Source organism: Anoplopoma fimbria, chromosome 2 (assembly GCF_027596085.1).
Source record: "Anoplopoma fimbria isolate UVic2021 breed Golden Eagle Sablefish chromosome 2, Afim_UVic_2022, whole genome shotgun sequence".
Classification (NCBI taxonomy): domain Eukaryota; kingdom Metazoa; phylum Chordata; class Actinopteri; order Perciformes; family Anoplopomatidae; genus Anoplopoma; species Anoplopoma fimbria.
In genome coordinates, this window is record NC_072450.1 from 11,225,631 (window position 1) to 11,369,809 (window position 144,179).

A 144,179-nucleotide genomic window follows, 5' to 3' on the forward strand; every position below is an offset into this window, starting at 1 on the left:
ACTAATAATTTCAAAATTGCTCTAGAACTTTAACTATTAATCTGAATAAAATGACTTATCTTGGGTATGTTTTGAAAGACCATGTATATAAAAGAAGAATAAGAAAATCGATAAGTCAGCCTGTAAAGACTGTGTGACGTGAAGGCCTCATTACTAACCCTGAGCACAAGTTTTCTCATATAAAGAAGAAAGTACTAAAAGTCTTCACTTATGCAATCATTTGCCCAACATAGGAGAACTGTCCTAATTAGCAAAGGTTTTATTATCTGTTTGTTGTTCCATAGCACAACACAGTACATGCCTCCAGAGTAATATGTCCGTATCCTGAAACTTAAGAATATAATTATCATACTGTGTTATGGCAATTAAAATAAAAATAACCAATTAACTAATTAGTAAACCATGAGTATTTTTTTTATTAAGCAGGGAAAGTAAAATGATTACTTTATCATCTTTTAAAGTGAACGAGCAGAATGAAGGTACCATGAAGCTGAATGAAACAATGAATGGGCTGCTCTAAAGCTGATGAACACTGTTATAAATGCTAAACACACTGAGAGAAAGAAAAAAACAAAAAAAACATGTGGACCTGTGAAAGGCACAATGCCCACGTCACGCTTAATTCTAAAGCCCCTTGTTGTTTGGAGAGCGTGAGCTATAATGTGTATCTACATTTACCTGAAATCACTGTACGGGTGTATTATCCAAAATCCGGCGGATTTAACCCGCTCCTGCTCTCGTTCCACCGCCTTCTCACTTCCAAACATCCTCAGGGAGAACTTGTTGACCCCTGGCTGAAGCATCGCTCCTAACTGTCTGTGTATGAACCCGGCTTGATATAACCTCTCGTCGTCCGGCAGAATTTGATCAATGCCGTCCAACTTTATAAACCCCGGCTGCTGGTCTGGGGAGTCTTTTAGGGTACCACCACCACCACCACCACCACCACCACCACCGCTGGCCCCTTGCGCGCCTTGATCCGGCGGCCCATCGCCCACGGCTCCGGGGGGGCTCTCCTCGCTCGGGCTGACATCCCCCTCGGTGATGAGGCGCCTCTCCTCCGCAGAGTCGGAGTCGTGCACATGGCGACTTGTGATGGACGAGAGGCTGCCTCGAAACCTCCGACAATCCCCGTTGGAGCTGGTCTTCATCGGTCTCCCTATGTCCGTCTCCATCATCCCACACTCCCCACTTTTGGTCTCCCCGATGCCTTTGCAGCTTCCCGCAGAGGTCGGCGACGGTGACGGTAGAGGCTTCATCCTGAGACTCTTCCTCCGGGTGTCCTTGTCTGCGTCTTCTCCTTCTCCCATGATAGATGCTTTCTGTCCAATGTGCTGTGGCAAGCTGTAGAGCCTTTTACGCATGGAGGAGTGTAACCTGTCCATTATGACATTGAGACTTAACGGGGGGATGTTAAAATAAATCCAGATTGTATAGGCTGTATAGGAAACGAGTATTTGGCCACCAGCTCCGCGCTCCCTATCTGGTTGTGAGAGCGATCAGTCTGGAGCAAATCTGAATCCCTACACAAGCCATGGACCGCCGCAGCTCTACTGAACCAGATGGGAGACACTCTTTCTCATCATTAGACTACCTGACAGTGTGCATATGTCCTCACGCACAGCCTGGGCGGTCCGCTTGGCCACTGCGTCCCCGACGAGCATCTTTGTGCCGTTCCGACATTGTGCGCAAAAAAAAAAAGTGGGGGAAAAAACTGCTTGAAAGTCACCTTAACGTGACATGTGAGGGACGTGCCGACGGACGGTGATACGGAGACGAGGGAAAAAGGTCATGCACGACGGAGGATGCGCTTTTCACCAGATGTCTTGCCACCAGCTGCCATCAAAAAACAAGGCGACACAATCATGCACAATACAGTAGAGCATCCCAGGGAGCGCTGACATCACTGATCCATAGTCACGGTGCGCTTTTTTGGGGGGAATTGTGAATATTCATGATGCTGATCTATTGGGTTGCCATAGGAGCAAAGACTGCAAATAAGCTCAGCCCACCTTGTTTAAAGGGGAAATGCTCTTCCCATTCTTAAAACGCTGTCCTGTTATCTCAAGTTAAGTCTACAGGTAGTTCAATGCAAACTCGTTGTTTACTTGGGGGAAAAAACCAAATCTCCATATTATCAGTCTGATCCGCTGCGTAATTTGCGCACATAAATCCAGTTAAAGCTTGGAAAGGCTGGTTTATTATTTGGGGGAAATGAATGTTTTATTAAATAGACTGAGTGGCCTCTCAAATGGCAAAACATGTAGATATTGGGCTACTGTATACACAATTTGTATACATAATTAAATGTATCCAATTAAGGATTTGTATTTCACAACATATCGAGCTTGCATATCGTGCCACAACACGGTTAAATAGAATAAATCATAATTAAATAATAGATACATTTAAAATATTTTGTTTCCATCTTGGCAGATGAACAACAAAAAGCAATGAACAGTTCTTGAGAATAGAATAATGCAATTACACATATGACCTAAATATTAAAATATATTCCCACAATTTTTATTTATTTTTTTTATTAAATCACCCCATGTACAGTGGGTACGGAAAGTATTCAGACCTTTATTTTTTTCACTCTTTGTTTCATTGCAGCCATTTGCTAAAATCGAAAAAGTTCATTTTTTTTCGCATGAATGTACACTCAGCAACCCATCTTGACAGAAAAAATCAGAAATGTAGAAATTTTTGCAAATTTATTAAAAAAGAAAAACTGAAATATCACATGGTCATAAGTATTCAGACCCTTTGCTGTGACACTCATATTTAACTCACATGCTGTCCATTTCTTCTGATCCTCCTTGAGATGGTTCTACTCCTTCATTGGAGTCCAGCTGTGTTTAATTAAACTGATTGGACTTGATTAGGAAAGGCACACACCTGTCTATATAAGACCTTACAGCTCACAGTGCATGTCAGAACAAATGAGAATCATGAGGTCGAAGGAACTGCCCAAGGAGCTCAGAGACAGAATTGTGGCAAGGCACAGATCTGGCCAAGGTTACAAAAGAATTTCTGCAGCACTCAAGGTTCCTAAGAGCACAGTGGCCTCCATAATCCTTAAATGGAAGAAGTATGGGATGACCAGAACTCTTCCTAGACCTGGCCGTCCAGCCAAACTGAGCAATCGTGGGAGAAGAGCCTTGGTGAGAGAGGTAAAGAAGAACCCAAAGATCACTGTGGCTGAGCTCCAGAGATGCAGTAGGGAGATGGGAGAAAGTTCCACAAAGTCAACTATCACTGCAGCCCTCCACCAGTCGGGGCTTTATGGCAGAGTGGCCCGACGGAAGCCTCTCCTCAGTGCAAGACATATGAAAGCCCGCATAGAGTTTGCCAAAAAACACATGGAGGACTCCCAAACTATGAGAAATAAGATTCTCTGGTCTGATGAGACCAAGATTGAACTTTTTGGCGTTAATTCTAAGCGGTATGTGTGGAGAAAACCAGGCACTGCTCATCACCTGCCCAATACAATCCCAACAGTGAAACATGGTGGTGGCAGCATCATGCTATGGGGGTGTTTTTCAGCTGCAGGGACAGGACGACTGGTTGCAATTGAAGGAAAGATGAATGCGGCCAAGTACAGAGATATCCTGGAAGAAAACCTCCTCCAGAGTGCTCAGGACCTCAGACTGGGCCGAAGGTTCACCTTCCAACAAGACAATGACCTGAAGCACACAGCTAAAATAACAAAGGAGTGGCTTCGGAACAAGTCTGTGACCATTCTTGACTGGCCCAGCCAGAGCCCTGACCTAAACCCAATTGAACATCTCTGGAGAGACCTGAAAATGGCTGTCCACCAACGTTCACCATCCAACCTGACAGAACTGGAGAGGATCTGCAAGGAAGAATGGCAGAGGATCCCCAAATCCAGGTGTGAGAAACTTGTTGCATCATTCCCAAGAAGACTCATGGCTGTACTAGCTCAAAAGGGTGCTTCTACTCAATACTGAGCAAAGGGTCTGAATACTTATGACCATGTGATATTTCAGTTTTTCTTTTTTAATAAATTTGCAAAAATTTCTACATTTCTGTTTTTTTCTGTCAAGATGGGTTGCTGAGTGTACATTAATGCGAAAAAAAAGGAACTTTTTTGATTTTAGCAAATGGCTGCAATGAAACAAAGAGTGAAAAAATTAAAGGGGTCTGAATACTTTCCGTACCCACTGTACATGGGGTGATTTAATAAAAAAAAAAATTGTGGGAATATATTTTAATATTTAGGTCATATGTGTAATTGCATTATTCTATTCTCAAGAACTGTTCATTGCTTTTTGTTGTTCATCTGCCAAGATGGAAACAAAATATTTTAAATGTATGTATTATTTAATTATGATTTATTCTATTTAACCGTGTGGTGGCACGATATGCAAGCTCGATATGTTGTGAAATACAAATCCTTAATTGGATACATTTAATTATGTATACAAATTTAGCAAATGGCTGCAATGAAACAAAGGGTGAAAAATTTAAAGGGGTCTGAATACTTTCCGTACCCACTGTATATGAAAAGTGAGGCACCATCATTGTCAGTGACAGATAGTATGTTTTTATGTCATTCCTTCACAATGCCCTAAGGAAGGGCGTATTTTTGCATGATGTCATTTTGTCATCCCTCCATTCAAAATTGAATAAATTGCATGAAAGCCTTAAACACATTCCTCCCAGTGAGAGTTCTCCCAATTTTTTGATTTCAGTGAATACAATTATACTAAGTAGCCCCTTTCAAGAGTTTTATTAATGAAACCACTTCTTGGTTAAATAGTTAGCATGTTTAATTTATTCAGTTGGTTAGGAACTTCATTGAGAGACATTAATATTTGTCTTATTTCTTACCTGTGCTGTGCCTCAACTGTTAGTCAAGTAGCATCTGGACCTGGGAAGAATAAAATGGAGAGGGGAGATCAGAATGGATGCTGGCTAACAAACTGCATTGAGTTGACATGGCAGACACATAGAGCTGGACCAACAAATCAGCCAGGTCGATATATCTGCTAAATATAAAGTGTCTCACAGGGGCAGTATATAGCAACAATACACTATTTATACAGCTTTTTTCAAAACAAAGTTACAAGGAACAAAAACTTTCAGAATGGTTATATAATAAAATAAGACCATCATACATACTAAAATAACCAAAAGTAACATAAAAAATAAATAATATTGAAATGATAAGAAATAGATATCATATGTTGGACGATAAGTAAAAAGACAATGCAGGACTGAAATGCCAAACTTGGTCTGAGGTAATTTTGGAAACATTGTCACCTTAGTTTGGCCACCAGAGACCACAGACAAGTCAAAACATGTTTAACTATAAACTGTCCCACTCAGTATCTTGGTCACAATAAAAAAAATAAAAGTCTAAGGGATCTGTATCAAGATTGTTTATTCATGTTCTGTTTACAGTTATGTGCTTCTTAAATATTCTCACATAAGACTTTTGATTGATTACTACAGAGTCACAGAAAAACCCAGCTGTGGTTCTCAAACATAAATTCAAAGTAATTTCACAAAACTTAATCACAGGTTGAGGATACTCAAAACTTCTCCATCCATCTGGAAACAAAACTGTTGAATTGTTTCCAAGCTCTTGAAACCAAACAAAGATGGCAGCTGATTTTGTACAAAGCAGGAAGAATGTCAACTTTAAATATGCAAAATATCAAACCATCACTCCTTAATATACAACCGCCTGTTTCCAAACTTATTAGGTCACATTCTGGGACATGAGCCAGCTGTATTTGCAAAAGAGGGAAGGCTGAAGCTGTCAAAAGCTAAGAAAAAGCCAGTAAGTGGTCCTTAGCTTTTGTTACACAGCCAGTAACGTTTCCAAACTGTTCCTCCAATAACACATTAGAGACTATTCGATATTATACTGTTTTACAATATATAATATAGACAGTGTACACAATACAATAGGCTTGCACATTCACATTTTCAAGCGGCTGTATATGCTTTCTATCATACATTAAACTAGCCTACTGTAAATAGTCACTTGGCAACAAGCTGTTTTATCCCTACAAGATCTATTCCAGCATTCCTTGCACTCTTGCAAAAAACCAACCAGGCTCCAACTTCATATATAACTTTTTTCAACAGTATTTTCATACTCCCATAGATTTGCTTATCCAATTCAAAGGGGCTTTGTTTTTAAATGTTGCCAAAGCATCAAACTTCACACAATAACAGCAATAAGATAAGATAAAATAAGATAATCCTTGATTAGTCCCGCATCGGGGAAATTTACAGGATTACAGCAGCATAGGTTATAGTGCAAACAAGATACATAGTAAAAGAAAAACAAGATAAAAAAACAAGTATTATAAATAAGCAATAAAAACAGTAAAGAATCCACAATAACTGAAATATTATATATATAGACAGAAACTATTATAACTATAATTGCACAGTGTATTGTATTGCACAGGTTTTTAGTGTCATGTGGTCTACTGTATAACTATATAATATCAACTTGAACATAACATTAAGTTGTTTTTATTTACCAAGGTGACAATTAAAATAGAGAGCACATACATGCAGTCTGTCTATTCATCTAGCCATTGATTTATGGCTGCAGAGCAAGAATGCTTTTATTTTTACGTATTTTTTGGGGTAAAACAGGCAACCACAGTCGCCCACTTAGTTACACTATTTGTAGCACAAGTGTCGGTTAGCTAGAAGACAGTAAACTCCTGCAACGTTAGTGGAAATGGCCGCCAGTCAGGTGTGGAGGTTAACGCGCTATGGGCGCTTCACTCCAGGCTCTACAGGGGGAAGCCCTGGAAGGTAACTGAAACGTGACGTCACTGCGCTGCCTCATGCTAGCTAGCTAGCTAAGATTAGCTTAAGCTAGTTTTTCCTATTCAGTTGACGTTGGCGTCTGGTTGCCTAGTCTAAAACTAGATACCCTTAGTCCCAAATAGAAATAACTTTGGCAGCCAACCTAAACATTTGGTTTATTGTGTTATAATTTAAACTCACTTCATACAGAGTTTTACTTTGGGCCCACCTGCTCGCTAGGCCCCAGTATGTGTCCCCCATTTACGGCGCGTCATGGCAACAGAGCGGGTTGCCATGACGAGCCGTAAATTTATTGGTTTGTGACGTTACATTCATAAAATATGACCTCTGCATTTAACACGTCATAAGCATTTTTTATAAGAGCAGTGAGCTGCTGTGAATTGTCCGGGGAAAGCTATAATTAAAGCTATTAATTTTGTTTTTTTATTAATTTTTCAAAAAATAATTTGGTTTAAATATGAAAATGAGGCCTTTAAATGTGTTGACATGTTTGAGTCAAAGGTTTTTGCAGAGGGGATTTTTTTGGATCCCTTTTTATCACCCATAACTCAGTAAATATACTGTAATCAGTCTACAATCGCCATGTTTTTATGAATATTACAGAAATCAGGCTACCAATTATATATGAATAAATCCCTCTGTAAATACCATCAGAATATATTAGATAGTTAACCAGATTTTTTTTTTTTTGTCTTAAAGGTTTTCTTAAATTTTAAGTTTACAAAATATAATGAGGCGTTATCAAATGATCACTTTTGGTGGAAGGTGTATTTTGGATGTTTTCTGTCCACTAGTCTGAGAGAAGACATGTTCTGGAAGCAAATAACTTATTCCCACCATGTTTTAGAGTTCAAATCAATCAACTGAAAATGCCTATTTTGCCAGAAGAACAGTCAGAAAACTTAGGTCATTCAGCTATGTATATATTAAAATGAGAAAACCATCTACATGAGCTAATACAAAATAATTTAGAGCCTTTTCACTCTATGTTGGACAGGAAATAAAAATGTTAACAGATAAGACCTTTGTTTGAAGCAGTTCTGCAGTAATTCCCAGCCCTGTTTAAAATTCAGTTTTTGTACTTGACAAAACCAGACAACTCACATACAATTCAAGACACAAAACAGAACTCCAGAAATAGATTGAAAATACAACAGTAACTTAATCAAAACAATGTCTGTAGCAGCATTGCCCTTTTTGTTAATACACCTGACACTTTGACTTGTAAAAGTAGAAAAAGCACAGGAGTTAAACAACAATAATGATGGCTCTGTTATATTCGAGGCGTCCCAGTAAGCATGACAGTCTGAAAGTGAGACAACATGCACTAAACGTTGGAAATCCCAAACATCTAAATTCAACTCAAGCATCAGTTGAATTATTTATACCTGCGCTTGACCTGCTGTGACTTGTCAAATGTCTGATAAAAATGCCTGTTGTAAAACGTAGTTAGATACCTTGGGTCAGGAAATGTGAGCAATTTTAAGACCATCATCTGGTCATTATTTATTGTATTTTATAGACCACACTTTTTATAAAAAAATAGACTAGTCGTCAATTTCTTGATACTAATTAACAGCTCATTTTAGTTGCATTCCTTATTGAAGGGCAGCGTTCCCCCTTGGTCAAAGCACATGGAGATTCACATGCATAATTCACCTATTGTAAGTAGCTTTGGATAAAAGCATTAGCTAAATGAATGTAATGTAAAACCATTTTTACATGGGCACAAACAAAATGTCAGAATAAACAAATACATTATAAATCTATGAACACTGCCGAAGAGATGAAAAATGTTCACTGTTAAAAAGATAAAACAATTTGAGGGCTACTGTGTGGAGTACTTGTGGAAGTCTGTATTGCCTGCTAATGTCAAACACAATCAGGTGACCTCATTTTACAATAGTAATTTTTTTTGCAACCTTTCTACATCTTTTACTTGTCATCTATCTGAGTTGAGTTTCCAGCTCTGAGCTGGGAATGCACAGATTTGGGGGATGCTCTTGTGTCCTGTAACAAATTTCGAAGCTCAAGCTTTAAGGATTGTGGTTTTGTCTTTCATTAACAATATCTAACTCTAGATGGCAAGCTGTAGCTTTATCTTTGGTGTAAATACAGGGTAACTGTGTGACTTTGTTTTAACCAAACACCCTCCAACAAGAATAGACAGACCCATCATGAGTTGATCAGGAAAAGTAAATACTCACTATAACTTTGCAACATCTAATGATCCTTTCCTTTTCACCAGGTATTTGAGGCAAATGGCAATAAACCAGACATTTTCCTTACAATTGTGGAATATGGATACTTGCTAGTAATGCAAGGACAGGAGAGCTTGGTAAGAAGACTGTGTGGCTAGATTTACTGTTTTTTGTTTTCCCTTGCACTTTCTTTTATGTGCACATAACACCCAACATTTTGAATGAAACGTTAAGCATTCATAGTGAGTCCTACCGTTCAGGATGAAAAGGAAACATGGCAAAAGACCTCTGTTTAGGGTTTCAATATGATATATATTCTGAAAGATTAGTAAAAATAGATACAATTTTAATTAGATCTGATTAACATGATTGTGTTTCAAAATGTTCTAAGCATAGGTAATTCAAATGTTGCCAAGAATGAAAAAAAGAGTCTCCTTCAAGATAGACTTCAGTCTTGTGAATACAGGAAAATCATACTTTTTAAATTGGTGTAATGTCACAATTTGGAAATAGCAGGTTTGGACCCATATACTGATGAGAAGGCAGCAGGTGGTGTTAAATGATTTAATGACACATAATAAACTTACTGATGCAGTCCAAAAACAGACACAACAGAGGCTCCGCTACAATACAAACCAGGAGCACTAAAATATTGGAAAGCTAACGCTAGTATTTCCTCACAAGGAGAGACGACAAACTGACACACAGACTAAGTACACATCAAGAGCAGGGATATTAGACACAGGTGGAACCAAAGTCTGAGGGCTGTGGACACTGAGCCAGACACTTATATGTAGCAGTCCTGTGGTATATCAATTCAGTTTAATGTTCACTTACAGAGTTCTAGTTAATACGACCATAACACTTCCACTCTGGACTGTAGCAGGTGTCATTGAACCAAACACTTTGTTGAATAGGTGTTGCACTGTACCTGTACTTGAAGCTCTGCAATTCAAAAAATGAATTGTTGCCATTGGGAAATTGCTTGAAATCATTTAAGGCTGCAGATGTGATTGTCATGCTCTGAAACTATCAATCTGAAGTATGTCACAGTTGTATTACTGGTTTCCCTCCCCCATATGGAGGTAACATTGAATACAGATTATATTAATTATTAGCAATGCTGCTACAAAGTTACATTCCTGGATGGGACATGACAGCTCCGACACTCTCTTCAAAGATTGTACATGTATTATGTACCACTATATTTATGCTTTGTTTTTACTATAAGGCTTCTACGTAAACATTAAGAAATGAACAATCTGTAGGTAATGTAAAGACAATATAAGTAGCATTTTTCAATTACACCTTTCACAGAATGGTTAAAGAAAAGATGCACCGTTCTCTCAGCAGAATTTTCTGGAATGTAAAACTGTAACAGAAATCTGCTTTCCAGATAAAAGGCTTCTATAAAGGCCTTATGAAATATTCTGCTGGAGAGCATGACATTTCTGCTCAAATCTGATGGCATTTGATCAGATTGTTTTGGTTGGGTCACGCCAAATGTCCCTCAGAACTCTTTGGGTTACAGGCGCAAAATCAGTAATATGATTTGGAAATGTTTCAGGTTCAGGCTCACATAAAGCTAAAACGCACTTCAGGTTTGGTTCAGATTTGGAAATATTTAATGTGGTAGTCAGGTTGGGCCAGAATTTACATGCCTTGATTCAATTTCTGTTTTATATTACCAACTTCTTCAACATGTAACCCTTATCTATAGGTGTGCTACACTGCAAAAGTAAGCAGGTAAAATTGTAAAAGTAGAACATGAATCTGGGTCTTTTACCACTTATTGTGGCCTTTAGACATAAAAACGTTAACTTCCTGTCCTACAGACAACAGAAATGTGACAGACTACTCAATGTCTCATTATTAGAGTTCTGGCAGGTGACAGAGCTATCTTGCTGCACCAGGGTGTCCAGCCAGACAGATATTCAGGTCAGACTGCAGAGAGTTTTCACCAACGATGATGGACTAGTGTATTAGATTGGTGCAGTGAATGCTCGGGATCTTTCAATACAGAGAGCTTAGGCTTAGAGGCTACAGGATAAAGTCTGAAAGAGACATTTGGAATTGTCTTTGAACACAACTGAATTTGGCTGTATTATCAATTGGTTACTGAGAATCGTCAGTGCCCTCAATAAAATATGGGTAAATGTGATTTCACAGGCATCACCCAACATAGTAAAATCAGTCATATTATAAATGTAAATATGAATCTGGCATTTATTCTCACTGAGCATGCTACATATGTTCACAAATCAAGGAAAAAGTGAAAGCCACCAGAGCAGATTCAGCCTTCAATGGCATTGATTCGGAACACTACCTGAGGTATGAAAGCCCATTCCTCCAATAGATATTCCCTCATTTGGTGTTTTGATGATGATGGTCGAGAGCACTGGTCCAAAATCTCCCAAATGTCTTCAACTGAGTTTGGAGCTGAAGGCCATAAAATATGATCCACATCACTTCCATTCTCCTCAAACCATTTACTGACCCCTCATGCCTTGTATGGAAACATCTACATTGAAAGATTTCTACACACATGTATTCCGATTTTACCTTTAATTAATTGCAAACTGTAGAGTTGGTCACCTACATTTGCATTTGAATGAAAATTCAAATCCAATAACGTGTTTTCATAATCAGTATTGAATTTGAACATCCCACAGACAACAAGCTCATCCCAAAAAATGACAAGTCTGTCCGGACTATTACATTACATTACATTACATTACAGTCATTTAGCAGATGCTTTTATCCAAAGCCACTTACAGGAAGTGTATTCAACATAGGTATTCAAGAGAACTACTAGTCACCAGAAGTCATAAGTGCATCTCCTTTCTTAAACAAGCATCTAAAAGCATAAACCAGAGCAAAAGTACAGTGCAGAAGCAAATTACTACAAAGACAATAAGTGCAACAAACTAATACGAATACAATAAGTGCTACGAACTGATACGAATACAATAAGCGCAACTATATACTTACTTGTTTATTAACATAATTGCATTTCTAGAAATATATTTTTTTGCATTGAAACCAGAGACACTTGAGTGAGCTTACTATTACTAAATTACTAAGCAGGATAATGCTATCAGATTTTAAAAATGTGTATTTTTAACACTGGATGTGGAATGATGGTGCTATAGTACAGTAGAGAGCCTACTTCCTGCATGGTGCAGTGCCATTGTTCAGTGGAAAATACTGTTGATATGCCTGCATTGTTATTTTGGAACTCTAAAAAAATTATTTTCAAAGCACATTTCACAAAATAGGCTGATCACACTATTAGGCTATTGTAGTTTACATGTGCCTGTTTGATTCCCTGTGTGAAAAAGGATTTCCGTAAGCCTCAAAGCTGAGGCTCAGAGGTTATTGAGTAAATAGAGACCCCTGCAGACAGTTTTAGGCAACTATTTTAGAACGAGTGGGAATAAAGCTGCTTTAACTTTGAGCAGCACAAAAGAAAACAATTATACATTCCTAAAAATATCCCCAACTGTTTTTTTTTATGTATTTTATCCATGATTTAATGTAGCCAATGGATAAAAACTGTTTTCCTGCCCTGGCTGCTGAAATTGTATGTCCCCTTTTCTTTTCTCAGGATACAATCCCTTTACTCTGTGGATCGGATTTTCTCAAAGTACACCAGAAATCTGATAACCTGATGCTTCGATATAATGTGGAGGTGAGTCTTGAGATGCATTGCAATCCAACAATTGGTTGTATTTCTCCAGTTCTGTCCAAGTACCTCAATTCACGCTCAAGGTCATTACATTTATTACACTATAACAATTTAAAAGCAACGACTAGTAATCTAGGTCTGTTTTTTTTTTTTTAAACTGTTTATTCAGGTGCTGTGGTGAACGGCATTGCCTGAACAATTTGGAAGTCTCCTTGTGTACAAAATATTGTTTTTTTTTTACTTAATGAGATGTTGATTTAACAAAAGCAACAGACAAACCCCGTTGATTTCATTTGCACAACTAAGATTGACAAATACAGATTGTGTATTTTTACAGGGAGAGAGCCGCATGATGAGGATGCAGTTTGATGGAAGTAGCAGGGCAGAGGCAATAAAGGAGTGTTCAAGTGCTGTGGAAAAACTGACGAAGTACATGTCTGTCACCACTCAGGATGACACCCCACTGCCCCCTAATCAGTTCCCCGCTGAGGTCTCCGCACCAGTGATACAGGTTTCCCACCTTACAATTTAGTAAATAAAATGTCTATATTGATTATTTGTATGTTTAAAATTAAACCTGGCCTGAAAAAGTTCTATGACATAGGTGGTGACTTGAGTCTGGTTCATGGCTGTACAGTATCAAATAACTACTGCTTTTTTTCCTGGCATAGTCTTAGTTTGTTAGAAAGTGAGACACTGATCTATGTCACCATTTATTGTACAGTACTTTGTGAAATTTTTAAGTATGTCAGCGTAATTTTAAGCGCCATAATTGAAGTTTTATGGTCCGTACTGTTTGCTTCATCAACAGTATTGTGCCTCAGTGCTGTGGTCAGCTTCAGCAGCAGTGGCCATATGATCCTCACTAGATGGCGCTGTTTACAATACTGTTTTATTCTTAGAGGTGACATTACAGCTACAGTAGGTCGACTGAGATAGAGAATACCTTTTACATGGATCACAATACAACATATGGTGTAGAAAACAGCATGTCCCACAACACACACACACACACACACACACACACACACACACACACACACACACACACACACACACAGACAGGAATGTAGAATAATAATATAATAAATTCATCAATACAAGCATCAAAGTGGCATACCCCTTTTACCCACTGAAGAAATTAGATCTTATGGCCTTTAACAGTCAAATTGTTGAATATTAAGACAAACATTTTTGTGCCAAATTTAATAAAAAACAACAATATAACATGCCAGCATTTAACAAGATGGAGTTTACGCTATGGTGATGAGAGTTTTGATGCCGTTTCATACAATTCTCCTTCTTTTCAGTAGCAGCCTTTTATTTACCTACAAAGCTTGAAAAACACTCGAAGCATACATTTGATTAGTGTCTGAATACTAAGTTAAACTTAGACCCAGCCGTCTGGCTTACAGCATTTGACATGAAGGACAGAGAAAGACTCGGCCATGGGTTCGAATGTGACCTTTAGTGAACGGACACACTGAAGGAGTTCACAGTACAGATGAAACGGCTTTGAGGGCTGGATATGTTTCAATTAGTAATGAAGCCATTGATTGACCTCTTAACCCTGTGGAGTCATGCTGGGTTGGTCAAATTTTTCTTTTTTCTTTTGTGTGTCCGCTGACTTGGCAGGGAAAGGCTGTGGAAGTTGATCCTGAGGTTGTCCAAGGATCATTGTCCATCAAGCGTCTTACCCAGGTAGTGATTGTTCAAATTTAACATGCTCTGTGCAACATATTCATTGTAATTTTGTGTTAACTTTAACTAAGGAGCACTGTTTTGTTTTTTTTACTTCATGAGATGCGGGGTGTTCAGATAGTTTACTTCCTAAAATTATGAACATTAACACAGGCTTCTCAATTATTTATTCTTTTTTTTTTTTAATTTAACTAACGCATTTGTTGGACCCTCCACAGCACATCTTGGGAGAGACTGTTGTGACTCTACCTCAAGTATATCGCCACGGTTCTTTGGCTCAAGGTGACTTGGAGCCCATCCTGCGCGTGTGTCTGCTGGATCCCAGCTTTCATGCATTTGTGGAGAAAGTGGAGGGGGAGCTGAGGAAACTGCTCAACAACAGCTGAAGGCAGAAAGGTCAACACAGTGCAAAGTGATTTTTTTCGTATGGTTTGTGTAGGCAGTGCCTCGTGGTGTTGGAGTGTTTCTTGCTGTGCTGCCGATGTTGTTTAAAATGTTACACATTGGTTGTTATTGTATGTCGCCTCAAGACGATGCTTTGATGTTTTGGAATGTAGGTGGTTAAAGGAAGAACTTGCAAAACAAAAAAAATCTGGATTCAATTTTACATTTTTTATTCAGAAAAAAAAATATTGGTCTCACTCATATGTTTAATCGTGGCTATATACTCTGGTCCCTCTGTTCCCACCTTAATGCAGGTCCATTTCCACCGCAACACACATGGATACATTGTATTGAAAGAGGAGTCATGCAGCTACAGCAGTGAATTGTGCTATGCCAGCTTCCAAGTGATCCCACAATATTAAAGCTTCACTGAGTAAAACAAACTGCCCTCCATATATCTATTTAAGAATACATATTGCATAGGATTATAGCCATGCTATACAGTTAGAGAGGAAACAAATAAAAAACAATTAATGAACTTGGGAAATATAAAAAAAATATTTTTTAAAGATTTCCTATCATTTGAACACTCATACTTCAACATATACAAGACACCTAAGTTACTCTGGAAAGAAAAAAATAATAATACGCTTATCATTTCAGTTAAGATATTTAAACACACTTAAGTCATTTTCTGTAATCACTCTCAATTAAATTTAAATACTGCCATTGAAGCCCTTGCTTCACAATAAAGTGGACTCATTGTCACAAAATCAAACAATTAAATGACCATGATATGCTGTACAAATTCTCAAGAATAAAACCAACATATATATATATATAAATATATTTATATATATATATTTATATATATAAGGATGACTCCATAAAAAACATAGGTCATTTCAGATGCAAAAAAAAGCCACACGAGGGATAACAACAGAAAATGTCTATTCTGAGTATCCTATTGCGTAATTATCTTGCATGCATTGTACATGATATGTAATACAAAAGGGATCACCTCGTTTGAGGATATGATAAAATGAATAAAGGAGACATCAACAGCACATTAAAAATGTGTACACCTTTGTGGTGGTTTTAGTCATTATTCGTCATCCTGAAATCTCCACGCAAGACTGAATAAGGCATGCTTAAGACAGCCATTATGTGCTTTTTGTTGCCAGTGTTATGCTGATATTGTTTCTCATAAAATGAGACAAAATGTGCTTTTTTCGAAACTGCCCGGAGCTCTTTCCACCTCTGATACCTTCATGTTGTCAAAAATGCAGTTTAGCCATCTCGTCTGTGAAGAGAAAATCAAGAGAAGGCGTGACCATGGATAATCCTCACAGTGAGTTCTATATTTAGCCCACATCCCCTACAACAGTGTCTTACTTGAGTAAATTGCTTATTTTGTGTTCCTCTGACGAATGTTTTTGTCCTTGTGGTTGTTTGTTGAATTTGTTTTCCTAGGAAAAAAAGTCATGATTTAGTGATGACCATAGTGACCTATGGGTAATTCAGCAATTCAAATCACAGTACCCAGTATTTCTGTATGAACTATATGTGTAGAAATAGGAATATTTATTTACTTACGTTGGTACGACTGGATCATCATCTTTGACACGTGAAGAGGGTAAGACAAAAAGCAGAACACATAAGTCAAATATGAGAAAAGCAAAATATCCGTGTTGCATGTTTAAGCAAATCTACTGCAAAATATATATACTTTATTTTCACAATTTTCCTTTGTTTGGTGTATATCAACTTTTAGAATCCTCAAATTTACTTTAGAGATTACCAAAATAATTAAGGGAACAAATACTGTGCGATCCGGCAGCTGAAAGCACAGATTGCTTTGAATACTTGAATACTAGTGTGGCAGAGTCGTGCACTGGTGGGAAGCTCTGACATCACAGACTTGGGTATCAGCTGCTGAACAGCTTTGTATGCACACGCCTTGTGTCTGATGAGCAGACTCTAAAGCACTATGCAGCAAACACAGAATTTAGTAGCCTCTTGCATTTAAAAAAGGGTTTTCGGACACTAAAAGCTGCTAAAGGCAGTGACATATTTGTATGCATCTTTAATGCCAAGCATTCAAAACATAACCTCACATGCTATCTGAATCCATGGGGTTCCTGTTCATTTCAGACTAAGCATATGTGTAGGAGGGTTACAGATGGCTCACTTAAAGCCATCTTTTAATTACACTCAGCAATTTCGGAGTGATTTTGAAAAAGCCTTGTACATGGGTGTGACATTGCGACTGACTTGGCATAAAAACATGAATCCTTTCTCAGCATAAATTCTCTGCAGTACATAGAGGTTAATATATATCTATGCAGTTATTTTCTCAGTTGGACCACAAAATAAAATTATCTCATTATCTATCATCATGCAACAGTGCAATAAATAACTTACGTCACATTGTAACAGTAAGAAACACTGTAGGAACAGGAACTTGTGTATATTGATGCATCGAGTGATCAGTTAGTTAAAAAACACAGCCTTGGGGTCGACAAGGTGGTTGGTGTGTGACATACAGATGAAAATGCGTCAACAGGTAAGTACCAGTCACAGTGAGATATATTACATGCAGTTAAAAGTCAGAGGTAAACAGCATTAGCAGCATTCCATGGCACTAAAATGGAGCTGATTATGACAGTTATAATGTTAGACAAAGAAATATGGTTCTGTGATCACTGAGAGGAGGAACATCTGTCGGCATATCCCACCGTTTTCACACCTCACACCACAAAAAGCTATGTTTACCATAATGCCTTTGCAAGCACACAACAAAATTGTTTTACTGTGTGAGATTGACTGTTGAACATTGCTAATAATGATTGTAGCGCATGAAGTCTAATTACATTAATTATAATTCAATTATTTTAATTATAGCTTTTTTTATAACGTAAAGTGACGTGTTTTTTTTTTTTTTTTTTTTTTTTTTAGCAAATCATCACACAGCAAAATTTATGTTCATAAACTGGTTTTGAAACACAGAGTAGAAATGTCAGCCTCTGCCTCAGAGCCTTTGGCTCTGGAGTATAAAAGTGTTCAAACAGAGCAAAGCCATCAAGAGACCAGAATTCATAATGCAGGGCCAAAACCTCTGGGAATCAGGGATGCTAAAAGGAGATTTTAGAGAGGCTGTGCATCGTGAGCTTGGGGAGGGGGGGGTCCTCATTCCTGATTTGAACGGCATTAACATGACAAATATAATCCACCTTAATCGCTTCATTTTTCCGGTAGATGAAACCAAACTAGAGGCCTGGCACAGAGCTTACTTCAGCTATGTGGTTCATGTTTGTGCATGTAATCAAGTATTGTAGTATAGATATTTTTATTTTAATAATCTAGTAAATATCTAAATGAACAGGTCAAAAACAAATAATGTTATATGATAAACTAATGTAATTTGATTGAAGATGAGAAATCATTATAGATGCAGTAAACCACCATATTGTCTTCTCGGTTCAGTAAAGAAATACATTCTACATAAAATAATAGTTAGTAAGTAATGTCATATTTTCAACTTTTATTATGAACTGATCTAATAGTAATTAGTACAAAGAGTAAAGAGGAAGAAAATGGAGCATCAAATCAGATGAACACTCCAAGACATTGACGTGATTGTTTAGTCTGCAGTAATGTCTGGAGTACAACTGTACCATAGTTTGAGTGATTCACATTAGTGGCTGTAGGTTTGTATTTTGCTTGTATTCATGTTCTGTTCAGAAATGAAAAGAAGACAAAGTCACATGAGTAGAGGTCAAACAGAACCTGCGGTGACCTGAAACGCCCTTGGGCTTTCAAGACATTTTCATCTTGTCACATTCTTATCGTGCAAATTTGTCTGCTGCCTGAAGCACGGGCCATTGCTTTTGTTCAATGGAAAAGCTGATCTTATGCAGGAAAAAAACTAGACAAAAATGTTGGAATAAATGCACAAATTGGTATGTATGTTGAAAAAATCAACAAAGGATGAGTAAATAGATTCAAAATGTATTATTTATTCATGTGTTTTTTCAAAGCCTATGTTTACTTTTGCATTCTTTGGCCACATTAATGTTTTTGATATTTTACATAATGTTCAGACCCAGACTGCAGATGCTTGAATCTAACCCCACTTGGCCGCTACAGTAGGGTCCTTTTGTTCTCCAACAGTCAAGAATCTCTGTAATGCTACAACTGTATTGGCATTAATAAAGTGTTTACAAGGGCCATCCTGTTTAAGAGGACTTCAAATTTAAGTATTCATAACAGTAGATGTTATTATTGAATTAATGCTTTACAGCCTTAATATTTCTAGGCTACATGGGTCTCCCAGCCCATCTACAGTGCGTCTTCTTGATTTACTCAGCACCAAAAAGATGAGATAAATTGTGGGTTTTTAGTTTAAAATGAAAAAAGGGGGTATTCAGCATGCAGGGGCCACAGCTACCCTTAATCATTGTGAAACTGAAATAAGGCATGCAGGCAGTTTGGATTTGAATATGTAAAAGTACAATTGAATACTGAGGAATGTTCTGTAGTTAACGTTTTTGCTAGCATAGTCAAAGTGGATACCTTTATCTTCTACTCCCAAGGCTTTTAATTGTTTTTTACTTTCACTCACATGATTCGGTTGGGCTGTAATATTGTGACAGCTAACATACTAGTACAAGCGAGCATTTCTAATCAATGAGAAAAACAAAATGTTTGTTTATTAAAAATCTTGATTGGGCTTTGAAATATAAAGATGATGGCTTTTTGGAGATTTAATCCATGTAAAACATTTAACTGTGACCTGTGGAGACATGTCGGACCTTATGGGTTCAACCTAATGAAAAAGGAAATGAAGACACATGTTTATTACACCATGATATTAAAATAAACTAATATACTTTGTTAATATCTCAGAAAAGATCTTAATGTTTTGGATGGACTGTAGGCTCGTAGGAACATACAAATTGACAGATAGAAATAGAATATCCAAAACCATGCAGGATATCTCACTTACCACCCATTTAGATTATGTTGCCATTTGGAAAGAATGTGAAGGGGAAAAGAATAGTAACCGATTAAGATGTATAGGCGGACTGATATGTTTTATAGCTACAGGCTGATAACCTCACGTCTATGAACACTGTTATTCTCAACATGGAAACAAATGTGCTGTTACCTTTATTACCATTACCATTTAGCACAGCACACAGATAGCCAAACCCTTGGAAAGGTGTGCTGTGAACCCTCTGTTGTACACCTAATTTTGATTAATAAGGGTCATATTCGTATGCATTCAATATGTGGCTTATATGTTCTCCTTTTCTCCTTTTGCCACATCGGTCAAGAAGCAAGGAAGCAAGCCCTTTGATAGACAGTTCGCCACTACAGATCTCCTCTGAGAGCAGATGCAACCTTTTGGTTCTTGCATCTGTTAACAGCTCAGAAGCTTAAGATCTAATGGAGTCTCTTTTGATGACATTAAACCTTACAGACATTGTCCTTTAGGAAAAGGGAGTTACTGGATGAACATTCAAAGCAAACCTTTAATGATCAATCATAATTAAACTCAGTCTTTATCTAAGTTTCAGGGCTGTATGTACAGTAATGTAATTCTATAATAATGCATTACCTTAAAAGCAAAGATCAGACACCAGAAAAATATAATCTTGAACATCTCAAAGGTTACAAATTGCCATGAAACATCATATCTACTTTCATAGGTTATTATTTATTAGTGCCTACTGCTTGTACCAGAGTAAAAAGTTTTACTTTACCATCAATGAAGTCGTCCGGCCTCTTGCGTCTCTCGTACACAACGATGATGACTACTAGGATGATAATTTCTGCGAGCACACCCAGGAAAGGCCAAAGCGGTGCGAGGTGGCTGCGCACCCGAAGTATAGTGGTCTCAGCAGTGTTTCCAATCACGTTAGTAGCATTGCATTGGTATACTCCAGGGTCGCTCTTTATATCCAGGTTCAGTATGTTGAGCTCCGTGTAGTTGTCTCTGATAGTGATGATGAAACGTCCGGTGGAGTTGTCAATGTCCTGGAACAAAAAGACCATTTCTCAAAGTTGATTAAATAGAAAATGTTAAAAAAAAAGCTTAATTTTGGAGAAGATATGTAGCATGCTCTCTATTGTGTCTACCTATTGTACATAAATATCTGTCTGTCTGTGTCTCTCTCTGTCTCCCATTTTTTATATATACATAAATATATATATATCTATATGCAGTATATGCAGTATATATATATATATACTGCATATAGACAGTAGGCCTACATGTATCATTTATATAAATGTACACATACCTTGTAGGTTGTTCCGTCCATTTTACACCATGTCCAGGTGGGGTGCGGGTAACCAGCAGACTTGCAGTAAAGCGTTGCATTTTCCCCCTCGTTCTTATTTTCACTTCGCTTGTGACCAGTGATATCAGGTTTTGCTGGAAAGGTAAAATAAATAAATAAAATGGATCATTAGCTGAGTTGGCAGAAGCAAGACGTTCAAAGGCATGTTTTAACTCCGACCAGATGGCATGAATAAGGAAAGCATGAATGGCTGTTCTGGCTATGGTAATAATTTGTGTTATTCAGATGTCTTTTCAAGAGAAGTGTAATTAAGAGTCTCTACAACAATATTGTAGCGGCTAATTTTCCTTTGCTTCAAGCTATTGCAGTCATGAAGAAGCGTAGGTAGTGGGCTCTTTTCAGTTATTTGCAAAAATCATATATATCCCATTGCTTTATTTAGTTTAAATCGTGTAATTACTTCTTATGTACTTCTCAGTATCTCAGAGGTTCCTGAATTTGTGTTGTACCATGTTCATATTTTCAAGGTTATCCTCTTTCCCACTTGACTCAACAATTAACTCATAAATATATATTTTTCATCATTATTCTTTCCCTAAAATAACAAGCTAATACATGATATATGGGTATTGGGCATGTATTTTAAAGTAAATGGTTCTACAATGTACTTGCTAATATTGTTTTTAACACCAAATCATTTTAGCACATACTGTAGCATTTTTTATATTCTTGTTATTAGTGTATAAAGCTCTCATGAGCCTTTGACATAGGCGTCCAGTCACAACCTCAAACCTTTGTTTAGTGGCAGAGACTAGTTTTATTAATAGTTGAGACCTCATAAGCTTAAGAGCGGACATCCCAGAAAAAAACATTGTTGTTCATGCACTGGTAAAATTTGAGTCTTTGGGCAACTTTGCTTCTTCTTTTCAGTCGAGTGGAAATAAATATTTTAAATACGCATTTAGGTGTTTATTTTACTACTTTGTCTATTTGCATCTGTAGATTTATCCTAAATTCACCAGTTGTGAGCATTGGAATTGTATCATTTGCATGTTTAAACATAAAATTACAGAAAACTTGTAATGCTAAAATGAATTGTCTAAATGTAATTAATCAACTGGGGAAGTTTCCTGGTGAAAATCACCTGGGGTGTCTCCCCTTAAAATATAGACAAAATAAACCCAACAAAACCCATTATGACTTTTAAGTGCATCAGAAAGACAGATGAAAGAAACCCTATTTGTGAACCCCATTGAGTCCAGTAGCACAGAGGCTAGCACAGGAATAGGGTTGGACTAAAATTCTTAATAAAAAAAAGGATAATCTTGAGTGTGCAGTTATTGTGTGAGCACATATACCCTATCCACAAAACCGAGGCAATGGAGACTATCACTCTGGTCGAGATAAAAGCATTTCAATACAATTCATAATGAGGTCAGGGAAGAGGGGGAGCAGTATGATATGAGTGTTTCCAGATGTTCCCTTTCAGACTAATTCCACTATGAATTCGACAAAAGAGATTTTGAGCTAAAGAAAAACAGTGAAAATTGGCTCTGATTATTGAATAAACTGATAATAAAAATACAAAGGTTGTAAATTTAATAAATGCTGGCATATGTCATAAAAGACTGCAACAGATGCCAAGTCAAAGTGATCCATCAATAGAACACAGTGTTTCCCAAAGGTGAGACACAGACTCTACGGTTAACTGTTCCTGCTTTTCCCACTAATCCTCAAAATTACAATAATTCCTTCCATGCAATTAAGCAAGATAAGACAGAGGCCTGGAGTGAGCATTTTTCAGCTGTGCATGGATAATGGAGCAGGAGGGGTCTGAGCTCTTTGGTGACATCATCCATGCACAGCTGAAAAATGGTGCACACGTGCACCCTGAGCAGGGGAGTGGCCAAGCTCATTTGTGCCGTATCCTGACTATTATTACCTCCATCTCACACTGCTGACTACAATTCGTTGATTATTAATCTGCGTGCGTTAGACAGAAGTAAAGTGACGTATGAATGTGAGAAGGATGTGTGAGGAGGAGCAAGGTCAAAGCTGTCAACAATAATAGAAAACAATGGATTAAGATGACAGCAGATGCTCCAATCAAATCCTTCTTTTTGTATTTAATGTTTAAGTGGCGAAATGTTTTGATTTCAAGGATTTAAGTAAAATTGTATAAACTTGGACAATCAATATTTGTTTTCTGGAGGAAAATGTGAATTAGTCGGCAAAAAAAAATGCTTAACATTTACCAAACTTTAAGAAATACTAAGGTACCAAATATGTATCCGTGGTAAGCTTAGTATCACAGACAATAAACTCCACTGCTGCCACAGAGATGGCTGGGACAGGATTCAGAGCCTTAATCCTACAACATCACAGAACCCTCCATCTGTTGCCTCTGAGCTGAGTCCTGCAAGGATGATCGTGCCAAGGACACTGTAGGCGAGGGATCTCAGTGAACTGCTGCCAGAAGCGCAGTGCAAAGCTGGCTAGCATAGCAGTGGGCTTGCTACCTGGGTCACAAAAGATCTCAAACACCTCTAGAAAATCACAAGAGTATTTAAGAACTGAAGAAAACATTTAGTTTGGATCCAGCAGCATCCTGCTCCAAACTCCTATTAGGTTATTTGAATATGTTTTTACACATCGATGGCCTATTTTAAAGGGCATGCATCATCAGTTTAGTTAAGAAACTGACTTTTTCTCCATGCGACGGACATCAAGTCAGAGGCCTACTGCTCAGTGATGGCTAGGACACTTCAGTTTGAATGCTGATGAGTCCCATCATCTCACAATCCAGTGAAAGCAGAACACACACGGTCATCACCCATGTTATGCAATCAGGCAGCGCTTGAAGACAGCCGCCGAATAAGAGGCAGGGCATGCTCAGTATGCACCGTAGCCATGCCACGGCAAATTGGCTTAAGCGCTACACACAGGCAAGCTTGTCTTGAACAGGGTTTCACTTGCCCTTTCTCAGAGAAGATTCCTTATTCAAGATGTTGGCTTTGCTGTCAGCTTGAATGAAACCAACACAGTAGTTCCTCGGTTAGGTTTTTGTTTTATACATAGACTGTCCTAGTTACCTTTCTCTACTTTTACTCCCATAATGAGTTCTGTTAAATACAAAAGTAATTCGCAAACCTCAAACCAGTTTAATTCAGTGTTCATAAGTGTGTGCATATGCAGTGCCTGTCCACTTTGCTATGCTGTTGTCTCAGTGAAAGCCAAGAGTTACAACAGCCTCGGGATTGCTCCGTGTCATCACCAATGCACAGGATGAATTCAAACATCTTTGTCATCATGAACAGTCTTCACACGGATTTGGATGGTTAACATTTGTAGGGCACCGTTATCTCTCCATCTCTCAGTAGAAAACCACAGATAAATCTAAAGTCAGGGCTTTTTCAGAATTTGAATACATCCTGCAGTAAATCGATTGTCAGACACTGGCATTTTTCGTGATATTTGTGTCAAAGGTTGTGTCTTAAAATGTCACAGAGAAATCTTACCTTTTACTTCAATTGTAGCATTTGCGTTCGGTGCCATGGCAAATGTGTAAACGCACATGTATTCCCCAGAGACGTCTGCCCGTGCTTTAACGATTCTACAACAAAATAACACATAACTTTAATTTACCACTCACTCACACAGTAAGTAGTCAGGTTAATTAAAGCAACTAATTTCAGTTTAACTATAGTAATTAGTTTGCAATAAAGCAGTGAACACTTGAGGGGCCTACAAAGATATGTGAGACAAAATGCTGGCATATGAAACAGCAGCTCTGGATTCCACAGAAAGGGCACCACAGGCATTTTAGCTGTAATCCTCAGAGAATCACTGATGTAATGTGACAAGGAAGTGACCAATTGGTCTAATCTTGTAGCTAGGGAGAGTCTGGTATGTCTATGGGGGCGACAGTAGCTTTTTGCTCCAGTGATTATATTGTGTGACAGCAGGAATTACCAACTAGTTGCTATTAAGTGCATAGGTATGGATCAATATTTGGCTTAAGGCAGTGATATGCTGCATTTTATTTTTAAATCAAATAGGTGACAAAGCCTGGAGATACCTAAACATTGAAATCAAGCCATAGAGGCCTGGAGATATTTAAACTTTTCATGATAAAGAACCCAACCCTCTAGCAAAGCACTTTCAATAAAACATTAGAATATGTGTTTATTTATTGCCTCAGTAACCGCGTGAAGATGAAATGCGTATATACTAACACTGATGAGTAATTGTCTCTCCCATGTGTATGGAAACCGTTTAAGACATGCACATTGGCTACTTATTGTATGTGGTCAGACCCATTAACGAGCAAATACTGACAGCTATCCTAGCAGAAAAACAAAACCAAGTCACTATTTCTGAATTGTGATTCCATGATCCATTTCTGCCTTTTTCTCAGTGGGCTTTCCAACATTTCTCCAGACCCCACTGTTTGAGATCTAGATGTGACAATGCCATATTACTTTCGCATTGTATTTTTCTTTGCTTGTATTGACACTTCTTTTCACATGAAACATTTAGATACATATTTGTACATTATCTTATCATTCCATTGCTGGTAGCACCTACTGTCCACAATTGCCTCTGTCCCAAAACAAGTCCTACTTACTTACTACTAGAGGCACAAAGCGGTTAGTCACCTGTATACTGTGTTGTTCAGCTCTGTCCGCGTGTTTGAGATTTCCTGTCCGTTCTTCATCCAGAAGCTCTCCTTGTGGGGCGTGTGGGCAGTCGTGAGGTTGCACTGCAGGGTGACTCTAGGGGTGTCCGCTGTCAGGATGGTCTGATCAGAGGCATTGATCTTTGGTTCTGGAAGACAGACACAGTCAAACCTTATCACAGAAGTGGGGCTCAACATAGTTTCAATGCTTCCTCCCGTGATGTAGTAGCTGTAGGCCGTATGCTGTTTTTATATGATCTGCGTAGGAGGGTGTCTATGTAGTGAAGACAAAAGTGCACACAACAAATAAACAAAAGACATAATGCGTACATGAAACAGCTGTAAAGCTTTGTATCAACCATTTATCTTTAGAGTAAATTAATATAACAGTTTCAAGGGAAATTAAAGAGAAGAAATGAATAAATAGGTCCCGCTATACACTTTTTTTGCACGTTTACATGCGTGCACACAAAAACAGAGTTATCAGATCAGGACAATAGTTTGATTTAACTGAATTTGATCAGATTTACTGGGAAATTTGAGTTGGTATGTGCTCATTATTATCAGTTTAGACAACTTAATAGTGTATCACAATATCTCGATTTAATGATTCCATTGAAAGATGATAAATTATCTACATGAAATACCCACCAGCCCTTAATCAAATATTAATTTGAGTGATCTCAGACCTATATCTTTTTGAAAGCACTGCACTGATAGATGATTTTCTGAATCCTCTTAATGTACAATCACAAAGTCAGATGGCAGATATACTGCAGCTCATAACTGTGGTCATTTTAATGTTTCATTTTAACAGAGGAAACTGGATGGGCTCTCCTAGATGGCTCACCGTTAGCTTGCATGTAAATGTCATCAGAATATAGGGGAAATAAAAAAGCCATGCACTTGGAGATCTGAGCTGAAGATTTATACACTGAATAGTTATTTTAAGGACATTTTGCATTACGGCTGAATGACTACATACAGTACATTACTTCACCCTCTGAATTGCTAAGCACACTGGTTGCTACACAATACCAGGGTCCATTTCTCAAAGACGTTCAGGGAAGCAGGAGGTGTCATCTGAGAGTGAGGCGCCCTTTGCTCTGCCCTGAGTAGTGAGCAGGAAGCCTCCTCCGCTCTGCCCCTCCTCCTCCTCCTCCTCCTCCTCCAGGGCGGGCCAACCATGGCAACGATGGAGCCCCCGAGGGGAGGAGCAGAGAGGAGAAGCATCATAATCCTACTACTGGCTGCTGCTGCTGCAAGGCCACGCTAGCAAGGCAAAGGGCAGGAGAGGGTAAAAGAAGGGCTACCGAGACCTGCAAGTGTCTTCTATTAGCATTCAGGGCACCTTCTTTTTGCAATTCTGTATAGTCAATAGCTATAGGGATATCTCCTCCCTCCCCCCTTACATCTCTCTCTCTCCCCGCACCGAGCAAAACCACATATACTATTTATAGTATCTTTGAGACATGCATACACACACAACATGAGGTACATAAATTAACATTTAGCAAACACGGCACAGTGGTCCACAGGCAATTTCCCCAGAAGGTCGTTTGTAGGACACCTTGTCAGATCTTAAAATGTGGTAAGTGTTGGATAATGTATCGCCATATCAGAATGTAACAAAACACAATATGTTGCACCAAATGAGTCAAGATGTAGTGAACCCTGATCACCTTTCTTCTTGTTGGTACTTTGATACAGTGCTGCATTAAGATCAATATTGTATCCAATTAACTGAGAGATTGATAAATAGATTTGATTGAATATAAAGTAGGGCCTCATTCTCTGTTACATTTTGCAAAGATGTATTAAATCTATTAAACTGAATAGCTGAGACATAGAAACCAACTTGGCAAGGTCTATATTTAGGGGAGTATTACATCATTGTAAATGACAAAGCTACAATGCAATGGCCAAATCACTACAATGCAAAAGATGTACCGCCACAGAGATGTCCCAGTAACTGTTATAGTGGGCCTCCTGAGCACGTGTTTGAGCTAAATGGTTTGAACCACTCATTTGTCATAAGGATATGCAATTTTCAATAAATTATTTTATTTAATTTACAACATTTGTGTTACTTTTCAATACAATCAGTAGAACTTCACATATCATTATGGCTGTTTTAAAAAGCAAAGTCTAACAAAAACTGTCAAATAGCTAGTTAATAGTTAAGATGATGAACGATACAAAATCTGCGTGTATGTACTTGAGTATCAAACACTCACTCTTTGCAGGCTTTAAAGGTGTTTGAAAATGTTTGAGATTTACAGAGAAACCAGCTGTGTTCAGCCTGAATTCATGTGGGCCACAGTGAATTCCAAATGTGAAAAGCTTTTCATGCTGGAAAAAAAAAGGAAAATAATCCACAGAAACCTCAAAAAATACTCCTGCATCATAATCTACTCCTCTGATGTCTCTTTGTATGATCAGTTACATTCCAAACAGGAATTTCACCAAAATGCAGCTTAATGAACTACTTTAATGGAAACTTCAGAGTTTCAAGAAGGGTGATGAAAAGGCAGTGCGATACTGAAGCACTGTATTTAGCCATATTATGGTGTAACGTTACCAACAATGATGCAAGAGTGGTCAGAGAAGTTTCCACAGACGTTTTGAAAACTGGCCACCATTGGAATCCGTTGTGTTTGACATGAATAAAAGCTGACTACAGCTGATGATTTTTGGGGGCGATATGCTTATTTGCTTTCTTGCTAGCTAGATGAGAACAACAATCCTCATTACAACATTAAAATTCCATTAAAAATCCTAATGCAAAAAAAAAAAGTGATTAAAGAAATTTGTAATGGGAATGAATTACTACATAATTATACTAATTCTGGGTGTATTGATTAAGAGTGATTCACATTCACAAACTAAATAAAACAAAAGGCAAAAACAAAGACAATCAGACTTTACCATGTTTCCCAAGCTACAAACAATAAATTCATATCATAGAGCTATTGTGTATAGCCTGTTATTAACATGTAATAATGATGATAATACATGCACATGTGACATTTACTCCTCAGTAATGACAGAATATATTTAGTGAGGACTTGACTTGCCAGTTTGATAAGTTACGTTGTGGCAGGAAAGTAGTAAACAAGTAAATGTGAAAAGTTAACAGCTGGTGTCCTTTTCATTTTGCATTTTCTTAATCCATTGTTATCAGTATTGCTGTGCTACTACTGGTTTTATACATTTATTGGTTTTATAATGGTTTTATACATTTTATGTATAAGAATGTTACTCTGTTGCTGTTCTTTCTATCTTACCATGTTTCTATATTATTATTTCTCTCTACCGTTTATTTTCACAGTATTGTTGTATTTTCATTGTATTGTTAAGCACCTTGTATTGCAATTTTGCACGAAAGGCGCTATATAAATAAAATTTGATTTGATTTGTACATTTTATAATAGTTTAAACTGCATCGGGTCCTACACCTTATCAAAAAGTGCTCACACAGAAATCAAAATTTTGTCAGTGCAATCAGAAGATCCAGCAAGGATCAAACTCCTCTGAGCTTCTCAGAGAGCTTAACTATGACTAACAACATTCCACATATTCCTGTGCTCCAGTGGGCAGAGTACTGAAGCATGTACAGATTAGGAAGATCCAGTAGAAATTCAGTTTGTTTGAATGTTTGTGTGCATATAGAGCACAGGGTTAAAGTATATAATGTCATTACTGATTCACAGTCACACACTTAATGGCTGAGAAGGCACAAGGTTACACAGCGCTCTCGGCCTCATCTGAACGATAAATGAGACACTCAAGGCCCTCACGTGGTCCGATCCTTTATTGGATTACCACACACAAATTATTTGAAAGCCGAAAATGTTTGCTTTTATCAGGAATGAGTTGACAGCGGGAATCACTGTTTTATACCTTAACGGATCCCTCCTTGTGTCTTCTTACAGTCCCATTTACACTGTGCCCAGAGTAAGAAAAAGCCAAATCAAAAGCACCATTACTTCAAAGCACCACTAGGTTGTCACTGCATTTAGCAGGCAGGGCTTTGAAGTAAATAAAAAACAATCCATGTAACGCTAAGAGACACAACATAATGTTAAGAGAATAAGTATCACAAATAAATCCAGGAACAGGAAATGGGTGAAATTAATATTACAAAATACTCAATTAAGGGAAAAAAGGGAGTTTACTGAATTCAGTAGAGAACATAAATATTTCCCCCCCCCAAAAAAACAACTTAACAAGACAAAACACAAAAGGCAGCCACTCGCATAAGGGATTTGGACTATTTGATTTTTTTCTACTAACACTATTTTTGTCTAGCCAGTGACCGCTGTGTTGATAGTGGGCTCTTGAGAGTTTTTTTTTACTGTCTGGAGTGGTTGGCACAGGGAATTAGAAGTTTGTTCATCATCTAGGTACTACAAGGCATAGAACACTCACTCTGTAGCACCAAAATGGTGGCCTGGGCGCGGATCCAGGTGATGGCAGGGTTTTGTCGGAGGTCATTGCGCTTGGGGTCGTTGCTGGCCCGACACTCATAGGTCCCAGAGTCCTCCAGCGTGAGACGCGTGATGCCGAGCACACTGACTCCATTGGCGCCGTAGGCTGTGTTGATGGACACCCGGCGCTTACGGGCTCCATCCCACAGCTGCTTGAAGGAGTCAGCTCGGTTGATCTCAGCATACCACCACTGGATCTCCGGAGTGGGGTTGCCGACCACGTCGCAGTACAGCTCGAAGGTGTCCCCCGTAAGCTTAGTCTCAGACATTGGCGACTTCACAAAGCCAGCTGGAGAGGGAAAAGTGTATCGGGATGGCAGGGAAGGAAAGGGTAGAAGTAGGAAGGTGCAGAAAGGGATGGAGAAGGAAATCAAATAGTATCAGAGTACATACGAACAAAAGCGTTGATGTTTAGAGCCAAATTAAAAAGAAGCAAGCATCAAATCAGCGATAGAACGAAAAAGTGAAGGCTAATGATCAGCAGCACGTTCAACGTCTGGGTTCCTTGGCCCACTAAAGTCATAGTCACTCAGTCCAAAAGTCCATGCCAGCAAGTCGTGCTGGTTTCTTTTTCTTTTCTCTTTTCTTCTTTCTCTCTCACATTTAACCTTATCAGGATGAGCGCAACAAGATTTTTGAATTTGAATTTGAATTGTACCTTTCATTTGCTTATGCTTGAGCAAACAGTGTAAACATATGAAACAGTACATTGAATGCAGTACATCTAAAGCACACCTTACCTTTAAATTCCACAAAACATTCTATTTGCGCATTCTCACTGAGTTTAATCGGTCGCCTTAAAGGTTTGTTTATCAGACAGCCTTGTCAAGTAGGTGACCAATCACTCAAGACCTTTCTACACTCCCTGTGTGGCAACAATCAGTGGCACCACTCCTACTTGACCCCATTGACATGAAAACTTCTGAAAAGTGTTCCACACATTTGTCAGTGCAGAATAAAAAACGCTGCATAGAAAATCACATGATTAGTCAACATCATTGGCTTGGAAAATGTTCCCCCTTGAGCTAAAGTTTCACTGACACCACTGTGTCACAGGAAAAATGGTCACTTATGAGTTATTACACCTGCTGAAATTAAAACATCTACAATTATGTGTATTCCTGGGTAAAGTGAGCATTGTCAGTCGTAAAACTATCAGGTTATTGGCTCCACCAAAGATGTTAGTACGTTTGTCAGTTAGAAGGATACCCCGTCAATTAAATCTTGAGAGTTTGGCCACAGGCAAATGGGACTATTTTATTTATTTTTGGTTGGGGAAATACCATAACACAACCATTAACAAAGCAATTTTTATGTAAAAATTATATTTCACCAGTCCTGCAAATTTGTCTCAATCTTCACTACATTTGGTAAATAATGTGTTATATATACGCTTGTATGAGTTTGTTTGAATTTTTTTATAAATCTTTTAATATGCCACAACAGTGTCCCATAATCCATCAATCCATTTTCTACACCCGCTTGTCCTGTTCAGGGTCACTGGAGTGCTGGAGTCTATCCCAGCAGCACACATGGGTAGGTAGGGTATACCCTGGACATGTCGCCAGTCTGTCACGGGGCTAATGCATTCGGACGGACAAACACATTCACACTCGTATTCACTCCCACAGGCAATTTAGAGTCACCGGTTCACATAACATGCATGTCATTGGATTGTGGGAGGAAGACAGATTTCCAGGAGGAAACCCATGAAATTATTTTCTATGGTATTCTAGCATGTTAAATGACCCTGTTTTTTCTTTTGTTTTTTTTAACATTCTGAAGGAAAATGCTCATATCAGATTTAAAGGTCTCCATTCTGTGTCATACACATGTTTTAATTGCCTATTGCAATCACATATACAAATGTCATTCTCATGGTTTATCTTTGTTTCTCAGAGCTTGAAATGCCTATTAAAAGTAAATCACAAAAATTGTCACAAATAGATGTAACTGTATGAATAAACCTAATCTCTTCATCCATATCAGCTCTTGCTGGTTACGCCAGAAATTAGGTCAGCCAGCTCTGATTTTGGATAAGCTGGACTTTAAGAGCATGTTTTAAAAATTCACAAATGGTCACAGTGGAAAAGAAGAGTAAGGATAGAATCAAACAGAGCTGACTTTACCTTTTAAAGCTAAATTGACACCATACAAGTAAAACATTGGAACCTGAATATTCACTCATTTCCCCATTACATCACGCCTCTGGGTGTTGTACAAGCAGCCCCCATTTTTTCTTACCACCTAACTGCCTTGCAGAGCAGGAAAGACATTTCAAATATGAAATGCAGTGGAATTAAAGAGAAAACAGGATCCATAAGCATTATTACCACAACTGTGAGTGTACAATGCTGTGCCTGTGCCTGATTCATGACCCCGTTTCACATCACTAGTTAGCCCAACAATACACTGTCAGCCTTAATGAACCTCATCTAATGACAGATCACCTGGACCAGAGACACTGTTCTCTGCCGCCCCTGCAGCCTGGCAGCTGTAAACCACACGTGCTTAAATAAAAAAATAAAAAAAAGACATTGCCTTAACTCTGCGCTGCATTGTTGTAGAGGAAATGGGAACAAAGAGCCTGTGGTCTCTCGAGTGTTAGACTGTGTGTTGCGTCTAAATACAACAGCTTAGAGGCCCTCCCAGATCTGTCTGCCCTGCTTAAAGTAATGCATCATAAGCACATGAACAGATAAGCCTGTGCAAGCCTGATGAAGGAGTGTAATCAACTACATCCAGCTCTCCCACACAACGAAGCCAGTTACATTTCATTTCAATAAAATAAGATAAATACCAATCAGAGAGTTTACAGCTAATCGTTTTCTGTGCACTGGACTCAAAAAGGCTGTCAAAGTACAGCCAAATTATTTCACATACTTAACAATACAAGGATTTTATTAAGTGCCATGGAGACAAGTCTGTTGATTAACACCAGTTTGTCACTTACATGATAATGAATTACATGATAAGAAAGAAAGAGAGGATCATTTAACAAATTAATCAAATAATAAATGCAGTATTCCTGCTAGGAGATATGTCTGAGGATATTTGGTGCTTATAACGTGGGTTTTTGAGCGTGATGCCTAGAGATATGCAGAGTAATTAGCATTTGTTTCTTTTCTCTGGAAACATCTGGGCCCATCAAGCTCACCCCATAATCCCAGAGGGTGAATCCAAGCCTATCCGCCTACACTGTTAAAGCAATATTTCAGTTTGACAGAACATTTACTATGGCATTCTTTACAATGATTATGGGTATGACAGTAAACTGGCTCGGCACGTGGCACAGATAACTAATGTCAGCCACGAATAAGTGCTCATAACCACAGTATAGTAGCTGCTTTTGAAAAAGTAATGAATGTCCTCCAAATTAAATCAGAAAAAGGAACAGATGACTTCATTTAAATTCAGGCTGAGGGAGGCTGTGTGGAGAAATACCCACAGAACAAACTACAGACGACACTCGGCCAATGAGCAGACAAATTTTGGTGTTGTTTAAACAAGGAGCTTACACTGGCAGTGAAAACAAAACACTAAGCAGCCAGCCGGTACTCATTCATTTCAAAGGCGTGCTAGAAGATAAAATAGTGTCAAAGAGAGAAGCAATGGATGGTGGTCAGATCTCAGCAACTTGGTGACAGAAGACAGGCAGGCGGAGTTCATCTTTATGTATTGCATCATCTTGTGTTATGATGAGAACACTTTCTCTGTTGTATGGTGTATTTATATGTATAGTATGCACATCTTTCTGTTTATTTACTGTACATGGAAATCAGAAAATGTTTTTTGGGCTGCAACAGACAGCAAATCTTTATTATCAATTCATCTGTGGATTCTATTTTCAATAAATCAAAGTATTTTTTTGTTTTCCAAAATGTCAGTAAACTGTAAAAAAAAAAAAAAAAAAAAGCCCTTTAATATTTCACAGGTCCTAAGATAATGTCTTCAAATTTATATTTCTGTCCGACCGACAGTCTAAACTCAAAGATGTTTAACCAAAAATAAAACTGGGATGCAGTAATTTACCTACTTTACTTATTATAAGTGTGTTTCCATGCATTTTACAACAATTTAACAGTACTCGGTGTGGTTTGTGTTGTTCCTTAAAATGCACAGTTAAGGACAGCATTGCCTGCAAGCAACAGCTGCACGGCTGGATGCTAGACACTTTGTGAACATGCGCAACATGACAAAGCCACTGCACAATTAATGTACATTTGTATGTGCAAATTAAAACAGCAGACAACAAGCTCTAACACATAGTTTGAAAGAGGGAAATAATTAAACAACAAAGTAAGGTAATGCCGGTAAATGAGTTCCCATCATCTACTAAAGACATATCAACTAAAAGCTTATGCCATTTGCTCAGTTGCTCAAGGTGGCTTATTGCTATTTTTTGCGGAGCTAACATGGGGATGTTCTGTTTTAGCTGATCCTTCCCAGTGGCTGCTGTGGTTGTTGTGTATTGTAATGTTACATGTTAAACTATACGTGTGCAAGACCAAAATAATGCTTGGACCAGTACACAAATGAATACACATCAAACTATTAGCAGACCTTGCTGTGGTGGGGGTTTCTCTCCGGCCAGTCTCACAGAGTAAAATCAAGGGGAGTTACATCACTAAATGTAGCATTCTCAAAAGAATATTAGAGACATGGTGTTTTTCTCTTTTTGAAATTCACAATAAGGCTAACGTCTAGAATTAAATGTGTGCAGAGGTGTGGTTGCTATGGTGGCTGGTATGCAATCCAGGGAGGTCAAACATTTCATGATTCAACACAAAATAATGAAATCCCTCGCAGTGCCATGTCTGACTTTACTCCCTCATAACATGGGCATGATTTAATCCCAAAATAACCTGCAGTTTTCTGTGACAAGCTCTGTCTTAGGCTGTGTAGAAGTCACAGTCATTACAGCCTACATACTCCACCGATGTAGGTAGAGAGGAAAGCTCCCCTGAGGACTGACAGCCAGCCACACACCACCGCCATGCAGCCTGTGAGTGAGTCAGCTACCATCCTACAACCAGAGAAAGCAGCAAGTAGGAAACCCCCTAGGGTCACTGAGCTGGTTTTGTGCTAGCAGGCAGTTGGTGTATGTTTGGGTGGGGGTGCATCTTTGTTGTACCTGCATGGTACTGTGACAGATATGTGCATGACACAGTAGGTCATGTCTGACAATCGTTTATACTTTAATATCTTTAACTCACTGTTGTGAGATGAAATAATTGGTAGCATTTGTGGTATTTGTTACAATATTATACACATTATTACAAGTTGCACAAACTCATGTGTGCCCCTGTTAGTCAAGTTTTTACTCAAACATATTCAAACAACAAATGACAGATTTTCGTGGAATTTAAAGGCCGCCCATATCCACACAGGTGTTTTGGTTGTGTCAAGGTCACCAGTGAACAAATACCTAAAACAATCAGAAAAGTACAACTAACCCAGATTGACTTAACACAAGTACCGTTGTATACATAAAACCACCAACGGGTAAGATTTATCTGCTGTTAGAATGCATCGATTTTCCCAATCAACTACGAGACACAAGTACTACACATTATTGCCAGCCATTTATGTCAATTATACAATACTTAAACTGAGTTTTAGAGGCATTTCCTACTTAAGCTAAATTACACTTCTGTCCACTGAGACTGGTACATACTTATATTAACCCTTTCATGCATAGAGGTCACTACAGTGGAAAGCTATTTTCTTGTATATGCATGGGTTTTGATGGCATAGTTGCACATCAGCCACTACAGTGAGTGCTATTGTAGTGGCTGATGTGCAACTATGCCATCAAAACCCATGCATATACAAGAAAACAACATTTGAATAGCTGTCCACTGTAGTGACCTCTATGCATGAAAGGGTTAAATGGTTGCTGTTTGGAAACTGAAACATATACTTTCAGTTCCAAATTGCATACTTTTTCTTTTTACCTTTAGTACATACTGCAGCTGACCTTACAAATTACAAACCATTGCATGCAGTATGCATTCAATTGGGACATACTACTTCATCATAACATTGCACCTTGAACTTTGACACTCTTGCTCATATATCTAATGTGCAGAGGACTGTGACTGAAGAGTGGTGGCTTGCACACTGCAAAATGCAAATGGATGCAGGAGGATATCCAGTTATTTATGGCAACTGTATTTGATATAGTATTTATTGGTACATTCTAAATCTTTATTGGCAAACTAAACAGTACAAAACTAAATGACCAAAATCACTTGATGAATAAATTGTTCTAATGTTTACTATGATGAAGTATGTGTCTGTATTCGCTAAAATGAATGTAAACCAATGTATGCATGGACAGTAGGTAATTGCTACAGCAGCAGCAGTAATGTGCAGTACATGTCATAGTTTTTGTTTAAGAAACCGTTAGTCCTATAAGGCCATTTTCTGTCCCTACATTCAAATGCAGTGATTTCAACATTGGCATGCTATACAGGAAAAATGCTATTGAATGTGTAGAAGTCATGTGTAGAGGAAAAAATGATCATTTAATGTATAACCTTTGTATTAAGTGTGAACTATACTTGAACCTCTGGTGAATGGCTCCCTTTAAGAACTGTCTTTCTTAATACAATGCCTGTATACCACACTGACGTGCTAAATGATGGAAAGTTGAAATATAGCCTAGCCTGCACAGTAACCTTTTCTTGTGTGTCTGAGACAAGAGTGTGCCTTCATTTGGGAAATTCCCTGTTCTTTACTGTGATGTCTCTTTGTTCTATATTAAGTATGTCTATCCATTCATTGAATGTAACTATTGACTCTTTGTTCTAGTGCATATAAAGACCCTGGTGAAGATGCACTCAGGGCCGATTCCTCGGCAGTCGCTGACTGTCACTTTGTTGGTTTCGGTCCTTTTGCGCAAAAGCTTATAAATATACAAAGATAAATTTCTCTTTGTTCGTCTCCCTTATTCGGTCAACTTCCACCACATCACGTAATAGAAAGTTTACTTCAAAATTGTCAAAGCTTCAAATACACTTGGAATATACACTTTGAAGGTTTGATATGGGGTGCACAGCTAAACTTGTGTCAGAGAGGCTGTGATGATGTAAAGCCTTGAACACACTGATGTCAGTGTAGTTATAGCTTTCCTCCCTGACTTTACCACACCACTGAAATACAGCGTATACCTTGTTTGATGTCACTGCATTGGAGCAACGTGACAAAATATTGCCATTACTTGCAAAGCTGAATTTCAAGAAAAAGTAGGCGTTTGGCCGACCTTCTCCATTTTGCTGGTAATACTTCAGTCTGTCATTCAGATCACAAAAAGAGAGGCAACAGTTTAATGAGATTTAAATCCCTATAACCCCTGTGCTGAGTAGAAATGCTCTAATCCCATCCTCTAATCACAACCAGCGAGCACTACCTATTTCTCTTTCAGAGGTCAAAACAAGGGAATTCAAATGATTTGATGTTAAACCCAAGAAGTGCGGAGACAGGTGCGTCACTAATTCTCATCAAAGAAATAACAAAATAATTCTAAAATTAGAACAACCACACCTTCAGGAGAGTGTCTCCCACTACTAGTCATTCTGTTCCAGGGTGATGAATGATGCTATTCCTCAATCTCCTACATGCTTCCAAGTAGTATCATTTGTCAACTTAAATGAGCCTGGTATTCTTAACTACAGGTGAAATGAGCCTCTCAAAAAATAGCATCCTTGTGTGTGCTGGGTCTCTAGTTAAAATACTCAAGCAGATGGGAAAAATCAGCGAGGTTTAAATGGAATTAACCTCTTTGAGTAGTCTGTCTCTGAGCCGCCCTTGTGCAGCACACTTAACTACTGGCTGTTCCGGCAAAATTATGCTGTGGCTAAATTGGGGAACTTCCAGCTGTGAATGTGTGTAACTGTATGAAAGTGAAGCAAGGGGGTGTTTAAAGAAACACCATGCATGATCAGCAAAAAAACCATCCCTTTACAAATCCCTATTGAGAAAATAAGGAACACTTTGCCCACTTTAAAGTTGTGCATCTAAATACCTGCAGTGTGTTTTATAGTGTTTGATGCTGCTCCTAATCAGTGCGGTCCATATCAGATTTCACAGTGGGCAGGCGTGACTCAGTATAAGAGCTGGCTTGAGTCCTACAGCACATTTTCCAGACTTACAAATGTGCCTTTGTCCAGAGCTTAGACAGAAACATGATAATGGACAAGCTGCTGCATCATGTAGGTCTATCGATTGAATGGTATGTAGCTTTAAAATGCTTCTCTGAAAGTACAATGTTGGCCCTCAGAAGAAATAAGAGAGCCACTTATTGACAAGAAAAACTGGATATAATAATTGCAATGCATTTTCTCTACACCATGTGTTTATACTTGGTAACCCTATGAAGAAACAATCTTGCGTAATCCTGCTGTTGCGTAAGATCAATCTTAAGCAACTGCTAACAGGGAAATGAAAGAAAACAAATATAAGTAGTTCATTTTTAACATGGAATTAATATATCAGCTTGCAATGCTAAAGGTTATCTTGCCATCATCTGCGTGTTTTGATTCACACAGGCAGTGATAATGAACAACAAAGTTGGCAGCAGGAGCAGGCTACATGCTTCGTGAGGGGAACTTACATAAGACACAAAAAGCACTTCCTCAGGTCAGGCCCAGCCACCTTCTCCACAGCCTTTATTTTCTTTGCATAAAGATCACATCATCTCTCAGCTTAAATCGTTCACAGCCACCTAGCAAGCCTTTAGAAGGCTGTGCAGCTGTGCACAAGGAGGCCGTCCATTAAGAGTTAATGAATTCACTTTCACAAAAGGACCTTAAAGCCACAGTTCTCCGCGCCGTGTCTCAGTGGTAAAAATAGAAACGAGGCAGAATGGACCGTTGCTATTTACAGTCCTCCAAATATCTGTCGCAGGAAGCTGGCCACCTATAGTAGGCCTACTTTTCCCTGAACATGAGGAAATAATGACATGAAATCCCTCAGCTTCCCAGATACAGTGATTACATCTCACCGACTTATAATTATGATTATTCCCCACGCCTGAACTCTGTAAAAATCACAGGAAAATCTAGGATTGCATAAGAAGCCATGCACCTATTGACTTTAATCTGAACTGTGAGATGGAAATGAAATAGCTTTTGGATGGATGCGATGTTAGCAAATGTCAGAATATTACCAACAGTGTTAAAACACCAACTGCAGCCTGTTACTGTGATCAAACCCTGTCATGAATGCTGGGTCTTTTTACTGAAAATGAAATGCCTTTAGAATTGCTATGACTTCAGGATTTTTTACAATTCCCACGCATTCCTATATTATCCACGCATTTAGTGACAGGGTGGCACCAGTCTGTCTCCCACTGACCCTTGGCTGCATGTATGTTTTCTGTAGGGGGACCTGGGCCTCAGTGAGTGGGCACCAACACTGGGCAAAGACCACAGGAAGTGTTTGGAATGCCTTTGCTTGAGCTTTATCAAACAATGGAGGGCTTATTGGGTGTTTGATTTTCCAGATAGCAATATCAGAGAACACCTCACTGAGCGTGCACACACTTCAAGCACCTCAGAAAAAAAATTAACAAAGAAGAAAGAAAATAATTCAGGGGGATAATATTTTGTTACGTAACTGCTGTGGTATATCAGTTGGTTTGTCTCCTCACAAGATGAAGATGTAGGTTGTTTCTGAGCTTTCTTGTAGAGTGATCTGGATTTTACTTACTGCGCTTCTTTTCATTTCTGCATATTGTGTGTACAAAAACAGTACACACGGTTCCAATGTTTTACACTTAGTTTAATTGTTTAGACATAAATATTGTGGAATATTTCTCATTTCAAATATCAGAGGAATAAATCTATAAAAAGGTAGAACAGCGCTGGAGTGAGGTTTTACACAACCTTCTCATCACAATGCATGTCTTACTAAGTGTTGCATAGTGGGTTTCCGCTAACCCACAGAAAAGACAAAGTGGACATTAAGCATTACATTTTGAATTCCTTGCCTTATGTTTGTTGGAAAAGGGATTAAATCATGTCAGTGATATCAATTTGTCAACACAGGTGTCTTGACCCGTGGGGTATGGAAGCTTTTTAAATGATCTGAATACAAAAAGTGATTACTCCATTTGTATATCAAAGCGCCAACATCTTCACAGTCAGGGTTGCTCAAGGGACCCATTCAGGTTCCATTCAGGTTCTTTCAAAAATGGAGAAAAAAAAAAATTCAGATTACACTTTCATGTCATGAGTGTCTGCTGATTTGTGTGCCCCCTCTGGGTGATGTGATTCAACAGAATCCAAAGTCAGGACATGCTGTGTCAGAGGAGGGCAGGCTGGAACAACCCAACAGCATGCTACTGACATTCACCTAAACCAAACCATGCCAGTCGTATTATCATTAAAGCACAGTGAACTTTTAAAATGAAAGTCGCAAATGAACATCCTCTTTTTAACTGTCGTATCTTTCATGCGACAGTGCTGTTGAAGTGATGAGAAAGGATGCTCCGCGGACACTGTTCTTGCTGGTATAATAAAGTTTATTACAAACAAGCAACACATGTCATGACGGACGTCTAGAGCGCCCGGAGGTCTCGAGTCGAATGTGAGAGTCCTGCCTTTCGGGCTCTCACACCTACTTATATAGGGTACATGTTATTCACGTTTGGGCTGAAGTCCAGACCATGTATGGGGCTCCGTCATTCTACACATTTGCCCTTTGGACCCTGGTATCCTGCACATCTGCTTCTTATCTAAGACAAAGACACGTGGGGCCTTCGCTGTATTGTGCAAGACCTGAAAATATACCACATAACTCATTTTGTTTTTCCCTGTCTTTGAATATTTTGGAAAGGACAAACAACTGGTGCTCCAACATGATAGTCCTTTAACTAATAATGCTGTTATCTGTGTATGTGTGTAGTTTCGCAATAAGCACCGATTGAAAGGAAATGTGGTATAACAGAGAAGTAGTATTGTCAATCAAAAAGATGCACGGGCCCAAAAACTGTGATCAAGAAGGGCCTGGTATTAACAGTCAGCCTACACACACCGGGCGAGTGTTAAGCCTGTGTTGGGTGTTGATAATATGTTACTAGATCAGCAGCCATAGCAGTTAAGTCTTGCTTGACACACTCTGCTACCCAACCCCCCTTTGACTACACACACTGCACACAGGCTGCCTAAGGCTACTACAAGCATATATGTAAATATTATAAACTGATTCCAAGATTTTACAAACCTCATCTTTCTTCCAAGTAACACAACTCATTTGTATTTGTGTTCTGTTTTAAAAACACATTTGAAAATACACTCAATGTGTTTTTTTCCCCCCCTCTCCCAGACACACACCTACAGTAAAGCCTCCTTAGTCAGTTGATAGTAAAAAAAAAAAAAAAAAAAAAAAAAAAAAAAAAAAAAAAATGCCAGAACAACATCAGTTTTCTCTCTGGTTCATTAGTAAAGAGTTCTGTCAGTAATTGAATCTCATTTGTAGGCGTCTAACTCTGGCCTTATGCGTGGAACTCCAGTAGTGGCTCTAACGCAGGCATCCTCACAGTCCTCTTTAGAAACATTTAGAAGTCAAGTCGCTTTTCCCCCCTCAACGCGTTGTTTACAACGATGCCACGGTCATCACATCTGCCTCCTTACCGTTTTGAGCCGAGATGAAGGGCAGCATCAAGTTCCCCAGGAGGACCACCGCCAGCATTACTGCGCTCGGATGCATCGCCGGGGCTCGATGAGAGTACCAGGGTCCTCGGTCGGACGAATGTGGGAGGAGAGATCGTTTTCTTAATCACACGATCTAGAGAGATGGGCCCAGCATCAAAAAGAAAAAAATAATAGTCTGACGAGGATGATTTAAAGAAAAGAAGAAAAAAAAAATGTTTGCAGAAATGCTTCCCCGATTCAAAGACCTTTCGAGGACGCGCGATGGGTAAAAGGTCCGGGGACGAGGCCAGCGGCTCAGGGATGCCGATGTGCGGCCATAAGCGGTGAAGAAGCCCCCGTCGGATTGCAGAGAGGAGAGGTCTTTGGATGTCAGTGGGGGGGGGTGGGGGGGGTTGGGGGGGAGAGAGAGAGAGAGAGAGAGAGAGAGAGAGAGAGAGAGAGAGAGAGAGAGATGATCCACAGCGTAGTTCTGAAGATTCAGAGATGCGCAGAGCGATGCGCATTTACGCGCACACGGTTCGGTGATTAAAATGAAAGTAGCGCAGAAACGATTCCCCCGACGGGAGGACGTGGTGATGAATGGAGCCCAAACATTCGTCCGTGCCCAAAAAAGAAAAAAAAAAAAAAAAAAAAAAAATAGAGAGGAACAGATGCTGGTAGGACGGCTACGACAAGCTGCGCGTACCCTATGCGCTCACGACAGTGGATAGACACACACACACGCACACGCAGACACGCACACAACACGTATGTGCATGTATTGATGTTGTTTGTGAAGTCAGGCAGACAGTTATTATATCTGCCTCCTCAGCCTTCATTTCCTTTCTCACGCACATTTTTTTTATCATCCACCATTTAAACGTTTTAGTTCTTGCTCATACAGTATTTACTGGACTGTGTTATATCCTCACTCTTTTTTCAACATCTTGCAATATTAATGTCTCTATACATTTTTATCACCGGAAGACAGGTCAGATTTCCAGCATACAATGCAGGGCAAATTCTTATGTATGTATCTACAGTCTATATTTGAAAGCTCTGCATTGGAAAAAAAAAAAAAAAAAAAAAAAAAAAAAAACTTGAAATGGTTATGAAACGATCTGAAAGCAACACAGCCACAGTTTTAACATGCAGTCATATCTCTCCAAGCCGTTTTTTTCTTCACAGAGGCTAAATACTTTCTCCTGTCATGTTTTAATGTGAGGAGATTATGGCGATGCTCTTGAGCTCTCTGAGGTCATTTATAAATTATGTCATCACATCAGTGGCCTGGGTGTTCTCAAGCTGTGTGTAGCACATCCCCCTTGAAAGTTCAATATGGCCTCCTGTAATCCTCCCTATCCGTAATCTGTACTGCTACATGGGCGACCTCATGTGGCCAGTTCAGGTAATCCAAACACATTTGAATAAATCCATTTTAATAATAGCAGACATTCAATTTGGGGGGAAAAAAAGAATAATAAAAAAAGCACTTGGGCACTTGATGCATTTATTACTCGGATTTTGGTTTTATGAGACGGATTCAGTGACCTTTCTTTTGAAAAATACCGTTTTGCTTGTAACATTTCCTTCTTCTTTTTAGTTTTAGGGCCTGTAATCTTTATTCCTTTAATACCCCTTTCATCAGAGCTGTATAAGTCACTGATATATGCCTCCACCTCCATGCATGTTTGTTTTCTTGACTTTTGCAAAGGGCCAGTCCGTGCAGAACAAACTTCCCTCCACTTTACAGCCCTCCCTCCAGTTTGTCTATCGGAGACACATTTAAAATGTAACCCCACCTGAAACATCGCACAGACCAATCGGCTAGAGAAATGTCAGAGCGGTCGGCACACCCTCCTTTGTTCAAAACCAATGAGAGTGGAAGTGTGGCATTTTGCCCGAGGGGAAAACTTACCCCTGGATGCGTTAATTACGCATCACTTAGCTGTTGCCAATGTGTTCACAACGGTGGACCCTCTTCTGGGCTTTTTGCAGCGGTTGCCTTCATTTTTCGGTCAATCTAGTATGGAAAGTAGACAACAATGGCTTACCAGGCTGAAAAATGAACTTAGCAACAGTCCTCTGGTATCAAATGTGGCTTTTGGCTTTATCCTCATGGGACTAGAGAAGCTGGTGGAGCTGGAGTTTGAGTGTCCTTGCAACCCTACATGGAACGGAGTGTTTTCCTCAGCATTCTTCATCATTCCTGCCGTCATGGCCTTCACCTTGATGCTGATCATTCAAGGATGCAGATGTGATACGTGGTGCAGGAAATCTGTTTCCCTCTCCAGTTTCGTTCCTGCTATCGTGTGGCTCATTCTGTTGTTCCTCGATGGCCAATACTTTGCTTGTGCTATGACAGACTGGGAGGGTAGGTTTGTAATAGTTGACAAGGCGGCTCCGCAGAAGTGGTGCGAGCCAATTAGTGAGGGAGATGTCACCCCACAAGAACTAATGCTCCGCTCACAGCAGCTGTTTGTTTTTTCTCAGGTGAGTTGATTATTTTCTAGTTTACAGAATATTATGTATAGGTGCGTGGAGTGAAAACACCTCCCCCTCAGAGTATGCGTTGTAAATAATATTTAAATATAATGTATTGCTTATAAGCCTATGGAAACTAATAATATAGCTCTGTTAATACACTTTTTTTAAACACAAATACACCTCTTCTGTGGATGTTTACTAAATAAAGTGTTGCTCTACTCTTTTGTACTCCAGGTTATAGGCATAGTCCTCCTCATTTTCATCTGTGTGGGTCTCATAGTGTATGTAATCAGAGAAAGCTGCGAACAAGAGGTGAACATGCAGGATGCAGATGTCGAGCTCACTGTGCTTAGGATGAGCTCCCTACGGACCAGGACATCATGAGGGGGACTTACACCGCCCACCACACCTGCCCTGCTGGCATGGACATGCTGTAAATACCCTCAACAGACTTTGCTATGACTTTTCAGAACTATTGTCAAGAAGTGTTGCTTGGAAGTATTTCCCCCCTATACAGATTCGACATAGGTCTCGAATGGTCAATGATGCTGCCGCATGAAGTTGCCTTAAATATGGATATTATTGACAACAGTGTTTCTATATTTTCTGTATTGCCAGTGAATATGAAACCAGTCTTGTGCATGTGTTCATCCCATACTTCAGTGCAGCGACTTATTAGCTTTTAAAGGAATTTTTCTAAGAATAGTTTGATATTTTTGGGAAATTTTCTTAGAAGATGGATAATATCATGTCTGACAATTAAATATGAAGCTAGAGCCAGCAGTTGGTTAGCTTAGTTGAGCATATAGTCTGTAAATAGGGAAAAGGTAACAAAATGCTTGCCAGCATTTCTTAAAGTTACCAATTATTATTAAATGCTGTTTTATGAGTTGTCATGATGGACTATTACTAGTTTGGTAGCAGTTGCCATGCAACCAGGAGAGACTTCAGGAAATTACTGCAATAAATAGTCCGGAATTATCTCTTTCCCCTTTTTTCAAGTCTTCATGTTAAGTTCAGCCCACTGGCTGCTGACTCCAGCTTCATATTCTACGTACAGATATTGTGGCATCGATCTTCTCTTCCATATCACAGTGAGAAGGCAGATAAGGATATTTCCAAAAATGTCACATTTTTTCTTTGAAGTGATGCTTCACTTTGACTCAATGTTTCTGTGTTTAGCGGACAAATAGTAAGCCACAAACACAGTCAGTTCGGCTCTCTTACTTCCAACTTTTTCACCTTGAAAATAGCTTTCCATTTTTATTTCATGGAAGCTTTCCTCGTGCCTTCTGTATTAGCTATATTGGAGTGGAAGTGAAGTGGAATCCGCCAGGCAGCTAATATTGATCCGACTAATATTAATCGATTGGCTTGTACTATTGTTTGAGGTGTATGTGCCCAAAATGAAAACGTTCCATCATGGTGAAATTTTGCTTTTGTTTTCCCTCCTGGGTAGCAAATGTCTCCAGACGTCTCCAGACGTCTCCAGGTTCGAACCCCCGTCAGATTGAACTGATATTCTAAATGATTTACCTGTTTGACAGCTAGATATTTAAAACATGTACATGATGATTTGTATCATGGCTGCAACCAGCCAATAGTAGGATGTACACAAATTCTGTAACAGAATTTTCAGTATGTTTTTTTATTGTTTTGTAATAAAAGAATTTATTTATTTAAGAAAAAACCCTCAGGTATTTTTTACAGTGATGTCATAATAGCATTTAGTAATTAGATAGTTTCCACAATCCTCTCAAACCTGCACTTTTGGGAACTTGAGTTTGTCTTGAAGTGTGATCACCTCAGTTGTGAAACTAGGTTTTATTGAAACATCTCTCTAGCAAGTGAATTTTACAAAAACCACGGTGGGACAGACCAGTATTGTAACATTAGGAATATCCTTTTAACTTTGGGCTTATTTTAAATTACAGACATTCAATATACTAACACATCTGAAAGAGCGGCCCAACAGCAGAATAATCAACGAAACTACAAATATCATGCTATCTACAGAGGAACACAAAGACTGTCAGCAACCCCTTTGTGTCTTAGCACATCCTTTATCCAGAAGAGACTGTGGTTTGATGGCTTTATTTGGCTGATCCCTGCAGCCTGGAGATTCTGTGCAGGTCTTCGGAAATACACATACAGCAGTTGTGCAGCTCTGACTTGTATTTCTTGTTATTTACAACATTTCCCTAGCGCCAGTTAAGCCCATTAAGTGTGTAAATTTGGGGCAGACCCTGCATGTTCATCCTGTGGGAGGGCTTATTCAGAACTTCCTGTATAACCCTGAGGAAGTTCTTGTCTTTATCCACTCAGCTTTCCTCTCTTTTAGACACAGCAGGGAGTCATATTCATCGGCAAACAAATGACGACCCAATACTGTGACTCACGAGTCTTGAACTAATTTTCTTTTATGGGCAATAAACTGCTTGGACAACCTTGACGCCCAGAGTAGCCGGCCTATCACTCTCTTAAGCAAATGCTGCAGCTATCAGTGTTTTTTTTATAACAGGACTTTCACCCACAAAAGTCCCCAGAGACATATCCTCATTCAAGAATTAAAAGGACAGCTTTAAGGGGCGATTGGACAGGGAGATTTAAACACATTGGCAACTCTCCAGAGCCACAGATACTATATTACAAGGTCCAAAGTATTCAGCACAGATAACACACAATTGCTTTTGTCATATATTGAAAATATATCATGAGCTAAGATTTAATATTTTATATTACACCTCATACTGGTTAAGCTACGATCAAAATATTGAATGTCCACTATTAACGAAGTTGCCTTGTTTTATTTTTGGTGTCAACAATGTTCACCCTTCCTTCATGAGGGGACAGCCAAAGAGGCAAGAGAAATATCAAAAGGGATGTGTTTCATATAATGCGAGCCCCTCCGGACCATAGCTAGAAGGAATCTGAAATACTATAAAATGTCTTAAACATCTTTATTCTTAAGATGGTTACATGGATGTGGAAAAAGCCATTTTAAGAGTCATTGTCTCAATATATTGACCTCTAAAATGAAATCTGAGGTCAGATGATCAGATTAAAAATAAGAGAGGCTCTCCATCAACATTGGTATTAAGATACTGTTATGTGTTTTACCATATTATAAAACCCCACAGGTAAAAAACACATTATGGCTTATATAAAGAAAGGATTTAAGTATTTAAGTGCTCGGTATGTCGCCCTAATCTTTGTGTGTGAAATTGGATGTTTAAATCCATACAAGCCTACATTTGGCTTGGAAGAGATAAGAACATGAATCTCCAATACTGTGCAACACCGAGGAAAGAATGTAGTCATTTAAAAATGTAAAATCTAAGTATATCATGTTCCAGTTTAAGAATTAATTTGAAACCTTTTTAGATATCAGTGGAGAAAAACATGAAAAGGTTATTTCCACTGTGTGCTAATTAAAGAGGACAAACTCATGAGCGCTACCCACATATTTTAAAAATGCTTTTAATTTTTTCCCTCTAAAGCAGCAATGTTGCAGCACATTTTGTTTAACCTTTCTCCTAAAGAGTAAAGTTGTATCTGTGTGGACTATGATCTAAGGTTACAGACAAGAAGGCGCCATGATGATGATGATGCAAAACCATGACTAGACAATTTGTAAAATAAAGAAAAATGCAAAGAAAAATTGCATGCTAACGGTACAATATGTTTGTGAAATAACAATAGTGTAAGAATAAGGTGAATCAAATATAATCAGCCTTAAACATCCATGTTCTTCTTTGTTGATAAAATAAAGCATTATAAAGCACTGAATGATTTAGGTTCATTGTCTTTTTTTACTAGAATAATATGTTTTTTTCCGTTTTGCCCATTTAATAAACAACATTTTCATGTCTACATATTGAAATCATAATTCATGGGGATTGCTACTTTCATTTTTATCACATTAACTCTTTCTTCTCAGACACATGGAGCATAACCACCTTATCAATGCAGCGAAGATGGCTAGAATTATCAGCACAGCTCCACCTAAGAAGAGCATCACATCAACAGAGTGGAAGGAGTACCAGGGCATTCTGTAGGACTCTGTTCTCAGGTGAGCTGCACCTTTGTGTCTCATGACAAACTCTATCCAGAAGAGGGCGGTATCCAGAGGCTTCATCGGCTGATCCCTGTGCAGCCTGGAGAGTCTCTGCATGTTCATCCTGTAGGAGGGCTCATTCAGCACTTCCTGAATACCCTGAAAAAAGATCTCCTCATTCATACTAAAGATATCAATAATCTTCCCTGCTCCTCTTACTTCAATTCTAAACAGATTATCTCGCTGATCAAAAATCAATGGAAGTCCTACGATAGGAACGCCGTGGTAGATCGCCTCTTGAACACCGTTTGTTCCTCCATGAGCCACAAATATTTTAATCTTTGGATGTCCTAAAAGATCATTCTGTGGCATCCAGTCGACTAGCAAAGTGTTGTTGCCCAGAGTGGCTGGTCTGTCACCTTTATACCTCCAGATGACTTTCTGCGGTAATGTAGCAAAAGCTGCCGCGATCTCATCAGCCAGGTCATGTGGGAGCTCTCCAATCAAAGTCCCCAGAGACATGATGATGACTCCGTGCTCTCCAGAGCTCTGCACAAACTCTTCCAAGTCTGCAGGAAGAGGTTTTGCTGGTTTACACTGGAACCCTCCCATGTAGACAACATTAGGCATGGTGGGACGAGGAAACTCAAACACAAAGTCCACTCTCATCAGCCACAGGTCTGCCGCCTGAAAAAGGGAGAAGTAGTCTTCATCTGGACCAAAGTAGCGCCTGGTCAGTGCAGAATAATGTGGGCCAACTATCTGCTTGTACAGATGCATCCTCATGGTGTAAAAAACTACATTTTTCACCCTCTCAAAGAAAGTCATCTGATCTGTTAACTCTGAAGGTGGAAGTGGGACGTAGGAAAGAGGAGAGGGTGCGATAGCAAAATGGGCTTCACCATGAACAGTCCAGCGAGCATTAAACATTAATGGCAGTCCGAGATAGTGAGCCAGCATCACTCCTCCTCCGTTAGCAGGATCCGTCAGAACCGCATCATACTTGGCATCTTGAAAGGACTTAATTAACTCTTTATTTTCAAGTATGTACGTGACCACTTCACAGACCTTCTTGTGTAATTCAAAGAACTTGTCCTTTAACTCCATGTCTAAAGCAAAACGGGCCCAAGCTGACGCCTTGCTTCGTTTAATCTTAATAACTTCAGAGACAAAGAGACGGAAAAAGTCCTCATTTGCACCACCTGCAATATCCACTGTGACGGTGTTGTAATGTGGAGACGTTTCACTGATGTACCAGCTGTCTGCAGCTCGGATGACAGTCACAGTGTGCCCCCTTGAGTGCAGCTCCTCGACAAGTACCCTCATGTTCACCCAGTGGCTGCCATCATGTGGAAATACCAGAACTTTCCCACCGTGGGCAGCTGGAATAATGCCAGCCAAAACAGAGATGATGAGAGCCGAAGACAAAAACATCTTGAAATCGTCTCAAACAGTGCTGTCTGAAATAAAAGAAGAAAAAAAGACAAAGCTGCTACTTTAGTAGTCCAGGAAATGTGTTCATTAAAAGGTGTATGATATACCAGAATACCCACAAAAGAGCTACAGTGATGTTCCCTTTCAATTGTCTCTCTATTTGAGTGGTTGCTTCTATTCATGACAGCCCTCACGTGGATGTAGCACATGGAGCCTCTCTCGGAAAATTAGAGTGCTGTTTGGTGCCAAGTTCTCCGCATGAGTTTGTTTTGGACCCTAAGCAGAAGTGTTTTTACACCCGGAACTGTTCATTCTGCAGGAATATTACGAGAGCTTCCGTCTAGCAAACACATAATCCCCGTGTAGCAAATCCCATGCACCTATTGATCAAATGTCTAACAATTGACTTGATTCAATAACATTAGCTGGCTAGAAACAAATGTTTTCCTCTCAGTACTGAAAAGCATTACAACCCTCTCCACAAAGATCACTTACTCTTTTCTCATGAACCGATATCAAAATCTTTAAATGTCAAGATTACAGAGAAATCTTTACCAGCACTCTTGTAAACACTGTCTCTCGCCAGATAGTTAAGACCCGAACAAAAGACAGCAGACCAGTGTAGAGCTTTGAGTCGCACCAGTGTGGCAATAAAACACTTCCTTGTTTTTTTTTGTCCCACCCACATGACAGTTGCAGATGTCATGATGCAATAGGCCAGAGCTGCAGTGTTGCAGGAAAGATGTATTACTTATTTTATAATGGATACACATATGTGGTCTACTTCATGTTTTTACCTTTCACAAAGTCAGGGCACAAAATTCTTCTAAAATGCAGTGACCTTGCGTGTAAGAGTTGTTGATATAATGGTGATATAATAGAAAAACATTTGTACCCCTTAAACGGTGCAACGTGTAAGATCTGGCCAGATGCTCCAAACAAACAGGGCCACAATTTTGCGGTCTCATTTAAAACGCATTTGTGATACTTCAAAGCAAACTAAATCCATGAAAGAATGTTTACCCTGAAAGCAATTCACACGCAATTCTTAAAGAGACAGGGGTGTTTTGAGTTGATTTCTTTGCAACACAAACATAGAAATCTTTTACAAATTGCACCTTTAAATAAAAGTGCCTTTTATATCGGCACCACATACAGTATAATTTGGATGATACACTAACAGCTTGAGCAGTTCTACAACACATGAAGTGTGACATTTGTGCAAAAAAACAAGACCCCTCTCATAGTGTGTTTTTGAATGCCAGTAGTTTGCTGTATATGGCATGATACTACATGCATTATATAGTATATCAAACTCCCTCAGCAGTTGTACAGAAAAGTACAACATATTTCTAACAAACATCTTCTGATGCACATAATTTAATCCTCAAATGCATGGACCTGATTCAGTTCAATTATGAATTGTATCTTTTATAAGATATAAAACAGGCCTTAGATATGTACTTTCCATTCCCATTTTCTTTCAGTATAGCAGTTTCCCTTCATATAACAACACATATACAGATCTTATGACAAGAAGCAAGAACCACATCTATAATTGGCAAACTTACATGTAAACCTTCTTGGCTTTTCTAAACTTCTGCTTTATACTGTTGAGGCAGGACTGTGAAGGGCTGCATACAAACCTGTGAGTTTGTATGCAGTGTAAAACCACTCCCTGATATATTTATGTTTTGTGACGACAGTTCTGCTGAGTAAAATAACACAGAATTATTGTCTCTTTAAGAGACATTTACTCCTTATACTGTAATGAGGCAAAACTCCAAAGTTATGTATAGGAAAGGGTTTCTTTACCATGGTGATACTGATATTAGAAGTGAAATAATCTGAAACTACAAGACCACACTAACAAGCTGAAAAAACTCATAAAGATTAATAAAACTCACTCAGCTGAATATTCAGTATAAGGTCAAAACACTGACATGGTGTACAATTTGATCTAGGATGACCTTATCTTGAGCTTTGGTTCTGTAATAAAAGACAGGCACTCATTGTACCCGCCCAGACCTCTGTACACCCTTACGGTTGAGACTCCACCTCTGGGGAAACCGGTTTATTGTAGGAAGCCAAACCCACTATTATGAAAAAGAGTAGTACCTATTATCTTACATTAAAAAGTCACTAAGAGGCTGCTGCTGTGAGACTTCGCAGTGATATATGCTTCCAATAAATAACCAGTTTGAAGAGGAACAAATAGATTTATTGTATTGTTCTTTACAGCTCACCATTTGTTGATCCAGTATTCTCAAATGATTCCCTTTTCAAATGTTCCACAAATAGTACAAACCACAAAATTGGAAATAAACAAAGCCTCTGTATCAAAGGAACATGTTCAAAAACAGAATGCTCTCCCCCCCCAACACAAAGCAGCAACACCTGAAGCTGATTGCAATGACCTCATTTCCTCCTACATCAGTTATGTAAAAAAAAAAGAAAGAAAAGATGCACCACCTGGTGGCTGGAGGTGTGAAACTCAAAATAATTATGGATGAGTCAGAAAACACATTTTAGCTTCTCTAGGATGAATCAGACTCGAGCAATCAAAGCCTGTCAAATCTCTTCAGTGACTAGTTTTTCATAGAGATGCATTTAGCTACACTAAGAATGAACAATCTAAATGAGGTGGGCTTAACCCCAACTTTTGTTTTCCTTTGTTCCCACCAACCCCTGCTTTCTCATAATATATCATTGCTTTTGAACAAAGGTCAAATGGGAAATATCCCCACTGGGACTAATAAAATTAAACTTGATTTATATTATTTCCTTGTATTAAACTTGTAGTGTTTAAGAAAAAGGTTATAACATCCATTTAGTTCCTACAAATACTTTACTAAAATACGATCAAGCAATTCAAATGGGTAGTAAAAAAACCAACCTATATCAATCTTTTATATAAGTCGAAAAATCTATTTAAATATAAAAAAAAGTATATCCCGTGAATGATTAGTCCCGTTTCACTTTATGTTTGCACATGGCAGTGTATAAACACCTGATGAAAAGGAAAAAAGTAAGAAGCACGAGCAGCCCAGCTCCAGCCAAGAACAAAAACACATCAACAGAGTAGTAGGAGTACCAGGGCATTCTGTAGGACTCTGTTCTCAGGTGAGCTGCACCTTTGTGTCTCATGACAAACTCTATCCAGAAGAGGGCGTTATCCAGCGGGGCTATTGGCTGATCTCTGTGCAGCCTGGAGAGCCTCTGCATGTTCATCCTGTAAGAGGGCTCATTCAGCACTTCCTGAATGGCGTTCAGGAAGTTGTTGTCTTTGTCCACATTTTTAATTGTTAGAAGCTTAGCCCCTCCTCTCTCTTGCAGACGCAGCAGGTTGTCGTATTGGTCGAAAAACAAGGGCAGACCCACAACCGGGACTCCGTGATAAATAGCTTCTTGAACTCCGTTTGTTCCTCCATGAGCCACAAACAGTTTCATCTTGGGATGTCCTAAAAGGTCATTCTGTGGCATCCAGTCTACTATCATAGTGTTGTTGCCCAGAGTGGCTAGCCTGTCACCTTTATGCCTCCAGATGACTTTCTGCGGTAGTTTAGCAAAAGCTGCAGCGATTTCATTTGTAACATCAACAGGAAGCTCACTCACAAAAGTCCCCATAGACATGATGATGACTCCGTGCTCTCCAGAGCTCTGCACGAACTCCTCCAGGTGTTCAGGAAGAGGTTTTGCTGGTTTACACTGGAACCCTCCCATATAGACAACATTAGGCATGGTGGGACGAGGGAACTCAAACACAAAGTCCACTCTCATCAGCCAAATGTCCGCATTAAGCACTAACTGGTTATAGTCATGACCTGGCCCGAGATATTTGTCACATTGTGCCTGGTATGTCAGCTTAGTCACCAGCTGCTTTTGAGTTTGTGTTATTATATGCATAATGATGTTCTTAACTCTCTGAAAGAAGGTCATTTTATCAGTGTTTCCAGATCCTGTTACAGGAATGTATGATAAAGGTGAGGGAGCAATATCAAGATGACCTTCTCCAGCTAACACCCACCGAACATTATATACCAAAGGAAGGTTCAAATATTTGGCCAAAATGACTCCGTGGCCCCAGCAGGGGTCAGTGAGCACCATGTCAAACTTGCTGTCTTTAATGATTCTAATCAACTCTCGATCATCTATAATTGCTGATATTAATTCAGCCACAGCTCTGTGAGCATCAACAAACACGCCTAACATTCCTACAGTCAGGTGGAGAAAATTCATGAAAGGAAGGGCTCCTCTTTCAAATTCAATGGCGCTAGATATAATTTCTGTAATGAACTCCTTATCCATGCCCCTCTCCACCTGAACTGTATAGGTATTGTAATAAGAGGAGTTTTCTTTGATGTACCAGGTTTTGCTAGAACAAACAATAGTTATATTGTGTCCTCTCGAGTGTAGGGCTTGAAGTAGGATATCCATGTTTATCCAGTGGCTGCCTTCTATGGGAAGGACCAGGATGTTGCCACCTTGAGAGGCTCCGGGAAAGAGGACGAGCAGCAGTAAAACACTGCAACAGTAGATCAGCCTCATCTGAAAATGAAACAATGGACAATCAATTGACTGTGGTGAAAGAAAATAAACGTGTTAATATCAAACTTACTTTAAAAAAACACTTGTGGTGCTCTCCATGCTGCAGGAAACAGGGATTCTCTTAAAGGGAAAGTACCTAGTATATCGAAAGATGTAGTAGCAGGAATGGAATATAATAATATTATGTTTTCTTTAGCTTATAATCACTTGAAAATAAGAATCGTTTTGTGTTTTTCCACTTAGAATAATCAACTTATTTCTACATACCAAGCAAGTGCCCTTCACAGAGCCGGCCACAACATTCTACGGTAGCCCAGAACGGACAAACCAAACATTAGGTCTAGATAGGGCCATTCCTTTTTCACTTTTTTGTGTCACCCACCTTAGTTCTCCTACACACTTGACACAAAGGATAAGACGCAGTTGGTTGCAATCTGCACACCTACACACTGCATCTTTAGCACTTGTGTCGTGTCCATGCTGCAGGAAAGGATTCTCTTAACAGGACTATTATTTTGTACTTTAATAATGTATTTAATACCGTTCATCTTTATCACTTTCCATTGCAACCTCAAATATTTTATATTTTTTAATCAGCTCTTACAAGCCCCAGTTTTTTTTCTTTAAAAATGTCACCGGCACAATTTGCTTATTTTTTTTGTTTTTGTTGTGTTTGTGCGGCTTTGATTTATTGCACAAACAAGCTCATTACCTTTCACAAAATAGGATTACAGCAAGATTACAAACTGCAGCTGGATTTTGAGCATCTCTTTTCACTTTCCCACTTACTGAGCAACAAAGTTAACATCAAACCTCCATTAACATACAGTAAACTCGCACATACGGTCAGACATACTTAACAGGGCTGTATGTAGGTCTACTTACTGTGGTCTGGATTGTTCCTCCACACAGGAACAGTCACAGTAGGGAACTTGCTCTGTCCAGTGCATGCACATTAAACTGGAAGGAGTGAGTGAAAGGTAATAACTGTCACCAATGGGTGTGCAACTTACTGATTAACAAGATCAGCAAATCAGAGTTTATGGCACATATTAAAATACGTAAGATCACATATATGAATCTTAAAATGATCAGTGGCCTTGGCCCCTTTGGCTAGAGTACTTTATTCATTTATCATAATTAAGGCCACTTGTTTGTTTATCCCCTGAGGTCCAAGGACATTTACTCGAACTTCCTAAAGTCACTTAGTTCAATTAAAGACATGTAGTTTTTTCACTCCCTTTCTACTTTCTTCCGGTGGATCCCCCAGACAAAACAATTCTCAGAACGTTTTTGTACAATAAATGGGCCTCCACTTACCGATCTTCAAACGGATCCCGATTATTTCGGTATTCATCTGGATCTGAGGAATAAAACATGCACTGCAGCACCGTTATACTCGTTAGTAATTTGCAAAACAGCTGAGAGATTCGGCAAATGTCCGTCCAGCTTTTCCTGTTGTGGATTTTTGTAACGACAAGCGGAACTGATGGGCGGATCCTTGGTGATTTCCTGAGTGTGTATTGGGTTCGTTTCTCTTAAAACACACGAATCCACTAACCATGCACTCTAAGAGGCAGAGGTGCTCTAAAGCCTGGTTACAGAAACTTCCTAAACTTGAAGTCCGATTTTATCTCATTTGGGGAAATCATTTTGATTTTTGGTATTACAGAAAAGTGTTTCCCACCTGCATTTAGGAGAAAACAAATCTGATCTGAGGTAGGATAGGACACTGACAGGACTTTAGGAATTGCTTCTGTAATAAAAAAAATAGGATTTTCCCTATAATTTATAACCCGGTTACTCAAGATAATCCACAGCCCATGTTGTGACAGCCCTTTGAGCCCCATACAGTGCCCTTCAGTCCCATTTTATTAGAGAGAAGGCAGACATATCCATGACCGATATCTCCAAAACTAGGCAACTTACACCAAAACAATCTAGATTGTAGATAAATAGCCCTACATATAGAAAAAGAAAGAAAAACAGAGAAAAAATATGTATTTTTGATTTTGGGGTGAACTGTCCCTTTAAAGATGAAATTAACAAAATAAAATAAAAAGAAATAGAAAATGAATCAAACCCCAATGCAAATGTCTGTATATGCACATGTTTTGGAAGCCAAAAATGTAAAACTGAGAAACAAGATCATAATCAAAACTAAATATGATGGTGGAAATTGATTATACAACACAAGCTGGATATTGATTTGTTTCCCCCCTCCTATACAGCATCTCTGGGTACCACAATATGCTGTCGCCATGGTAGCACATACAAAGGGACAGAGAGGAACTGAAAGAGGGACAAATTGTAGCATCACATCACAAGCAGAATCTCAGTGGCATAGCTGCAATTGCTTTTCTGCCCTTGCTGCTGTGGAGCGGCAGTGAAGTGGCTGCATGGAGGGGGCGACCATCCCTCTCTGTGATTAGTGACCACACGGATGCTGGGAGGAGGGGAGGGAAGAGGGCGGGCTCTCTGTGGGAAGAGGATGATGAGGAGGAGCAGGATGCGTTGCCTGAGCACAATTGGAGGCAGCAGCGAGTGAAGCAGCATCTGTATGAGGCGAGAGAAAAGAACCTGCATGGAATGGAGGAGCGCTAGAGCAGCTCTGTCGTCAAGACTCCCACCGCCTCCACCACCGCTGCCGCTCTGGATTGTGTGTTAATGGAAGACACTCAAAGCAGGTATGTACACAGCATTTACATGCTTACTGTGTAAAATGTAACAATTAGGCTCAGGTGTGATGAATGCTGTTTGCTATTTAGTATGGATGGCATCAGGACGTTAAGCTTACACAGCCGATTCACTGAAATGAGTTGCTTTGATTGCATAGCTTTACCAAAGGGGAGCAGTGGTGGCTGCCTTGGGATTTGAACCCTTAACCCAAGGCACGATAAAAGCCTTACTATTCATAGCCCCCATTTTTGCCTATTGGACGCATAAGCTACAATTTTTAATTTAATATTTATTTTCCAGCCCTGTGATGCTAAAGGGACCAGCAGTGTGGATCCGGAGCCACCTCTGATATGATGCTGGGAGCCGGAGGGGCAGCCACCTCTCTCGCACTGCTGTTGCTGCTGCCATTGCTGTGCTGCTGCCACCTGTGCCACTCGCTGCGTAAGTTTCCCAAGGACTGGGAATGCCTCATCAAAATCACCGTGGTTGGATGTAATAGGCTCACAGGTGACAGATGGCATAGTCGAAGATAAGTTGGACTCTAGTGGATAGGTAGAATCAGAGAGAGAAGATTTGGCAGATGGTCAGTGAAGAGTGCCAAGTAAAACTAAAATTATTAGTGTGACCATTATATCATAACATCAATTTTTACTGCTGGTCTGGTAGTTTGATTTCCCTTTTTTGGGCGATCAAACATTATACCTGCAGGGAAGTTCTAATAATTGAGCCACGCTATTGAGCAAGCAGCACATTTATAACAACTAAAAGACAGAAACCCAATACAAAAAAAATGGGAACATATTTTCTCTTTAGACATTTTAGATATCATCCTCTGGCTGATATTGTTGGGATGTACTAATAAGATAAATTAGAATAAATAACGCAGGAAACCAGGCAAACAGTAGGTTAAAGGTCATAATGGATGGATGGGAAATCTTCTCATGTTAACGACTTTGGAGCATTCACATCACAGGACAACTAGGGACAGTCGTGTAATGACTGAGTTGTTCGCGTTTAACTAACGTTTTGTTCGGCTTAACTAACGAGGCAACTGATAGCTGTACTTTCTTCTGTACATACTGAGGTGAAAACGACACTGATATCAACCGTAAGTACTAGCAGGAGGAGAGGGAAGAAACAGGAACCGCTGTTGCCATGACAGCGTGTATATATTTGTGTGTGTGCATGTATAAACTGTACAGTGTACTTGTATACATGTTTACAGTATGTTTATGCATATCTTCGTATGTGTATGGCCTTCATGGGTTTCTTTGCCTTCTGCTTTTCAATCTATTGGTTTCTCTTATTGTCATTCTGTTATTGATGTTTTGCGTATTTGGCCCGTTGTAGCAAAGTGTCATCTTCGTTTGATCTCACTGTGATCCTCGCCATCTGTTTGGCAGAACACCACACATCATATATTTCATGTTTAATTTATGTTGATTTATTTTTTGTAATGCTGCCCGCTGCACCTACCAGACAGCATTGAATCTACTCTAATCTGAAGGGTCTACTTGAAAATGAGTATATCCTTTACCTTGTAGCACATCCGTTATATTTGTCTATTAACTCATTTCTGACTCTGTACTTTTCCTTCATACACTAAAAGAGGAATCTAGAATCAAGCAGATTCTGCAGCATGCTTTTCAGTGGAGCAATATGCTGTTGATAGTGGGGGAGAGGGTGAACAGATGATGAATTTGCTTATCACACAGTCATTGACTGAGGGTGTTGCAGCCTTGTCTTTATTGATCCACGCACACTGAGAGGGTGACACCTCCATACATTTGTGGTCAGCTTTGTAGTAGATTTCCAGCCACATTCTCCATCCATAAATTGAGTTTATAACCATGTTGGCGAATGATTTAAAGAGCAGGATGAACAGAAATGGTCTGTAATTCAAAATGTGATCAATATTTTCTACACTGCCGAGGAGCTCTGCTTCAGCAAAACAATGCACCAGTTTGACTGTGATTAGAATCATTGTCCCAGTTATATGAAACAGGTCAGTTACCCTAATCGTTTTACTTCACATAATGTCATAACTACATGTCTTGTCTGCTTTTATGCGGATGGAAAAGCACAGTTTTTTATAGATTTCTGAAAGGGGCAAAGGAAGCTCATACCGAATTTAAACAAAATAGTAGACAAGCGCTGAATGTGAGTTGGCACCAAATCGTTTTTGCAGGCTTCCTGTCTTTTTTCTATAATTGCCAGTTTTCAACTTGTACATTGTTTAATGTCATTCAAAGAGATACTTCTTAGTTTTGGGGTCAATTCACCAATCATCTTTGTCAGTCCAACGTTCAGGACATGTTTTGACCTATAGCTCTTGACATTTATAGATCCATCAACACACTTCACAGTCCCTTTTATGTTTACCTTTAATTAAATATTTAAGCTTCCAAGATTGATTGGTAAGCAGCGATTTTTTTAAGTAAAAAGCTTGCACCTTGAATTGAGAGTGTATGCATTATTTACAATCACTGACGCATATGAGTCAAAGAAGGCATATCATTTTCTTACTGTAGTGAAGGACATGCTGTAGATAGGAAACAGGCTATATCTCTGCAATGCTTTCTCAAATCACAAACAGGCTTGCATATATGATATGCTATAAGGAATCCTAACACCAATGTATATTCAGTGTGTGTTGGGGTCAAGATTTTAGTTTCTTGAAACCAAAGGCTTACCATGGAGGTCATATCCAGAAACTGTAGATGGCATAAACACTGTAGTAAGGTCAGCGAGGTAAATGCAGTGCTGTATAAGAGCAATGCTTGAAACAGAGCTGGAAATGAATTCATCATCAAGCCTAAGACTACAAATCGAAGCTGCTGTTGTATTTGCTCAATTTCTATTTAACCTTCTATTTATTTTATATTTTTTAGGGATTCCAAAACTCTCCTCCTTTGCGAAAGCAGAGGACAAGCTGTTCAAATACCTCTTTGGAAACTACCAGAAATGGGTCCGTCCAGTGGAATACCTAAACCAGACGATCCGTGTGAAGTTTGGATTGGCCATCTCCCAGTTAGTTGATGTGGTGAGGGGAAAAAAAGAACTGATAATTGACATTGTTATTAATGTATTTGTGTCACTGGGGGCGATAACCACAGCCCATGAATGTTCAGTGAACAGTACGGTTGAGAATTGTTTCAACTTGGCTACTTTTTAAATAGAAATTTGAACTTTTCTTATTTCACTGCTCTAGGATGAAAAAAATCAGCGAATGACAACCAATGTGTGGATGAAACAGGCAAGTTGAGCTTCACATCTTACCTAAATATTACATTACACCATCATCAGTGAACGTGCAGATAAAGTTGACTGAATATGACTGTTAATGTTTACTTGTTTCTAAAACAATATGTGGTCTTACATGGCATTTAGAGGCAACCAGTCACCCCTTAATAATCTGGTCTGGTGGCATTTCACTGACAATATGAGTCCTTTCGGCCCTGTGCCCACACACCTGCCTCCACAAGCTGTCCCTCTCTGCTCCTGCTCCTGTCAGCCTTATTCATGGTCTCGGATGTCCTTTCTGTCATGGATCTTTTGATTCATCTCCACAGACCAGGCTTTCCCATTTGGGTCAGTTGCCCCCTTTCACATTGATGGATTGCATCATGCAAAAAGGGTGATGGAAAGGGCAATGGCTATCTCTCAAACATATCATTTGCAAAGTATGTCAGAGTTATGCATTGTATCTCATTGTATCAAACTGTGGTTTTCCCCTTCAGATAAGTTTTTCACAGGTTACTTACCATGTAGCATATCTAAGCAAATATACGTATTTGCTTGCTTGTTAGTAGCATAACATTAAATTGTACCATGTACCCTTCCCTGTAGCCTGGAGTTGGGCAAAATATTGTATGCAAGCATAACATTACAGCACACAAAGTATACTACCTTGAGGTAAAAGTCTTACGTTTTGAAAAAAACAGGCTTATTGAATTATGAAAAAGTCTGTACAGTAAATATGGCGCTACCACCAGCAGCCTAGCTTGGCACAAAGACTAGAAACAGAGGGAAACTGCTAGCCTTGCTCTATCAAAAAGTTACATAAACAACCTACTACCACCTATAAGGACAGAGGATGTCGCATGTGCACAGATTGTAAAGCCCTCTGAGGCAAATTTGTAATTTGTGATTCTGGGCTATACAAAATAAACTGAATTGAATTGAATTATAAAGCCAAGCGGCAACCTTCGGTGCTGAAAGATGAAGTCAATGCAGACGTACCAAAAACTGCAGTGTCATCTGCTGTGTCACCCAGACAAGCATGATCCAACTCTCTGCCCATTTTTCGATTAGCCGGAAATCAGGCTGTGTTGTAACCCTAACCCTAACCCTAACCCATCGCGACCCAGTTTGAGCTTCACAAAGGCTCTTCAGAAACCTGGAGGAAACGTCCCAGAGATTCCTTCCATATTTTATACAGTCTATGTCTAAAGCTCACTAATTAAGACATTGTAAATGCGCCTAATAGTAATTTGTCATGTTTACACTTGGATTTTTGTATGGAATAAACAAATTAGATACGACATGTCGATTAGTTATCTTTAGAGTTGCTGGTGGGCAGGTTTTGTTACCAAGGACCCAGGCTTGCTGTTTCCCCCCCGCTAAGCGAAACTAGCTGGCTGCTGGCTGTTGCTTCTTAGCGACAGACAGATGATTGTTATCAAAATTATCGTTTTGCCCTTGGCAATACAACAAATTCCCCCAAATTTAAAACCTTTCCGTTAAAGCCCCTATGATGAGTTTTAACTACATTTTTCCTTCTTAAGTAGGAGTGGCTTGACCGGAAACTCAGATGGAACCCTGATGACTATCTCGGCATCACAACTATCCGAGTCCCTTCTAACAGGATCTGGCGCCCTGACGTTGTACTGTATGATAAGTATGTGTCATTATATATGGAAGGAAATGACAATTATATTTCCCAAAATGTACATGATAGTTATGACCATACTGATATCCTGACAGCACTCTATCATTAAAAGTATTTTAAAGGACCAGAAAAAAGTCTAAAACTTAATATTTGAAAAGTTAAGAAAATTCTTAAAAGAAACGTCCAGCTATGCCTGAAGTAGACGTTCTAGCAATAAGCTAATCTAGCAACCAGTGAATCTTTTAGATGAATAAATGATATTTCTTTCAACAGTTCAGATGGGCGTTTTGAGGGTACTGTCACCAAGGCAGTTGTGAAGTACGATGGAACCATTTTATGGACACCACCAGCCAATTACAAGTCAGCCTGCACTATTGATGTCACCTACTTCCCTTTTGACCTCCAGAACTGTTCAATGAAGTTTGGCTCCTGGACATATGATGGCTCCCAGGTGAGTCTCCACTTCATAGTTCATTAGTGTTAGTAATGACCAGTGGTTGACACAAGATTTAACTGTGTCTTTGTTTAACAGGTTGACATAATTCTAGAGGACTTCCATGTGGACAAGCAGGACTATTTTGACAACGGTGAATGGGAGATAGTGAAGGCCACAGGCAGCCGTAGTCTGAGGACAGACAGCGGCGCTACCTATCCCACCATCACCTACTTCTTCATCATCCGCAGGCTGCCTCTTTTCTACACCCTCTTCCTCATCATCCCCTGCATTGGCCTGTCCTTCCTCACCATCCTTGTCTTCTATCTGCCTTCAAACGGTGGCGAGAAGATCTCTCTCTGCACCTCAGTCCTGGTGTCTCTCACAGTTTTCCTCCTGGTCATTGAAGAGATCATTCCTTCCTCTTCGAAGGCCATCCCTCTCATCGGGGAGTACCTGGTCTTCACTATGATCTTCGTCACGCTTTCCATCATCATCACCGTCTTTGCCATCAACATCCACCATCGCTCCTCTTCTACACATCACGACATGGCACCCTGGGTGAGGAAGATCTTCCTGCATCGACTGCCTAAGCTGCTGTGCATGCGCAGCCATGCGGACCGTTACGCCACAAGTGGAGAGGCAAGAACAGGAAGAGCAGCAAGACGGGGCAAGATGAAGGACTCAGCACCTGAACTGACCTCTCTGCTCTACACCAGACATAACCTACAAGCAGCTTTGGATTCTATTCGCTACATAACCATGCATGTGGTTAAAGAAAATGAGGTCAGAGAGGTGAGTATTTTGGAATTTGTGTATTTGTACCTCCATAGATAATAATAGAAATTGGTCAATTGTGGTACTAACTATCGTTTTTGGCCCCATGCTTTCACTTATATAGAACAAAAGAAATCATGACAAAGGCTGTAAAAACATTGCAAGATTGAATACTCTATGTTAGTCAAACACCACAAAGATCATCAAAATCTGGCTTTTAATTATTGAGTATATATATTGTAAATGTCCCTGCTGCGGGACTAATAAAGGATTATCTTATTTTATGCCTAGGGCCTGACATCTGCTTATTTTTTGTTCCAGGTGGTCCAAGACTGGAAATATGTAGCCCAAGTCCTGGATCGAGTGTTTCTTTGGGCCTTCCTCCTGGTGTCGATCCTGGGCTCTGCTCTCCTCTTCATCCCGGTTATTTACAAATGGGCCAACATCATCGTCCCTAACTATGCTGGAAGTACCCTCTAAGAACTACAGTTCAACTACCCACACATGGAGGCAAAGCACATTAACAGCTCATTATGGGTCTTATTTGAGATTTGAAAGACTGAGATACTGTGATTACCCCTGAGATAGAGTCCTGCTCGGCTTATCCACAGTCATTCTGCAAACCACAGCCGTGCCAGAGATCAAGCTGCAGATTTGGGGCCTCGTTTGCTGAGCGTATGTCACAGAGACATTGTTTGTTTGTTATCGATAGATCTTGAATTCTGTATTTCTGAGTTTAAAAATGAATGAAAAGAACAATTGGTACATTATAATACGAAAATCTTCCATGTACCATTTGTTTTGTCCATATCTCACATATCAGTACATTTCAATGCATTCATTTCAGCTACTTTACTTGGTGGTGTCATAGGGGAGGGAAATCCATCTTTAGGTCCGATAGAGATTCGTAGATACAAAATGGCAATAAAGCATGTCCTCACAGGATCATTTTGGAAAAATGTCCCTCTAACGGCTCTTGTGTTTGTACAAGTTGCAGGACAGGTTGTCCAGGAATAATATGGCAGCTCGCAAACAAGATTGACAGATACACACACACAATAGATAGGAGACAACCTCCATTCTCATTTAACATACCACTCTATGTCTGCATACCGTTTGGAAAGGTGATCACTTTATCTCATTGGCATATTTCAAGTAACGGCAATGGTTCAACTTTGCTTTTCGGTAATTCTATATTTCACATATGGTTACAAGGTTACAAGGTTGTTAACGTTAAGTGATAAAGAACAACAGAATAGAACCACATATTCCTTCTAATAAAGGGCCTATAACCCTCGATTAATTTTCCTGTGAACACTCAGAAGAACACAGTTACATAAACAAAAACTATGGATCATGATTCAGAGCAGTCAATTAGGTAAGACTTTCCTCCTCTAGGGACACTCATGGTTTAACAGTTGATCTGTCCATTCTGCTTGACTATGTGTGGGAACCTGAGGTGGACTTTCTTGCCTAGACTTGAGTTCCTCTGGCAGCCCTTCCTTTCAGCCTGAGGACAAATCCCACATTCTTTATGGAGACTGCAATATGCTCCATAGCAACAGATCAGTGCAGAGGCACTGTGAGTCCTGGATGTTTTTAGCGTACTGTAGCTTAGCACAAAACCTAGCTCCATCAAAAGTGGAAATGTGTCCTATAACAACTCTAAATCTGTCTTGTTATGTGATTGATGTTTCATACAGATACCTCACATGATGTACTGTGGATATTTGTAATAAAGGTCCTAAGGTTCACTACACCACTCCATTTTCCCCAGCAGCTGATAAGCTTAGCCTTTGGTTGAGCCTGCACTGCCTCTGTGTGGCCGTGTCTTCGCATTACAGTGGAAAAAAACAACAATAAAGGCACCACCAGCCCAAACATTTTGGTGATTGTAGTAATACAATCTAACATTCTACTTCCAGTTTCTGCCTCAGTTATTTTTGAGCCAAAGCTGTTAACAAAAACAAGCACAGATGAAAGAACGTTAGGCATTGTTTTTGTCTTTTTATGTAAACCAAAGATGGATTAAACGACAAAAGGGGGAGGAGATTCTCCCCAAAACTCGGAATAAAACCAATTTATATGGCTTTTATTATATAATAAGGTGGTCTTGGACAGCTGTTGTTAGGCACTGCTTTTGGTTTGTCAGTATCATTGACTGCCAAGAAGTTTTGATATGAAGCACACGCTCTATCTTGACACACACTAAAGGATTAAAGGCTTTACGTCTTGGTTTTGTATGAGAATACCTTTGAAAATCCTCCTCTAAGAAGAGCATGTTATTGACTATAAATACGAAACACTAAGGGGGAAATGCAACTCAGAATAAGAAAGATTCAGAACAGAATTCACACAGGGAGGTACAAATGAGTAGCTGTAACACTTTTTTGCCCACAGCTTCAACAAAGAGTTCCATTTTCTGAAGAAAAGCCTAAAGAAAAGCTTATCCATAATCCACTTATGTAACCTCCCCTGGAATTTATAGCTAAGTATTCAGTGGTTACTTGAGTGTTTCACACAAAAATCTAAGCACATGCATGCTGGGAGCTACTTCATGTAAAACAGGTATGTTACAGATCAATCTTGCATGCAATTTAAAGAACATTCCTTTGTGAGGGGAAAACTTTAATGTGAAAAATACTTGTTTTAATCATATATTGTGGCGTTTTTAGCCAGATTTCTTTACCAGAGTGATTATTAATGATGTTTTATCTATTTTTTCCCTTCAGGTCAACGATGTCCGCCCACATATATGCAACTTCTCTTCTCCTAATAGCTATCATGTTCTTGTCATGGAGAATTTGTCATGGACGAAAGATTTTAATTGTTCCTTTAGAGGGAAGCCACTGGGTGAACATGGACATCATGATCAAAGCTCTCCACTCTCGAGGACACTCTGTTGATGTGGTGCGAACAAATCAAAGTTGGTACATCCAGGATGACTCTCCGCACTACAAGACAATCACAGTTCCTGTCACTGAAGCCTTTAATCATGACTTCATTAACCCGATCCTGAAAAAGATCATTGACATAGAAAGGGGGGAGAGCTCAGTTTTGAGCTTTGCAAGTTTGCAGGCTGAGATGTTTACTGCGATGTTTGACATGCATAGAATAATGTGCAAAATGGCTACTAACATGTTTGAAGATAAAGACTTAATGAATAGATTAAAGGACAGAGAGTATGACCTGGTCCTAACAGATCCAGCGTGGGGTGCTGGTATAATGTTGGCTCATGCTCTTAAGCTGCCTCTGGTCTATAATGTGCGGTGGATAACTAGCGGAGAGGGACATATGGCCATTGCACCTTCCCCTTTATCTTATATCCCATTGACCGGCTCAGGACTGTCGGACAAAATGACGTTCATACAAAGAGTCAAAAATCACCTTTTCTCTGTCATTTGGCAAGCTCAGGACAGATTTTTGATCCGTCCACAGTATCAAGCTGTTTGTGACCAGTTCTTCGGCCCAGAGGTCAGATATAATTACTTATTGCAGGGAGCAGACCTGTGGCTGATGAGAGTGGACTTTGTGTTTGAGTTCCCTCGTCCCACCATGCCTAATGTTGTTTATATTGGTGGGTTCCAGTGTAAACCAGCAAAACCTCTTCCTGAACACCTGGAGGAGTTCGTGCAGAGCTCTGGAGAGCACGGAGTCATCATCATGTCTATGGGGACTTTTGTGAGTGAGCTTCCTGTTGATATAACAAATGAAATCGCTTCAGCTTTTGCTAAACTACCGCAGAAAGTCATCTGGAGGCATAAAGGTGACAGGCCAGCCACTCTGGGCAACAACACTATGATAGTAGACTGGATGCCACAGAATGACCTTTTAGGACATCCCAAGATGAAACTGTTTGTGGCTCATGGAGGAACAAACGGAGTTCAAGAAGCTATTTATCATGGAGTCCCGGTTGTGGGTCTACCGGTGTTTTTCGACCAATACGACAACCTGCTGCGTCTGCAAGAGAGAGGCGCGGCTATGATTCTTACATTAGCAACAGTGGATAAAAACAACAACTTCCTGAAGGCCATACAGGAAGTGCTGAATGAGCCCTCTTACAGGATGAACATGCAGAGGCTCTCCAGGCTGCACAGAGATCAGCCAATAGCCCCGCTGGATAACGCCCTCTTCTGGATAGAGTTTGTCATGAGACACAAAGGTGCAGCTCACCTGAGAACAGAGTCCTACAGAATGCCCTGGTACTCCTACTACTCTGTTGATGTTGTTCTGTCCTGTCTGGCTACTGTTGCAGCGATTGCTTTTCTCCCTCTTGTGTTTTTCAGATATGTGTGTTTTGAGAAATGCTTGAAAAGAAAAACAAATAAAAAATGAGAAGACACTGAACCGAGTCCTACTATTTATACAAAAAATGTAATCATTGTCATATTTAGGACTTTTGGATTAACTGAAATGGAATGATTTACATTTGTCATAAAACAAAAATACATCTTAAAAAGAGATATCCATTGTCCACTGTTTATAGTCTAATTTTTAAGCTGAATGGCAGGTATTACGTGGGATATGTTTTCCTTTCAAAGGTATGTAAGTGTAAAAAAGACATGACTACAGTTAAATCCTCTCAGTACAGAAATTATTTATGTTAATATAAACAGGAATGCACAGTGCTGCTCCCTATTATTTTATGACAAAGTTGTTACTCCATTCTTTTTGTCATCAGGTCCTCTGTTGTATTTCCCACAGGAGTTGCAGCAGTGATGAGAGAGGGGAGGAAAGCAGTAGTGACAAAGATATTGGATTCTCATCTTGATTGGTAGCTCATCAGCTGAAGAACATGGTTAGTCATACAGCCACCACTGCTGATGGAGTGGCTTTCTTATTAGATAAGGTCATTGAAATCCTCGGTTGAACTTTCATGTGAGGACAAAATGGATGCAGGCAGCTTCTAGATTACTGGTTAGACATTGTTGAATTATTACAATATGACATGTGATGCAATTCCTTATCCATATGTAACAGAGCCTATATAAAAGGATATGTTGTATTATAACATATATATATAAACAACATTCTTTTAGTACACACACATATATATTTAGAAAAAAAATGATATATGTACATATATATACATTTCATCCAATTTTTTTATTGAAATGAAAAACAATGATTATGTTTTCCTGAGTTCTTTATAAATCTATTTTTTGTAAATAATATATAATATCATATTATGTAATCTAATCTGAAATTGAATTTTATTGAATATGCTTTACATCATTGAACAATGGGTACCACAAGAACAAGGGGAACGATTTGTCGTAGTCAAATTAATCAACACAATTCACAACACACATTTTTATAATTAAAAAAATACTCTAACATATTCTGTAAAAATTGGAAGGAACAACCACTATTTTCATTAAACAGTTAATAGGGAATCTAACAAACAAAGGATCCACGTTAATGGAGGACATTTTTTTATCCTCTTCCTGCTATACTGCTATTCAGGTGTTCTGTAATAATGTTAAGTTCAGATTGTACATTCAGAAAACAACTTCATTCAACAATTCTAAATGTTAACATTTCCTTACTCTCACAAAATGTGACTGAGGCTGAACAAAATAGGAGTGCATAACAAGCAGGTGTTCCAGTTACACATCAACGTTAATTCAGGTCAGCACTGGATATTTTTTTTCTCCTCGAGGACTCTGCATAGAAACTTGATGAATTTGGTCTGGCAGGTAAATCATCTGTGGTTGACAAGTTCACAGTTAAATAGCGGGCTGTGCAGCAAATGGTTTTATAGGCAATCATACATTTATTGTTAGTTCAACTTCATTTCTGTTTACTGTGATGGCAGAATTAGCTCTTGTGAGTCAGAAATCATGCTACAAAATGCTATTAACATCTGCACACTGCTGACAATGAAGATGTGGTTTCCTGTCAGATGCTAACAGAAAAACGTTCTCATTTGAAATGACCAGCAGCATCATACTTTATGTTGTTATGTCTTCTAAGCTGATAACTTACTGACATGTTTAATTATTTTCATTCTTCTCATTTTCTGTCCACTTTGCCTTATTTTTGAGCATCGTAAGTAAAGTAGCTTATCACTTACCTGCAACACTGTACACTCCGTCACAATCATCATAGCTAGAGTCCTCAGCACTCGCACCTTTCTGATAACTGAGAAAATGTTTTCAATTATTGATATTTCAAAGTATAATTTATCATGTGTTTTAAAATATGAGACCTTTATAATATGACATTGTTATGTTACTTTCATAATTTATGTTGCTTACTCTCGCCACATGCATAAAAGTGAGACTGAAATAATACTTTGTATTAAAATGAAGTTTCTTACTCTTCTTCCCCCTCTGTGCTGAAAGAGTCTCCTGAGTTGAAAAAGATAAAAAGAATGTATGAAAGGCCAATAAATTGGTTAATGTTTTCTATTATAAATTTACATCTGTATATATATCATTCTAATCAAAAAATATTTGATAGTAGTTTAGCACTGTTGCACTTTTCACAAATTGCTTTCTCAATGATCTCTAGACACGTCATGATGAAAATAATTTGAACAAAACAGAATTAACAATATATGGGTATATCGTCTTCAGGAATTAGGATGACCACATGGAATGAGTGTAAAAGCCATGATCTTTCATGCATTTTAGGTTTTGATCCACGTTATGAGATAATTGGCAAAAACAAATGTGGAGTTTTTAAAACAAATGTGGAGGCGTCCCTAATGTTTTATACATCCTAGCAGAGGAATTGTTGCATTTTAACAGAGCAGAATGTAGATCGATTATGTTTGTTTTCTAAGTCATCATAGATCATTTCATTACAATTCCCCAGAGTATGCCTTCACTGTAATTCCATTTTCAACATACCGTCTGATGCTTCCACATCCTCTCCCTCTCTCTGTTCCTCCACCATGTCTGCATTTGCCTGCTGACTCGCTCCACTGTAAGAAACACATAATTCAAGACCTTTAATCAACTCAGCATTGGCAGACTAGTGGCAGATTCACTTGTGTACCCAGTATATTTTAGTTCACGGTAAACATCCTGCATATAAAAAATGTATAAGAGCACATATCACTGAAAATAGCAATACAAAATAAAATAAAAAAATGACTATCTGCTTATCTGCTCATAAGTTTGGAAAATGCTCTGAAATTCATCAGACAGCATCAATGAGACTTGGTCAAAAGAGAAACTCACTTGGACGCAGCTGAGTAGCCGGCTGAAATAGGAAAAAAAACATTTAAAGTGTTAAAAGGTTCAAGTTCATACTGTGGTTGGTGGGACAAGACAGTGTCATACAGAATAGAAGTTAGATCTCAACACTAATAACAGATCTTATTTTTTTTTTATGTAATTCAGGATGGTACTACAAACTACAAAATATGAACTCAAAACTTACCTTTGTATTTCTCTCTGATCATCTGACCTTGTTTGTTGATCCACCACAGACACAGACACACTAATAAGATCAGGATTATTACTCCAATAGAGCCAAGCACTCGGAGGAACAAACTTTCTGGAGAGCAAGAACACACTACATTTCAGAAGACTTTTAACATTGAAGTACTATATAAAGCAAACAGAAAAACTATATTTCTATATTTTACACTGCATTTTGTAACTATGAGCAGCTGACCCCCTAACCTTTGACCTCGAGCAACACTGCGTTATTTCCATAGAGGGTTTTCTCATGCTCTTGAATGCATTTTGATGGCAGCACCACGCAGCTGTAATGGCCCGAATCCCTAGTGACGGCGCCTTCGATGGTGAAAGTTGCCTCCATCCGGGTGACATTAAACGCTTGCACTTGAAGGATGGTCTCATTCCTCCTCAGGTAAGAGTTGATGAGTTGACATTCACCGAGTGTTTGCAGGGTGTCAGAAACAGCACATCTGAATTCAACATTGTTTCCCTCGCTGACAGTGGAAGGCCCAACTATCGAAACATCTGCCGGGAGATAATTGGCTGTGCGACAAAAAGAGGACAAAGTCAGTGGCGAGAAATAACATTGACATGTTTTCATATTGGGGTGTAAAAACTTACGTATCACTAGAATCTGAATCACGTTTTGTCCTCTCTTGGCTACTTTGGGGAGTGAATCATCATTGGAGTAAACACAGCTGTAGTTTCCACTGTGATGAAGGCCCACTCTTTGTATGATGAAGGCTGTATCATTTTCATCTTTTTTCTGTATCTTTTTATTGATCAAAGCGTCACCATTAAATAAATAAACATGAACCATGATCTTTTTCTTGAGGCCAAATGTGCTGCAGGTTACAGAAAGGTCACTGTTCTCGCTGATAGTTTTCTGCTGGGCCAGGATCTTCGCAGGAAAAATATCTGTTGCATTGGGTTGTTGAAACAGAGACAGACGTTTAACTATAAATGATACGATGCTATACAATCACACTGAGGAAACAGCACACAGACGTGTTCTCTTAAATGGAAGCTCACCGTTGGTTTCGCTTGTGACATGATTTGCGAAAGCACCTTAAAGTAAAAGAAGCCAAATTATTCCTTTCTCGTTATACAAACAATTAAATAGTTAATCAAACATATATAACTTGTAACAATAAAAACAATGTACTTACACAGAAGGATGGCGATTATGATCATGATTATAAGCAATGTGACAGCCATAGACTACACAGACAGCACCTTGTGAATCCTTGTAAAGGCACCTATCATGTTCTTGTCTACAACCACAGTGAAGTGAAACAGTAAATGTGCAGTAAATATAATGGGCCACTTCCTGTGGTGTCTTGCATGCTTTAACTGAGCAACTGTCAGCAGTTAAAACCAGTACAATCCTTGTTTTTTTATTTCTTTGTTCCCACGAGAAAATATTCACCACTACCTTTCAAAGCTCATTTATTTTGTACATCCTGTAGTATCTGTTTGGCAGATCTCCTGCCCTCCTGCAGATCAGCCACACACAGGTTCTGAGTGAGCTTTAATTCAATTCATTAGCCAGGGGTTTCTTATCGGATGTGACTGAGAGCTAGTATCTGTCTGAGCTTCCCTGCCAGCATTCAATTAAATATGGGCTGGATTTTCTTGTAATCACATAGCTCGCCATCTGCTCTGATTTTAAGTTGTATAATAAGAATCAGACAGTGACATACAGAGAGTCAGGCCACAGCCAGGACGTTTAGACTCACAGTACATGTAGGAAATGATGTGTTTTTGGTTGCTAGTACCTAACATGGAGATTGTGATTTAAGTGTAATTTCCATCATCCCGTTTGATCTATAGCAGAGCAAAATTAAAGTAAACCATGGTACCATATGTCTTTAAGTACGTGTGAGAGTTTGACCCTAACCTGTGGTGGAAGTACTAAGATATTAAGAGGAAGTGAAGACCCCTTGTAGTAGGAGCAGATTTTTTTTTTTGTCAGTAAGGAGGGCTAGAAGAAGAAAAGAGAGGCATCCAATAAGGTCCTTCATCACTCACTCTCTATATTGATTGTGATACAATAAGCTGAGTAAGCTCCAAGGGGGCACAGAGTAATAAATAGAGCCTCTGTGGACTCCTTGAAATTACATCTACATCCCAAAGCTTTTGTTTCCAGTGTCAGAAATCCTGGTGGTTCAGAGAAAGCACAGATACAAAAGATAAAACCTTTGTATAATGTTTTTTTATAATGTTTATTTACAGAAATACGTTGTTAAAACAGAGCCAAGATGTGTGTATATTTACATTTTCTCTTTGCACATGGAATGCTTTCAGGGCATTGTGAATATCCAATTTGCAAGGTCAGAAGATTCTAGAGTACATTTTCTCATGGGGATACCTTAAAAGCATAAACTTATAGTATAACCTTTCAGAAAATGTTACAACTGGGAATTTGTTACAACAAAAATGATGACAAAATGGGCGACATAACCCTTTACAACAATCTGAGGGCTTTGTTATCATTTGTAGTAGCAGCAAAGAATTGCCACATGGTGTCACTCTTTGAACACAGTACACCACCTTGCTTGGTTCTCAGAAACATGGAAGGCGTGTTAAATGCTTTTTTCTGTTATCTCTATAAACACGTTTACATATTTGGCATGGAAATCAATGTGGACTCAACATTTAAATAAGAAATTACCAAGCTTCCTGGTGACACAATGGTTGCATTTGTGAATGTACGTACAATCTTGCTTAATGTGAAATTAAGTTCTTCAAGTTCACTTAATGTCAGTTCAGTTCCCATTATTTACTCTTCAAAATTATTGATAATGCAAAAGTGTGGCCTGGCATTGTAGATTATATTCAGAAGAGAGACCAAGTGTGCGCACATCCAGGCCAAGATACTCAGCTGCAAGACAAATACTTCTTAACTGGTGGACACAAAGCTGCTGACAAGCAAGTGATAATGATTTGAATTGATTACTGCCTCAACAAGAAATGGCTGTTGTTGTCTTTCACACTTGCCTAAGGAAGTGCTAAAAGGTTGAAATGTTGCCTTAAGCAAAGAAAAAGACAAATAAACTATTTATTTAGAGTCCAACAGTGTGCAGACCTCCTTTGGGCCCAGCATTGTAGATTATATTTCCATTTCTTGCAGAACTAGTTTTGGAAGAATAAAATGAATTACCACCATTGTATTTGCTTCTGCATTGACGATTTCTTTAACCACTTCTTCACACAAAAAGTATCTATTCAATCTGTGAAAACACAGTCACTTAAACGTTTGCATCAATATATTTGGCAGACTCACTCATCGTTTCTTCTTGATTTTGGATCAGCTCTGTAATTCCTCTGTCTGTGCCATGGCCAGAGTGTTATGTATAATGATTGCTGTGCAGTTAAACAATATTTAAGTATTTGCTTTATCAAACTGATTCAAATGTCATCCCAAAGTAATAGAGGCTGGAGGAAGAGGCCAGCTGTTCCCAGGATGCACACAAGGACAAAAACCCAAAGGAAGATCCTGTCGATAACCATGGCAACGTACTTCCAGTCATCCTGAACCTGTGAGAGGATCACAATAAAATATTTTCAGTGATGTGGTAACATTGTCAGAGTAGATTTCCTATAAAGGTTTACAATTGTTCAAAATGTTTTCTGATTGTTAGCACTCACCTCTTTTGCTTCGTTCTGTAATCTCATGTTCTCTGCTATGTATTTGACACTTTCAATAGCCTCCTGGACCTCAGGGGAGATCGGCAACAGGGAGATTATTCCTCCTTCCACAGACTCGGAGCTGGAGCACTGACTCTCCGCTCCGACCCCAACAGCACTGCCACAAGTCAGCGCCCCGAGGCTGCCCAGTCCCCCGCTCCCTCCCCCAGAGTCTGCAGGCAGTTTGCTGGATCTCTGGTGCCAGCAGCAGTTGCAGCGGCCTTCGCAGCAAAAGAGCGCTGAGCCCGCACCTTTGGCCGGGTTTCCACTTAAGTTATTGAGGTTTGAGAGCTCTGTGTTGTTGAAAAGACGTTGGCGGTTTGTCAGGCTGGACACCACGCTAGAGGCCAGGGCCTGAGGTTTGTGCTTCTTCTTCAAGGTACCTGACGAATGAATGACACAGGGCCTTGAATGCATCGTCTGAACATCGACGGCCGCCGCCACCTTCTCAGGGTCCCTCTCTGGCCGGGTCATGAACATCACCCTGGGCAGCAGCCCCAGGAACACAGTACGCACCCAGCAGGGCATAGTGTGGGTCTTTGGTGTGCGGTAGTGGACGTTCAACACAAAAACAGTGATAACAATAGAGAGGGTGACAAAGATCATGGTGAAGAGGAGGTACTCGCCAATCAGGGGGATGACTAGCGAGGTGGAGGGGATGGTCTCTGTTATGACAAGGAGGAAGACAGTTAAAGACAGCAGGACGGAGATACAAAGAGTGATTTTTTCTCCGCAATCAGATGGCAGGTAGAAGACGAGCACGGTGAGGAAGGAGATGAGGAGGCAGGGGATGATCATGTTGATGGTATAGAAAAGTGGCAGACGGCGAATGTACAAAGAGTAAGTAATATCCGTGTAGATTTCCTCGCAGCAGTTGTACTTAATGTCGTGTTTGTAACCAGGGGCGTCGATGATCGTCCACGCGCCGCTCTCCCAGAAGTCCTGGAGGTTTATGGTTGTGCCAATAAGCACCAGATCGATCTTGGCCTTGTCGTACGTCCAGGAGCCGAACTTCATGGTGCAGTTTTGGTAGTCGAAGGGGAAGTAAGTGACGTCAATCTTGCAGGAGCTCTTGAATATGGCAGGAGGAATCCAGGTCACATCACCATTGTAACGTAGGAGGGCCTTCGTTTTGTCATCAACCTGGAAATCTCCGACTGCACTGTAGAGAGACAGAGAATAAAGGAAGGGTGATGAAATAAAAGGAAGACAGAGTGAAGGTTGGAGACAGATGAGTCAATGAAAATCCAATTGAAGGATCTATACACAAATTAATATTGTTTCCTGAAGATATCGATAAAAATATGTGCCTCGTTTTTATTAAATTGCACCCTGAGCAAAAATTACCCATGCAAAATGAGCAATGGTGAATGGTGAATGATATAGCTTGTCATTGTCCAGCAATCATAAATCATAAATGCACTCAACAACCAATGGAGATTTTGAGCCAGGTTTTTATAATTTGTTGTTATGCTCACTTGTTGTAGAGCACAATGTCTGGCTTCCATATCTTGTTTGATGGTACTCGGATAAACTCCACGCCTCCAAAATCCTTTGGATTCCATCTGAGTTTGTAGTCATTCCAGATCTGAAAAACAAAACAGAATGATTATTAAACAGTAACAACAAGTCAGAACAAGTTGAGTCAGACAAATATTGGACAAATAAAAATTTAATAAAACATTAGACCCAATGATGAAAGCTTAAGGGATCACCAAGGATAATTCAAATTTCATGCTAAACGATCCAATAGTTGTCGAGTTATTAGAAATCAAAACCACAAATATCTACCTTGTGGTGGCGCTAGAGGAAATATCAGGGGATCACCAAAATCATTAAGATGCGTGCTCTAGGGACCATCAATGTCTGTATAAAATATCATGGCAATCTAACCCCTTGAGCATAAAGTCCATTCAAAACAAACGCTAGCAAGTGCCAGGATGGAACTTCAGCAAGCACAAGTAAGGCAAGTGTATTTTGTTAACGGCCTTATAAAGCTACAAAACTGATTAAGAAGGTTTTTTCCTTCTGATAATAAACTTTTACTATACAAATCTTCTCTGACTGAGTTTAAACACATTGTCTTGTTAAATGTTAAGAAGTCGTCATCTCCAACTGTGGCAAATAAACTGAGTTTACACAGTATGTAGTGTAAGAGGAGATATAATAAACCACAGTTTAAAGCGGATTTTATTGACCTTTTGGCTACTGTTTTTGCCCTCTCCTGAGGACAGCCAAAGATGCTTGTGAGACTCATAAAGCAACAGCAATAAAGCAACCTCAGAGAGCTGTAATGATTTCACTTAACTTAAAGAAACAGTAAGTATCTAGAGTGTATTGTAATATTTGGATGGTCAGTGCATAGAGAGACTCCAAAACAACAGACATCCAAATAAGTAAAACAGTGCTTAAACTATCAGCACCAAAGAAAAATTACAGCTCAACCCTTTAGCTTGAACATGGAAGATATGTATTTGCTCAGCAACCGTAAAGTGGGGCTTGGAGACCTGCCCTACCTCATTTGGTTCTGATCTGGTTAACTGCACCATGCATCATTGCAGCAGAGACATTATGTGGGAAATGACAAAACCATCAAGCGATACAGCATGCATGGCTTTTTTGTTGTTGTTGTAAATTATTCTAAAATACAATCCAGTTTAAACCAGCTTAATTGTTCAGGTTCAGTGTGTTGCAGATTCTTAGAGGTTACTGTCACACTGTCAGAAGGGATATTATGGACAAGTATGATATGAATTCCAGACCAGTGACAAATTATTTAAAAAGAAAATAATAAAAAAACATTAACAAATTGACAATAAAATCCCAGTTGAATTGGTTATTTATTTTTTTCTTTAAAAAAATAGGACTAGAAGGATCAATGTGCTTCAAAAGCTTCCTTCCATGAATAATTCAACCTGTCAGTCCAACATAGAAGAATCACGTATGACAGGAGGCTAGATCCATACTTGATGTCCTTGCTCAAGGACCATTTGCACAGCTATGCACCATAAACTTACGTGTCTCAGCCACAGATTTGTCTCCATGATCTGATTGACTTCATCCTGAAAACAGAGCAGAATTGATAATGAAGAAATTTAAGCAAGGTGAAAACAACTAATGCTAACATATTAAAGTAAAGGAAGAACATTGTAACAGGCGATCGTCCAATTCACCGATGAGGATTGTTTGTGTACTTTTAGCGGGGTCAGTCCTCTGTGTATGACGGACAAGAGAAGTAAGAGAGGCACACCTGGGTCCTCCACGCCTGAAGCATAACCCACAGGACAGCTGGAGCCAAGCGGTCCCAGCACAGCCTAAACGTTCATTACAAAAACTCAATTATAAAAGAGGGAACAGAGGGACAAAGTGTGTGTGTATGTGTTTGTGTGTGACTTGGACTGTAAATAAATCAATCTCATGACCCAGAGCATAGCATTAACTTTAAATGTTACCGTTTAGTATCTGGGAGAGGTTCTATATGGCGGGTTAACACAGGGGTACAGGTTGTGGGACAATCTTAACTGGATTATCTTTGGCAGACTGGTGACTTTATAGCACCCTGATACCTAAGGCCCATGTCCTGTATATTTCCAGAGTGCAGAGACACAAAGGAAATTAAGATACATTTGGAATTCAGTGTGTTTTTTCACCATGATGTTCAACTAAAGCTTCCATATATTTTCTCTGGCTGCATGATTTTTTGGTTGAAATGCAAGACAATTTCACAAGATACTGTATTTTAGGAACATATGCTCCAAACATGGCTAACCACATGGTGTGATGTCATGATCAAACCTAAGACTTAAACGGATAGTTCGTAACGTTTTTTATACGAGGTACTTTTCCATAGTTAGTCTATTACCTACAGTAGACGGAGATTGGAAAAAAGACAGCAGTACCTAATCCTAACTCTAACCCAGGAGCAAAACAATATCCTGCTTTGGACGTGGGCGGCATAAAAATGTATTTCAGACACCTAAAAGAAGGCTCACCTAAAATAAATCAATAACACATATCAAGTGTATGATCTATTTAGATTAAGAGACAGGGAACTGAATTGAAAGTGAAACTTATCTATACTGTTTTTTGTGAATGGAACCCACTGCTTTTCTTGGCAAGACCCGCCCTGCCTGCCATTCAAGTGCTACGATTGGCCAGGCGTGCTCGCAGAGGTACTGGTATCCTGATTTTTTTATGTCATATGCCCTGACCAACGGGCTATCCTGACCCTAAATACTTGAGGTCAATGCCAATTACCTTCTCAAACATCTCTGCCTCAACTAGCTACGCAGGGCGGTTCTTGAATGGGGCAAAGAAATGCAGTGGGCTTTTAAGAGAGTTTCACCCTTAGTTCAGTTCCCTGTTAAAAACGGTGTTTGATGGCAAGATAAAGTGGAGAAAATGTTCTGAATATAGCATACACTTATACGGATATTGATTTTTTTTTTGATGAGTCTTTTAGGTGGTTAAAATATGCTTTGCTTCTGCCCCGGCCACATACTGTGTATGTACACGGTATACTTGCCTGTCTCACATGCTTACTATACTTTTAAAATAATATTTGCAAAATTATGGGAAATACACTTGTTCGCATTACAGAGAGTTGGATGAGAAGAACGACTGCCACTCGCATGTCCGTGCTTTAGATATAGAGCTACGGCTAGCGGTCAGTTAGCTTAGCTTAGCACAAAGACAGCTAGCTTGTTAAAATGGGTTTTGTTTTACACTTTTCCAGTCTTTACGCTATGCTAAGATAAGCTAACTGACACTTCGCTACAGCTTTATATCTATGGACAGACAGACATATGAGTGGTATCGAACTTGTTGTCAAACTCTTGCAAGAAACTGAATAAGCTGAATTAAACAGTTTCTAAGAAGAAAAGTCTCTGTTGCCACACTGCCACCTGAACCCACAAGCACAGAGCCTATGTTCAATGTTCCCAGATTGTGAGTTGATGACTGAACCACCTCGGTCTAAATGAGCTCATTAAGCCCTGTTGTAATCGGTGTAGGCTGACCAATACCAATTGTATCTTTGTTTGGAGCACCAGGTGTGAAGAAATTATAGTCATCCATCAGCATGGGGAGCGCCGCAGCCTGCTACATCAACTGAGTTAAGGAGATGACTTTATCTCTTTGACATATTTCGATCCCGACAGGTCTCAAATGCTTATCTAGCTCATGAGATAAACAAACAATAGTAATAAGATTGCCTGTGGGCCATAGGCAAAGGAAAACTGATTTAGATTCCACAATGTGTCAAACACAGTGTTATCCATTCAAACTGTCGGGGAACAAACCTTATGTTCAGGCAACTACTGCATACATAGTGACATACTTTAATAGTTTTGGTTACTATTGGCTGATAAAAAAAAAAAATGAAAATTTTAAAGATATAGTTGAACATTTTGGGAAACACTTTCAATATTTATGCCAAACTGAGCTAGACAAGTCTCCTTTCTTTAGATTATTTATTTACAGTCATTTTAAAGGCAGTTCCCTTGTCTGCTGATGAGCACCTCCTCTTGTCATTCCTCACAAGCAGGGAGACTGATGTGATGGGGAACAATATCAAGGCTGTTCATTTTGTAATGAAGCTGTCCTCCCACTCCAACGCAAGGCTCTTTCCTTAATCATTGACAACCGCTCTAGACCTGTCTGAGTCTGCAGTCAACGAGATCCAGAGATACTCCTGTTAAATCCAGAGCTGCTCGTCTGAAGTGGCAGTGATTGAGTGATAGATACTGCCTAAACTGAGAGGTACTCAGACAGCTGACATTCTCCATCTTGTCTTGGCCAGACAAACAGCCACACTGTCCCTTTTTTTTCATCAAGTAATTCCCTCCTCAGAATTCTAACCCAGGGGCTACTGCGCACTGGCAGAGTGTTTCAGGTGTCTCATGGCATCTCAATTGTGCCCTTCTCTAAAATTTTGTTGCCAAAAGTACAAAAATCAACACACACACACACACACACACACATACACAATTTGTCTTCTAATGCTCCTACCCTTCACATGTAATAAAGTAAAGCTGAGTGATATATGTCTGACTGTGGTGAGGTAGCAGCCCATAACTAACATGTGCAGTGGACATCAGCACTTTTCACAGAAGCGGTGAAAAAAAAAGCATGTGCAGGCTTCTTACCACTTTGACCAGCTGTGACATGGACACCTCGAACTGCACAATGACGGGGTCGGTCACATTTTCCACTGGTCGTATGTACTGGTTGTAGCTGGAGAATATCACAGAGAAGAGCTTGTGCTCTGCATCTGAACAGGAGGCTCCTGAAAAAGAGCAGATTGTCAGAAATGGATCCGTCACTGCAATGTGGTTTAGTTGGTTAAACAGAAGCCCATGGCTTGGTTACAAGATGACTAACAGATAGATAGCTGTTCTTCATATTAACCTTTTCAGTACACTGATTAGAATTAATAAAGCATTTTGTTTTAATCCCAGAGTGTTACCTTCAATCATGATGTGTTGGCCTGATTTATTTAGAAGTTTTCTTCAGTGTGAAGAATAATTATTTGCACCAATACAAAAACATGCATCTCTAAATTAACAGCCCAAAGTCATAATTTATTACTTACTTATTTTACTTATTATTAAAAAAAAATGTAGGATTTGAATTTGAGCATTTTTCACATATAAGGTTATTTCAAAAATGCTTATTTTTATTCGCTTAATCTGTACAGGTAGCCTCCATCATTACTTTTGGCAATATTACTAAACACATTTATGTAAAGCAACAAGTATGGTGTGTTAAAGTATAAACGTATTACTCACGTCGAAGAAGAAACAGAAGGAAGGAACATGTGGGCACAACCAAGGAAAAATTGGCTTTCATCCTGTTTGTGAGATGAATAAATTGAAATAGTATCCCGGGTCAGCGGCAGCAGCGCGCTGGGCGTAGACAGGAGGAGAGAGTGGAGGAGTGGAGGAGAGAGTGGAGGAGTGGAGGAGAGAGTGGAGGAGTGGAGGCGCGTCCGCAGCTCCAGAGAGCAGAGGCAGGGAGGCAGAGCCGCTCGGAGTCCACGCTCACTGATAGGAGGCCCGCTGCTCTGCCAAACACAGGGTAACCTATAGCAGTGCTTCTCAAATGGGGGTACGTGGACCCCTGGGGGTACGTGAAGGCACTCCAGGGGGTACGTGAGATTTTTTTTTAAAAATATATTTAAAATTAGCATCCATTCAAAAATCCTTTAAAAATAGTTATTTAATAAATATTCAATAAAATATAATTGTAAGTTCATGAACTGAATTCAATGCAACAATGCAATCTTCAGTGTTGACAGTTTAATAAATCAGACACTGATGGCAGAGTGCTGTGTATTACATCTTTTTTTCAACCAAAAATGCTTTGCTCTGGTTAGGGGGTACATGGCTGAAAAGAATATTTCACAGGGTACATCACTGAAGGTTGAGAACCACTGACCTATAGCGACCTGATGTGATGAAACAAGGACAGAACTGGTTAGGGGTGCACATTGTTTCACCCTAAAGATCACAACAGGCTTCCATCGGCTGCTAATAAGCCCTCTCACTGATTTAGACTTGTTTCTTCAATTCCCCAGGACATGATGTGTCCAGTTTTCTCTTTAAATCTTGGATTTGGAAAAAAAACAACAACAACCGATATATAAAATTATAATACGCACTTGTTTTCCTAGAGTGTGAGGTTTAAGAGACAAAAAAGTCTCTTTCCTGAAGCCCCTAATAAAAATAAGAAAATGTCTGACATGACATGAAAATATTATTTACCGCCAAAGTTAGTAAAGATTGTATTCATTTTACATGAAAGATTTCAATATTTATTTTATTTCATATAAAGATATAGCTTTTATTTTCATTTAATCTCACTGATCTGAAGTGGGCGGGGCTCCGTTGAAAAAAGTCAGTCTATATGTAGCAGATCAGCTGAGTTTTTTAATTGTGTCAAACTATTAAAATATATTATTTAGCAGGACCCAGGTTGAATTCACACATAGTTCCCCTCACAATAGAAATCCATATTACATCACCAAATAGCCTAAAATTCCTCAAACAAGATCAATAGCCACTCTGTGTGCTGGGTTGGGGTCTACGTGGCCTTCAGCATAATAATATTCATCTTGATTGACTGATTGATCCTTTATTGATTTTGGTTTTCAGACAACATCCTGTGTGTGTGTGTGTGTGTGTGTTTTTGTTTTTTCAAAAATAAGTCTTTTGTTTCCTTTAGTCAGCAGACTGGCCCAGCGGTTTGACAGTCCTGTCCTTCAGCTGGATGAAGGGGAGGCCCAAGTGCTTTTCAGCAAACGTCCACCCTGCTGGAGTGCCCTCAGACATAAAGAAATCCCCTCCAGCAACAGAGTTTGCTGTCATACCCTGTACTCTCAACTTCTTTGAGCTGGGCAAGTGAAAATCACCACCATTGGGGATATTACATCACATAGAGGTAGTAATAAATATTAAATTGACCTTCATTCCTCCGGACAGGGCAAAATGAAACTTGGGTTGTTTACAGAAGATTTAAACTCAGGTTTATTTATGCCGCAAAGGCTATCCTGTATATTAAAAAAAAACTTGGAGTGGAACATGTAATTTTGATTGAACCTTCACATTTTTGAGGACTATATTATGATTGATCTTTGTTGAAAACTAATTAATGCTTGCTTATGTGGCAGAGCAATTATCAAGGACAGTGCTTCCATGCATATCTTATTGGAGACTGACGACAAAAGGCTGCTGACGTGATTTATTGGACCTTCCATCGAGTGTTGAATGACGACTCCTCTGGCTTAGATTGGATTGAAACAGATGCTGTATCGCTGAAGCATATTTTGTGGCACCTTAGCGTCTCTCTTCACTAATGACAGGAAGCTAACAAGTGAATGAGAATGATTTTGAAAACTGTAAACAGCGATTAAGGTAAAACATTAACAGTGATGCAGATTGTTGCCTCCTGATTTCAATGAAGGTCTCACAAAAGAAACCAACAGTCTGCAGAATCTCTAACGAGCCCACTCAGCACTGTTTATTGAGCAGTAAATGTTGAGTGTGGGTTCAGTTCAGCATGTGCTCGTGTGTTTTGTGAAGCTCGAATAAGTGAGTGACTGCATTTGCTGGTCTGTAAAAATAAGCAATTTACAGAGATCCACTCTAGTGTAAAGACACAAATGAATGGCCATAAGATGAGTGTCTGAAACAAGTACACTTTGTTCAAACTATTGCACACATTCTTTGAGAAGTTTCTGGCTGAAGGATATTTGGCAGGGCCCTGGCCTCTTTGAAAAATCACAGCGTCTCAATACATTGTAGTCCAGATCAGCCCCATCTCCGACAGTTTTGTTGTATCAACATTATTTTTTGCCAGGTCACACACTCTCACATTTCAAGTGAAAGGCCGTCTTATCTTTATGATGAAATGTTCCAATTGGCACCTCTTCAGCGAAACGTATTGGCTCCGAGGGCGAACTTTATCACCGGCAACACAGATTAACTAAGCACTTACCCTGACAATTTGAAGACTTTATTGGGGATTTCATACATTTGATCAAAATGAGAGAGGACATTATTCATTCTTTAATCACACATCAAATTTCAATGACACGGTAATGGAACTTACACAAATAAGGCGTCAAACAACATCTGACAGCTTTTCCTCATATCTCAGACATATTATATTTCTGCAACAGTTCAGCGTACTCAAGTGCAGTGAAAGCTATGTTCAGTCCAGTTCTGCAGCTGTCTTTTGTAGACATGAACGGAGGTTACCTCAGGGCAATGATGGCTCATTATGTCCATTGCAGATATTCAATTTCCTCAAAATATTTGTTGCCGTAGTATTGCTGTGGACCATGTGGTTTTGATTATTGAGAGACATTTGATCTACGTCCTAACTCGCACAACCATCCTGTCTGGTTCAACTGATAAACACAATGAGGTTGCAAGTACTTTTTTGTCTGCTTTAACCCTCTCAGATGCTTTATTGGTGGTGTTTGGCAAATAAGATGATGCTGTCACTGCTTTTTGACTTCACCGATATGGTACTACAGGCTTTAATCAAACACCAGAAAACCTTGCAACTACTGCAGGCCCGCAGATGGACCCCTCGATTGCAAAAAAAATAAAACTTTTCTTTGAAACTCATCATATGCGAGGAGTTTCTGAGCTGGGCTGCTGGTTGGGAACAATCTGAGTCTGGAAGACAGGCTGGAGAAATAAACCCAGCGTACCCACCACACATACTATCACAAAGATCCACAGGAACAGCCGATCCACCACCATGGCCACATACTTCCAGTCCTCTATCACCTGCAAACAAACAGATATGAAATTAAACTTACTCAGTGCTCATGTTTTTGCCACAACAAACTTCACACAGGCATTTATTAAAATACATCAGTAGTATTGCAGAGCAGTGAGATGAGCGAATAATCCTGCACCAGTGTGTCATCTGTTGATGCTGCCATGCCTCTGTGCAGCCACTTGGGGGCAGAGAGTGTAACTGAGTGAATGAATGAGTGAATAAAGTGTGAGAGTGATTCCCTTTCTGAATCCTCGCATCCAAACAGTCTACCCTGTTTAAACATTTTACAAACATCAAATCAAAATGTCTTGTAGTCTGTAGTGTTTGCTAGCAATTGAATTTGGTTGAATTTGAACATAAAGTGTTCTGTAATATACTTCATATTAATATCAATATACTGTCATATGTGTTCCCTCCTTTCATACCACTAATATAGCTTAAAAAGTAACCATATTTTTATGGTACTGACTGCTGACATGTTTGAGTTATACTACAGATGTTTCAATCTTGCTGAGACCTACACTGAAATTGCTATTGACCCTTTCACCCCATTTTCAGTGCCGACCTTGGTAGTTTTTGAAAAAAGTCATTTCTCATTCCTGGTTCCCTCCTTATTTTATTGATTTATCAGAGAAAGAGATTGATTACCAAAGTCTTCCTTTAATTTTCTCGGACACAGTCACTACCTTAGGTTAGTGGTAGTCCTTAGTGCATCTCGGTGGTCAGAGAATGTACAGTAAATGTTATCACTCCATTGCAAACACCTTTGATCCAGTTTATTTGGATCAGGATGAAAGAGAATGCCACTGACATTGTTGACATTTTGCAAATACCTGACTAGTCACTTACAAATGAACTTGTCATTCATTTGTTTAATGCATACACAAACAGAAATGTAAAGAATACAACACTGTACTGAAGTAGCACTGCACTTTTATACCATTGTCGGACTCGTTATGGACAGTTTTGTCTTTATTATCTCATCAATTTTCTTACTGGCTCAAATCCTGATGCCGACATGGCCCACAATGCAAACTGAGTTTGGTTGGAGATTCAGTTGTTTACTATAGCAGCTAACGTATCTCCTAGCTTCTTAAGATGAGAATCAGGCTACAGAGGTCTGACAACCTCACTTTTTTCTAACTCTTCGAAAAGAAAATCACATAACTGAGTGGTTTACTCAAGTTCAGTGTCGAACAAATAAGAGTGTATGTGTATGCATTTACAGTATTCATTCAATATACAATATGCTTGTTATTTCATGAGTGGAATAGCAAAGATCTGTTCCAATATACATGTTTTTGTTGAGTGATACATTTAAGATAGAAACATAAATCTAAAAGCCTAAAAATCTATACATTTTTTACCTTCAAATTACAAATGTATTATTCCTTAGACTAAACATCCATCCTTCTTGAATTCTTAAATATCAGTTGTGAAATAATTTCGTGGCACAACAAATTTGACAGAAATTTGGCTATAGCACTGTATAAATGTCACGAAACTTTTGGTTAAAATGTGGATACATACACTCTGATCATCATCGTCTCCCATCAAGTGCTCGGCCACGAAGCGCACCCCGTTGACCGCCTCCTGGACATCAGCTGCCCAATCTGAGTTGCTTCTCTGCTGGTGATCCTGGGCAGAGGTGAAACCACTGGAAATGTAATCAGGGGAGCGCAAGTCCCCCTTCCTGTTGGAATGGCTGTAGCCCAGCGGAGGAGCTACATTTTTGTGTCCTGGGGTGGAGAAGGCAGAATTGGTAGACAGCAGGCCAGCAGACGACAAGGTGAAACCTGTTGTGGATTCGACTGGGTAACCCAAAAGGGCTCTCCTCCCCCTTAAACACCGCTGTCGGCGAAGTCTCTGGCGTCCAGAGTTATTCTGAGGGCGTCGCATGAAGAGTAAGGCAGGCAGTTTGACAAGAAATATCAGCTTGACCCAGGAAGGCATGGTGTGGGTGCTCGGAGAGCGGTGGTGGACGTTGAGCACGCACACGCTGGTGATGATGGAGAAAGTCACGAGCACCATGGTGAACATCAGGTACTTGCCGATCAGGGGCACATCCAGTGAGGTGGGAGGAACAATCTTTGAGATCAAAAGCAAGAACACAGTGAGAGCCAAGAGCACGGAGATGCAGAGGGTCATCTTCTCCCCGCAGTCCGAAGGTAAGTAGAAGACCAGAATGGCCAGAGAGGTGATCAAAACACAGGGAATGATGAGGTTTATGGTGTAGAAAAGGGGCTTTCTTTTGATGATGAAGTCGTATGTGAGGTCCACATAGGTGGGATCCAGGGGGTTGACGGTTCGTCTGCCTGGCAGCGCCAGGATATCCCACTCCCCACTGGGAGTGAAATCATCCATACTTGCCATCTCGGACTTCAGGATCAGGTCGATCTCCGTGTGGTCGTACGTCCAAGAGCGGAACTTGAGGGTGCAGTTCTGCAGGTCGAAGGGAAAATGCTTGACCTCGATCTTACAGGCGCTTTTGTATATGGCAGGAGGAAGCCAGTTGATGGTGCCATTGAAAAGGACAATGGCATTGGTGAAGACTGTTACCTCATAGGTGCCATCAGCACTATGAGAAGAGGAAGAGAGAGAGAGAGAACTTTGGAGTATCTCTGAGGCTTGTGTTATCAACAGGGGAACATATATAAACACTGCAGAGGTTTCAGAGAATAATGGGAAAGATATTGATGGTGAACAGAAACCATCTTAATATCAAAAGTCTAGCTATCAGAGAAAGTTTTCCATTCACATCCAATAACACAGTATCGTGGACCTGGGATTTGGTTGTAGTTTGTTTCCTGTTTTATTTTGATAGTCACACTGTTCATGTGTAATGTCTTCTTTAACTTCCTGCCTTTGTCTGCTTCCCACCCGTTTTTCTATCCCACCTGTGTTTTATTAGTTGATTAGTCCAGTGTGTATTTAGTCTTTGGGCTTTCCCTCTTTCAGTTGTGAAGTTGTCTATAATTGTTCCTCATTGGAGTTTGTCTTCAGTTTAGTACATGGAACTTTTTCTTTATTTCCTTTGTGCTGCCTCAGCATGCTCCCCCAGTTTTTGTTGCCAGTCAATTTTGTTTTTGGAACTAGTTTCTGGGTACTCTTTGAACTTTGAAACTGTGACACATAGATTTGATCTCATGAAGAAAACATTAACAGATTATTCTATGAAAATATCTTCTTTTTTAATACATTGAACATAAGAATGTTAAAACAATCCAGCGATGCTTACTTGTTGTACAGGACAATATCTGGGAGCCAGATGTGTCTGGAGGGAATGCGCAGCTTGTCGATACCTTCGTACTTTGCAGGGTCCCATGATAACCTGTAATCCACCCAGTGCTGCAGAGACGGAGAGATCTGGCTGTCGAATCAGACTTCCAAACACACTTGTCAAGACTAGCTCATTTCAAATGACATGCTTCATTATCAGTTAAATATGTCTGCAGCACAATTACAGAAGCACTTTGTTCCACACTGGGAGAAGAAGAATGGATATGGTTTAATTCAAGTTCAGAGGGAAGGACAAATAACAAGACATACACTAGGCTGATTAAGAATACAGGTGAGCTTCAGCACACTTACCTGAGTGAGCCAGACGTTTGTGGTCATGATCTGTTCTCTTTCATGCTGAAAATGTACAAAAGAGGTGGAAATTATTTTCATAGCAGTTTTGATGCACAAATACAATTGAAATTGTGTATAGAAATATAACTGCATATTAACTGACCCTGAACACTATATTATAGGAACAAATGACCACCTTTTATGCGTATGTGCAAGTGTTGATGGTAAATGTAGTCCATTTAAGCAATATATTCCTCTGTGAATCCTATATTGACAGCTGAGTTCTCATCAGGCGGAGGTTCCCTAAAAATGCCTTATTCAATGTTCAATTGTACTAAGCTCCATCCTCTCACATCACTTCTGGTTGCAAAAAGCCAAGATAGCGACGGCCAAAAACCAAGATGTCGACGGACGATAAGACAAACTCGAGGCTTCAAAACAGCATTTCACAAACCAATGGGTGACATCATAGTGACTACGTTTACTTCTTATATACTGTCTGTTCTTCCTGCATGACATGACAGTGACATAGTTGGAAGTAAGTGCTACAGCCTATTTCAGCTTGGATTTCTAATATCTGCCTCTGGGTAGCCAGCTACAATAGGCTGCCTGCACAACACCTACCAGTAGTAGTTAGTTGTTACACTGAGAGTGCATGAAAACAAGTAAGCAAAGTCTAAATACTGTAGTTAGAAAGAAGTAACTGATAAATGTCTGGTAAAGTTAGCTAAAATAAATTGATAAATGGTAAATTAGATACACAGTTGAAAATGATTACAACAATATACGCTCCTATATAATATAATCTGTAGTGTAAAAAACATCCAGTTTAAAGTGCATTCAAAAGAACATTTTGGAATTTGACAGTTGGTGCTGAAGAAAGGTTACTAAATATTTTGTAAAAAACAAACGCTTGTGTAGTTTCAATCAACTATATATCGGCCAACATAATGCAGATGAAACATCTGGTTTCATTAAAAGAAACTAATTTAAGATGCTGAGAAAAGAGAGAAGACAGTATATCGTTTCTGCTGGTGTAACAAGTGCACAACAAGGTTTTTTACAAAAGAGGAATTACTATCTCGACCGGACAGTGTCAGCATCTCAGCACACTTTCGGCTCCTGCAACTTTCATTGCAAAGCATTATCGAAATATGAGGACAGAGTTTTTTCTAACACTAATTAACTTCAGATGAAGCTTCCTGCTTACTGTCATCTTTACTCTGGCGTCTAGTCTGAAGTGAGGTGAAAAATAACTGCATTTAAATCCTCCCATCTTCTCTGATCGCTTGTTAACATGTTTGTTGATGGCATTGTCATCACTCTCCCATGAGATACGCATCCAATAAAGTGCCCAAATGCCAATTATTCCAAGGGTACAATGCAAGCTCATCAACTGAGGCTGTGAATAAGCCTTGCTGCCTCGGTCTGCAGCCGGGAGGAGCCTCCACTGTAAATCACGGGAGAACCTCTATCTCTGTGGCTAAAACAGCTTTATGGCCCCTTTTAATCCAATGTGCTGAAGTTTCAATCTGGACATGACAGAGGCAGAGATCACAGCTGACCACATCTATCCTCTACTTCATCCATCCGTTTAGAGCTATGGCCTCGCTGCGCAGGCTGGTTGATAACTAACTGCTTTCTCAAAGCTTTGTGGCTCTTGCTCTGTCTTTTCCATCATCCTCTTTCTCTCACTCTGTCTTTCTTTTCCTGCCTACCCCTTTGTCTCCCCAGCACATATTCTCTCCCACATAAACAAACACACACACACACACACACACACACACACACACACACACACACACACACACACACACACACACACACACACACACACACACACACACACACACACACACACACACACACACACATCTTCATGGTGGGCAGAAGTATTTGGGGCCTTACCACACTGATGAGCTGAGCCAGAGACACCTGCAGCTTCACTGGGACTCTCTCTGTCCTGTTGACAGCCGGGCGGATGAGTGGGTTGTATCGATCCTTTCCCAGCAGCCAGTTCATGAGACGCTCCTCTGAGTCGGCACAGCTGCTACCTGGTGACACAATTATGTTCAATGATTATATTTATGCACAGGTATTGTATACACATTCAAAATACCAGTATCAAGACAAAACCTTTAGTACATAAGTGTTCCATGGAGTGAGGCTATATGCTCAGACAATTTAGAGTCCATGCTACTTGTTTTCATAAGGGACTATATTCTGGTATATTCCTTCTTGATTTTCAAGCCATAGGACCAGCACGATTACAGATCGGCTCCATTTATTTGCATAATTGAATTGCTGAGGTTGTTGTCCAAAGCCACTACATTCAGCTGTCAGATTTAATATATATTTTTTTTATATTTGAGGATGGAGTTGTCTGGAAACAATCAGGAAGTAGTTCTAAAATCCAGAAAGGAATCTGCATCGTCAGTTCCCTCGTCTCAAAGTCAATACGTTTTTTAAATGGGTTATTGGTTAAATGCCTGTGGTTAACACAAGCTTCAAAACATTTTAAGGTTTGGTTCTACAATATAAAATATATCAGTAAATACCCCTCTTGTGAATTTGTAAGCTTTTACGTTAAAAAGGTGGCTGCTGGAAAAAATAGGAAAAATCCCATTCGCTTTTTGTCGGGGGAACCTGCAATGCTGACTTCCCCGAAAAGTACATCATCCCTGCATGATACAGATCCAATAACTGAGTGATTTCTAGTAATAATGGTCTACATGCAGACAGGCATATCCTCTCTACCTGCGTCTGTGCTAAAACACTCAAACACTATGAAAACAAAGTGAATAAATCTGTTAAGCCAAATACTGTTCCTCCTCTATCTGTGTCAGACTCCTTCATACAAACTGCACATATAGTCTGAAGGTAAACAACATCTGGCAATTAAGAAATACAGGGATGGCTTTGTTGTGCAGTTTATATTGAAAGCATGTTAATAATTCTGCTTTTGCCTTAAGCCAAATCACGGTATGTATCATTCAAGTGAGAATAAGCCATGAATACCAGCACCTCAACTTAACCTACTTCCCTCCATTCCTGATAAATTAAGCCCATGTCGGGGCTGAAGACAAGCCTGATTGAAACTGATGATCCGTGCTTCTCATTTGGAGCAGAGTGAATACATTTAGCACAACCTCCTCCATTTTCTTTACATCCAGCAAGTTATTAATGGCCCTGTGGTCTGGAGTAGCTGAGTTGACTTATTCTTGGGAAACACTCAAACACACATGAGGCACACTGGACTCTTACTGATGGGCCTGTAGAAAAAGAATCGCTAATGAGAATAATGTTAGACTTCCAACTCTAATGCTTCTCTTCTAGCTCAGTTTCAAACTGTGTGTGCCATTATCGGCCCACAGACTCCTGGAGCTTTGCAGGGCGTGGCATGCCGACAGTCAGGCCCCACGGGTCAGTGCATGCTGCCATGACTGTGCCTTGGCTGCAGTCCCATCCAACACAGTCAGACTTCCACAGCACTCTTTTTAACAGATGGTGTGTTGTCAAAGCCCTGAGAGACCTGAGTCAAACAAGCTCTGCCTTCCCCAGAGATAAGGGCCACTGGCAAACTACCCAAACTTGTGATTATCTGCTGTGAACTGCCGCTGGTGTGTGTGTGTGTGTGTGTGTGTGTGTGTGTGTGTGTGTGTGTGTGTGTGTGTGTGTGTGTGTGTGTGTGTGTAGGTTTATTGTGTAATATGAACAGTGATGTGTTGACATTACGTTGATGGAGAGTGAGATCAGGCGTGTTAAAACAATGGCAGAGTCAGCCGTTGCAGAGTTGATAAGGTCACTCTGCACAGCACACTGGGAAAAAAAAAATCTACAAAAATGTAATACAGTTAAGAGACCGGAGAGCATAATGAAGTGTGTGAATGGACCAAAACATGGGGCAAAGGTTGAAAAAAAAAACAGGTTAATTTTCTGGCTGACTCCTTTTGATTTCACGGCTTAGTAAAATAAGAATCTGTATTAATAAAATGGGCAAATCTTTCTCCGTCTTTTTTCTCCTCCCTTTTATATGTAGGGATAAATAGTAGACGTAGAAAGCTTTGTCTCTGTGACACACACGAGGATTCATCTCTTAAATGTCATCACTGACTGACACAATACTTACACAGAGAGAGTCACATTATGAGGTGCTGGTCTTCCCAAGTGAACACACTTTGGTGACGTGAAAAAGTGATTTTGAAGTAGTCAAGAAAAGGATGTGAGGTTGCTGAAACTGATACTTGTAAAGGTTCAGGTGGGCTGTTTCTAACAGGTTGTAAATATGTTGTAGTGACAAAATTAGTTGTGACTTTACTCTAAACATCTCAAACTCTTTGATGAATGCTTATTGCAATTTGGTGAATACAGGCCATATTTAACAGCAGGCCAGGTCTGATTTATGAAATGACTCTCAATGAGACACTGTGTTTGAGTAAAATAGATAGTATCATACTGTTATTTTTGCTTTTTATTCATGTATGTTTTTAGAACTTCAATTAAATTCTAGGTTTATTTATTTGTAATGATTAATACATAAAGAAATACATTTGAGGTATCTACATCTTTGCTATGCAACACAAAGCCACTTCACTCAAAACTTCAAAACAAAAGCACTTTTAACCATCCTCCCAAATCTGGAGCCAACACACATGCAACAGCAAATTATCACAACAGCCTTAATAAGTAGGTTAGGTCACAAAACGTAAAGAAATTCAAACTTACAGTGAACCAAAGAGAGGAAGTAAGCGAGGATGGAGAGAATCCGAGTCATTTTTTCGGCACCATCTGATCCGCGGTAGTTGTCGGTGTTGATGCCTCAAAGCTGTGGTGTTTAGCGCTCTTCCCCTCGGACATGCCGGACTCTGAGGTTTTGGGACACTTAAACAGCACAGTGCTGATGACTGAAAAAAATAAAAAATAATAATAATTTGCCAAATAGCGATATCTGTTGTTTCGTCTGATGGGGTATTTCTTTAAAAGCAATCCGCCCTCATAAAATTCAGCGACTCTCCTGTAGGGTCTTTACGCAGCAGCCTCGTCCTGGAGCGCTGCATCTCTCCGTCCCCAGCAAGCCCTGCAGGTCTAGTCCCTGGTCTGTGATCGGCTAGACGATTACACCAGCAGCTGTTTTAGGTGGCATGTTCACTGAGCTGTATTTTGATCATTGAAAGGGAAGAGGGGGGGGAGGTTATGGATTTTGCGCCTGAACACTAGAGAAGTATACTATTCAGTCAGTGTGCACTTCAACCTTTGTTGCCCTCACACCCATATAACTGATTATAAGCAGCATCTTCCTACACTACAGAAAAGACCCATCATTAAAACATATAGACCTGCATACCCTCCAAGAAATGATTATGGAAGACTCTACTTGAGGATTTTCTACAGACTTAAAGTTGACGTTTTATACTATTCCATGTAATTGTCTCGAACCCAACATGTAGTCACATGTCAGCATGAGGCTCCTTTCCCCATAACTTTGGTCAAACATCATCCTCAATGAGACAACCCAGACATCTGAGAACCCATTTGGGCCTAATTCTCTTCCCATCAGCGAACATTAGTTGACGATCCTGGGGACTTGCCATCATTTGCTGACTTCACATTGCTTTGGCGAATGTGGTCAGGAGAGGACAATAAATTATTCTCTGCTCCTGGATGTGAGATTTAGTGAGGTGAGGGCCAGTCAGACCAGGAGCAGTGCAATCTTAGCGTGGCAGATTTACAGTGGCCACGCAGTTTAAAGACTCATTATAATGGCCAGTAAAAGAACTGTATCCGACATGAGGAGCGACCCCAAGGACTCGCCTGGAGTTGTAAATTCAAACTCCAAAGACTTCTATTCTGGATTATTGAGAGAAGATCAATGGGGGCTGATTAGGTTTTCACCCTCACATGTTTTGTCAGGTCGAAGGGGACAGGGCAACGGACTGCAAAGCTCGACCAATTGCTTGAAAGATCTTATGTATCTTACGTGGTATATTGTTTATACAGAAAACACATGTTTTTTTTCCTAATATGCACATTCAATGCAACATTGTATTTTAAATCTAGATGCAAACAGAACCAATTGGATCTACAGTGTAGACTAAAGTAATGTTTTTGGCTTTCTTTGGTCTATTTACTACAAATTGTATACATTTTACCGTACTAAGTATAAGATAATGTTTTAGATTCCTAAATGTTTTCTTTCTACCTTACTTTCATTAATCTCTGTATACCAATGAATTGCGAGGGCATGACTTTGACAGAAATAAAAGCAGACATGACTTTCACTCTGATAGAATAAATGGCTCAAGCAAGTTTCAAGTGTCTGCGAGTATATTCAACAAGATAAATCAATGAATAGCAAAGTCTGATCTGAGGCTCAAATTTTTTTTTTTTCAATGGAACGTTGATCCTACAAGCAACTTGACAGTATACTTTGAATATACAATGAACGGCAGTGAAGTCATTAGAGGTGAAACAAAAATGAACCATGGGCCAGCTCATTTCGTAATGGCCACCTACTTCATCAAATTACACAATGATGAAAATTTACAGGGACACATTCTTTGAAACACTCAATATGTACAATATAATTTCTGCTTAGAGAGCAATAAGTGATGCTTCAATAAATACTCTAAGGTCTTTGGTACTAACTGCAAAAATCTACCTTTTGCAATTAGTTTTATGACAAGTGTGAAGTAAACAGCCTTTAATGATAGAATTGCCCAATCCTTAGCTTTTCTCCTCCCTGATAACATCTTCTAAATCATTTTATATATTCAGACACATTACATTTAATAGTGAGAAGGCACAAAAACTATAAGTGAAATGTTGGTGTCTCACTTTTATTAAACCTCGTAACGAGGCTCTGGGGAAAAATTCTCTCTGGCCCTTCTGAATCATGATGTTCAAGCTTTCCCATTTCATCTGGAAGATGCAATCTTTTTAAGGTTTAAGTGCCACCAACTAAAGCCAAGTCAAAAAAGAAAAGCTTTGCTGCCACACAATATACGACTTTAGCAATTTACAAGCTTTTGAACAAAAATATTAATGGCATTTTCTAGGCACATTTTTTTTTTCTCAACCACGCTAGTGATGTTGCTCAATGAATGGCAATGTGAGTCTGTTCGTTGGTTGGTTAGTCTAACCATTTGGTCCACACTGAAATATCCCATTGAATGGATTACCATGTAATTTGACATTCATGTCCCCCTGAGGATGAATTGTAATAAATTTAGAGATTTGTACTTTTGTAAATTGTTTTGTAAATTCTGGTTTACGACCAAATACCTCTGGAACTAATGACATCACCACAACTTTCAGCAGCACATTGCGTTTATTGCTAACTAGCAATGTTAGCATGCTAACATGCTAAACTCACACAGTAAACAGCAAACAAACAAAGCTGGAAAACATGCCAACCTTTTTGTTTGCATGTTAGCATGCTGATGTAAGCATTTAGCTCAAAGCAAAGAACTGCTGTGCTTGTGTACTGTCACGATGGGCAGTGCAGGGGAACAGGGACTGGACCCAAATGCAGACAGAAGAGGAAGCAGCAGGATTAATTCAGTGATTTATTTCCAAAAGTTTACAGTGATCAAGAGTCCAAAAGGCAGTTGGTGAGGTGCAGTTAACAAAAAACTGCATAGCAATAATGATGATCTGACAATAACCAAAGAGAGATTAATAGGTAAATGTGGGGTGTAGCTGATGAGTGAATAAGATGCAGGTGAGGAGGCGGGCAGGGAAAGCCAGGCAGAGCTGATGAGGGAAATGGAAACAGGTGTGAAGTTGGGAGGGGGAGTCAGGAGAGCAGGACTGAGGGCATGTGGTAGATGGCTTAAGGATGGCAGATCCAGGGAGTGAGAGGAGGGCACATGACCTGGGGAGGTAAGCAGGTGGCTGAGACACAACACAGGGAGTCCAGCCCAGCGAAAACACCAAAGAAACTCCTGACAAGTACAGCCGCACAGCATGTTGAGTCTTAGGAAAGTATACAAATTATGCGAGGTACATAGAGTGGAACATTAAATTTCCTCCTCAACTCAAATATGTGTTTTTCTTTTTGATACATCATTTGGATGTTTGAACTCACGAAGAATGTTGTCTGTGGAGTTTTCACATTTATAAACTGACTGAATGTACAAGATGATTCTGTGACATCACTACTGGTTTGGTAGCATCAACACATCCACTGAGAATGGACTATAGGAGACACCTTATGTCCGTTAACGATTTGCATATTCATATATTCTGGGTTGAGGGTGAAGAAGCAGGTATAATTTTAAAAGCATTTGTTATTGGAAATTTAACTTTTTTGTGGAAAAACCCTATCAGGAACAAATCATTATTCCAAGAAGAGTGTTTTGAAATATCTTAAAATGGTGTCATTGCAGCTGTAAGGATAGAACCATGACAAATAAAATAGCAAATGTGTAAAGGACAACATACTAGAGCTGATAATCTAAATTGATATATTGATATATTAAATGAGTAGTATTAACTTACTTTATTGGTGGCTCTCCCTGTATATAGTTACAAAATTAGTGAAAGAAATGTCTATCATTATTATGGCAAAGAAAATAAATAAGTCCCTTGTTGGAAAAAAAATTCTGACACTCTTCACCAGAACCACTTAAAATAAGCAAAACAGAATACATTTAGCTATATAGTTTATGTTCAGTAATATGACAAGCAGACAATAAAAGTTCAAGGGTCACAGCATATATCATCTGAAGGTTATGTTGTCTAGAAGTCTGGGCTGGTGTGCTCACATGTCAGCTGAGGCCCTGTTATTTTGTTCCTTGATGTGTAGTGTTATCAGCTTATACAGCCTTTTGCTCACGTCTCTAAATCATGGTAATCAAGTTCACCCTAGCAGGAAGTCTGTCTGGATTCTCGGTGGATGCAATAAAAACAGGAAACCGCTCCGAAAATGATTGAGGATCCGAAAATATCTGGCAGACTGAAAACCTCTTGCTTCTTTAAATTTCAGGAATCTTGAATAGAGTTTGAAAAAAAAAAACAGTTTCAGAGTGTCACTACCAGTAGCCCGGTGTGGTGTCACATCAGACTGGGCTTACAAATCATCATGGAAAGATAGCCACTATACTCACAGTTTGGCATTGGCTCTTTATTAGGTAAGTTTGTGTGTAGTGCTTGTTTGACTTCTGTTTGTCTCTGCAGTATGTGGGGTGGAAAAAAACGAGCATCTTGCAGGAACCACATAACAGTTTGACATGTGGACATACAGTTAGTGTCTGTGCATGAGAGAGATTTCCCAGTGTGCCAGGGAACTTGATAGAAGAGAAATGGCTAATCAAAGAAATGCTGTTGTTGCAGTACCATGTTGCACCACTGTAATCCCACCCTGCGAGGTATATATATCAAGCAGGCAGTTCATTACCTGGAGTGCTTGGCTCCTGTAGCCAGAGAGTCACAGCCTCACGTGAAGATATTGATTGCCCACCACCCATTGCCTGCAGGGAAACAACTCATCTCATTGGTTCATTCAATGAGATGGGTTGTTGGGTTGAGAAAGGGATGTGCATGTGTGTATGCATGTATGCAGCAAAATTCAGAAGACCAGCCAAACTGTTCTTACGGCATAAGAGCAATTTTGAGGAAAAACTACTCCACCACATTTTACAGGGAAATATTGTCTTTTACACCCCACTATATTTTTGAAAGGTAAAATTTGAATTAACTTTGGATTTAAATACATAAAACAAATGTGATGATCTCCGAGAGTAATTATCATTAGCTAGCTCGACAAGCTACAGGAGCAGAATACCAGTTAAACATCAGTATAATAGTAGTATACTTGTAGTGGCCGTTTATACTTTCATACATTAAATACGTTTTTGATACTAATACTTTACTTTTACAATCTGGTAAAGCTTGTTTACTTGTGAGTAAAGTATATAAATATGTCTTCCACAGCTGGTCCGAAATAAGCAAAAACTGCTAAACAAAGATTTAATTTAACAAATATCTTCTGTGCTGATATGATGTGGAAGACCATTGATTGTTTGAGGCCTGTCACTGGAACTGCTCAACAGTAGCCACTGGCAGGCATCCAATGTTACACACTTCCACTTGGCCTGAACTACTGAAACACCACCCACAAACTCACCATCCACTGCAGAAAGGCATCATTCACTGACCACAAAAATAATTACTTATTGTTCATTGATTCATATTCCTGAATGCAAACCATTTTCATAGGCAGTTTTATAGAGGCAGTTTGGTGGGACTTCTAAAAGAACCTGGAATGAAACTTGTATACGCTTAAAACACACTAAATAAGTAATATTTATGGGGGATTGACAGTGTTATTGAGGAGCATTTTTCCACATGCCTTATGGCTTGTTTTTATTTCCTCCAAAAAGTAGAAGTAACAGAAATTGGACGAGACAGCAAAAGAACGCCGAAAAATATTAATAAGGCAGAGGGAGGTTTTATCTCAACAGCTCATATCTGTAGCGTCACACGGCGGTCAGTAATGAATAGTCTCTGGAGAAGACAGATTAGCTTGTTTATTAATGTATTCAGCCTCTCAGTGATAGACAGGATAGTGAGACCGCTACCGAGTGTTGTGTCCAATATGTCATACAGCAAGAGTGAGGAAGATAAATGGTCTTCTTTGACACCTGCAGATAGAGCAGAACCATTTTTTCAGCTCAGTATTGGGCATTAAACCTCACCTGTCTTGAGACACAACACCACAAATCCTGAAGGGCTTCATTAGTCTGGGCAATCCCTGATCTCCTCTCCTCCCCACAGAAACAGAAGTCTGATCTAGAGGTGGCCTTCTCCTTATGTCAACAGTCAAGGGCATTATCTGGTCATTTTAGCCTTCAAAGCCTTCACTGAAGTGGTTTGAATGTTGAAAGCCTGATTTACCAAATTGTACGTCCCAGATTAAAAACTGAGAGGCTGACAGACCAGAATCTGATTTAAAGAGCTCTCATACTCTGCTGGTGTTTAATTGAAAGAAATTGCAGCTTTTTAAATAGTGCTCTGTTTACAAAGCTGCAATTAAAAAAGAGAAAGAAGAAACAACAAAGAAGAAACAGAAACAGGGCCGTAGATATCAATGTAGACACGAAAATCAGTGTATGTGTTAAAGAGTGTGTCCACATACTTGAGTTTGTGTAGTGCACATGCATAGGTCCGTGTATACGGAACGGTAATTTTGTCTGACTGCAGGGTTTTTACTGCTTTTTGCGTAATTTAAATGATAAATCACCTCAAAGGTCCTTTTGTGTTAACAGAGCTGTAAAATTGATCTCATTTGTCACCGTGAGGTATTTGACATAGGCACTATTTACTGACATGCATCATCGCGATCACAGCTGACAAGAATCAATTATTTCTGTCCTAGACGAGGTCTTAATGTGCTTAGAAAGGTGTGCTAGGAGCTGCAAGACAAGAGCCCGATCGAAGAAATGCCAGCAAACTGTGTCTTTGTGTAAATCTTTTCATTCTGCTTCTCTGGTCACAAGAAAGGGTTAGATGTCGGTAGCAACGCTGGGAGAGATACAGACAAACGAATCAGCCACTGAAAAATAAAGGAGGTTAGGAGGAAGATACAGTATAGATGCTGCTAAATAACCCAAGTCATAGACATGCAGGGAAACAAACAAATAGTTACTGTGTAGTGATAGATGTGGGTGAAATGTTGATGGATAAAGCTGGTTGAAAATATAGATTTTCTTGACTTATGCAAAAAATTGACAAAAGTATCAAGAACCTTTGCTCCAAATCGTAGAGGTATTTCATGACTGTAAATAAAAACCTGTTACCAATATCTGTGAACAGTAAATATTTAATACTCCACTAACAAGTTAAATAAAATGTCTTAAAGTATAATAACAAAAATTGGAAGTAAACATTTAGTTTTTTGGCATTTTGTTTCGTCATTAAAATCCAGACATTGATTTTATTGCAGAATAACAAAAAATCCTGGAAACACATTTGTGTTCCACAGGAAGAACTGGAGACATTGGTCCTGGCTGGACATAATTATGATGGAGTGGGACTGACAGTGCCACTCTGGTGTTATTGGACCTTGGAAGCTGAACTCCTCTCCTGGGAGTCATAGTAAGGTCAGAGCTGTGCAGATCCAATCAATGGCTATCAAAGCTGGACATGGAAATGACCCGTCTTGGCCTGACCAGGAGTGTGAGATTGTTAATACACCATATGAGGGTGGTCCCAGTAGGAGGATGCATCTTTAGGAGCACAACATTTAATCCACTGTTGGACGAGGTGGGAAACTCATTATCCATTAGTTCAACATAGTTGGAAAAGAAAGATGCAGTAGTTTTGAAGAAAAATGTTTCGGCTGCTTTCACAAATTGCATTTTCATGTATGAATTCCATGTGAGTTTGAATTTTCCTAACTTGGATCCATGTGAATCCATGGTGACTACCATAAAGCATCCCAGTCACTAAAAGAGACACGGAGTATACCTGGAAACATCAATCACGCGTAAAGAGTTACGCGTGATTGATGTTACTGACCTGTAAGTGACTGGAGCTTGCATGACGCAACTATATAACTTGGGTTTATGACGTCTGTTCATTTGGCCAGGATTGTTATGTCTCTGTGATTCAATTCAGGGTGTATGTTGCCATCAAACCCACTCTCCAGGGAAAAGGATGGAAAGGATGAAGCCCTTCTGTGCCCAAGAGACCCTCATCATCGCAGAGAGCTCATCCTGGGGGGGGGGTCTGGGTTCAGATGGCCAAGTGACTGATTGCTGCGCGTCTGTCTGGACTGGCTGCTAATGATGCAGGGCAGAGATAATCAACTAACCACAGGCATCGTGGCTGGTTGGTGCTCCAAAATAAGTGAAACAGATTGGATGGGAAGCTGCATTTCCCACATGGAAATCCAACCATCCATCAATTAGCTGTAACCAAATACCCTCAGGCCGAAAGGGATAGTTTATTATTGGTGAGCGGCTCTTAGGTATACCCACAGAGAGGCTGTCTTGCATATTGCACCAGATACTGTGATCTTGACTTATGAGGTAATGTAATATTAGTCAAAGACAGGAGTGTACAAAGAAAAATAGTACAGGTTGTCGCTACAAATGATTCACGCACTGCTTGGGCAGTTTGTAACAAGTAAATATAGTTGCATCTCCCACCAAGCCAACAAGCACTGCTATATAAAAAAAAAAGATAGATCAGAGCAATAAAATAAACATTTCTTGAATTTCATAAAAAAAAAAAATAACTGCACATATATGCAACAACTATGTGCATATTCTTGTTATAAGGTGACTTTTTTTGATTGTATGCAAGGTATGGGTAAAAAAGCAAGTTCGGATTTTGGGTAATATGCATATTACATGATTATCATCGTGATAAATGATTGATTAGACAAAAATCTTCCTGCTCTAAAATGTGACGGATTACTTTTCTTCCACAAGTTATGTGATTGTATGAATTTAAAACCCTTGTCTTGGCATTAAACCAATGTGGAGGTTGGGTGACATCTTTAGTTTGATGTATGTTGAAATCACAGCATTGCATAACTTAGTATGGACTGCTAATCTTAATATGAATTACGTCCCTGTTCATTTACAACATGGTAGTTGATGTCGAAGACGTCAAAAGGAGGAGTTTGGCGATGCCTCCGGCTGATAAGAACCTTAGCAATTATTGTATTTATTGTTAGGTACAGTAGGCTTACAGCATAAAAATGTACATCAATTAATTCTGCAATACAGGATGTCAACAAAAGTGAAACTCTTAAATCTGTTCCGCTCTACTTTAACCCGTCGGAAAAGTGTGTCTCGTCAGGTGTGGCTACATCCAATCTCTCTTGCTGTTGCCCTGGTGAGGACTACAGAGAGGTTACAGACTGGTCCACAGGTAGAGGTAAATTGGATGTGTCACAGTTCGCAAGATTCCAGATGGCATGTTGCTCCCCTTGAGACCCTCTCCTTCCTCAAGTCTCCTCTGTGATCAGAATCATTGGTGGAAGCTGCTATCTGCCACACACAGCTTCTCAGCACAACCACCATATGTCTCCCTCCACCTTTTCTCATTGTGTGATATCCCTCCCTGTACTCCACACCAGAACAGGAAGGCAGACAGTTAGCTGGTCACATGTATCCCAGATTTAGCGGTTGGTTAGCTAACTTAAGCTAAGTCAGAGTCACAAAGCTGACAATTTATAGAAAAATTGGTATACATTTGTTGGAATAGTCTCTTTGAGGGACTTTTTATATAATTCAAGCAGTAACAATGATACCTACTAATTCCCCCACAACACATACAGTCATGTATGTGTTGTGGGGTGATATTAAAAGTAGTAGATGATATTAAAAGTAGTAAACGATACCAAAAGTTTAGCACTTAAAATAAAGAGAAGTTACGGGTGGTAGAAGGAGCACACATTTACACATTCTTGCACAAATTCACAAATCAGAATACACATATAAAGTTCTAAGATACAGTTTCACAGCTCTCTATTCATAATTGAAAAGATTATTGCCACAACAATTCAACCTGATTGTACACAAGAAAAGTGACAGAAACAGTTCTGGGAAGAATTAATAAAGGACTAATAAAGGATTATCTTATCCTAAAAGAGAGCTTGAGAGAGAAATTCAAACCTGCCTAGTGTACTTTCAGTCTTTCTGGCGAATCACTGCGTGAAGTGGCAAAATTGTCAGATAATCTGTTTTGGAGAGTCACAAATATTGCCTGAAGCAATCCCAGCAATGAAGACAATTTGGACATCACTAGACAATCAGACACACAACTTCTTTCTGGCATGGTTTTTATAAAGTCAAAACGTTCAGCGGATATACTATACACTCACTCTAAGAGAGTGTTTTGATTTATGAAGCAGATTATTTATTCAAAGTTTGATCTCAAATTTGACTTTTGGTGCCTGAGCTAGTCGATGCAGTTAGTGTATGCTTAACTGTCAGCACCTCCATCATAACTCTTGCCAGGACTGAGTAAGTGCTGCTATCTGCCTGCATGTGCCTTCCATTTCAGGCCCGTTGCCCGGGGCCAGGCAGGGTATGATTTAGATGATATTTGTCCTCTTAGCTAATTGATTTAAGCTGGGCCTCCTTCCCCCCCATTGTCAGCCTGGCAGGGTCTCCCACTGGCGCTGTAAACTGTATTAGCATTAGGATGGATAGATTGGCAACGGTTCACTCATTTATGAGACCCCTTCCATGGCTCATTTTGCCTCTTGCCAGAGCAGCAGTGCCCCAGAAAGTAATAAGACTTTGGCTTGAATGTGATTAGGCAGCAGTTTACTTGGTTAGACCATATGAGGAACAACAGATCCCACTGAACAGCGATGCTCCACAGATAACCCTTATCCAATTAGATTGGCACAACACAGTCCATTTATCCATTACTCTGTAAAACTGAAATATAGATGACTCTACAAAATATAAGGACTGACAAGAAACATTTTTCCTTTGCTTCCTTGTGATATTACCATTTCACAATAAAGTCCTTCTTTAACCTGCCTATTTCCACACCTTAACTCTATATATCAATGTGTGTAATGGCTTCAATCTGGATTCATGTTTGGCATTTTATTATAGAGATAGGAAGGCATGAGCACTTGACTATCCTGATCTAAAGCTATAAAACCAGCACACAGCATCATTGATGAGATGTGTTACATTATTAAAGTTGATAGTGTTGTAGATGCTGTTTCTCTTATTGTTTTTATGCACTTATTGTCGCGGTTCTTGAGTTGCCTCCACACTGACTATAATGGAAACTTGATAATGATCATCAACAGTTTATCGGTGTGAAGCATGTGTTACATTATCATATAATATGATTCAGAATACAAAGTGTCGAGCCTGCATACTTCTCCTTTAAAACTGACTCCATCTGTGGCTTTAACTTTTTAACTGGTGAAGTGAAAAGACTGTTAAGACACTTCTGGCGATGTCGCTGCAGTTCAAGGTGACATTTGTTCTTTATTCAGTACTATTTGAGAATAATGGCCCTCTGTGGGCTCATTGGAGAAACACTTAAGTCGACTAAGACCCATGGAATTGACAAGTGCCTTTTTTAATGTAATTATGTTTTGGAAGACACTGGTGTAAAAAGTTACACCACTTAAAATACACTGTAAACCTAATTTACAATACATTAATATATTTGTCTTTCTGTCTGTCTTTCTTTCTTTCTTTCTTTCTTTCTTTCTTTCTTTCTTTCTTTCTTTCTTTCTTTCTTTCTTTCTTTCTTTCTTTCCAGGAGCCACAGTAATATAAATGGCTGTGCACAGTATCACCAGAGTGGCAGGCAACAACATTACCTTTGTTAACAAGGGGCATGGATATCTCTCTCTCTCTCTCTCTCTCTCTCTCTGGAATTTAAACCTTTTGGCCCCAAATGATTTCCATTATTGTTCAGTTTTACACACAATGCTTGCTGTCTAATCATAACAGCATTTCAGTTCATTTTCTAGCCAGTGATATGGATGCATTGCTCTTGTAAGGTCTAGGGAAAAGTGAAAAAAACTGTCATGGTCCTCTGGGGGACAGTTTCCCAAGATGCTTGTCAGTATCAGATGGACACATCCCATTAGATATTGGAAATAAGCCTGGAGGGCTTTGCTACTCGCTGGCCCGACCACCCTAGCCATAAGGAGGGTAGACTGAGAAGATTAGCAGATGCAATTGGACTTAGCTCTCGTATGTCTCGTATGTTAAGTCAGCTGTCCTAATATAGTCTATCTTGATTTTAACATATAGATTATTCACATTATTTCATGAATGTTGCAGAAATTCCAGCTGTTCGATTGATTCGAGTTTTTGAAAGACACAGATAAGACCATAACAGGGTGCCATCGCTCCACCACACAGGTGAAAATGTTTATTTCCCTTACAAAATAAGGCAATTCAAATCACTCACATTTTATTGGACCATGCACGGACTGAAGTACAGCTGAGAACAGGTCTATTGTAACTTTTGGTTTCAAGGACAGTGCTCATGTTATGGTACATTAGTGTTATGTTTGTCATCCCTCTTTGCAGGAAAACATTTAAAAGCCAAGAGGAGGGATCATTTCCAGAAAGGCTTTACTGATGTACCGTATAGACTCAATGAGGCCTTTGTGTCTAGCAGGTGTGAGACATAAATATTGTAAAACCAACCACCATCTCTGTCAGTTATGTGAATGATGCGAGGACGTACGCTACTTTCACTATTAGGGCTCTGTGTCCTGGACGTGAACCTTTGTCTCAGTCTCTGCTCGTTTACTTATACTGCCCCCAGAAGAAAATTGAATATCGCTCCTCCCTGGTGAGATTGGTGCAGTCTCCTCTGACAAACTGCCCTGCTGCATGTGGTGAATCAGCAGCAGAGGCGGTAGATGAATGGCTTCAGCGATCCAAAGTTAAACATCTAAACACCTGCAAAGCCCTATAAGACATTGGTTAAGCACCTAAGTGCTGTATTTTAACACTTTTCTCTGTTGATAAGGGCTAATGAGCTGAACTCGTCGACACAATGCACAATACACTCTTCTGTGAAGTAGAGAGCTTCAGAGGGATCAGATGGTTCAGTTTCACTTCTGCTTTACTATTAATTCAAGGGGATGACAGAAATAAAACATGCTCGCAGTTGTGCATTTACATCTTATAATGAGGTTCAAGTTCAAGACGAAGAGAAAAAAAAGGCATGTGGAGCCTTCATGCTGCCAATTTTGACCTCAGCTCTGGTGTTGTACATAAAGAAATAATAAAGGCTGTAAATGGTAGGAGATGATTTGCTCTTGCTGTCTTTGATGAAATGAGAAGACAGGGCAGGGTTTTAATTAAGTTTTCGTCTAGTGCAGATGGAGGGCAGAAGAGCAGGATAAATCACAAAAGAAAACAGCAATCTGCCTCTTTATTAGTGCATACACAGTCACGCTGTGACAAACTGCACGTCAGCTGCTCAATCATAAAACAGGGCTGAACAGACTATCAGGATATAACCAAAGACATTTGTTTTGGTGTGTTCTGACCAGTGACAGGCTTTGCATTGGCCTTTGTGACATCCCTGAAGATATGCTCTGCCAAAAATGTTTTATATACACTCAGCCTAAAATATATAACACATAAGCACTGAGATCTACAATCCATTTCTCTATTGTCTGTCTCCTCTCCTTCATTTTCATGACCTCTTCATGAGTGGAATGGATGTAATATTATGGGTGCAATCAATATTGAACATCAAATATGACAGTGTTTGTAAATGCAACCCAAAATATGCATAGTGCATTTTACTCAATAATTTTATTTATGAAAAAAATGATTTAACAGGACATATTCTGGTATAATGAATACGTCTAAGAGTACGAACTAAACCTCCCACTGGCTGTGAATTGTGGGAAGATGCAACACGTTTAGAGGAGTGGGTTAATTGCTTCTGTCAGTATGTTATACGACCGCTATCTTCTTCAACATGGTGTCATAGCAGTAGACACATGAAGATGCAAGTCCTGCAAGACAGTATCATCAATAAACAAGCAAGGACAAGTAATTACACACCAAGAAGAACAATGTGTACTAATTGATTTAACCTGCTAGTGAAAAGTCAGCTTGGGTAAGACAGGTCAGCAACATTTAAATTACGTTAGGGGCAAGGTGGAAGTGCTGTGAAAGACTGATAGTAAACATAGATAGTCTAGTATAGTATTTTTTTAATCAATATGTGATCCATCTTTCTAAACTTATTATCACTTTCAGACCTTGTAATGTCTATAGTTGCTCATGGCTGATACAATGAATTGTTTTTCCTTATTTCTGCAGCCCATTCAACCGGCCGATATTCATATTTTGAAGTAGGCTGCAATATCATAATTTGAACAGGGAATTAAATAGCGTCCCTTTTTAATTACTCAAACATTTGTGACCAACTATAAATTAATTATTATGATCATAGGCTGTCAATACTATTATTTCAGAATGTTATTATTCATTGCAGGGACACACAAGACCAGACGTGCACATAAAGAGGCAGTCATTCACGCACTCATTAATACAGATGCATACATAACAAAACAAAATGAAAAGAAAACGTGGCCACAATTTGTGTACGCCACGTTCATCCTTGTTGATTTAACACTACCACCTATGAATCTGCTACCCAATCCCACCCAAGAAAAATGGTATTACAGTGCTTTCTAGACTGGAACCTTGACCTTTCACGAACCATTACATTAACAAAGTCCCTGACCTACTGCACACCCAGTGAGTTCAGGTAGATTGTTAGAGTTTATTGCACATAGTTCCAATATTCTACACTGTAAATTGAAGAATTTGTCAACTCAAATATGAAGACTTGTGAGAATGCTGTCAACGGTAATCCCTGATCATCAATGCACACACTAGGCCTGGGTCTGCACTAAATCCATACACATCACCAGTGGCATGCAGAAGCATGGACCAGGAGGGCCAAACACCCCCGCCCTTTTAGTTTATGACCCTTAAAAATGTCAAATCAATATGTTGTTCCTCAACACTGAAACCTCAAACTGCAATTGTTTTTCCTTATTTCTGCAGCCCATTCAACCGGCCGATATTCATATTTTGAAGTAGGCTGCAATATCATTATTTGAACAGGGAATTAAATAGCGTCCCTTTTTAATTACTCAAACATTTGTGACCAACTATAAATTAATTATTATGATCATAGGCTGTCAATACTAATATTTCAGAATGTTATTATTCATTGCAGGGACACACAAGACCAGAAGTGCACATAAAGCGTAGCTATCAACTTCAGTACACTTATATGGGCTGTTAGCTAGTGCATTTGAATAAAAAATAACAGGAATAGCAAGTATCAGGAATAATAAATAACAGGAATAATAAATAACAGGAATAATAAATAACAGGAATAAAAAATAACAGGAATAATAAATAACAGGAATAAAAAAACAGGAATAAAAAATAACAGGAATAATAAATATCAGGAGTAATAAATAACAGGAATAATAAATAACAGGAATAAAAAATAAATCACAGGAATAAAAAATAACAGGAATGTAATAAATAACAGGAATAATAAATATCAGGAGTAATAAATAACAGGAATAATAAATAACAGGAATAATAAATAACAGGAGTAATAAATAACAGGAGTAATAAATAACAGGAATAATAAATAACAGGAATAATAAATACCAGGAGTAATAAATAACAGGAGTAATAAATAACAGGAGTAATAAATAACAGGAGTAATAAATACCAGGAATAATAAATAACAGGAGTAATAAATAACAGGAGTAATAAATAACAGGAGTAATAAATAACAGGTGCATTTACACTGCTCAATTTTCCTGAATGTCAGAGTTTTGACAGTTCTGAGGTATAAAATGGGACTAAATCAGACACTAAGCACCAAACTTACCAGTAATGTCCGGGTGAGTTTCCTGTGTCCTCCAATGTCAGTCGCAGATCACTTATCTGGGGAGTGCCAAAAAAAGAACAATTTTCCCTGTTGAAAAGGGAGAACTCATGATAGCATAAGTAGAGGCGACAGCACAGCACTATTCTGGGCCAGTCAGCTACTCCCAAATCTTTCCTGATAACAGACTAATTCACAAAGAGAATGGCTTTTAAAGTTTGCTTTTAAGCTTTGTTGTGCCCCCTGAAACCCTCACTATCTGTCTAATTGAATCAAAGGACAAAAATAACTGCTTCCTGAGGACTTTCTGCCACCTGCTTGGTATTGAACCTGTCTGGCTCCTGAAACCTGAAAGTCAAAACATGTCCAAGTTTTAATAAGAGATATGGATCAAAGAGTAGTTTTCCGATAAACACGCAAATAATCTAAACACTTTTGTCATTTGCTCAAACATCAAAATTAACATGTCAACATTTGCATACATAAATATAAACAGAAGAGATATTCATGGAGCCTAAAACAATTACCACCAGTTAGTGGAGAGCAGTACCAACAACATCATATTTTCATGAGCTAACCCTTCTTTAACACTAACCCTATTTTTTTTAACTTGAGCCAACACTACCTCCTAGTGGGCATCAGATATGACCCCATACATGATTTGATACACTGTTAATGGTTTCTTGTGGCAAAAGACTATGTTGACTAAGTTATTCCTGGATCCCTTTGAGCATAGTAGATTTTTTTTCACAACAAGTTGTGCATCAGGCAGTGGGAAAATGACAGTTGGACTGAACAGCCATTTAATTCCATATTTAAGGTCAATGTGTATTATGTTCTATGATCATTAAGATATAACAGGCCTATTTTACAAGAATCTCCAATAATTTGTGGTATGATCCTTAGTTAGATAAAACACAAGAGCACACACGGCAGATTCTCAATACGGTTAGTAATTGGCTTTTAGTTACAAAAGAAGAACATACGCCTATTATACTTACACAAATCATTTAGCTGGGCTCACTCAAGTAGGCTTCTAATAAGTTCACTTTTGATTTAAATATCAAACCTGCTTATTGTTCCCTCCTAGCAAGACCATTTTGTACTAGATGGCCATCATTGGACCAATTGAACCATATCATGTCTATATTTCTATATACATGTATGGCCTTCACATATGTTAAGTATAGTCACGTTTATATTCTTCTTTGTAATAACCTGTTATTTTCAGTTAACCTATTGTTAACAAGATGATACAGGCACATTTATTGTGACCATCTGTTAAGACAATAAAAAAGCCAAGATCAACTGATTCAAATTTAGATTAAGTGAGTTGGATCATCGAGCCATGCTCATCAAGTGCTGAACTGAAAATAAATAATCAAGAATGGCGTGTAGCCTATGTACACTCAAATGTTCAATTGCTCAAATTGTGCCCCATTTACATGGCAACAGACTATTTCTGTGAGTAAACACAAAATTGAAAGTAATGATTGTGTGATTGCAATTAAGACTCATGTCGAGTTGTAATATCAAGTATGTCCAAATTGTGGTGGACACTGCATCAAAGATAGTTTTCATGGAAACTGTTTACCACATAATTCCATATGTGTTCCTTCATAGTTAGGATGTCTTCAATATTAATCGAAATAATTTCAGCCATATTTGTAATACCAAAGCAAAAATATTCACTGGAAAGGGAAAGGGACAACTCTACCCAAGTTGTGTTTTATCTGATGCAGGAAATGGTTTGTTTTCACTCATAAAAAATAAAATCACATTGAATTTACTGTCTTATTCTTAACATGTGTATGTCTGAGGTACAGTACCAGTCAAAAGTTTGGACACACCTTCTCATTCAACTACTTTGAAGAATCTAAAATATAAAACATATTCTGGTTTGTTGAGCATTTGTTTGTTTACCACATAATCCATATGTGTTCCTTCATAGTTTGGATGTCTTCAATATTAATCTACAATGTAGAAAAAAATAAAAATAAAGGAAAAACATTGAATGAGAAGGTGTGTCCAAATTTTTGACTGGTACTGAAACTTATATAATTTCAAATTTGTAATAAAAATAAAAATAAAATCACATTGAATTTACTGTCTTATTCTTAACATGTGTATGTCTGAGGTACAGTACCAGTCAAAAGTTTGGACACACCTTCTCATTCAACTACTTTGAAGAATCTAAAATATAAAACATATTCTGGTTTGTTGAGCATTTGTTTGTTTACCACATAATTCCATATGTGTTCCTTCATAGTTTGGATGTCTTCAATATTAATCTACAATGTAGAAAAAAATAAAAATAAAGGAAAAACATTGAATGAGAAGGTGTGTCCAAACTGTATGTCCAAATTGTGGTGGACACTGCATCAAAGATAGTTTTCATGGAAACTTATCCAAATAATTTCAGCCATATTTGTAATAAAAATATTCACTGGAAAGGGAAAGGGACAACTCTACCCAAGTTGTGTTTTATCTGATGCAGGAAATGATTTGTTTTCACTCATATAAAAAAAATAAAATCACATTGAATTTACTGTCTTATTCTTAACATTTGTAAGAATAAGACAGTAAATACAAGTCAAAAGTTTGGACACACCTTCTCATTCAAATACTATAATATAAAACATATTCTGGTTTGTTGAGCATTTGTTTGTTTACCACATAATTCCATATGTGTTCCTTCATAGTTTGGATGTCTTCAATATTAATCTACAATGTAGAAAAAAATAAAAATAAAAAAACTGGAAAAAAACATTGAACTGTCTTATTCTTAACATGTGTAAGAAGGTTTGTCATTCCAAGCATTTGTTTGTTTACCACATTGATGTGTTCCTTCATAGTTTGGGTCTTCAATATTAATCTACAATGAAAAAAATTAAAATAAAGAAAAAACATTGAACGAGAAGGTGTGTCCAAACTTTTGACTGGTACTGTATGAAAAATAAAATAAAAAAAAATAAAATCACATTGAATTTACTGTCTTATTCTTAACATGTGTAAGAATAAGACAGTAAATACAAGTCAAAAGTTTGGACACACCTTCTCATTCAAATACTATAATATAAAACATATTCTGGTTTGTTGAGCATTTGTTTGTTTACCACATAATTCCATATGTGTTCCTTCATAGTTTGGATGTCTTCAATATTAATCTACAATGTGAAAAAAATAAAAATAAAGGAAAAACATTGAATGAGTTTGTCCAAACTTTTTGGTACTGTATGAAAAATAAAAATAAAAAATAAAATCACATTGAATTTACTGTCTTATTCTTAACATTTGTAAGAATAAGACAGTAAATACAAGTCAAAAGTTTGGACACACCTTCTCATTCAAATACTATAATATAAAACATATTCTGGTTTGTTGAGCATTTGTTTGTTTACCACATAATTCCATATGTGTTCCTTCATAGTTTGGATGTCTTCAATATTAATCTACAATGTAGAAAAAAATAAAAATCGAGAAAAAACATTGAATAAAAATATTCACTGTAAAGTGAAAGGGACAACTCTACCCAAGTTGTGTTTTATCTGATGCAGGAAATGGTTTGTTTTCACTCATATATAAAAAAATAAAAAATAAAAATCACATTGAATCCATGTCCTGCTTTAACGACTGACTCCATTCTGAATTGTTGTAAACTTTCCTTTATCTTCGTACCCTCTAATATACGGAGGACGCGCTGTATGCTGGGATTCTGCGGGAACGGGGAGGTTGCACAACGCCATCTTTAAACCCCACAAGAGGCCAGCTACACACCGGGATGAAAAACACCGTCCGCCCGGCAGCACAGCCCCTCACCCCGTGGAGATAGTGTGATCGCACCCCGGTTGAATCAGTAACAAGTTACCACCCGGGGGTACTGTAAGGAGACGGTGACGGGACGCCGCGGAAACCTTGAGCTGTGTGTTCCCACCTACAGACAACAACAATAGACGGGACGACAACAACAACGGACTAGCCCCGCTAGCTCGCATGCTAACTGAAGGCTAGCTAGCGTTAGCAACTTCACCCAGCAACTCGCTGAAATCCGCCCGGACGTTTGTTCATATCTGGTACTGAGTGTCCATCTGCATCTATCTGGCCGGTGTGCCATTAATTCACCACATTTTAACCAATTCTCTCCACACGTTTTTGTTGTTTTGTTTTTTTGCCTGGCTGCTTTTAAGCTAACGTTAGCTACAAAAGCTAAGTCCCGACTTCTCCCCCTCCCCAGCGGCCCGGCCGGAGATGCGTGGAAGATGTCGGTGTCGGGGCTGAAGGCCGAGCTGAAGTTTTTGGAGTCCATTTTTGATCCCAACCACGAACGCTTCAGGATCATCGACTGGAAGCCCGACGAGCTGAGCTGCCAGTTCAACGTAACTGGGGAGAAGCTGTTGATTATCCACTGTAACATCACGGTGAGGGGGCTTTACGCACTTCCCTTGTTGCTAGCTAGCGAGCTAATGCTAATGCTAGCTAGCTAGCCAGGTAGCATGCTAACCCAACAACTGGACTCTCTGGTGCTATGCGGGGCAGGTTTAGCGTGGTTTCATAAGTGTCAGTGGCAGCTACGCAGTCTTTATGTGGGGTTAGTGTGTCTGACAATAAGACAATTAAACAGAAACAATAAGCAGCTTTTATCTGTGAGCTAACGCAGGATGCTAATGTAGCTAATTCAGATTTTACGCTATTTACTGAGTCTATGTTTAGCCCTGCGACACGCAAACATTTATATATATATTTAGGTCAAATGTATTGATGTTTTTGATGCTTCCCACTGTCTACAGGAGTCTTATCCATCTACGCCGCCAATATGGTTTGTGGACTCTGATGACCCGAGCTTGACGCAAGTTTTGGAGAGATTGGAAGATGTGAGGAAAGGCAGCACTCTGGTAATTATACTGACTGTCTGTTTCACCACTATGTGTCACTGAGGAAATATCTGGTGATTTATACCAACCCAGTGACGTTCTGCTGCTGACCAATGTGAATACTTACACCACTACATACCTTTTTCATTTGGTACAACAAAAATGTCAAATATTTCCCAGCTGACTTATTCTTAACATAATGTATGTCTGAGGTACAGAACCAGTCAAAAGTTTGGACACACCTTCTCAATCAATGGTTTTTCTTTATTTTTATTTTTTTCTACATTGTAGATTAATATTGAAGACATCCAAACTATGAAGGAACACATATGGAATTATGTGGTAAACAAACAAATGCTCAACAAACCAGAATATGTTTTATATTTTAGATTCTTCAAAGTAGTTGAATGAGAAGGTGTGTCCAAACTTTTGACTGGTACTGTACCTCAGACATACACATGTTAAGAATAAGACAGTAAATTCAATGTAATTTTATTTTTTATGAGTGAAAACAAACCATTTCCTGCATCAGATAAAACAACTTGGGTAGAGTTGTCCCTTTCCCTTTCCAGTGAATATTTTTATTACAAATATGGCTGAAATTATTTGGATAAGTTTCCATGAAAACTATCTTTGATGCAGTGTCCACCACAATTTGGATATACAGTACCAGTCAAAAGTTTGGACACACCTTCTCGTTCAATGTTTTTTCTTTATTTTAATTTTTTTCTACATTGTAGATTAATATTGAAGACATCCAAACTATGAAGCAACACATGTGGAATTATGTGATAAACAAACAAATGCTCAACAAACCAGAATATGTTTTATATTTTAGATTCTTCAAAGTAGTTGAATGAGAAGGTGTGTCCAAACTTTTGACTGGTACTGTACCTCAGACATACACATGTTAAGAATAAGTAAATTCAATGTGATTTTATTTTTTATGAGTGAAAACAAACCATTTCCTGCATCAGATGAAACGTAATGGAGCAAAAATAGTAACACAACTTGGGTAGAGTTGGCCCTTTACCTTTCCAGTGAATAATTTTGCTTTGGTATTACAAATATGGCTGAAATTATTTGGATAAGTTTCCATGAAAACTATCTATGATGCAGTGTCCACCACAATTTGGACATACTTGATATTACAACTCCACATGAGTCTTAAATGCAATCACACAATCATTACTTTCAATTTTGTGTTTGCTCACAGAAATGTACAGAAATAGTCTGTTGCCATGTAAATGGGGCATTGACAATTTGAGCAATTGAACATTTGAGTGTACATAGGCGACACACCATTATTTATTTTCAGTTCAGCACTTGATGAGCATGGCTCGATGATCCAACTCATTTAATCTAAATTCGAATCAGTAGATCTTGGCACATATGGAATTATGTGGTAAACAAACAAATGGTCAACAAACCAGAATATGTTTTAGATTTTAGATTCTTCAAAGTAGTTGAATGAGAAGGTGTGTCCAAACCTTTGACTGGTACTGTACGTTTTCATTTGGTACAACAGTTTCGATTTAAGAAAAATAATCAAATATTTCCCAGCTGACTTACTCTTAACATAAGTATGTCTGAGGTATATAGCACAGGACTGAAGGAGAAGACTACACTGTATTTGTCTTAACTCAGTCGCTTGGCTAAACAAGTGTTGACCAGGCTGCCACTCAGCAGGAGCTTTTTCTTTGCATTATTGTGACATAATGCCAGCCTGCTATGTTGAGCTTCATCAGAGGGAGGTGGACTGTGATTAGTTGATGATGATGAGTAATTATTTAGATGTGTTAACTCTGAATTCACTTCATATTTGTTTTTCTAGATTACATTTCATAAAGTACTTGTCCTTTTAACATTTTTTTTTAAATAATTCTTGCTATATTTTTGCCATGTTGAACAAGTTAAAGAAACTGTTCAGTGGTGCAGGGAGTTGTTCCTCATTTTAGTTATGTATTCACGAGATGCACGGAACTTGGAGCTTATGTCAAATTTCTTATGGGCTATCAAGCATAAACAAACAGCTTGCATTGGTTGCATAAATGTGTGTGACTTCGTACTTGGAGAATGGGCTGAACATGTCTAACTGGCAAGTGCAAACAGGCAGGTTTTAAGTACACCAAATGACTGACGTGTGATCATTGGGCCAACTTTTGAGGTCAAAATGTGGCTGTGACAAGCAGATTCTCATATACTCCTACTTGTGTGGTGACATCTTGAGCTTAGTTAACCTACTTATTCATGCTGCTCTATTTGTAGGACAGAAAATATGCTTTTTATAGAAGTGCTGTCAGATGTTTATTTTTTTTACAGATTTATTTTGTTTGCACCATAATTTAATCTACAATAATATATAAAACATTGTTAATGTTGTGTGTTTATTAATGGACAAACCTTACCTTCCTGTGGATAGATAAGATCCAGCTTCTTTCTCTCTTACTGTTGCACAAATGTTTAAGTGGCACATCTTTGAATTGCACCAAATCTGCAAAGGCAGACCACAGTGGCTGATGGCAGCATGATGACTATGTGGCCTATTTTTGTGTATGAGTACCAACTGTATGTCAGTGTTCTTATGTTTAAATCCTTACTTTAAAGTCATATGAGAGTAAATGGCCCTACATTTATTCTACACTTACACTAGTAAGACAGGAATCACAAATTGCTAGTTTTGCATTCAAGGTCCTGTAATTTAAAAAAAACAAAAAACAGATATATTTTATTGATGCCTTCTCCAATAATATATATATAATCTACTTGCATAATATGTGTGACAAATAATTATACTAATTATCTGAAGTGACGGCCTTAGGACAGTTGTCCTTATATCATGTATACTGTCGCCCTGGAGCTGATTTTGATTCCCGATGTTGGGCTTTATACATTTTAAGATTAACTTGATGATCAACTATTTTACATGCACACGATCTGTCACGTGTCTGCCACTTGGCATTGCTGTGTAGCTGCATTTGCAATCTTGAATGGTTTGTCTAACTCTTCACCCCCTTCTGTTTGTGGTTTGTATTTCCTAGCTTTTGCAGCAGTTGAAGAAACTCATTTGTGATCTTTGTCGGCTGTACAACCTTCCCCAACATCCAGATGTGGAGATGCTGGACCAGCCCCTGCCAGCAGGTCCTGTGGGACAAGACCGAAAGGCAAGGCTGCCTAGTTAGCTCTTGTGAAATACCTCCCGATGGCATTGCATAGAATGTCATAGCCAGGACACGGCCAGTATTTGATCACTTTTCAGGAATAAGACATGCTCATTTAAATAAGGATGTTTTTAAATTATGCACATCCAAACACATTTTGCTCAGAAATGAAATAGCAGCCTACATTACAGGGGGCTTTTGTGATTTGTGTGAAGTTGCTCTCTTAGCTGATCAATAGGCTCTTCCTGTGGTTTGTTTTATTTAGAATAAGGACACCAGTCAGCTCAGGAGGCTCTTTCAGATGACTTTATTCAGCTTGACTCAATGCCTTGTTTGTGGTGTGTGTTTGTGTATAGCATGGAACGGAGGAGGTCACATCTGAAGAAGAAGAGGAAGAGGAGATGGGAGAGGTAAGTTATCATCTCTGGTCCAAACACCCAATGTATTGCTCTTGGAAGGTTTTACTAGTTGCTCAGTAATGATACACTAGTGATTTCCTCCAATCTTAGTCACACATAAATTGAAAGAGGAATGTTTAGGCTGTCAGCAAAGCATATTGTTTAATAAAGATGTCAATATTCAAAATGTTTTTGTATTGGTATGTCTGTCCTTATCTTCCAGCAATACAGACTCATGATTATTGTCTTTAGGTTTGATTTGATTATGATCTGCTCAACCCGGATATTGACAAGCTAATGTCAATGTTTGCTTTGTTACAATGTTATTTTATTGAACAAGGATGTTTAAGCGTGTCCTTTGTCTTAGCACTGGCTTTAATTCCTGGACTCTTTTTTTTATTTTATTTTTTTATGTTGTATGTAAATCTGGATAACCAGAAAGTATTTAAATTGTCTAAAATATCAAATATGATACAACAGGACATAGAGGATCTGGACCACTATGAAATGAAAGAGGAGGAGCCTGTGGATGGGAAGAAATCTGAGGATGATGGCATCGAGAAGGAGAATTTGGCCATCCTGGAGAAAATCCGAAAGAACCAGAGGCAGGACCACTTAAATGTAAGTCTTATTCAGTGCATATATTTCAAACACAATTTGAAATATATCCTGTGGAACTAAGGTTGCATGCTTTCATGCACTTCTTTATCCATTTAAAAAAAATGTTTTCAGGATTAGTCAAACATTCTCTCAAGAAGGTGTGTGTGTTTGTGTGACCATACACAGTTTCATCTGAACTTAACATGTATAATATATATATATATATATATATATATATATATATATATATATATTTATATACATGTTAAGTTCAGATGACATGTTAAGTTCAGATGACAGGTGGACTACTGTGTTCTTTGTCTTTTATAGTTACAGTTGTTGTTTTTATTTTTGCAGGGAGCTGTGTCTGGTTCAGTTCAAGCCTCTGACCGCCTGATGAAGGAGCTAAGAGAGATCTACAGGTCTCAGAGTTACAAGACAGGTATGCACCCTGCACGGTGGTCTGCTCTTTGGTGCAGATCGGAGTGAAAAGAACACTTGCAAATAACTCTACCCAGAAACTAGCACATGTATTTCTACAAACCCTCACACACTATATTCAGCAATTCTATCCAGTTGATGAAAAATGTAGTTAATGTATAACTACATTTATAAAAAAAAAAAATGATCAATTTTTTTTGTATGAGTTTTCACATTTTGAATTAGGCCTTAAACAATTGCCTTAAAATTAACTGACATGGGTATGAGAGTGGAGGTACATGTTCTAATACATTTTCTGCTTTGCCTCACTGCATTATGTCTCAGTTTATAAAATGAAATGGGGGATTAAATCATTATAGTTTTTAATAAACCTTGCAGTGGGAGACATCTGAGAACTCCTGAATAATCAATTTCTTTTGCAGGCATCTATTCAGTCGAGCTTGTTAACGACAGCCTGTATGAATGGCACGTCAAACTAAGGACGTAAGTAACTGCGGGATCTTGTGTCACATGTTATTTTTCTCTATGTCAGCATAAACACAGACTGATTTCATCATTTAATGACCAACAGGGTGGATCCAGATAGCCCCTTACACAGCGATTTACAAGTCCTAAAGGAAAAGGAAGGGATGGATTACATTTTGCTAGACTTCTCATATAAAGTGAGTACATTTGGCTCTACATAAATAAATAAAAAATACCATTTGGAGTCTTTTGAAGTCTGTAAATTGAGTGTTTTTGCTGGTCTGCTTTACAGGATAATTTCCCCTTTGATCCACCTTTTGTCCGGGTGGTTTCGCCTGTGCTTTCTGGAGGGTAAGTTAATTTAGCTGGTACATTTCTTTTTTATTTTATTTTTACAGTTTCTTAAGTCCCCTTTCACAATTGTCTCATTTGAGACGGCACTGTCTTTTTCTTTTGGAAGAGGACTTAATTATGTTGATACAGCTTTTCTTTTTCTCTTCGCTCATATTTTTGTTCTGTGTTTGCGTAGTTATGTTCTTGGAGGAGGTGCCCTGTGCATGGAACTTCTCACCAAACAGGTATGTCAAATGTATTTTTTAAGCAGTAAATTAATATGAATTTGCACTGCATACTTATATAACATTTAATTATATATATCTGTTTAACATTTTTCAAAACCATTTTTCTGATTGCAGGGTTGGAGCAGTGCCTATTCCATTGAATCTGTCATCATGCAGATCAATGCCACTTTAGTCAAGGGAAAAGCCAGAGTGCAGTTTGGAGCCAATAAAGTAAGTCAGGAAGCAGGTTTTTTTTTTTCATGTTGGGTAAAGTCCTGTGAAAATGTTTAGCTCACATAATGAACAATGTGGACAACGATGACAGTGCTTTGACACAGAGGCCTGGTTCCCTGCTTTTTAAACGGTGGTCTGTTATGCAGGGTGGAAATCTTCTGTTTTGGGAGCAAAAGCTGTTGATGCTAAATTTTTGAAACTCTGAGTGGAGTTGGAGGTGCAGCGTGGCTGGGAGAGCCAAAGTAGATGCTTATTTTTTTTGTGCTGACATGTTCTCTTAATGAAACTTAATCTGGCTACCGGCTTCTCCCAGAGTTTGATATATTTAGTACCAAAGAAACCAAGATATTTCATCTCTCAGAAGCTCATATATGCAAATGAATTGATGTTTCTCACGTTTTTTAATTTTCATGGGTTTGGCTTTCATCTATTCTCAATTTATTTAACTATTTAAAAGTTTTTTTTTCTTCACTTTTAAATCTTTGCAGCATGTCAATTTATAGTTACTTTGATTTGCTGACAACTGAGAAGAGTTGCAAGGAATGCAATTTTCTTTGCTGATTCAGATTCTCTCTGAGAACTATAATTCACAGCAATGCTCCAGCCTAAATGTTTTTCACCATCGCCCTGGGAAATAATTTAGGCTGTTTTTTAAATTGCACACTATAGCTTTATTAAAGCTGTACTTCCACTGCACTGGAAAAAGGCATTCATCTGGACCATTTGATGATATTAACACCGCGTACCACTTTCAGATTTCGTGCGGTAACCGGGATAAACCTGTGTTTGCTGTCAGTGTTATTGAAAAATCCAAATATGTTATTTTTTTAACTCTCTCAACCAGGGTTAAGCACTCAATCTGCAACCATATAAAAAGGGGGGCAGGAGCTGCTCTAAAAACTAAGACTAAGACTAAAGGGTCACTATAGAATTGCTAGAGTCTTACATATTGTCTACACAGCCCACCTAGCAACAGCAGCAGAGCAGCTTCAGTCATCCTCCTGTGTCCAAGTATACAAAGGAGATGTTCAGGCGGTGTATTGAGTGTAGGTCACCCACGTTTTACGGCACTCAAAGCCCAACGCTCAACCACTTAAGGTACTTGCACAGAATGGAAGAAAATAGACTTGATGCATAAAATTACGCTCCGGTATACTGTTGAGCACATATGGTGCAAGTGAAACACAAGCCATTATGTAGCATATATAGACTGCTGTATTGAAGGAAAATGTAACACTTTTAGAAATAAAAAGACATAACAGTGAGGTGAGTTATTTTAGGAAACTACCCTAAGCCTGACAGAAGAGTTAGCAAAAGTAGTAAGCCCTGCCACATTAAGAAGCCAAAGCATCTCAACTCTGCTACATTGCATTGCGTAGAGATTTTCATTTATTTGAAGTTTTTTTAAATTTATTTTATGGTGACACTCACACACAAAATATACTAGAAACTGTTGAATTCTTCCACAACATTTCTTGCTGGGGTGAAGGGAGCTGATTGGTTTGAGCAGTCAGACATGTTCCCGGTAACTAAGTCCTTCCTAAGATATTCAGGAACTAGATAACCGTGTGCAAAGAAGTATTAAGACTATTACTTTGATACAAGACATAGTCAAAGTCCATCTTTGTGAAACCTACCCGAGGTGTGGAACTACAAACATCACTCGACCCTAAATTAAGGAATTTCTATCATATAGATTTGTAAAAAGTCTTGTGTAATTGTCCCTTAGCAGCTCATTAAAATTATACACCACCTGCATAAATATGATCACAATTTTGGAGAAACAAAAAAAGCATATGTCAAACTAACTCAGCAGTATAAACTGGTGAAAAAGGCGAAGATAGAAGCTACAGCCTAACATTACAGATCAGTGTTAAAGTAAACCAATACATCACAAGTCTTGCCCCTGACTGATTATTACAATAAGTGTCTAACAACATTATGGAAAGGACCCTATGGAGATGTATACCTTTTTTTTTTTTTTTTTTTTATAAAGAGTACAATCCTTTTGTTTAACCAGAAACAGCTGCTATGTGGCTCTCGCCAAATACACAGGACTTCATTGACAAAAAAAAATCAGATAACAAGTATCACTATTACACACAGTTTACCCATGACTAGCTCAAAATCCAGAAAACCTGCATGAAATTGAAAAACATCTCCAATGATTGCTGAGTCTATGGGGCAATAGTTGTCGGACCCTGGGCAGAACTTGCTAATGCTAAACTGTGATTAGCCAGTCTGCGTTCGAGAGGCGGGACTTGGCTAAGAGTCAATTCTGTGCAGTTGTGTTGAACTAAAGGTGCAGAGCCAGTTCTTATGTGAGTTCTTATGACCAGGTGTGCATGAAAGCAGTCCAGTATGAAAGGTCCAACAAAGGGGGAATGCATGTGCGTTACCCTGCGCCATACACTGGGTTTTGCTCTTTAGTTTGGATGCAGTGAGATAGGGTTTTTTTTCATGATTTGTATATTCATTTTTATTTTATTATTTTGATATTTTGCTGCAGAACCAGTACAATCTTGCCCGAGCACAGCAGTCCTACAAATCCCTGGTTCAGATCCACGAAAAGAACGGTAAGTGTTTTTGTCTCCAGTTTCATACGGTGTGCAGCGCTGACCTTGTTTACTGAAACCAAATCCCTCCGATGCATCAAAGCTGAGGGAAGTTATTGCTTGTACTGTTGTGTAATTACAAAACAAGGACAACATTAACATTCATGTAGTCCAAGTTGTTACACTCATTTGTAAAGTAGTTGGCAGGATATAGATATCAATAATACACATACACGCTATAAGTTTAACAGGCTTGTGATTGAATACCATTCAGATTTATACTGAAACAATAACCATGTTACTTTGACCATTTCATATCTCACATTTATCATTATATACACTCAAGGTCAAAGATCAGACTGACCTAACAATAGTGCACAGATCTTTAAAGGGGTCTTATTGAAGCATATTTCAGCCTAAAAGCAAAAAGACAGCAGCTAACCTCTCAGAAGTGTTTTGTTACAGCAGATGGATACTGAAGAGTATAAAAAAATGTTGGGCGTGCTGCTAGAAATGGACTTCTATAACAGATGTAAAGCCCATGAGATTAATACTTTTTTACATGATTCTTGACAAATGGATTAATTAAAATAAAAACCAATGATTTAAAAAAAAAAAAAGAAAGTAAACCAACTTTATTATTCAGATGTTCTGCCTTCAGCTTAGAATTTGGTGTTGACAGGAGTGTGTAACATACAGAGAAGAGAGGAGAGACAAATTATTGTCAAATATTTGATATACGTGTTTTTTAAAACATTACTGCTAGGAACAAAACTACATAATGAGACTTAAGAACTTTAACAACTGGTATTATTTAGTGCTGATAGTATTTAAATGCATAATTCCTGTTGCCCACTAAGCTTCTACAAAGCTGATTACGATAAATCTATAAGTAACTAATATAAAGGTGTAGGCTGTTGGTTCAACAGTATGTCAGGAGAGGAGTAGTAGTAGTGCATAGCGGTGCTGGTTACACAGTCTTTTATGGAAGATGACAAATGTCCTAAATAATTGTCTTAACAACTATTATAATGCTTGCTATAACCTGCTGTTTACCAATGTCATGTTCAGGTGCGATGATGAATGTTCTAACATTGTTTCATAGACATGCCACCTAGCTGTATATGAACTGAATGCTTTGTGACTTGGATCATTTTAACTCATATTCTGCTGTTTGCAAGCAGAGCAGAATAAAATAATGACATACCCAGTCAAATCCAATCAATATGCAGTTTAATATAGAAGAGAAGTTAGTTGTATTAGACGAACCGCACTGCTAGGCCTGTTGCAAAAAGATGACCATTGGTGCACAATTTTTTTGTTGTTGTTGTCCTTGACCTCTGTGAAAACACCAGGCTGCATTTTAAAACCAGCAGTGCAGGTGAAAATATGCAAATAGCTCTCCTCTGTCAGGCTACATTGAGCTATAATTAAATGCAGTAGATTAAACAAGTTGAGAACTGACAGCCTGGCCTAATGTGTTTAAAAATTCAGAACCATATGTGCCCTGGGCTTCACCACTGAACACTCTCTACCCAGGGTTGTGGGTCTTGGACATGCAAACAGCCTCTGCATGTTACCCTGATATTAACGGTGGTGTAGACCTGCTGACTGTAGATTGTTTCGTTATCTGTATAGTCATTCTTTGTTGTTGTTTTTTCCCCCGTTAGGCTGGTACACACCCCCCAAGGAAGACGGCTAAAACAGACTCCTGCCTTTCCTGCACTGGAACCACATGTCTTTGATTTATTTTTTTCTCCTTGCGACCAATAATTATTATTTTTTTACCCTGCGACCCATTTGGCTCTCTACATGAGAGTTTGAACTCTAAACCAAATTTCCTCATTCAGTGCCCACCCATAAACTAGCACACAGACACACAGACACACAGACACACACACACCCCCACACACACACACACACACCCCCCACCAACCTGAAATCTACATCCAAGCTCATCAGCTACTCGCAATGGTGTCCTCTCCACAATATTTATCTCTGTACATCTGTTGTCTGATACAATCTAATTTTTTTTCCATTGCGACATTCATCCCATACTCCAGGAAAACGATGGACTAAATGTCGCACACTCACCCTTTTTGTTTTTTGGCGTTAAGCATGCCAAGGTTTTCTTGCTGGCTGTGAGTTGAAAGGTGCAGCATGACTTTATCCGGCAGCAGTGGCAGTCTGATCCTCCAGTCGCCGGACACTGGCTCTCTGGCCGCAGACTGGATCCCTCATATGATGCACAGTGGTGGCTGGTGGTGGAAGAACCACTAACTTGTCTCTCCATGGACGTCCTCTGTAATATTGTGCTCATGTATTATCTTTGCAATGCCAAGATCCGTCATCTGGAATAACATGCTTTCCGGGGCTAGCTTGCTTTCAAACCTCTTTTTCTTTTAAAGCTCGAAGCCCCGAGGTCGGGACAAAGATAAAGAGACTTTTGCAGCCTAGGTGGGACAGCACATAATGAAGAACAGCATCTTGCTGAGCTCCAAAGATGGAGACCAGTGTTGTCATCACAACCAGCAACTGGACAACTCCCCTGCAGGAGAGGTTTGGTGTGTTGGCAACCCAAGAAACATGACCAGGCAAAGCTTGGGGGCGTGTTTGGTTTGGATCACACTGTAATGTAGTTGATTTTAACTTCACGTGTAAACATGTAAATTTGTATTTCTGCAAAAGGATTTAATTGTTTATAATGTAACTTTGTCTGGGTCTTTGGCTGGGCGAAGACTGTATTACTATATACCCTTGACTATTAACAGCAGGGGCACTGCAACTTCTCAAGACCCATTTAGAATAAGAAAAAGTTGCTTCATGGATACTCTTTGCAGAAGGAAACAAAAGTACACCGTGTTCTTATGTAAGCTTAATGACTACTGCGGTTTTTTTTTTGGTTTTTTTTGTTTCTTTTTTAAAAAAATATTGATTTGTAATCCTCATGTTATTGGAAACATCGACAGTACCATTCCCCCCCCCTTTTTTTGACAGCACCTCTTAACTACAACGGCTGTAACAATAATGGCATAGACACAGCTGTTCCTGGCATTCCAGAGGGTTTGGCTATTCATATCTAATCACTCAAACCGGATGAACCTCAGTAAGGCTATGCAGTGAAGAGACCGTTGTGGAGTTTTGTTGTACTGAGGAAAATTAGTCTTATCGGCGTAGTCACCTGCTTAGTTTTCTCGTAGCTGGTTCACATCCTGAGCACTTTGCCAATCCTGCAGTTGTAACAGTCTGGGGGAAAAAAAAAAAAAAAAAAAAAAGTGACCTTTTTACCTTCTGACTTTTCCTTGACCTCACGGCTGGTTTTAAAACGCAGCCCTGAGTTTTCAAAATTCACAGCAATAGTCTCGAAACCCATATACCTAACCGGCTTCACACCTGGGAAAGATCGACTGGAGTCTGTTCAGTTCCCAGAATATTTGTGTGGGTTTGATAAATATTTGTTCAGATTTGCCACAGGAGGGACCCAGCTCTTCCCATCACCAACCTCTCTGGTTACTATTCATAACCACTCTCAGTGCCGCTGTACCCCTCAGCGCGCTGGGTCCTTTGATGTAATGTGAATAATATGCAGAAAACTGTGCGGAGCATTCCAATTAATGCAGTTACACGTTTGTTGTGGGTGTTCTATTGTGTGGTTACTTGCATTGTTTTAAGTATATTGTCCTGAAAAACCAGCATAGAAAGCTTAGTTATGCTAATTCATACATTCATTCCTTTTTTTTTTTTTTTTTTTTTTTTAAGTTGATTTAGAAATTTCCTCAGTGATACTGACCTCAGTCACAACAACCAATATTTTCCAAACCGGTACAGATGGGTATAAATCATACAGCCTGCTCATATTCAGCACACGTCTGACGTTTGTTTAGACTCGCAGGATGTCCATAACAAGTGTCACCTTCCTTTTTAGTCTTTCACCACAAGCAAAAACCCCCAACATGACTACAAATCATTGGCATGGTTGTTAGCTGTTGTGATGCCATCGGTAATGTACTGATCACTTCATTCTGGTCACTTTGTCGAGCCCCACCCCTGCATTCTCTGGAGAAGTAAACTCAGGAATACATACCGCACACTCGACTTTGCTAAGGATTGCTTCGGAATATCGTCATGAAGTGCAAGATTGAATGTGTCAAACCTTTTTTGGGGGGCCATTTAAAAAAACAAAACGGAAAAAAACCCGACATACCAAAAGGCATCGCAGTATGTTTTGCTGTCGAATTCTGAATACCTTTTTGAGGGTTTAAAACAATATTAAACAAGTTCTTTGGAATCAGATGTGGAGCAGGGTGTTTGCGCCCGCCCTCGGATTAATCTGCACTTGAGCGGTTCAGAACACATCTACCCTGTCTCTTTGATATTGCTGTATTCTGCATGTCAATATATCAATGGGTGTTCTTCACCGAGCTACTGAAGACAAAGCGTGGTCGGGTAGGGTGATTTAAAAAAAAAAAAAAAAAAAGACTAGATGTATCGGTTGTTCATTAATTGTTTACTTGTGGTTCCCTACATCAGTGCACAGGGTGGGTTCTCCCTGTGTGCCGCTTATTTAACCAGGTCAGATACTAGGAGAGAAGCATGGACTTAACACGACATCCTACCTGCTCGGATTACCTTTAAAGATGCGAAGGATTCCCAACAAAAGTAGCAGTTTCCGATTTGTGTGCCATCAGAACAATAGTCAACCCACATCTTTAACCTGACCCTTTGGACTAGTGGTGTACTCAAGACTTTTCCTCAACACCAACTAACAAAAACCTTCTCCGCTTTGGCGAGCGACATATTGGTCTGAGGTCTGAATTGGCCTGATCCTGGGTTCTTTACCTTGCTTCATTAACTGCAGTGGCGGGGTTATAAAGTTATGCACTGTTAGCATGCTTTGGTTTGGTTTCATTTTTTCCATTGCAAGGGTGATTTTGACCATGTAAAGTAATTTGTAAACTTGCATCAAGTTTATAAATAAAGAATTTTATGAAATATCACTTTATTCTGTTCTAATGAGGTGTGTAAAAAAACAAAAAAAAAAACTATTTGTTTCCTGGAAGAGTAATCCATCCAAAACCTCCATGCCATTGAATGAAAATGTATCACCAACAAATAACAATTAAACGTATTGATTAGCTCACTTGTTTTGGCGCTACAACTCCTAAGAAAGAGGTCCAACTGCATCTCTGGTTACAGTGGAATGCACCTCACACATGCATCACACTACCCACCAACCTACAATGAATTCCCTGAGCACCTTAATTGAGCTACAGTTGTTCAGTATGGATCCTGGCTGAATGTATTTCTTGTATTTTCCAGTAGATGGTGATCTTTGCCAAAGGATTTAGGTGTCTTAACTCTTGTTGACACAAACTGTGTGTTTAAACACCTCTGTTGCTCATAGTATACTAGCTAATGACTTTTTTTAAAACCTAAACATTGCAACTGGGCTAAGACAATTTAATTAAATTCACTTTAATGATTGCACAGCAAAGCAGGTGTGATTAGCGTATGTTGTGTGGCAGCATGGGTCCATTTAAATCATCGTATATTCACAGGATATACAGAAAATGGCCACATTATACACATACACATGATATCACCTTCAAACATCTGGAGTAAACAGCTGGTGGCAGTGGATAGAAATCTGATTTTGAATGAGTTTGTCTTGGTGGTGCGTTGATTTATAAGGGAAAGGCTGGAACAGGTGGTGGGCGGGATGAACAGGTTGTTTACTTTCTAATCTTTTTTGTACAAATAGATTTCCTTTAGTCATTTCTCACCACTTACCCACTTTAGTGTGTGTGTGTGTGTGTGTGTGTGTGTGTGTGTGTGTGTGTGTGTGTGTGTGTGTGTGTGTGTGTGTGTGTGTGTGTGTGTGTGTGTGTGTGTGTGTGTGTGTGTGTGTGTGTGTGTGTGTGTGTGTGTGTGTGTGTGTGTGTGTGTGTGTGTGTGTGTGTGTGTGTGTGTGTGTGTGTGTGTGTTGAAAATCACCACTAGATGGTGCTGGAGCTCTCTTGTAAATCCTGGCTATTGTGTTTTTTTTTTTTTTACACACTGGCAACAGTCAAGAGCTCCTGTCCGCTTGTAGCATCCATCAGCAGTTGGCGCACCATTATTACACTCATTCCTGCTCTTACCAGCCTGTAGCTCATTTCCTTCAAGGTTGATTGAATGAAGGTCATTTGTTGCAGTTAGCAGACTGCTATTGATGGGACACAGTCTGATATGGACAGCTCATATTCTACATGAGTGTGTTTGAATCAGATGTGGTTGTGGTGGGCTGGCGAGTGCTGCTCTTATAGATGTCAGGTTTGTGATAAATAGCTGAATTAAACTCCATCAGTTTTTATGAGAAGGAGGGCCCTAGTAGACAACAGGGTGACCTATTGAGTCTGTGGTCGATCACGTCTTTGCAGCCTAGATAGTTATGGATTTTTAGAAATCACTCAAACCAAGAACCGGAGTGTACTTTTTGAAAGAGATCAGGAGCATCATTTAAACCAAAGGGCAGATTGTAGTGAAGAGGAGGCAAGGAAAGAGAGAGCGAGAGAGAAGTGGAACTCTCCAGGTCGCCAACGAAAGGCTAATTGCCTTATTATTGTAGCTCTTTTTTTATTTTTGTTTATGTGTGGGTTTGGCTGGCTGGCCTCTTGGCTGGAGAGGAGCACGCCTCATTATCCAGCTGCAGCCAATCTGTTTGTCCAGCCTGTCGCTCGCCTCAGACACACAGCGCTGTGAGGGAGGCCGTCAAGGCTCCGGGCCCCGAGGACAGAGGGCTGTGCATCTCTGTGATTAACTTGCCGGTGCCCACACTGAGACAGCAAGAAATAGCTGACTTTCTCCTCCTTCACCCCGGGCCACGGCACAGCACATGGTGGGCCGCATTCAGAATCAGCTGGAGTTGATTGATAGCCTGCAGCTTAACGGCTGCATCCATCAGAGCCTGACTCGCACTGCTTTTCCTCCGAAAGCAAACATACTCAAAAGTAGACCCAGATTCCGACCGAGAGAGGAGCTGTAAGGATTTCAGCCGTTTGCCTCGCTTTAATCCCTCTTCGCCGACCAATGAAGTCGGATTCCATTAACGGATAAATGAGCCAATAAGTCACTGACATTAGTCACTTTTAATTTTCTGCACACAATATGGATTTTATTCACACAAATTCCTGCCCATCAACAAAGTTTGTGGTTATTTTTAATAATTGTTATACAGTTAAGGGCAATACGTTTGTTCATTTTCATGCTGAGAGTTAGATGAGAAGGCTGATACCACACACATATCTATTCGTTAAATATACAGCCAGCAGCCACTTAGCTAAGCTTATATTAGCTTAGCATATTGACTGGAAACGTGGGGAACCAGCTAGCCTGGCTCTGTCCAAAGGTAACAAAAATAACATCTTGTTTGATTTATCCGTACAAAAAGCAAAGTGTAAAAAAATACAAATTACAATTTGAAGGAAGTTTTGTGCTTGACTATTTCTTGGTAGAGAGCATGTAACTTCCTGAAGTCTCAACTGATTCCTACACTCTTGTCAGTATGTAACTAACTGCAAGAGCCTGCTGCTATATTTCTTCCCCAGATTAATCTGACTAATGCAAGCTGTTGCTGCCAACTCCTCTGGTCAGTGTCCCAAAGAGGCTTTAAACAGTGTAGCAGCATAGAAACCAAACCAGACGCTTTTACAGACAGCAGGTGATTCCTGACATTAATAGACAAGCAACACTTTTATGGTGGTCTGTGTGAGCCTTGTTAGAGTAAATTGAGAACACAGGCACAGAGCTGCAGTAACGACGTCTGGCTTTGAAAGACACAGAGGAACCCGTGGCTGAAGAAGAACCAATCCCACTGTGACTCTGAATGACCTGATGTTAGAGCGGAGCATCTGGACAGCGATACGACAGGTGTCATCCCCACAGACACTGGTGCTATACCGCTGTAAAAGTCTCCACTGCTCACACTCTGTTTTCACATTAACGGACACTTGTTTTTTGTTTTTTTTAATTTAGGCCAAAGGTTTTGATATTTTCAGCATAATTTTAAAATTTGTTTTCACTGAAAATAAATTAGAATCTTTTAACTGGAGTGAAAAGGTTTATCCACAATAGCAGAGGTATACAACTCTTCAAAAACGGGTTACAGTGCTGGGGAGATTGGTGATCCGGGTAGATAGGGAATGAAGGAGGTATAATGTATTCTGATTCTCTGTTGGTGGTGAATGGCAATGTGGGGAGTAATTTTCACAGGGAGAGCATAGTGACTGGCTACTGAATAAAATATGCTGTGTGTGGAACCGTATGTTTATCCTCTAACTACTTCATATTATAATTTTTTGCTGGATGGACTCCCAGCTTTATCTATCTTTCTGTCCATCCATCGATCTATGGTCTGTCTATCTATCTATCTATCTATCTATCTATCTATCTATCTATCTATCTATCTATCTATCTATCTATCTATCTATCTATCTATCTATCTATCTATCTATCATCTTTATATTTGATCTCTAATTGCCAATCTGTCCTTGGAAGGTAATGTAACACACATCACCAGCCAATGACAGATTTACCTTCAAGGACTTGGAAATAAATTGGCGGCTGAGATAGGGCACAGAATTGTAAATGAATCATCACATCTTTTGAACACACACACACACACACACACACACACACACACACAGATAGAGAAAGAGAGAGCAAAATGATAAAAGTTGAAGAGAGGGATGAACAAAGAGATGAAAAAAGTGATGGAGCTCATTACTCATTCACGAGTAATAGGAACACTAACACCACCTCCGCTGGAGAAAAAAGAAAGAGTTTCGAGATGATAGCTTTACTTTGGTGTTTTTTCTTGATTGTTTTTATATGTTGCAGAATAAGTTTCATAAATCTAGTTTTGAGTGTTTCAACACATTTGTTATAAGATAGAGAATATTAGTGCATTGCTCTATTCCTGAAAAGAGCTTGGGGAGATCCAATGCACTTATCCATGAGCAACAATGCTTTACTATAATGATCCCCTGATTCAGAGAAAACACTAAGCTTCATATTTCAAGTGGTAAGGGAGAAGACTGCACACTTTATTAAATACATTACAGAATGTTCCATTTGGAAGGGAAGCCAGCCTTATTTAATTTTGAGTAACCCAAACATTTTAGGAGAGTGCAAAAGCTTGCAGCACCACTGAAACACTGACCTTCACTGGCCTTCTTTCATGTCTCCATTAAAAGATTCTCTTCAAATGTATTCACAGTTTGCCTCTCAGGCTGCCGCAACGTCACAATCAAGAGCCGGAGCGCATACATTACACTAAAAGGCCAGCTTCAAAATCCAATTCTCCCTGGCTTGAAGGATATGTAAATATTAATGATCCATGGATCTGCATTTTGCTTCATATTCTGGAGCTTTCGTGGCTCTTCTCATTCGGATCAGATCAATCGTTCGCCCAGTTTTCAATCACCCAAGACTCGGTGCCTCAACTGCATATGAATATAGTCATTTGTGGGTATCCAGTGAAAAAAGCAGTTAAAACAGAATCAAAAATATATTGTGAAAAAGTGGTAGTCAGCGGCAATCAACTGCAAAAACATGTTTGTTTGGTCTCAAAATGAGGCACTTTGTTGATTGTTATTTTCACCTTGAATGTTGCCTGCTTGTCCTTCCTTTGCTCAAAAGGTAGCCAGGGGTTCAGTTCAGCGTGACGATACGCTTCCCTGCACAGACTTATTCTTCAGTCCAAGCTAAATGGATTTCCATTACAGGGGCTATGACTCATTCCAGATGCTTACTCAATACGGTGTGGGCACTGTAGCAGACAGTTTCCTTCAGATAGAACAAAAGGACAACAAAACCAAACATTCTTGTATGAGATAGTGTCTAAGGAGAGCTGTGCGTCGTACCTTTACACGTGTGGCGTGTCATAGAAGCAAGGAGGAGTTGGTTTTGGTATTGTGGAGACTATAGCATGGGTGAAGATTGGCAAAGAAGCATGCATACACATGATAAACACAGAAGAAAGCAAGACGGATTTCAAACTATCTCAACAAAGTAAGCAAGACAGAACAGCTAATGTGAATTAGTTCAGTTAAAATGCATCTCCGACCTATCAGCCTGCTTGGCTGAAACTACATCATTGTATTAACCTGTTTGTGAGGGGCTGGGGTTTCTTGGGGCAGTGAGTGCATGTTATGTTCCTATACTGCTACGTATATCTCCTCAGCAGTGTCTGGACTCGGGCTGGACCTGCATTGGACGATCAATAGGAAAAGCAATGATCTCAGTGAAATGGACCATCCATCTTGCTGTGATTCTCTTATGCAGCCCCTCGACTGAAGAGAAGAGATAGAACTGAATTATTATCTGAGCATCGATTTGAAACTGTCTAATGAAGCAGCACTCTCTTCTCTCCGTAAAAGTCTTGGGGGGGGATCTTAATGAAAATAGCTAGTTTACCAAAGATTAGAGTAGATACAAGTACCGTTTGTGATGTGTCTGGAATTAGAGCTGGAACACATCTTTTAAATCCTGCAATTTGCTTTGCAGGTCAAAAGATTTAGGGAAAGAATGGACTTCTGAATTCTTCTTTTTTTGTTGTTGTTGTTGTTGTTGTTGTCAGATGTATAATGCTTTGTTTCTTTTGTTAGTAAGTTTTTTTGTTTTTTAAAATCTCCTCCCCTATAGCTGGAGCTCCACCATTGTCTGCAGTCAATGAGTTCCACCATCCCCTGTGATGAGTTCATACTCTAATATTTGGTACCCAGCTGTAAGCCAAAAAAATATACACTGTTGCAGGGATAATGTAAACTGTATCATTGATGGCTAATTAAACCTAACTTTTACTATTCTTTATTTGAAAAATACTATCTTGGACTTCTTTCCTATATCCAGTTCATTATTGTTTCATTCTATTACGTTACGCAATATAATCTTTATTTTATTTTTTTACTGTAGATAACACCACAATAGTTATTATAGTGCACAGCCTTGCAGCTCTAGGCTACCTCTTTAATGGTTTTCTTGCAGCATTCCTTTTTCTATTTTTGGAGCGAGCCAGAGATCGCTAGCTACTTTTGTTAAGTGAATATATGTGTCAGACATGCAGAGCCAGCGATCATTGTTTGTTGACTTCAAGGTCAGAAAACCAACTAGCTCACAGTTTGCGTTTCTGTTGACCTGTGCTTCAACTCATCTCTATGGTGCCCACAAGCCTTTCATTTGAAGTCCTATTAAAAAATGAATGGGAGCAAACATAGTGGTCACTAAAGTCAAAGCCGAGAGTATCAGAGGTACATTTTTATTTAAACTCGATAACAGTCAACATAAGGCTCCTGTGAATTTGTTAACCACGAAACTTAAGAGCATGCTAGCTTACGCAGAATGGGACCTATAGCTTGCTTGCTAAAGTTTTGCCCCACTAGCTAACGTAGCTAAAATAGCTCACCAAGGTTGGCTAGTGTCAGCGTAAAATGGCGCCTGTAACTAAAGTTTTTGTCTTACTACCAGCCAATGTTTGGCTAAAGTAAAATGGAGCTTGTAGCTCGCTGATTAACCTGGTTAACATTGGCTAATCTCCCCCAACCCAAAAGCATTACTAGCTCACTAAAATGGTGAGAATAACTACTATAACTAGTTAACATATTTCACTATAAACCAATACAAATGCAGTAAATGTACTGTTTGCTTTGCATAAGAGTTAAGTATGTCAACGTAAAGGGGGCAATAGTGGTAATGCATGCATTTGTGGGGTGTAGGTTGCTTAAATTGATTATATTGTGGAAGAAAAATTGATTTAAATCTGTGATATTTATCAATCTGATATTTATGTGAGATTGTTTGGGTGTTTGGGTTGGGGTGGTCCATTATAGTGCTTTTCTACACAAGACAACCTTAGTTTTGGATCAGATGTGTTTGTTAGCCTTGTTCGCTCTCTCTCTCTCTCTCTCTTTTTTTTTTTCTCTCTCTCTCTCTTGCAAAATGTATCTTAATTGGTAGTTGTAGTTACATTTTTCAGCTTTCAGCATTATGTGCATAAATCTGAAACACTAATCATCAACCTTAAAATGCAACCACAGTGGAAAATGACATGGCTATGTGAATTTAAATGGTTATAGCCTATAGCATGAAAAGTAACACGCGGGAGTAGCTGCATATAATTGTTGACCCATGCAGTCCACCTGCATTCAATAAGGCACTAATTAAGATGTCGAGTCTGGCCACCTCGTTAAAGATGTGTCCCGCCATATGATTTGGCCACTTCATAACTGTCAATACTTCACATGTAAGTTTTTCATATCAGACATTTTGACATGTGCAAATGCAGGAAACACACTAGTGAAATTAAAAACGTAAATTGTGTCTGCATGCCATTTGTGTCCTAGTTCCAGGGTCCTGTTATTGTGCATGCTGACTCACTGACACAGCTTTTTGAGACTCTTAATGGATCAGAGCCATGTGAAAAAGGTCTATTAGCACCCATGGTAGAATAATGTTGTCTGTTAGGCAGAGTTTATTATCTACCTTGCCAAACTTTTGAGGAATAAATCATTATATTAGGATCTTAGAACTTGAATAATTAAGGGTCATTGGCAATTTTCTTTTACAAAAAGTCTTTGGATGGAACGCTAATTTACTCTAATGATAAACTGTGCAACACAGAAATTGCCGCTAGTGATCACGTCTGTCCAGGTCAAATTGATCACTATAAGTGGATGATGATTCTAAAAGTTGTTTTAGTTAATTTATTATTCATTCAGAATACCATTTAATTGACATTATTGTATTGCATTATGTGACCACGCATTATCAATCCACTTGACGAGGATGGCTTCAACCACAGGTTCTTTCCCTGTGTTCATTTGTTTTTCATTGAGAGAAAATTACTTTTATTTATCCCATCATGATTTTATTGTGTAGCAGCACCAGCCTCAGGGAAGCCAGCCGGAAAGCCGACCGGTTACAGCCTGGCCAAGGGAGGGAAGTCAAAATCAAAATAAGAATTTAATTAACTTTAGCCTTCCATAGTTTTAAAATGTTTTACCATGTGTAGTCATATTTGAAAAGGCCCAAAATGAACACTGTAAGCGGTCTATTTGATTCCTATAAGCAAAGTAATTAAACACCATTTATTTATAAATGATTCTGTCCCAAACTTTTTTATCCATAAAAGCGGCTTATCACCATATCAACCGTGATCACCATAGCATACATTTACTATATTACTATATTACACTGTGCAAGCAATTCCCATTTTACCCACTTCTATTCCATTACTTACTTACTTACGGGTTTTGTGGAATTCTGGACCATTTGCAATTAATTTACATTTACACTGTTTAAGATTTTAACGCTAAAATATAGGCTGTTCAGAAACCTTTGATTGGCAGTGCATTTAGTCTCTGCGGTTACTCAATATTTATCCTTTCTGCCCCACCAGTGTGTGTCCATGTCTGGACTAGTCTGTCTCCCTGTGACTGATGGTGGTCCCCCGGAGCACACAACGCATCTTCTGGACAATGATTTCTCTTGATGGCTCCATCAGGTGAAGATGCTGGAGGAAATGGGGAGGGGAAGCAGGAAGGAGAAGGGGAGGGAAGGGAGGAGAAGGTCGATGTTTAAAGTAACGGACTAAGGAAGGAGGGGGTGTAGAACGGGGAGGTTTGAAGGAGGGATGAAGGAGGATGATGGACCTCCTGGGACTTGGCTAAAATGCTGCCCTCGTACTAATCTCTTGTTCTATTTTGAGAAGCAGCAGGAGTGATGTGGAAGATGTAAGGACGCTGGTGACAGATGATCAGACATGAGGGCACTCACAGGCCTGATGAATGAGATCTCTGCATCGGCTAAATGGCTACACCACCATGGAAGAGACAGGGGCCAACATAAAAGATAAAGGACTATCCATTACTTGGGGACAATTGCATTAACAGAATGGGCTTTTTGCCATGAAGTGATATTTGAATTGCGGTTTGCATAAAAGTATAATGCATCATCTAATGCTAGTGTTAATCATTACCAAGATGATGGAATAGGGTTGGGCAATATAGAAATTCCCCTAATGACGACATTGGTTTAAGAAAACCACTATACCAAATTGTTGTCCAAAAAATACTTTGCAAAGCTCGATGATTGAGGGTTGATTAATCACAATGATAGGAGTTTTTGTCTGGCTGCTCTTTGTGGACCAAGTCTTTGGCAGTCTCCATTTTCGCAGGCGTATTCTGTCGGATGAGCTTCTGTTGGTGAGTTTTTAAAATGAGAGCCTAGGTTTCCACAGTGTTCACATCTCTAGTTGTGACTTGTTTAAAGCACAGCTTAGTTCACGGCCTCCGGTTCTCCTTTTTTATTTGGTTTAATACCAGAAAAACGCCAAATTGTTGATCTGTAATTGTCTCAGTCCAAAAGTCTAAAAAAAAAAGATTGAAAAAAGATAGATGTAATAATTTTTAAAACTAACAACATGTTTTTATTTAATATAATATTCTGCTTCAATCTATTTATGTTGGTGTTTAGCCTTTCAAAAACTATATTTCCACTTTAGCCAACAATTTTTAATGAAATTAAATTTACATTTAATTTATTCAATTTTACAATTAATAGGCTTCACTTCCTGACCTAAATATCCACATTTTATATACATACATGAAGTTACAACAGCTGTTCAGATAACTGACTCCGAAAATAAATAGTTTCCTCCACACAGAGCTGAAAGTCCTGTTCAGAATGGATCATTGTCTGCCTGTGTGAGAGCCAAAAGGTAAGAGCCTCTAAAGGAGAGATAAGGCTGTAGAGCCTCAGCGGCGATAAGTATCTTATCGGCCTGTCGTCTGCCTCCTGAACCCAACGGATAACTGTTGTATCACAGAATGTAAGACAGCCGCTGTGACCTGCAGACAAAGGATTCTTTTGTTTGTGTTCCTCTGCACAGCATACATTTAGAAACAAAACACAACATTGACGGTGTATCATTACAGTCATTACATAAATCACTTTGCTCATGCAGAAAGTGGGTCATGCTTAAAGTGTATGCAGTGCCATTTATTATTGTACAATTACATAACCATTTTCATTTGACCTTTTTCTATTGTACTACAGTCTATGTTATGATATTTTCAGAGGGTGGTGATGCACAACGCTGAGATAGAGACATATACATTATGTTGTGTTTTCTGTTGCCAATTACATGGAGGATCTCCAGGCTGTTTCACTTGAGTGTGACATATGTTGGCATTACATTGCTTTTCCAACAACCCTGTGGAGGCATGTCATTTTCGCATACATATGAATTATGCCCCCTAAATAGTCGTCCTTTGGAGGCTTGGGGGCTAGATTGGAGATGGGGCTGGGCTGATTTCACACAGCCAAGCCTCATCAATCTCCCAGTTTCATTCGGCTCACAAAGGGGTTCCTCTTTCACTGGTGAGAGCAGTCGATAGACCACTGCTACTCGGATGAGAGCAATTCCATTAAGAAGGCCCGCCACCTTGGGCCTCAAGAAGAGGGCTTATCAGAAGCCAACAGTGACGTGAGAGTGTTGCAGCCATCCATCGTCAACTGTGAGGGGAAGGAATGAACGCTGCTGACAATCTCCCCACCGTCCCTCCTTTCTCCTCAACAAGGGAAACGTCCCAGCTGTCCTCATGCTGCTGCAGCTGCAGGGATGTTTTGGATGTGAAGGGGAAATGCATTTCAGATATCATTGTTTTAGATATATATCCATAAGAATATACGGCTGCATAAGCAGACATGAGGACAAGTTGATTAATGGATTAATAGAAAGATAGATATCCAGAAGTACTATGAGAGAAATGTGCGCATTTTGGATTAGCATTTAAGATAGCTGCTCTTAAGATAAGCTAAACTAAGCTAAACATCTCCTTGTTGTAGCTACATGTTTAGCATACATGCATGAGGGTGGTATGAATATTATCAATTTACTCTGCTCTTCTAACTCTTTACAATCAGTGTGTTTTTAAAAAATGATTTCTCAGAAATTATAGATGACCCCCAAACAATGTCGCCACACAATTTGTTCCACATGCAGCATTGTCATGATGACATGTCCTGTCAAATTTGATATTCATTAACAGCAACATTGTCATGCATTGCCATCAACCTTGGATCAAATTTGCATGCCACACATTATGAATAAAAGAGAAGTGTACATTCACATGCACAGACACACGCGCACACATGAATGTGATAAATGAACAATTACCTGGCAGTGTCATGTCACGTCTCAGGGTAAGACTGTATGTAAGGTATGGATATAGATTATTTTGGTGTTTATGTGTTATTTTCCCACCATGACGTCTCACTCTCACCCTGGCACTCTTGACAGGCAACTTTGAGCAGACCTTTATAGCGCAGCAGACCAGCAGTCACGCACATGAGTAATTCACACCAGCTCTGTCATTTCCTTGAATCAATTTTCATGTCCATGACATGACACTTTTCAAATGACTGTGGCCGCACGGCTAACATACCACTCATGCTTGGGCAGTGATATCAAATGAATGAACTGCTGTAGGATTTTACTCTGTTATAGTGAAGAAACGGCGTATATGTGTGTGTATCCAATACAGTTTAAGGGGAAAAAATATGAATATTTACACATTAATTCCATTCCTGTCGCAGAATATACCACCAATGTAATTTCTTGAGTTGCACCTTTGACACAGACCAATTCTTTTTTGGTTTCTGAATATTATGATAAGAGCTAAAATGCCAGCGAGAAAATATAAGCATAGCGTTTTTCTCTTTTACTAATATCCCACAGAACACAAGCAGTTGTTTTTTGTTTTTATCGCAATCATGGGAAATGTGTTATTTTGAAGCCGCCATCCTAAGTTATGAAAAATGTTGTGATATAATAACAGCACTATCTCCAGCTGTTTAAATATCACTTGGCACTGCAGGGAGTGCCCTTAAGAAAGTTCCATGCATCATAATAATGATGCTTCAGCAGTTTTTTGACGTGTTTTGCACTCCTGAATTTGCAACGTCATCCAAACTTAAGCCAAGCACCATTAGCTATTAGTAATTTCTTTGTTTTTCTGTGTGTGTTACAGTGAATGTCAAGAGAAAAAGTGAGGACAAATAGGGTACCTAATGCCGGTGAGAAGCTTTTGACAACAAGAAAGACTGAGGGAAACAGTTGCATGCATATTTAAAAATTGCTAACATGCTGCCAACATTGATCACACAAGAGGCAATGCTTTCAGTCTACGCTACAACGCTGGAACTCAGTCCAACTGTGTAGCATATGCCTCCAACTCCTCCACCTGCTTCAAATAGCGCCCTGCAGTGATTGATGTGCACACGATCCATCCTGTCGAAGGGAGTAAAGACAGGATGTTTGATGGATGGGGTATAAATCCTGTGGATATTTAATATAGCCTGTATTTAATGACCTGTTCCCAGAGATTTGTATAATTAGGTGAGTGCTGTCAGGGATTTAGCAGGGATAAGCACTTCGTCTATTAGGTTAAGATTTGTTCCTACACAGGTGGTTAGAGACCCAACTACAGGAGTCCATGGGTGGACATAAAACTGTCACAGCTAATCACTCCGTCATACCTTTTGTATGTGTAAGTTCAGGTTTTGGGTGAATGTTTGGCCTAAAATCAAACCAGAGGGGCACTTGAGCCTTTGCCAGAGGGGGGGAGTGGCTTAAATGTTCCTAATGTTGAAGGCAGAATGGATTTGTTGGTTGAGGTTTGTAAACACAACATTCAAAGACCGCTGTAAGTTTGTGAGTATGGGTGAAACAAAACAATACTGAAGATTTATATGCCATTTACTTCCATTGAATGTAGGATTGTAGATTCGAAAGCTTAAAGCCTGTTACATGTCCTCCTTCTGTCACCATGGTCGCTCTATTAGTCACAGAAAGGGGAGGAAAGAAAGACTCACTCTAATTATCCACCACTCCCCGCAAGTTATGTTAATGGTCGCTTCCGGCTTAAGTAGGCTATCTATATGCAAAGTCCTCTCTGATGAATTTCTTCATTATTTGTTGTTAATGTATTACTGTATAGCCATGATGAAGAGAGAAGGCTGATGGTTCTACACCATATTGTCTTGTGAAAGCGTGAGGCACTGAGAGTTGGCGTGACAGTTTGCACAGAAGAAGAGTGAACTGGAAGGCTGCTTTGGACTTTGATGCACATGTGATGCAGTATTTTGGGGTATATGATTAATATGTGTAATTAAACTTTTATCTACCAGTAATTACAGGAATTTACCACAATATTATGATGTAATTTCTGAAGATATCATTCCCTGTTAAGTTGTGATTCAAACTTCATTACCTGTGATTTTTACTTTATGTTACCTGTAGCATAGCCAGTAAATACAATACATTTTGAAATGTGTATAAGCACAAAATCTTATCAGTAATAAAGATAAATAAATAAATACTCCAGACAGCTACACACCTGAAAGTGTGATATTTTGTGATATATTCTATAGAAAACAGAAAAAAAAATACAGTATGCTACTAATATTCACAATATTTACAGTGAAATAAATCATTACTAATCGGGATGACAGTTTGCATCTGATGTGAAAATAAGGGAACATGGATATTTCTGTGCAATTGTATTTGATCAGGATAATTGAACTCCTCATGGCTCACTGTGTTCTCAAGATTGATTTTGACCCATTGCCAGTTTCCATCCAAGCTGAGAGATTAAATATTGGATGTATTATTCTCATAAAAATATTGACTTAAAAATTTCACATCACAAGTAAAAAAGACTTACTGATAATTCTTTAACACGTGAGTGCTCACTTAAATTATTAATTTTAGATGTCTAGAAAATTGTGAATGGCTTTTTACTGCTATAATTAGGTGTAGAAACTTTTGTTAAAGAATGTCCTTTTGCAAAAATAAGATCAAATTTGTACAGAAGCCCTATATCATTAAGGGTTTTTAATTTCTGTGTTTCTGTGTCTCATATTCCCTCTCTCTTTAACCCGGCAGCTGCATGTCTCATTTAAAAAACAGCTCTCAGATACAAATCCTTTAAACTACTTTAATACAAAACAATTACAAAGTCTGTCAGCATCTCTCAGAAACCTCAGTCCTTTGACGCATTAGAAGCGATCCACATCTTTAATGTGGATGCAGCATCGGTCCTCCACTACTCCCCAACACTTATCATGTCTTTCACCTTGAGGTTGCCCTCTGAGGTCAGCACATTTCCCCTGAAACAGGAGCTGGATTGTGGTGAGCCGAGCACCACTAAGCCTTTGCTCTCAGGAACACTGACCTCAATCAAAGGGAGAACTTGATCCACTGGCCATGCACTCTGTAGCCCACTAGAGCTGGTTAAGCCATCACTGGATGGACGTGTGGCTCACTGTGTGTGTGTGTGTGTGTGTGTGTGTGTGTGTGTGTGTGTGTGTGTGTGTGTGCGTGTGTGTGTGTGTGTGTGTGTGTGTGTGTGTGTGTGTGTTTGTGTGTGTGTTTCTGAGTGAGTGTGAAAGCACACTAACACGTTAAACACAAGAATACAAAACCTTTATTAAGGAATAGGGATGTCATCATATTTTCTAGTATTAAAACCTTGTATTTTTAAAAGGTAATTTTCCAGATTCTTCTAGGATTGCCTGCTTTGCATTGGTTAAATTCTATTATGGCTTTTCAATCTATTTCATGTGCCTGAAGGTCGTTGAATACGTTCAGCGCATTAAGCACCCTGTCATCCTACCGTTCAAGTTAAATCATCAAGACCGCTGACACTGGAGTTATCGTAAAAGGTTTTTTCCACTACAGCAACGAGATGCAGGAAGGTGGCGATTGGTGACACACTTATCTCGTTCCAGGTTTCGATTACAGCCGTAATGTTTCCCCTCTCCATTAAGTGTATTTGATTTCCCGCTGAAGGGGTGGCTGGCAGGGCAGAGATATGACGGCAGCGCCAAGGCCAAGGGGGCAGCTCTTGCAAGCATCGCTTCCACTGATGTTGGAAGCTGAGGAAAAGTGGCGATGCTTATACAATTAGAGCTGAGACTTTGTCAGACCTCATTTTTGAGAGAGGTTTTAGCCGCAGCCCTCAGAGGATTATTAATTCACTGCCCTGGCCCCATCTGTGGAGATATAGAAGGATTATGCAGCAGTGAATGGCATGCATTAGGGGACCGTGGAAGTGCCTTTGCTCTGATTACAAGAATGAATTCCCATCACAAGGGAATTATCCTACAAGTTAAAATGTGGTTATTAGTGTAACCATGACGATGAAGGTCGCCTAACTTTAGTTAAGTAGTAATTTTAAACGAAACCCAGATGTTTTTGTGACCTTAACTAAGTAGCTATCCTATTGTTTTTTTTTTGCTGATTTGAAATTGGATGAAGGCTCTTTGATGGTTACTTTCGACTCGCTGTATAATCATAAACAAGTTACAGTGTCAGTCAGTCTAAGACAATTACTGTGCTCTATCATAATATATGTCAAATGTAAAAATATCTGCACTCCTTCACTTAAAGGAACCCTTTTGATTTTAAGTGCTATGGAGCAGGGTTTTTATTAGTGGCTCTCTGTTCTTTCTACCTTATCCACAGAGAACAGACCATTGTTTTCTAGGAGGGTTGTCTCAGATTTGAAGACTTCATTGAGTTTGCAACACAACTAAATGTGTAAAAATGAATAGGGTGTCAATACTTTACTCATATCTACAAATAAAATGGTTTATTTTTACTCCCACATCAATAAGAACATACTCTTGGCTATCAGTCACCCATGTCAAGACCAATGTGGTCTGAGTCTCAAAAACACTGCAGGAAATAAACTGTCATTCCCCTTTTGAAAAGGAAGCTTGTGACTCATTTATGATTGATCCTTACATACCTCAAGCAACAAGTTTGTTTCGGAGTTGATGCACGTTGCATAGAAAGGGGGAAATGGATTTTTTGTCAGATGGGATTAAGTAGGGCCCGACCCTCCAATTAACTATATTCCACATGTCAGTTTATATCAGTGAGGCCAAAAGGACTGTGTGGTAACACTGATGGAGGAAAAAGGAAAGAGACAGAAACAGGGAAAAAGGTTGATGAAGAGAAAAAGAGAGGATAAGAAGGGGGGGGGAGAAAGAGGAAGGAGGAGAGACAGATGAGTGAGCTAAAAGAGACACAAGATAAATATAGAGAGGTCAAGGCAGCAACAGAAAGGACAAGTGATAGATAGGGACATAAGAAGAGGAGCAGAAATTGACAAAGAGAAGACCGTGAAAAATTGATAGGTATAAATGAAGAATTGATTTATGGCAAATAACTTCTTCAAGTAGCCTGTATTGCTGTCTTTGGTTTGTTATTATGGATCTGTAGCTGTGAGCTGAGATCTGTAGAAAATCAGTTGCTGCTTGTCAGTTTGGTAAGATGATGCCTTGAGGGGGAAGTAATGATGCATACCTCTCACTGAGATCACCTCCTCATAAGGGGGCACAAAAGTATGAACTATAAATGGCATCTTGTATAGTTCTTGATTCAGAATTCAGGGACTACTCAATGGTAGGATGGGTTTGAATTATGTCAAGTTTGTATGCCTATATGAAATACAGTACGCTATGTACAAAAGTTATTTAGCAGAATCCTTTTTCCTCTTTTTACTGGCCATGAAGAGATTCCATTCTAATAATTAGAATTATAGGACAAATCCACAGTCCTCATTCTGTGCAAAGTAGCTTTTTTTAAATGTTCAGAAGCAACCATAGTCACTCAAATCAAGTGAATAGAGTTGGTTTATTATCGATTTTGTGTCTCAGTATCAACCTAACTGCAACCATCCTTTAGTTGTGACTCAGCAACAAAACACAAAGAGGGAATTTCATATTAAAAAGGCAATGACTTTGGAAGAACCTAACTCGAACGCACCTTTTTCTAATTTAACTTTAGAACGCAATTTTATTTCATTTAAAATGCATTTCTTACAGTGTAGGAGGGGTTCTCTTCAAGACCAGCATGTAGAGGAGAAATTACTACAACCACCAATAACTCTTTCTATTGACATATGACATGTGAGTATTGCATTATAATGCAAGAGACTTTGTGGAGCTGCATGAAACATAGAAGAACGACTGAACACTGTTCCATCAGCACAGAGGAAACAGATGGTAGAACATGACTGGAGTGGCATATTAATAGTTGTGTATATTTGTAGCAAGGGACAATCAGATTTTCTCAGTACATCTCATACACACACACACACACACACACACACACACACACACACACACACACACACACACACACACACACACACACACACACACACACACACACACACACACACACACACACACACACATA

At 39.1% G+C, this 144,179-nt stretch overlaps 10 protein-coding genes across 14 annotated transcripts in view; 4 read left to right on the forward strand and 6 right to left on the reverse strand.

Annotated features, from left to right (window-relative positions):
• The window catches only part of hcn4 (hyperpolarization activated cyclic nucleotide-gated potassium channel 4), a 59,600-nt gene extending 58,215 nt beyond the window's left edge, over positions 1-1,385 (reverse strand). Inside the window, exon 1 of the mRNA XM_054617304.1 lies at positions 679-1,385. Coding sequence (XP_054473279.1) covers positions 679-1,385 — 707 coding nt within the window. The remainder of the gene's footprint in view (positions 1-678) is intronic.
• Positions 1,386-6,704: 5,319 nt separating this feature from the next.
• rec114 (REC114 meiotic recombination protein) lies at positions 6,705-14,801 on the forward strand. Its single transcript, XM_054616861.1, is given in 6 exon segments — positions 6,705-6,826; positions 9,074-9,163; positions 12,634-12,717; positions 13,052-13,224; positions 14,340-14,415; positions 14,634-14,801. Coding segments are annotated over 6 exon segments (684 nt in total). The 5' UTR covers positions 6,705-6,733.
• Positions 14,802-15,036: 235 nt separating this feature from the next.
• nptnb (neuroplastin b) lies at positions 15,037-42,287 on the reverse strand. Its single transcript, XM_054614020.1, has 9 exons — positions 41,915-42,287; positions 30,217-30,564; positions 25,766-25,934; positions 24,626-24,720; positions 21,108-21,241; positions 20,568-20,841; positions 16,396-16,417; positions 16,195-16,268; positions 15,037-16,102 (listed from the first exon to the last, which is right to left on the reverse strand). The coding sequence occupies exons 1-8, from the start codon at positions 41,988-41,990 to the stop codon at positions 16,208-16,210; spliced, it is 1,179 nt and encodes a 392-aa protein (XP_054469995.1). The 5' UTR covers positions 41,991-42,287; the 3' UTR covers positions 15,037-16,102; positions 16,195-16,207.
• Positions 42,288-48,323: 6,036 nt separating this feature from the next.
• LOC129100466 (UDP-glucuronosyltransferase 2A2-like) lies at positions 48,324-50,526 on the reverse strand. 2 transcript variants are annotated; one of them, XM_054610059.1, is made up of 2 exons: positions 50,448-50,526; positions 48,324-49,918 (listed from the first exon to the last, which is right to left on the reverse strand). In XM_054610059.1, the coding sequence occupies exon 2, from the start codon at positions 49,890-49,892 to the stop codon at positions 48,324-48,326; it is 1,569 nt and encodes a 522-aa protein (XP_054466034.1). In that variant the 5' UTR covers positions 49,893-49,918; positions 50,448-50,526. The 2 variants fall into 2 exon arrangements, with proteins under 2 accessions (XP_054466034.1, XP_054466033.1); XM_054610058.1 differs by having other exon boundaries at positions 50,388-50,518.
• Positions 50,527-52,105: 1,579 nt separating this feature from the next.
• On the reverse strand, positions 52,106-55,897 carry LOC129099821 (UDP-glucuronosyltransferase 2C1-like). Of its 3 annotated transcripts, XM_054609224.1 has the most exons (4): positions 55,761-55,897; positions 55,326-55,400; positions 54,511-54,576; positions 52,106-54,440 (listed from the first exon to the last, which is right to left on the reverse strand). In XM_054609224.1, the coding sequence occupies exon 4, from the start codon at positions 54,438-54,440 to the stop codon at positions 52,857-52,859; it is 1,584 nt and encodes a 527-aa protein (XP_054465199.1). In that variant the 5' UTR covers positions 54,511-54,576; positions 55,326-55,400; positions 55,761-55,897; the 3' UTR covers positions 52,106-52,856. The 3 variants fall into 3 exon arrangements, with proteins under 3 accessions (XP_054465199.1, XP_054465191.1, XP_054465207.1); XM_054609216.1 differs by lacking the exon at positions 54,511-54,576; XM_054609232.1 differs by lacking the exons at positions 55,326-55,400; positions 55,761-55,897 and adding an exon at positions 54,708-55,066.
• Positions 55,898-57,469: 1,572 nt separating this feature from the next.
• chrna5 (cholinergic receptor, nicotinic, alpha 5) lies at positions 57,470-63,873 on the forward strand. The gene is made up of 7 exons (XM_054608851.1): positions 57,470-57,560; positions 60,011-60,162; positions 60,331-60,375; positions 61,910-62,019; positions 62,284-62,461; positions 62,543-63,238; positions 63,542-63,873. Exons 1-7 carry the CDS (start codon positions 57,470-57,472, stop codon positions 63,698-63,700), a joined length of 1,431 nt encoding a protein of 476 aa, XP_054464826.1. The 3' UTR covers positions 63,701-63,873.
• Positions 63,874-66,064: 2,191 nt separating this feature from the next.
• ugt5c1 (UDP glucuronosyltransferase 5 family, polypeptide C1) lies at positions 66,065-67,555 on the forward strand. The gene has a single exon (XM_054608863.1). It carries the CDS (start codon positions 66,080-66,082, stop codon positions 67,553-67,555), a length of 1,476 nt encoding a protein of 491 aa, XP_054464838.1. The 5' UTR covers positions 66,065-66,079.
• Positions 67,556-74,046: 6,491 nt separating this feature from the next.
• Positions 74,047-80,603, reverse strand: chrna3 (cholinergic receptor, nicotinic, alpha 3). Its single transcript, XM_054609808.1, has 5 exons — positions 80,472-80,603; positions 77,343-77,387; positions 75,804-75,913; positions 74,287-75,487; positions 74,047-74,175 (listed from the first exon to the last, which is right to left on the reverse strand). The coding sequence occupies exons 1-5, from the start codon at positions 80,490-80,492 to the stop codon at positions 74,047-74,049; spliced, it is 1,506 nt and encodes a 501-aa protein (XP_054465783.1). The 5' UTR covers positions 80,493-80,603.
• Positions 80,604-83,849: 3,246 nt separating this feature from the next.
• Positions 83,850-93,238, reverse strand: chrnb4 (cholinergic receptor, nicotinic, beta 4 (neuronal)). Its single transcript, XM_054608351.1, has 6 exons — positions 92,917-93,238; positions 90,100-90,245; positions 88,210-88,254; positions 87,857-87,966; positions 86,149-87,196; positions 83,850-84,623 (listed from the first exon to the last, which is right to left on the reverse strand). Exons 1-6 carry the CDS (start codon positions 92,963-92,965, stop codon positions 84,459-84,461), a joined length of 1,563 nt encoding a protein of 520 aa, XP_054464326.1. The 5' UTR covers positions 92,966-93,238; the 3' UTR covers positions 83,850-84,458.
• Positions 93,239-112,288: 19,050 nt separating this feature from the next.
• Positions 112,289-127,001, forward strand: ube2q1 (ubiquitin-conjugating enzyme E2Q family member 1). 2 transcript variants are annotated; one of them, XM_054615384.1, is made up of 14 exons: positions 112,289-112,658; positions 112,820-113,003; positions 113,373-113,477; positions 116,498-116,620; positions 116,974-117,027; positions 117,496-117,636; positions 117,973-118,057; positions 118,479-118,539; positions 118,628-118,718; positions 118,814-118,872; positions 119,051-119,099; positions 119,217-119,312; positions 121,825-121,891; positions 123,541-127,001. In XM_054615384.1, the coding sequence occupies exons 2-14, from the start codon at positions 112,845-112,847 to the stop codon at positions 123,570-123,572; spliced, it is 1,122 nt and encodes a 373-aa protein (XP_054471359.1). In that variant the 5' UTR covers positions 112,289-112,658; positions 112,820-112,844; the 3' UTR covers positions 123,573-127,001. The 2 variants fall into 2 exon arrangements, with proteins under 2 accessions (XP_054471359.1, XP_054471351.1); XM_054615376.1 differs by having other exon boundaries at positions 112,289-113,003.
• Positions 127,002-144,179: the final 17,178 nt, after the last annotated feature.

Bases quoted from the DNA above. Each gene is read 5' to 3' on its own strand.
- nptnb (XM_054614020.1), bottom strand. From the start codon at position 41,990: ATGCATCCGAGCGCAGTAATGCTGGCGGTGGTCCTCCTGGGGAACTTG. The intron at 25,935-30,216 runs GTGAGTGTTCTA...TCTGTCTTCCAG, and splicing joins CACCATTTTGGTGCTACAGA to AACCAAAGATCAATGCCTCT. The intron at 16,269-16,395 runs GTAAGTAAATAA...TTTTTTTCCTAG, and splicing joins GATGATCCAGTCGTACCAAC to GAAAACAAATTCAACAAACA.
- LOC129100466 (XM_054610059.1), bottom strand. From the start codon at position 49,892: ATGTTTTTGTCTTCGGCTCTCATCATCTCTGTTTTGGCTGGCATTATT.
- LOC129099821 (XM_054609216.1), bottom strand. From the start codon at position 54,440: ATGAGGCTGATCTACTGTTGCAGTGTTTTACTGCTGCTCGTCCTCTTT.
- chrna5 (XM_054608851.1), top strand. From the start codon at position 57,470: ATGATGCTGGGAGCCGGAGGGGCAGCCACCTCTCTCGCACTGCTGTTG. The intron at 57,561-60,010 runs GTAAGTTTCCCA...TATATTTTTTAG, and splicing joins CCACCTGTGCCACTCGCTGC to GGATTCCAAAACTCTCCTCC. The intron at 62,462-62,542 runs GTGAGTCTCCAC...TTTGTTTAACAG, and splicing joins GGACATATGATGGCTCCCAG to GTTGACATAATTCTAGAGGA.
- ugt5c1 (XM_054608863.1), top strand. From the start codon at position 66,080: ATGGACATCATGATCAAAGCTCTCCACTCTCGAGGACACTCTGTTGAT.
- chrna3 (XM_054609808.1), bottom strand. From the start codon at position 80,492: ATGTCACAGCTGGTCAAAGTG. The intron at 77,388-80,471 runs GTAAGAAGCCTG...CTCTGTTTTCAG, and splicing joins TGTCACAGCTGGTCAAAGTG to GATGAAGTCAATCAGATCAT. The intron at 75,488-75,803 runs GTGAGCATAACA...GTCTCTCTACAG, and splicing joins GACATTGTGCTCTACAACAA to TGCAGTCGGAGATTTCCAGG.
- chrnb4 (XM_054608351.1), bottom strand. From the start codon at position 92,965: ATGACTCGGATTCTCTCCATCCTCGCTTACTTCCTCTCTTTGGTTCAC. The intron at 88,255-90,099 runs GTAAGGCCCCAA...GTACATTTTCAG, and splicing joins TGGCTCAGCTCATCAGTGTG to CATGAAAGAGAACAGATCAT. The intron at 84,624-86,148 runs GTATGTATCCAC...GTTTGTTTGCAG, and splicing joins GAGACGATGATGATCAGAGT to GTGATAGAGGACTGGAAGTA.
- ube2q1 (XM_054615376.1), top strand. From the start codon at position 112,845: ATGTCGGTGTCGGGGCTGAAGGCCGAGCTGAAGTTTTTGGAGTCCATT. The intron at 113,004-113,372 runs GTGAGGGGGCTT...CACTGTCTACAG, and splicing joins TTATCCACTGTAACATCACG to GAGTCTTATCCATCTACGCC. The intron at 117,028-117,495 runs GTAAGTTATCAT...ATGATACAACAG, and splicing joins AGGAAGAGGAGATGGGAGAG to GACATAGAGGATCTGGACCA.